Genomic DNA, 121,896 nt, shown 5'->3' with positions numbered 1-121,896 from the left:
TGTACACAGCAGGGTAGTAGTCCATCTTATACAGATAGATCGGTGTACACAGCAGGGTAGTAGACCATCTTATACAGATCGGTGTACACAGCAGGGTAGTAGTCCATCTTATACAGATAGCTTGGTGCACACAGCTGTGTAGTAGTCCATCTTATACAGATAGATCGGTGTACACAGCAGGGTAGTAGTCCATCTTATACAGATAGATCGGTGTACACAGCAGGGTACTAGTCCGACTTATACAGATAGATCGGTGTACACAGCAGGGTAGTAGTCCATCTTATACAGATAGCTCGGTGTACACAGCAGGGTAGTAGTCCATCTTATACAGATAAATCGGTGTACACAGCAGGGTAGTAGTCCATCTTATACAGATAGCTCAGTGTACACAGCTGTGTAGTAGTCCATCTTATACAGATAGCTCGGTGTACACAGCAGGGTAGTAGTCCATCTTATACAGATAGCTCGGTGTACACAGCAGTGTAGTAGTCCATCTTATACAGATAGATCGGTGTACACAGCAGGGTAGTAGTCCATCTTATACAGATAGATCGGTGTACACAGCAGGGTAGTAGACCATCTTATACAGATCGGTGTACACAGCAGGGTAGTAGTCCATCTTATACAGATAGCTCGGTGTACACAGCAGGGTACTAGTCCATCTTATACAGATAGCTCGGTGTACACAGCAGGGTAGTAGTCCATCTTATACAGATAGATCGGTGTATATAGCAAGGTACTAGTCCGACTTATACAGATAGATCGGTGTACACAGCAGGGTAGTAGTCCATCTTATACAGATAGCTCGGTGTACACAGCAGGGTAGTAGTCCATCTTATACAGATAAATCGGTGTACACAGCAGGGTAGTAGTCCATCTTATACAGATAGCTCAGTGTACACAGCTGTGTAGTAGTCCATCTTATACAGATAGATCGGTGTACACAGCAGGGTAGTAGTCCATCTTATACAGATAGATCGGTGTACACAGCAGGGTAGTAGTCCATCTTATACAGATAGATCGGTGTATATAGCAAGGTACTAGTCCGACTTATACAGATAGATCGGTGTACACAGCAGGGTAGTAGTCCATCTTATACGGATAGATCGGTGTACACAGCAGGGTAGTAGTCCGTCTTATACAGATAGCTCAGTGTACACAGCAGGGTAGTAGTCCATCTTATACAGATAGATCGGTGTACACAGCAGGGTAGTAGTCCATCTTATACAGATAGATCGGTGTATATAGCAAGGTACTAGTCCGACTTATACAGATAGATCGGTGTACACAGCAGGGTAGTAGTCCATCTTATACAGATAGCTCGGTGTACACAGCAGGGTAGTAGTCCATCTTATACAGATAAATCGGTGTACACAGCAGGGTAGTAGTCCATCTTATACAGATAGCTCAGTGTACACAGCTGTGTAGTAGTCCATCTTATACAGATAGCTCGGTGTACACAGCAGGGTAGTAGTCCATCTTATACAGATAGCTTGGTGCACACAGCTGTGTAGTAGTCCATCTTATACAGATAGATCGGTGTACACAGCAGGGTAGTAGTCCATCTTATACAGATAGATCGGTGTACACAGCAGGGTAGTAGACCATCTTATACAGATCGGTGTACACAGCAGGGTAGTAGTCCATCTTATACAGATAGCTTGGTGCACACAGCTGTGTAGTAGTCCATCTTATACAGATAGATCGGTGTACACAGCAGGGTAGTAGTCCATCTTATACAGATAGCTCGGTGTACACAGCAGGGTAGTAGACCATCTTATACAGATCGGTGTACACAGCAGCCAGCAGGGTAGTAGTCCATCTCGGTGTAGTACGCGCACACTACTCTAGTCTCTCTACCAGTCAGTCTGTGACCCGTTACCGGAGCATGCGCAGTGTACTGCTCCCTATGGGACAGTAGGCAGGACGAGCCATACATGGCTGGGGACGAGTACGCATGAGCCGAGCTGTTTCGCCGCCGTGTCTTGTAGAATTCCGTGAGCTCCGGAACCGGAAGTGATCCCGGTACCTATCCTGACCCAGAACTCCGGAGCCGCTTCAGATTTGGGGCAAGGCATGAACATCGTATGTATACCGAACCTTCCTGTCTTGTGTTGTAATAAGTCCTCCTGTAGTGCAGCCCCGGACTGACCGTGCCTATTGTCAGCGCGTATACTGGGACTTACTGCTGCCTCTGTGCTGGGTGGAGGGGTGGAATTGTATGTGCACTCATATTGTATGTATGTATATAGAGTGGTGGAATTATATGTGCATTCATATTGTATATGTATAGAGTGGTGGAAATGTATGTGCACTCATATTGTATGTATGTATATAGAGTGGTGGAAATGTATCTGCACTCATATTGTATATGTATAGAATGGTGGAATTATATGTGCATTCATATTGTATGTATATATAGAAGGGTGGAATTGTATGTGCACTGATATTGTATGTATGTATATAGAGTGGTGGAAATGTATCTGCACTCATATTGTATATGTATAGAATGGTGGAATTATATGTGCATTCATATTGTATGTATATATAGAAGGGTGGAATTGTATGTGCACTGATATTGTATGTATGTATGTATATATAGAATGATGGAAATCTATGTGCACTCATATTGTATGCATATATAGAATGATGGAAATCTATGTGCACTCATATTGTATGTATGTATATAGAGTGGTGGAAATGTATCTGCACTCATATTGTATATGTATAGAATGATGGAAATCTATGTACACTCATATTGTATGTATAGAATTATGGAAATCTATGTACACTCATATTGTATGTATGTATGTATAGAATGATGGAAATCTATGTGCACTCATATTGTATGTACAGTCATATGTAGATGTTATATTGTATGTCGTGGTAGATATAACCTGTCTTATTCTACGGACATTTATACATTCTGGCACAGAAAGTGGAACATTGGATTATGAGGTTACATAATAATGATGAGAGTTATACTGTCTGGAAACATGCCTCATTCTGGGCAGGGCCTTGTCTGAAGTCTTCTTTTGGATTGTGGCATCTATGCCTTGCCATTTTCCATGCCTGGCATCATCTGGGCTAGATGTAAGTGGTCAGCAGCTGTGCCCTGGTGTGACAGATTGCTCCTTCATGTAGAGTCTTGTAGCCTGGAGACACCTCGGGATATTTTAGCTCCTGGCCATGCGACATGTTGTGACAGCCGTCCTGTCATCTTCTTGGTGTCCTGAGTGCAGATGACTTCATGTTTCTGGTGCCCTGGAAATGTGCCTCTGCCACCTACATGTTCAAGAGGAAGAATTCATTATAAATTCTGAGGCATCAGTTCTTCTGTCTCTGTGTTGTACCATTCCTCTGTTATTCCTAATGGAAATATAGGGACACACCCTAGTATTGTCAGGAGGGCTGACAGCTCCCTTTGAAAAGCTTTGTTCCACCAAACATTTATAAAACGTAGATTTAGGGTACTTTCACACTAGCGTTTTTCATTTCCGGCACTGAGTTCCGTTAAAAGGGCTCAATGCCGGAAAAGAACTGATCAGGCATATCCCCATGCATTCTGAATGGAGAGTAATACGTTCAGTTTGCATCAGGATGTCTTCAGTTCAGTCATTTTTACTGATCAGGCAAAAGATAAAACCGCAGCATGCTACGGTTTTATCTCCGGCGAAAAAAACTGAAGACTTGCCTGAATGCAGGATCCGGCATTTTTTTTCATAGGAATGTATTAGTGCCAGATCCGGCATTAAAAATACCGGAATGCTGGATCCGTCCTATGCGTAGACCGAAAAAAATAAATGCCGGATCTGTTTTGCCGGATGACACCGGAAAGACGGATCCGGCATTTTAATGCATTTTTTTTTTTGACTGATCAGGCATTTTTAAGACTGATCAAGATCCTGATCCGTCTTACTAATGCCATCAGTTGGCATATGTTTTGCCGGATCCGGCAGGCAGTTCCGGCGACGGAACTGCTTGCCGGATCACTCTGCCGCAAGTGTGAAAGTAGCCTAAGATTGATGTATATCATTGCACCCTCTTTGTTGGAGTCAGTGGGAGTTACGGAACAAGTGCCAATGCCTCTTTACGTTCTTGTGAGACACTATGGGGTGTCCAGAGTATGATAAGGCTGTGCTGACTGTGTACATGCATCCATATATCCACCTATGTGGCTCTGCGCCATACCGCTTTCAGTCTTATTTTTTCGTAGGCTACTTTCACACTAGCGTTTTTGCTGGATCCGGCAGGGTTCAGCAAAAACGCTTCTGTCACGATAATACAACCATCTGCATTAGTTCTGAATGGATCCGTTTGTATTATCTTTAACATTGCCAAGACGGATCCGTCATGAGCTCCATTAAAAGACAATGGGGGACGGATCCGTTTTCTATTGTATCAGAGAAAAGGATCCGCCACTATTGACTTACATTGTGAGTCATGACGGATCCATCTTGCTCCGCACCGCTCTGCTTGCAGCGTTATTCTATCCGCCATGGGGATGCAATCAAACGGAACAGAATTCTGCGTTCTGGTGCACTCCGTTCAGTTCAGTTTTGTCCCCATCGACAATGAATGGGGACAAAACAAAACAGTTTTCCTCCTCTATTGAGATCCTATGACGGATCTCAATACCAGAAATGGAAAGTGCAGATGTGAAAGTAGCCTTATTTGTCACATAATGAGAATTTCTGCAACTTTGATTTTTGCCTGAATTTATCAGTATTGCTGAAATCCTGTGCTTCTAATCCGCTCAAGTTTAGGATAGGGTTTAAGTTCCTGACTGCAGCTGGTGAATGGAAACAATCAGAGATCTTGAAAATGTCGGGGGAGATTTATCAAACTGATGTAAAGGAAAACTGGCTTAGTAGCCCATAGCAAAGCTTCCACCTTTCATTTTCCAACGGGGCTCAGTTTGATAAATCTTCCCCATCCAGCCCAACACAAAAGATGTGTAGAAGTTGTAGAACTTTTCATATACACTCACCTAAAGAATTATTAGGAACACCTGTTCTATTTCTCATTAATGCAATCATCTAGTCAACCAATCACATGGCAGTTGCTTCAATGCATTTAGGGGGGTGGTCCTGGTCAAGACAATCTCCTGAACTCCAAACTGAATGTCAGAATGGGAAAGAAAGGTGATTTAAGCAATTTTGAGCGTGGCATGGTTGTTGGTGCCAGACGGGCCGGTCTGAGTATTTCACAATCTGCTCAGTTACTGGGATTTTCACGCACAACCATTTCTAGGGTTTACAAAGAATGGTAAGAAAAGGGAAAAACATCCAGTATGCGGCAGTCCTGTGGGCAAAAATGCCTTGTGGATGCTAGAGGTCAGAGGAGAATGGGCCGACTGATTCAAGCTGATAGAAGAGCAACGTTGACTGAAATAACCACTCGTTACAACCGAGGTATGCAGCAAAGCATTTGTGAAGCCACAACACGCACAACCTTGAGGCGGATGGGCTACAACAGCAGAAGACCCCACCGGGTACCACTCATCTCCACTACAAATAGGAAAAAGAGGCTACAATTTGCACAAGCTCACCAAAATTGGACTGTTGAAGACTGGAAAAATGTTGCCTGGTCTGATGAGTCTCGATTTCTGTTGAGACATTCAAACGGTAGAGTCCGAATTTGGCGTAAACAGAATGAGAACATGTATCCATCCTCTGATGGCTACTTCCAGCAGGATAATGCACCATGTCACAAAGCTCGAATCATTTCAAATTGGTTTCTTGAACATGACAATGAGTTCACTGTACTAAAATGGCCCCCACAGTCACCAGATCTCAACCCAATAGAGCATCTTTGGGATGTGGTGGAACGGGAGCTTCGTGCCCTGGATGTGCATCCCTCAAATCTCCATCAACTGCAAGATGCTATCCTATCAATATGGGCCAACATTTCTAAAGAATGCTATCAGCACCTTGTAGAATTAAGGCAGTTCTGAATGCAAAAGGGGGTCCAGCACCGTATTAGTATGGTGTTCCTAATAATTCTTTACGTGAGTGTATATACACTGCTCAAAAAAATAAAGGGAGCACTTAAACAACACAATGTAACTCCAAGTCAATCACACTTCTGTGAAATCAAACTGTCCACTTAGGAAGCAACACTGAGTGACAATCAATTTCACATGCTGTTGTGCAAATGGGATAGACAACAGGTGGAAATTATAGGCAATTAGCAAGACACCCCCAATAAAGGAGTGGTTCTGCAGGTGGTGACCACAGACCACTTCTCAGTTCCTATGCTTCCTGGCTGATGTATTGGTCACTTTTGAATGCTGGCGGTGCTTTCACTCTAGTGGTAGCATGAGACGGAGTCTACAACCCACACAAGTGGCTCAGGTAATGCAGCTTATCCAGGATGGCACATCAATGCAAGCTGTGGCAAGAAGGTTTGCTGTGTCTGTCAGTGTAGTGTCCAGAGCATGAAGGCGCTACCAGGAGACAGGCCAGTACATCAGGAGACGTGGAGGAGGCCGTAGGAGGGTAACAACCTAGCAGCAGGCCCGCTACCTCCGCCTTTGTGCAAGGAGGAACAGGAGGAGCACTGCCAGAGCCCTGCAAAATGACTTCCAGCAGGCCACAAATGTGCATGTGTCTGCTCAAACGGTCAGAAACAGACTCCATGAGGGTGATATGAGGGCCCGACGTCCACAGGTGGGGTTTGTGCTTACAGCCCAACACCGTGCAGGACGTTTGGCATTTGCCAGAGAACACCAAGATTGGCAAATTCGCCACTGGCGCCCTGTGCTCTTCACAGATGAAAGCAGGTTCACACTGAGCACATGTGACAGTCTGGAGACGCCGTGGAGAACGTTCTGCTGCCTGCAACATCCTCCAGCATGACTGGTTTGGCATTGGGTCAGTAATGGTGTGGGGTGGCATTTCTTTGGAGGGCCGCACAGCCCTCCATGTGCTCGCCAGAGGTAGCCTGACTGCCATTAGGTACCGAGATGAGATCCTCAGACCCCTTGTGAGACCATATGCTGGTGTGGTTGGCCCTGGGTTCCTCCTAATGCAAGACAATGCTAGACCTCATGTGGCTGGAGTGTGTCAGCAGTTCCTGCAAGACGAAGACATTGATGCTATGGACTGGCCCGCCCGTTCCCCAGACCTGAATCCAATTGAGCACATCTGGGACATCATGTCTCGCTCTATCCACCAACGTCACGTTGCACCACAGACTGTCCAGGAGTTGGCAGATGCTTTAGTCCAGGTCTGGGAGGAGATCCCTCAGGAGACCGTCCGCCACCTCATCAGGAGCATGCACAGGCGTTGTAGGGAGGTCATACAGGCACGTGGAGGCCACATACACTACTGAGCCTCATTTTGACTTGTTTTAAGGACATTACATCAAAGTTGGATCAGCCTGTAGTGTGTTTTTCCACTTTAATTTTGAGTGTGACTCCAAATCCAGACCTCCATGGGTTGAAAAATTAGATTTCCATTTTTTTATTTTTGTGTGATTTTGTTGTCAGCACATTCAACTATGTAAAGAACAAAGTATTTCAGAAGAATATTTAATTAACTCAGATCTAGGATGTGTTATTTTTGTGTTCCCTTTATTTTTTTGAGCAGTGTAGTTTAGACCCCATGCTCACGACCGTGGTGCCGCCATGCCCATCTTGCAGATCGGGCACCCGCCATGTATGCTCCGCATCACGGTGCGGACCCGTTGTCTTCAATGGGTCCAGAATTCGCAAAATGCGACAAAAGATAGGACATGTTTTATCTTTTACGCTGTGAAGGCATGGAACGGAATCCCTACCTCCTATCAGCTGTTGGAAAGGGCAGCCACACTCGGCCATGGCCTTTGTGCAGCTCAGTGCTATTCAAGTGAATGGGACTTAGCTGCAGTACCAGCTACGGCCACATGTATGGCGCTGTGCTCGGTACAGTATGAAGGCAGATCTTCTAATGGCTGCAGCCCCTTCAAACAGCAGACCGGCGAGGGAGCCGGGAGTCAGACCCGCAAGATCAGATATCGATGACCTATCCTGAGGATAGGTTTTCAGTTCCAATTGTAAGTCCCAGAAAACCCCTTTAAGTGTGAGGTCTCAGACTGAATTTGTCACGCGTGTTATGTGGGAACACGTTAATAAAAGCACATAACCACTTTACACGTCTGAAATTCCTTGTAGAAATCGGAGCTTATGCGTGGCATATTGTTTTCTAATGATCGTGCAAATCCTGAGACAGTGAAAAAGGGATCGGAATCAAATCTCATATTCACTGTGAAAAGATTAACTCTCTTTTGCAAAGCAGATTAACTCCTCATATGCTGGATGGGTGCAAAACTGCTACTGGGAAGAACATGTGTGCTGATAAGATCTTCAGCTGAGTTTCTGTAGAAAGGAGTTCATGAGTAGTGATGATGAGCGAACTTCTGTTTTCAAGTTCGGCGTACAAGGTTCGGGTAAGGGTACTTTCACATTAGCGTTTTTCTTTTCCGGCATAGAGTTCCGTCACAGAGGCTCTATACCGGAAAATAACTGATCAGGTATATCCCCATGCATTCTGAATGGAGAGTAATCCGTTCAGGATGCATCAGGATGTCTTCAGTTCAGTCTTTTTGACTTTTCAGGACGGTGATAATACCGCAGCATGCTACGGTTTTATCTCCGGCGGAAAAAACTGAAGACATGCCTGAATGCCGGATCTGGCATTTTTTCCTATAGGAATGTATTAGTACCGGAATGCCGGATCCGACCTGCGCATGCGCAGATCGGTGATAATGTGAAAAAAGATACAAGACGGATCCGTCTGTCCGCATGACAAGCGAAGAGACTGATCCGTCCTTGCAATGCATTTGTGAAACGGATCCGCATCCGGATCCGTCTCACAAATGCTTTCAGTCAGCGGCGGATCCGGCGGCCAGGCACTGCCCGCCTGATCGCACTGCCGCAAGTGTGAAAGTAGCCTTATCTAACGGCGAAATGGACGTGCGGATGCAGGCAGCACACAGTGTCCTGTCCGCATTTTTTTTATTTTTATGGGCCGAATTGAAATGAGTCAGTCCGTATCTGATCCGCAAAGAATGTGGATTGAATATGGACCAACAATAAGTTTGTGTGAATGGGACCTGAGGCCTTACTTAGTCTCCCCAGTTTTTGGATTGATGTACAGTGTCCTTACATCATTTGCCTGAGAACTGTATGGTTCTCCATCTAATTGTGTAAATCACATGTGACATTTTGGGTGATTGCTTTATATGTATTGTGCATTGGATCTGGATTGGGGGGGGTCTCTCCTGGATTTGTATGATCTGACAGCGGCATTCCAGAATGGCGCAATTAACCCCAAACAATATCTCACAAGAAGACAGAGATGTGCTAATTGTAAATTTAAATCCTGAGCCGTGATGCTGTGCCAGGTCCATTGTGTGACGAAGCCAAATGCCCCCACTGACTTATAATGTGGTCTGTCGGCATTCTGTCAAGGTTTCCATTGTCCTGACAATGCGCAGTTCTTGCTGACTACAAATCTAACCCCTGACATAATGTCCCAATGCAGATGTGAACATAGACGGACACTGATTATCCGTCTGTTCCTAGAAAGTCTATTTTTCATTCTTGGCACAGAAAATATCAGGGTCTGGGAGGAGATCCCTTAGGCCCTTTTACACGAGCGAGTATTCCGTGCGAGTGCAATGCGTGATGCAAACGCATTGCGCCCGCACGGAATGTGGACCCATTCATTTCAATAGTTCTGTGTACATGTGCGTTGCGTGAAAATCGCAGCATGTTCTATATTCTGCGATTTTTACGCAACGCTGGCCCCATAGAAGTGAATGGAGCTGCGTGAAATTTGCATTGCATCCGCAAGCAAGTGCGGATGCGATGCGTTTTTCACGGATGGTTGCTAAGAGATGTTGTTTGTAAACCTTCCGTTTTTTATCACGCGCGTGCAAAACGCATTAAATCGCATTGCACCCGCGCGTTAAAAACTGAGCGCGATCGCAGACAAAACTGACTGACTTTGTTTACAAAATCGCTCATTTTTCACTGAACGCATTCGCAACTCATCCGGACCTAATCCGCACACGCTAGTCTGCGAGGGGCTTAGGGTGCGGCCACTGTCAGGTTTCCTGATGTAGTTTTGAAAGCCAAAACCAGGAGTGAAATCAAAAAAGAGCAGTCATATCTGTCTGTTATATGTTCTCTCCTTCTATGAACCACTAGGTGTCTGTACCCTAAGGGTCCATTCACACGTCCGTTTTTTCTTTCCTGATCTGTTCCGTTTTTTCTGGAACAGATCTGGACCAGAACTGGACCCATTCATTTTCAATGGGTCCTGGAAAAAAACGGACAGCAAAATGTGTGCTGTCCGTTTCCGTTGTTCCGTTCCGCATGTCTGTTTAAATATAAAACATGTCCTATTCTTTTCCTGAAAAATCGGATCCTGGTACAATACAAAGTCAATGGATCCGCAAAAAACGGAAGACATTCGGATGTCATTACGTATGTCATCCGTTTTATACGGAATCCGTTCCTGGAAATGACATTAAATTTTATTTATTTTTTTAAAGAAATCCAAACAACTTTATTTGCTTATTGAAATTTATACATGTTTCCGTTTTTTGCGGATCCGCAAAAAACGGATGACATACGGAAACATTTTCAGGAACAACGGATCCGCAAAAAACGGACCGAAAATCGGATTATAGAAAAATACTGACGTGTGAATGTAGCCTTAGGCCTTATTCACACGTCCGTTATTTCTTTCCTGATCTGTTCCGTTTTTTGCGGACCAGATCTGGACCAGATCTGGACCCATTCATTTTCAATGGGTCCTGAAAAAAACTGGACAGCTCAATGTCTGATTTTTTTCAGGACCCATTGAAAATGAATGGGTCCAGATCTGGTCCAGATCTGTTCCGCAAAAAACGGAACAGATCAGGAAAGAAACAACGGACGTGTGAATGGACCCTAAGGCTGAGTTCACATTTCAGTTATTCGGTCAGTTATTTCCATCAGTTAGGGCTCATGCACAAGATCGTTGTTTGGGTCGTCATCCAAGCCGCATTTTTTGAATGTTGGGTGCGGACCCATTCATTTCAACGGGGCTGCAAAAGGTGCAGACAGTACCAGTGATGGCCAGTTCGCCGTGTTCGCCCGAGAACACATGCGGGCTGCCATCTTAACTCGCAAGTCCGGCGATGCACAGGTAAGTCCTTACCTGTGCCTGTGCTGGGAGCCGGTCTGAAACAAATCCGATCACCGGGAGCAGGCAGTTCCAAGAACAGCCCGATGAAGGCCCCCGGCAGCTGTTCTCGGAACTGCCTGCTCCCGGTGACCGCATTTGTTTCAGACCTGCTCGCGCACAGGCACAGGTAAGGACTTACCTGTGCATCGCCGGACTTGTGAGTTAAGATGGGGGGGGCTCGTCTGCACTTGGTTCGTGCGGTGAGCGGATGGACACAAGGCGCAATTCACAACCCAGTTGAGGATACAAAGTATTTTTTATTTTTTGGTTAGCAAAGATGACGCGTTTCGGGGTACGCAGACCCCTTTATCAAGTCTGTATCCTTGTCACCGTAGGCTTAATTGAGGTCACTCTTGTTGGAGATCCCTTTTGGGGGGGTATGGCGGTCCGCACTGCTTAATGATGCGGCCGATGGGTGTCCTCCTGTGGTAGCGCTTCTGCACGTGCAGAAGCGCTACCACAGGAGGACACCCATCGGCTTTATCATTAAGCAGTGCGGACCGCCATACCCCCCCAAAAGGGATCTCCAACAAGAGTGACCTCAATTAAGCCTACGGTGACAAGGATACAGACTTGATAAAGGGGTCTGCGTACCCCGAAACGCGTCATCTTTGCTAACCAAAAAATAAAAAATACTTTGTATCCTCAACTGGGTTGTGAATTGCGCCTTGTGTCCATCCGCTCACCGCACGAACCAAGTGCAGACGAGCCCCCCCCCCCCATATACCACACTATGGTCAACTTGGACGATATTCGGCTGCACCAACCCAGATCACCCCTACGATTTTACCTCTACCAGAATTGCACTACACAAAGTGCAACCAAACCAAGGTGAGTAGTAACCACTCACCCTGGCTAGGAGCAGATAACAACATATCTTGTCCACCACCACCTATGAGTGTTACATCCCCTAGGACATATGAAGCATGGAGATTATTACTACCAAGATGCAGAACTTTACATTTATCCACATTGAACCTCATTTGCCAAGTTGATGCCCAATCACTCAGAGTGTTCAAGTCAGCTTGTAGTTTATGGAAATCTTCCATAGACTGTACAGTACTACATAGCTTAGTGTCATCTGCAAAAATAGAAATGGGGCTATTAATACCGTCCCCAATATCATTAATTAATAAATAAATTAAATAATAGAGGACCCAGCGCTGAACCTTGGGGCACACCACTTATAACCTGGGACCATTCTGAATAAGAATCATTGACCACAACTCTCTGGACACGGTCCTTCAGCCAGTTTTCAATCCAATGACAAACTATACTTTCCAAGCCTATAGACCTTACTTTACCTATTAAACGGCTATGAGGGACAGTATCAAAAGCCTTTGCAAAATCCAGGCTACTATTCACCTCCTCATAAAAACAAATCAGGTTAGTTTGCCAACTTCTGTCCTTGGTAAACCCATGTTGGTTATCACTTATGATATTATTTACAGTCAGATATTCCTGTATATAGTCCCTTAAGAGTCCTTTAAACATTTTTCCCACAACAGAAGTTAAACTAACTGGTCTATAATTACCTTTTTTTTTTTTTTATCGGCACCAGATTTGCTTTGCGCCAATGACTTGGCACTGTACCAGTACCTAGAGAATCTTTAAAAATTATAAACAGGGACACAGCAATGACTGAACTGAGCTCTTTAAGCACTCTTGGGTGTAATCCATCTGGACCCGGAGCCTTGTTCACAATTACCCTATTTAACTTCTCTTGGACCATATCTAGTTAGCCAATTGAGTATATCACTGGATGTACTAACGGCCCCAGCACCACAGATATCAGCTCTTTTCTCTTCTTTTGTATATACAGAGCTAAAAACCCATTTAGTAACTCTGCCTTTTCCTTATCTTCAGTGACTACCCCCTTTACCATTATTTAGGGAACCTACCTGCTCAGCCTCAGACCTTGTTTTTTTAACATTTTATATATTTAAATGATTTTTGAGGATTTGTTTTTTGCTCTCTTTTACCACCTGCTGTTTTGTATTTTTATAATTAGTATTTTATAATTTTATCTCCTTTTTACAGATTTTATTAAGCCTTTGTAAACGTTAAACGCTACAGCTGACCCCTCAGACTTGTATTCTTTAAATGCCCTTTTTTTGTCTTTTATTTCCCTTTATTGCATCGTATGTAGTTACCATTAAAGGGGTTGTGCAGCAATACTACCGCCCCACCTGGTCTGACATCCGGTGTGGAGTTGCCAAGGCAAGCATTTCACAGCCACCTATTATGGTAAACAGGTCCTATTAAAGGGGTTGTCCGGGTTCAAAGCTGAATCCGGACATCCCTCCATTTTCACCCAGGCAGCCCCCCTGACTTGAGCATCGGAGCAGTTCATGCTCAGACGCTCTCCTTTTCCCTGCGCTAAATCGCACAGGGCAAAAGCATTTTCAGGAGTTCCGGCGACGAACGGGCTCTCAATGGGGCTGCCAGGAAGCCCGGCACTGATGGGCGGGCTTTAGTGCTGCCCTAGCCAGTAAAACAGGTTAATATAAACAAAAGAGCCCATGCCCTGCGTGATCTAGCGCAAGGCAAAGGAGAGCATCGGAGAATGAGATGCTCCGATGCTAACATCAGGGGGGCTGCCTGGGTGAAAATATGGGTATGTCCAGGTTCAGTTCTGAACCCCGGCAACCCCTTTAATTAGAATAGCACCAGTGCTTAGAGGCATGCTGGACATCAGGTGGTTGCCTGGGCAACTGTCCTGCCCATCATGCGGTTACATCTCTCCGTGCGCAGTGTTGAATCAGATGGGAGAGTATGCCATTACAACCCTTTTAAATTCTAGATAACAAGTGCACCTTTAACAAAAGTATAGAGATGCTTTTCAGTATGCAGACAGCTTGGTGATGGTTTCCATGACGGATGGGTTTGGATTGCTTGGATTTCATGATTCTGGAAAAGGGAAGTCATGGAAAAGAGCTGCATTTAAGAAAATTGAAGCACAATGGAGCCTGCTAGCAAAAGTGTGTGGTGGGAATATGTAGTTACAGATTAATCTGCAGGGGATGTAGACATATAGGGGGAAATTTATGATGAGGGGAATATTTTTAAGTCCATTTTGCTTGAGTCTGTGTTGGCGTACTTTATGCCACATTTATGTTTGCTAAATTTGTCTCAAACGCACTTTTGTCTAGAAAAGCTACTCCAGTTTTCCTACTCCGCCCTATGACCTGGATTGAGTTTACGCCTTATAAAAAATAAAAAATCTTAGGGATTTTACAAAGACCCCTGACTGGAGTAGTTTGTCAGCTTTTACACCCGTAAAAGATGGTAAATGGACCCCTTCCACTGCTTTCTCACTCCCAAGTGGCACTTCGCAAAAACACCTATGCAATACATATTGTCGCATGGGCGTTTAAAAAGTCGCATAAAGAGGTCTTGCTACTATTTTTACACCACAAACTGGCATAAAAATTTAGTAAATGACATCCTTAGTGAGTAATCTGGCGGGAAATTCATTAACATAGATAACCATGCCCACTTCCCCACCCATATTTCAAAACTGGACTGATTGGTGTCCAGAAAGTCACAAAAGCCCCATCGTGCGACCAGAATTCTGGGGTGACGGCAGGAGAAATCAGGACATAGCATTTTCCGGGCCTTTGTGGAAATCCTGCCTCATTTGCAGTCTGCGCGGATACTGGTGATTGGAATGAGCCTGGAAGTGGTGGCCACCTCCCAGGGATGTGATAGAGGACCCAATGTCTTACGTGATCACTCTTATTAAAAGGGATAAATAAAGTGAGGAACGCCTGTTATTCTAGAAGTGCTAAGTTGGTGTGTCCTCCACGCGGGAGGCTGAACACAATCATCCTTCTGTTGTTTCTTTGCAATGTGTTTTCCAAGCTCTTTGAAGTGGCTTTTGGAGAACAAACCTCCCCCCCCCCCTCCCAATCTGATCTGCAGCACAGAACGCCTAGCTGCACACTTCCTATTAACTGAATCCCCTGTGGTTGCCTACCAGCACACTTAGGAAAACCAGATTTCCCTCCCCCACATTGTAAAAAAATGAGCTTCCATATAGCGGGATAGGCAGCACACGGAGGCCGCTTGGACGGCTGCTGATGCAGCATTGTTGTCATCTAGACTCTAGATTTAGAGAGGTGCAGTGACTTCTGCATTTAGGGGCTAGGTGTTAGAACTAGCCTCTGAGCCAACAGGGGGGTGCATGGGCATTGGGGATCAGCTGTACGATCAAGCCTTTAGAAGAATGGGTCCACACCTAGGTTTTTTTTTTTTTTGTTTGTTTGTTTTCAAGCTCTGTTGGTGGCTTTTTTGCAGTAAGAACACCAGATCCAAATATTAGCAGAAGGTCTATGGGAAATATGAAACTCAGGACACGAAGGGAGAAAAAAAGAAAAAAACACTATATATATTTGTTTTGAAAAGAAAAAAAAAACACGAAAAAATTCCATAAAATGTGTGCATGGATGAAAAACAAGGTGTTTCTATGGTTTTTCAGCAAATATTGATGGTGGTTTCCATTACAATCACTTATCCACTGGATAGGGGAGATAAGTGAGCAGCAGGGGGTCCAAATGCTGGGGACCCCATGCTCCCCCAGGTTGAATGGAACAGCAGAGGTCACACGTGCGCACTTCCACTCCATTTAACTCTATGGAACTACTAGAATTGGCCAAATGCAAGCCCTCGGCAGCCCCATAGAGTTGACTGGAGCAGTACTGCACATGCGTAACAAGGCCCCAACGTTTGGATCCTCGCTGATCAGACACTCATCCCCTATCTCCTAGGTAGTGGTTAAATGTTTGTAATGGGACAACCCCTTTAAACAACATGCAATAAAGGAGTCATGAAGTGTGTCAAGTGATCCTTCCCAGCCAATCAGATTAGAGGAACAGACTGAAGAAAGCCATTCTTTCATAGAAGCTTGCAGTCCCCTTGACTCTGTTGTTTGGAGCCACAAAGGACTCCATGTGCTGCTGTACAGCCCCCTGCACACAACTCTACCGTGTGCATGCTCCCTTATGGCCCCTGTGTCATGGTCTTACCTGCTTGCTGCTCTCCTTCGTTTGACATGTGCTGGCGGCCATCTTGGGTCCCGGGTTTCTTGTAGCCTTCCACCCTGCGGCTCCTCCTTCCCCTGGGAGGAGCTGGATGCCTAGCTCATATATATAGGAGGTCTGTGGCTTCAGTTACTTGCTTGGTCCTCTTGTGTTCACATGCTTCTAAGACTGCTGCTGCTTCTGGTTCCTGATCCTGGCCTCGTCTGACTACCCTGCTGGTTCCTGATCCTGGCTTCGTCTGACTACCCTGCTGGTTCCTGATCCTGGCTTCGTCTGACTACCCTGCTGGTTCCTGATCCTGGCTTCGTCTGACTACCCTTCTGGTTCCTGACCTCTGGCTTCGCAAAGACTCTGCTCGGTTTCACCATCCGTTTGGACTTTTGCTTTACAGCTTTATTTTCAATAAAGCCTTCTTATTTTCACTTATCTCTTGTTGTACGTCTGGTTCATGGTTCCGTGACATTAGGACCAAGCCATGAATTCTGACGGTACAGGGCCATCCTCGCTACCCACGCTGGTTGCCAGACTTGATCAGCAGGATCACCTGTTGGGTCGGTTCGCTGTGGCGTTGCAAACCCTGCTTGAACGCACGGCTCATTTCGCTCCCGTTGCCGATGGGTCGGTTGTCGCTCCTGGGCTCGCTCCTACTGCCGCTCCGGTGGTTGCGCCAGAGTCTACCCCGACACCTGTTGTTGCGCCTGCGGTGTTTCGGGGTATGACCGGTTCTGCCCCTCTTCCACAGCGCTTTGGGGGAGAGCCAACTCAGTGCCGAGGTTTCCTTAACCAGGTGGGCATTTATTTCGAGTTGCTGCCACATGCCTTTCCTACTGAGAGATCAAAGGTGGGCTTCTTGATCTCGCTGCTCTCGGACAAGGCCTTGGCCTGGGCCAGCCCTTTATGGGAGAACAACAATCCGGTGGTTGCCGAGTTTTCCGGTTTTGTTGCTTCTCTTCGGAAGGTATTCGATGTGCCGGCTCGTGCTGCCTCTGCTGCGAAGCTCCTTATGTCCATCAGACAGGGTTCACGATCCGTAGCTGAATACGCCATTGAGTTTCGTACCCTGGCAGCAGAGGTGGGCTGGAATAATGAGGCTCTGGTCGCTGCTTTCTCTCATGGTCTCTCGGATGCCTTGAAGGATGAGGTTGCAGCTAAGGACCTACCAGTTGAGCTCGAGTCTCTTATTTCTTTCCTGATTTTGATTGACACCAGACTCAGGGAGAGACCTTCCTTTAAGGAGAACCTGCGGAGGTCTTCTAACAGATTGGTGCCTACGTTTGCTGTCCCACCCGTGCCTCCCTCTCCTCCCACGCCTCCTGGGGATGACTTGTCTGGGGGTGAACCCATGCAGCTGGGGTTTGCTCGCCTGTCCGAGGGGGAGAGGGCACTCCGGAGACGCGAGGGCCGATGCATGTACTGTGGTCTCGGTGGGCATTTTCGGTTGGCATGTCCGAACCGTCCGGGAAACGCTCGTACCCTGAGATCCTGTCGGGGGCAGATCTTGGGTGGAGTCTCCTCGTCCCCGGTTTCCCGTGTTGACAAACCACTGATCACTGTTGTCCTCTCCTGGGTCGGGGGCTCGGTGACGACCCAGGCGTTGGTGGACTCTGGTGCTGGTGGTTTGTTCATTGATAGTGTGTTCGCTGCCGCCAATTCCATTCCTCTGCAGGCTCGAGGTTCCCCACTGGCTCTTGAGGCGATAGACGGCAGACCCCTTCTGCCGCCACACGTGACTCATGAGACCCTTCCAGTGGGAATAGCCATTGGTGCCTTTCACAGAGAGTCGGTCTGCCTTCAGGTTATTTCGTCTCCACACTACTCGGTGGTCTTGGGGTACCCCTGGCTCCAGAAGCATAATCCGACTTTCGATTGGAGATCGGTCGAGATCCTCTCGTGGTCACCGCAGTGTGGGGCTAGTTGCATCCATGGGTCTGTCAAGTTGCTGTGTACTTCCTCGGACTCTCTGTTGCCTCCTGAATACGAGGAGTACCGGGATGTATTCGATAAGGTGCGCGCGGTTGCCCTACCTCCGCACCGCCCATACGATTGTGCCATAGAGTTACAATCTGGTGCCGTTCCTCCTCGTGGCAAAGTCTATCCACTGTCGGTAGCGGAGAATGAGGCCATGGAGGAGTACGTGAGGGAGGCGCTTTCACGCGGACACATTCGCAAATCTTCGTCCCCGGCAGGGGCTGGATTTTTCTTTGTGAAAAAGAAGGGCGGTGAGTTGAGGCCTTGCATCGATTACAGGGGTCTCAATCGCATCACGATCAAGAACGCTTACCCGATACCCTTGATTTCCGAGCTGTTCGATCGCCTTAAAGGGGCCACGGTCTTTACCAAACTCGACCTGAGGGCGGCATATAACCTGGTAAGGATCAAGGCGGGCGATGAGTGGAAGACCGCGTTTAACACCAGGACCGGTCATTACGAATCCTTGGTTATGCCCTTTGGGTTGTGCAATGCGCCCGCAGTCTTTCAGGAATTCATCAACGATGTTTTCCGTGACCTGTTGCAGCAGTGTGTGGTAGTCTATTTGGATGACATCTTGGTATATTCTGAATCCATGGAGGCCCACATTCTGGATGTCAGACGAGTGTTGCAACGGTTACGAGAGAACAAGCTGTTCGGTAAGCTTGAGAAATGCGAATTTCACCGATCCCAGGTAACCTTCTTAGGTTACATCATTTCCGCTGAGGGGTTCTCCATGGATCCTGAGAAGGTTTCGGCTGTCTTACAGTGGCCCCAGCCCAGTGGTCTTCGTTCCCTGCAGCGCTTTTTGGGCTTCGCCAATTATTATCGGAAGTTCATCAGGGACTTTTCCATGCTGGCCAAGCCTCTCACGGATCTGACCAGGAAGGGCAGTAATTCCCAGGTCTGGCCGCTCGAGGCCATCCGAGCTTTTGAGGCCCTAAAGTCCGCCTTTGTGTCGGCTCCGATTCTGTCGCATCCCAACCCTGGGTTGCCCTTTGTCCTCGAGGTGGACGCGTCTGAGACGGGAGTAGGCGCCCTTCTGTCTCAGCGTAGAACACCAGAGGGTCCTCTGCTTCCTTGTGGGTTTTACTCCCGGAAACTGTCTTCCGCGGAGTGCAACTATCAGATTGGTGACAGGGAGTTATTGGCCATCGTGCAGGCCCTTAAAGAATGGAGGCACTTGCTCGAGGGTTCGGTGGTTCCGGTTCTCATCCTGACGGACCACAAGAATCTGACCTACCTTTCTGAGGCCAAGAGATTGACACCACGTCAGGCCAGATGGGCTCTGTTCTTGTCACGTTTTAATTACGTGGTCTCCTACCTACCCGGTTCCAAGAACATCAGGGCGGATGCCTTATCACGGCAGTACTCCGAGCTGTCCAGGGAGGAGTCGATTCCGACTTCGGTCATACCTCCGAATCAGATCCTGGCCGCCATTCGCACCAGCCTGACCTCTCCCCTGGGTGAGCAGATTTTGGCGGCTCAATCTGGTGCTCCCTCTGGGAGACCCAACGGCAGATGTTTTGTGCCTGAGGAGTTGCGCACTCGGTTGTTGCGAACCTACCATAACTCCAAGACCGCGGGGCATCCTGGAAAGAATCAGCTGTCCTGGGCTGTTTCACGTCTGTTCTGGTGGCCTTCCCTACGTTCCGACATCGCCGCATATGTAGCGGCATGCTCCGTTTGTGCCCAGAGTAAGTCCCCTCGGCACCTTCCGTTGGGCCTTCTGCAACCCATAGCCACCGGGGAGCGCCCATGGTCACACCTGGGGATGGATTTCATTGTGGACCTCCCTGCATCCCGAGGCCATACGGTCATTCTCATGATTGTGGATCGGTTTTCCAAAATGTGCCACTGTGTTCCTCTCAAGAAGTTACCCTCTGCACAAGAGTTGGCCACGATTTTTGCCAGGGAGGTCTTCCGGTTGCACGGTTTGCCTAAGGAGATTGTGTCGGATCGGGGGAGTCAGTTTGTGTCCAGGTTCTGGCGCGCCTTTTGCTCCCAGTTGGGGATTCATCTCTCCTTCTCCTCGGCCTACCACCCTCAGTCCAATGGGGCCGCAGAACGATCCAATCAGGCCTTGGAGCAATTCCTTCGTTGCTATGTCTCCGATCACCAAGACAATTGGGTTGACCTCCTGCCTTGGGCTGAGTTTGCCAGGAACACGGCGGTGAACTCTTCCTCTGGGACGTCTCCCTTCATGGCCAATTATGGGTTCCAACCTGCCGTGTTACCGGAGGTATTCTCTCCCCAGGATATTCCGGCTGTGGAGGATCACCTTTCCGTCCTACGTGCTTCTTGGGTACAGATCCAGAAGTCCCTTGAGGTCTCTGCGCAGCGCCAGAGATTCCAGGCTGATCGCAGACGAGCGCCTGCTCCTTCCTACCAGGTCGGAGACCGTGTATGGTTGTCCACCCGCAACCTCAACCTTCGAGTGCCCACTCCTAAGCTGGCGCCTCGCTTTGTTGGTCCCTTCCGAGTGCTTCGCAGGGTAAACCCGGTAGCCTATGCCCTTGCGCTTCCTCCTGGCATGCGGATCTCCAACGTGTTTCATGTCTCCCTGTTGAAGCCACTGGTGTGTAATCGTTTCACTTCCTCGGCCTCGTCCGGTCCAAGTGGGCAATCGTGAGGAATATGAGGTGAGCAATATCCTGGACTCACGCCTGGTCCGCGGTCGGTTGCAGTTTTTGGTCCATTGGCGTGGTTATGGTCCAGAGGAGCGTTCCTGGGTTCCCTCCGCAGATGTCCATGCTCCTGCCTTGCTCCGAGCCTTCCACGCACGCTTCCCTCAGAAACCGTTTTGTGCTCCGCGGAGGAGGGGCCCTTGAGGGGGAGGTACTGTCATGGTCTTACCTGCTTGCTGCTCTCCTTCGTTTGACATGTGCTGGCGGCCATCTTGGGTCCCGGGTTTCTTGTAGCCTTCCACCCTGCGGCTCCTCCTTCCCCTGGGAGGAGCTGGATGCCTAGCTCATATATATAGGAGGTCTGTGGCTTCAGTTACTTGCTTGGTCCTCTTGTGTTCACATGCTTCTAAGACTGCTGCTGCTTCTGGTTCCTGATCCTGGCCTCGTCTGACTACCCTGCTGGTTCCTGATCCTGGCTTCGTCTGACTACCCTGCTGGTTCCTGATCCTGGCTTCGTCTGACTACCCTGCTGGTTCCTGATCCTGGCTTCGTCTGACTACCCTTCTGGTTCCTGACCTCTGGCTTCGCAAAGACTCTGCTCGGTTTCACCATCCGTTTGGACTTTTGCTTTACAGCTTTATTTTCAATAAAGCCTTCTTATTTTCACTTATCTCTTGTTGTACGTCTGGTTCATGGTTCCGTGACACCCTGGCAGGGTGGGTGTCCTTGAATCCACTTGTTACAGCTATATGGCCTACTAATAGATGCTTTAAAGGGGTTGTCTCATCTCAGACAATGGGGGCATAACGCTAGGATATGCCCCCATTGTCTTATAGATGCGGGTCCCATCGCTGGGACCTGCACCTGTATCAGGAATGGAGCCTGATATACTTCGGTCCAGCCACCATCAAGCACTCTCCCCCTAGAGGTGAATGGGAGCGCACCGCGCATGACCGGCCACCGCTCCCATTTACTTCTATGGGCCCGACGGAAATAGTGAAGCCAGCGCTCGGCTATTTTTGGCGGCCCCATAGAAAATGAATAGAGGGTGGCTGCGCAGTGCGCCCTCCACCACTTTTGTCGCTCTATTCTCGATATAGTTGCGATATGCCCCCATTTTGTGAGATGGGACAACCCCTTTAATTTAGGCTTTGTGTACACAACCGTATTTTTGGTCCATGTCTGATCCGCTGAGAAAGAAGTTGATGTGCTAAAATAACCAAGTAAATATTATCTGGAGAATCCACCATTGCACTAGTGTTCCCACTAGTCCTACCAACCTACCGTGATGACATTCTGGCTACCCGACATGATCACTGCAGCGAATCAGCAGTCATTGTTTGGCTGTAGCAGTGCCATGCAGGTAGCCACAACGCCATGACTTCAGGACAGCCTGAGTGGCACCATATTGGACTTCAACCACCAGTGAGGCCCAGACATTACCTCTATCTCACTAGTGAGTCCCCAGTAGAAAAAAACGCTTGAGAACTCGGGTGTACACCAGTTTAGGCCTCATGCACACGACCGTATGTATTTTGCAGTTCTCAAAAAACGGATCCGCAAAAAATACGGATGACGTCTGTGTGCATTCCGTATTTTGCGGAATGGAACAGCTGGCTCCTAATAAAACAGTACTATCCTTGTCCATAATGCGGACAATAATAGGACATGTTCTATTTTTTTGCTGGACGGAAATACGGAAACGGAGTAACTTCAGTTTTTTTTGCGGACCCATTGAAATGAATAGTTCCGTAAAAACGGAATGGACACGTAAAGAAAATATGTTCATGGCCATGAGGCCTTACGCTAAATGACACCATCATCTGATCATATGAAACTCTTGGCTGACCGTATTTGATATCTTGATGGGTGGATCGGTGACTACAAGGCAGAAGCATTGTAAGAGATGGTGTGGGAGAAAGGCTGCACCTCCCTAATTCATACCTTCCTGCCCAGCTGAATAAACATACATTGTGTGCTGGGCGCTCTCTGTCAGGCATGAGCAAAAATCAACAAAAATGTTGATTCTTCGTTCTGGAAAAAGCCGCCATACTGGTTTAATTCACAGCTACAGGCTGCTGGAATAATGAAGGCGTTGTGACTATTCATACAGGCGTTTGGATAAGGCTATATGCACACGACCGTGGTGTGTTTTGCGGTCCACAAATCACGGATCTGCAAAACACGGATGGCGTCCGTGCGCGTTCCGCAATTTGCGGAACGGCACGGACAGCCTGTAATATAACTGCCTATTCTTGTCTGCAAAGTGCGGACCAGAATAGGACATGTTATATTTTTTTTGCGGTCCACGGAACGGACGCGGACAGATCACGGAGTGCTCTGAAGTGAATGGGATGCTGAAGTGAATGGGTCAGCATCCAAGCCGCAAAAACTGCGGCTCGGATGCGGACCAAAACCACGGCCGTGTGCATATATCCAAACTGTGTGGCTGAATGTAAGCGATGTCGGTGATGCTGGGGATCACACTTGCTTCACTGGCATTTGAACATGGTTCACGTATTGTTCGCCTGGGTTCTCGTATAGCGGCTGCAATGCAGGAGAAAACTGCGCCAGTTGTAGCTCTACCTGCAAAACCACAATCAATATACAAAGCGCTCTGATCTGTGGTAAAGCCCAGGCCTTCAGCCACAGGCTCATATCCATAGGTCTCACTTCTATGTGACCGATTTGTGAAGTGACCCTGTCAAATGAGTTATGCTTCCCTGTCTGAGAACAGAATATGATAGAGGAAGAGAAGCTGAGCTCTGGGATATACAGATTTATGTGATTTGGGGCAGGATTTCTGAGTTAAAAGCAGAGTAAAGCCCGACTGGACTCCTACAAAAGACAGAGGGAGAGATTTCAATCCTCATGTGTGGGCGGGGCCAGCAGGACTCTCACTATCAGTTTGTATGCATAGAATGTTGTCAATCATCATGTGTGGGCGGAGATAGCAGGACTCTTTCCCAGGAGTCCAGTCAGGATTTACTCAAATCCTGCTCCAAATCACATAAACCTATATATGACAGAGCTCGGCATATCTCCCTCTATCATATCGTTCTCAGGTGGGGCAGCAGAAATCACCTGACAGCTTGTCACTTTCCATATGCCCTGTTCTGTTAGGATCCCCTCCTATGCCTCAGAATGGGGAGCCTTTTTCCTGAACATGGGGACCTCACACATCTGTGCATCACATAGGCAGTCATTAAAGGGATTTTTCTGTATTAGGATAGGTCATCAATATCAGATTGCTCAGGTCTGACACCTGGCACCCCCATCGTCTCGGACAGCCACCGGTGTTGGGAACTATACATTGGACAGAACGGGCAGCACAAGGTCCTGTCCACTGTATAGTGGTTGTGCCGGGGTACTGCAGCTTAGCTTCAGTGCAAATGATCTTCCATCCACTGTATAATTTCCAGCGGCTGCCTGAAACAGCTGATTGGTGGGGTTGCCAACTTGTCCATGAAGGGGGCAAGTTTCCCCCATTTCTCGGTAATTTCCCACTCCATGGCAGGGAGTGGACTTATACTTTAGAGACATTTAGTAATAACAGGCACAATCTTACACCACTAGCGAGTGGTGACAAAAAAGTAATGTCTCTAGACAACAGTTGCCCAGATTTACTAATGTCTGCACGTAAAATCTTTCTAAAAAGTGCCGCAATTTTGGCACAGCAAGGATTTCCACACTTCTATCTCACTTGCTTGACAAGGTGGCAGGACTTCGTGGGATGGGCGGAGCCACACTGGGGGAGGGGAGGAGCCAAAGATGCAAAATCTTTGTGCCACAATTCCAGAATAAATTTCTGTCTCCAAGTAAGCCATCCAGTAGTTGTCTCTCCCTGCACCACATGTATCATCCAGCCTGAGCCCCGGTGATAAATCTGTACGACATCTGTAGGATTAGGAAATCAGAGCCAATGTTTTTGTAAATATTTGCCAAATGTATCATTTGTGCAACAATGGCTCAAATTATGTCAATGCAGACTCAAGTAAAACATAGTACATAAGGCCGAAAAAATACATTTGTCCATCCAGTTCGGCCTGTTAACCTGCAAGTTGATCCAGAGGAAGGCAAAAAAACGCTGTCAGGTAGAAGCCAATTTTCCCCACTTTAGGGGAATAAAAAATTCCTTCCCGACTCCAATCAGGCAATCAGAATAACTCCCTGGATCAACGACCCCTCTCTAGTAGCTATAGCCTGTAATATTATTACGCTCCAGAAATACATCCAGGCCCCTCTTGAACTCTTTTAGTGAACTCACCATCACCACCTCCTCAGGCAGAGAGTTCCATAGTCTCACTGCTCTTACCGTAAAGAATCCTCTTCTATGTTTGTGTGCAAACCTTCTTTCCTACAGACGCAGAGGATGTCCCCTCGTCACAGTGACAGTCCTGGGGATGAATAGATGATGAGATAGATCTCTGTACTGACCCCTGATATATTTATACATAGTAATTAGATCTCCCCTCAGACGTCTGTCTGCCTTGTTTACAGGAGCCCAGAACTGTACACAGTACTCCATGTGTGGTCTGACTAGTGATTTGTAAAGTGGCAGGACTATGTTCTTATCACGGGCATCTATGCCCCTTCTGATGCAACCCATTATCTTATTGGCCTTGGCAGCAGCTGCCTGACACTGGTTTTTGCAGCTTAGTTTGCTGTTTATTAAAATTCCTAGATCCTTTTCCATGTCAGTGTTACCCAGTGTTTTACCATTTAGTATGTACGGGTGACTTGCATTATTCCTTCCCATGTGCATAACTTTACATTTGTCAGTGTTAAACCTCATCTGCCACTTATCTGCCCAAGCCTCCAATCTATCCAGATCCCTCTGTAGTAGTATACTGTCCTCTTCAGTGTTAATTACCGTATATACTCGAGTATAAGACAAGTTTTTTGGCACATATTTTTGTGCTCAAAAAGCCCCCTCGTCTTATACTCGAGTCTAGGTCTGTCTTAGCTCCGGTAATAGCAGGCAGTGCGGGGGGCGGCACTCACTCACTGACGTCACGTGCCTGCGCCGCCTAGTGGGAGCAGGCGCGTGACGTCAGTGAGTGAGCGCCCCCCCTGCACTGCCTGCTATTACCGGAGCTAAGACAAAGTAAGATATCTAAATAATCAGAGTAAAGAGCTCAGCAATGAGCAATGATTAAAGTTAAAGTACCGGTAGTTACTGATTTGTTTATAAATATACTGCTGTGAGCGTCGGGGAGGGGGATCTGTGGATGGCACTGTAGGGGGATCTGTGGATGGCAGTGCCATCCACAGATCCCCCTACAGTGCCATCCACAGATCCCCCCTCCCCTAAACAGTGCCATGATGGCACTGTTTAGGGGAGGGGGCATCTGTGGATGGCACTGTTTAGGGGGGATCTGTGGATGGCACTGTTTAGGGGGGGATCTGTGGATGGCACTGTTTAGGGGGGAGATCTGTGGATGGCTCCCTGTATTTAATGCAGAGTGTGTGTGTATATAATGCACACACTCTGCATTAAATACAGGGAGTCAGAGTCAGACTCCCATCAATCTGAGTCACCCTCTTGCAGATGTGTGTATATAATGTACAGTGTGTGCATTATATACACATACACTCTGCATTATAGCTGCATTTCCCACCCTAGTCTTATACTCGAGTCAATAATTTTTCCCATTTTTTGGGGGTAAAATTAGGGGCCTCGGCTTATATTCGGGTCGGCTTATACTCGAGTATATACGGTACTTTACACAGTTTAGTGTCATCTGCAAAAATTTTTATTTTACTATGCAAGCCTTCTACAAGATCATTAATAAATATATTGAAGAGAATAGGGCCCAATACTGACCCCTGAGGTACCCCACTAGTGACAGTGACCCAATCTGAGTATGTACCATTAATAACCACCCTCTGTTTTCTATCACTCAGCCAGTTACTTACCCACATACAGACATTTTCTCCCAGTCCGAGCATTCTCATTTTATATGCTAACTGACTTAAAAAATTTCCTTCATGATATGAAAGATTCTCTTCATAGTGGTTGTACAGCCCAGCCGATGGTGTTCTGGATAAGTATGAAATTTTCATTAATTCGCTTAAATAATACGTAGGCCCACATAACGAGAGGCCACTATATGTATAGGTAAACCATTAAAAAAAAAATTCTGATACTATAACTTTTTCCGTCTACAGAGCTGTGAGGGCTTTTTTTTGGGGAGGAGCAGTAGTTTTTATTGGTAACATTTTGGTGTACATACAACATTTTTGGGATGGCGGGGTGACCATAAAACAGTTACAGTGATAGAAATTCCATGACGGAATGCATAACAGAATGCCTTTAGAGGTATTCCGTTATTCATTCCGTCATAATGGAAGTCTATGGGCTGCATAACGCATCCGTCCGATTTCCGTTATGCTGTAGTCCTTTCTCTCCTGCATAACGTAAACCGGACGGATCCGTTATGCAGGCCATAGACTTCTATTATGATGTAATGAATAACGGAATGCCTCTAAAGGCATTCCGTTATGCATTCCGTCATGGAATTGCGTTATGGTTCGTGGTAATGGAACCCATAACGCAATTCCGTAAATACCACAACACAAACCGAAAACGAATTTCAAAATATGAAATCCACTCACCCCTAATTAAGATTTTAATATACTTGTGTTTTTCAACTTTACTTTAATTTTTATTCCCTTCAGGCAACTTGAATATGTGATCTTTTGATCGCTTATCCCATAGACTGCAACAATATGCTATTGCAGCCTATGCTATTTCAGAACCCCATGCTTTTGCTGTGGAGGACAGAGGTAGCTTTCTCCTTCTGGGTATACTCTGAGATGCCGCAGTTTCCATTGACCACTGCATCTGAGGGTTAAATGACTGTGATCATTCCGGCCGGGTGTCAGCTGTATCACACAGCAGGTACCTGCCATGTACTCTTGAGCCTGCACCATATTCCTCTTACACACAAATTAGATACAGTTAGAATAGTGACAGGAAGCTCCTTAGGGTCCATTCACACGTCCGCATCCGTTCCACAATTTTGCGGAACAGGTGTGGACCTATTCATTTTCAATGGGGCCGGAATGTGCTGTCCGCATTTGCGGATCCCCACTTCCGTTCCTCAAAAAAATAGAACATGTCCTATTCTTGTCTGCAATTGCGGACAAGAAAAGGCATTTTCTATGAGTGTGTCGGCGATGTGCGGTCCACAAAATGCGGAACGCACGTTGCCGGTGTCCGTGTTTTGCTGATCCGCAAAGCACATACGGACGTGTGAATGAACCCTTAGTCACTGCCAGTGCCGGCTACTATTGGATGCGAGTAATGATCTTTATTATTGCCCATGTCGGGCACCAGCAGTATTGTTGTGTAGGAAAAGTCTCAGGCATAGGAGTACACAAGACTCTTTACAAAGCATAAATTGCTTGTACAGGCATCTGTTACCTGTAGTTTTTTCAACCATTGGTTCTTGATTCCGCAAGCAGAGGTGCAGAGGTAGAATTTTCTTTTGGGACGTGCCTGAGGAGGCCCAGATACCTCACTCCAACATAGTAAGGCTAGGTTCACATCACGTTTTTGCCATCCAAAGGGGTTTTCTGATATTTTTTTTATTTTTTTTAATGATGACCTCAGGATAGGTCATAAGTGTCTGATCAGTGGCCTCTCCGATCAGCTGTTTGAGAAGTCACCGGCGCTCCTCTGAGAGCTGCCACCTTGTTGAAGCTCACCAAGTACAGCATTATACAATGTAGAGAAGCTGTGCTTAGTATCGTACTTAGCCCCATTCACTTAAAGGGATTATCCAAACCCTATAATGCCCCCCAAAATGCCTGAGCCCCTCATACTGGTTATACATAACAGGCTCCCCAGCACCTGTGTCACTTCTGATGCCCCCACGGCTGCCTCTGCATCTCCTAGTCACGCAGATCAAAACAGACGGAGGTGGGGGAGGGGTTTCGAGTTGTGGTGTTAGCCAATAGCAGGCCGCGAAGGAAACGAGCCTCCCTAGTGTCACCCACAAAGTTTTGATCCCTGCGACAGGGAGAAGCAGCGGTGGCCGCGTGGGGAACAGAAGTGACGCGGGTGTCGGGGAACCGTGTAAGTATGACCAGTATGGTGGTCCGGGGCATTTTGGGTGGCATTATAGGGGTTGGATAACCCCTTTAAATAGGGCTAAGCCATGCTTAGGTCATGTGACCAATGAATGTGACGTCACATGGCCAAGGCAAAGCTGGAGAAGTCTGCAGCGCTGCTGCGAGCACTGCTACCTTCAGCTGATCAGAGTATATGTCATTTAATAAAAACTCAGCAAAACCCCTTTAACATATAAAAAAAAAGTTAAAGGGGTTGTCCGGGTTCAGAGCTTAACCCGGACATACCCATATTTTCACCCAGGCAACCCCCCTGATGTGAGCATCTCATGCTCCGATCCGCTCCCTTGCCCTGCGCTAGATCGCGCAGGGCACAGGCTCTTTTGTCTACAATAACACACTGCCGAGCGGAGGCTTCCGCCCGGCAGTGTGTTCGGTGACGTCATCGGCTCTGATGGTCGTGCTTTAGCGCTGCCCAAACCGTTTTACAGCGCTAAAGCCCGCCCATCAGTGCTGGTGACGTCACCGGGCTTCCTGGCAGCCCCATGGAGAGCCTGGTTCATCACCGGAACTCTGGAAAATGCCTTTGCCCTGCGTGATTAAGCACAGGGCAAAGGAGAGCATCGGAGCATGAACTGCTCTGATGCTCAAGTCAGGGGGGCTGCCGGGGTGAAAATGGAGGGATGTCCGGGTTCAGCTCTGAACTCGGACAACCCCTTTAAACGGATGCCTCTGACTGGTGGCATCTACCTCCATAGAGTTCTATTTTGAAAAAAAATATATGTTAACTTATACCAGGGATCAACCTTCGGCACTCCAGCTGCTGTGAAACTACAACTCCCAGCAGGCACACTTCTCTTCTTGTAACTCCCATAGAAGTGAAAGGCGGATTCTGGTAGTTTCAGAACCGCTGGAGGTTGCTGATCCCTGACGTTTTTTTATTGGACTCTGCAGGATAGAAAAAAATGCTGGTGTTCTACGCTTTTGTGTCCCTTTTTTCCCATCGTATACGTTAAACAGATGGCAAATGTCATGCAGTAGGAATTTTAAATGTTAGTGCAACCATACCATCCTTGTTTTCAGGATTCCCTTCTATATGCAAAAGGTCATGGGGCGGTATTACAATCCTTTAAGACCCCTTTAGGTATTTCAGGAAAAAAAGGGGGTCTGTTTTCTATGACTTCCCGTCTGCTGTGAATACATGTTCTCTGATCTTTGCACGGTATACATCAGTACAGTTATTGGTAGAAGCCCTCCATACTATATGGGCGTCTAATCTTCATCGTTGAGGTGAACAGATTTGTCTAAAAATGAGGTGCCCATCTGTAGTGTGCGTGTATAACGTCACTCACCATACATAATAATAGGTGCGTTATCTTTCTGTGCATGTTATGCATTAGATGGGGGGTAGGGCAAGTAGGAACTTGCTGTTGTCTGTCATTTCCATGGAATTCCAAATATTAGGAACGTTTCGTGTCTGTCCGAATCCCCGCAGTGCCGAGCGAGATGCCAAATAAGGAAGACTTGTCCCCTGTACACGAGCTGCAGCCTCCTCATCCATTGCAGAGTTTAAATCGAAATCCCGTTAACTTTTTGACCCTCCTGATGCAGTGTTGCTCATTACTAAGGGGAGGAACAGAATTCGGAGTGGTTTACTGGCGTCTGATGCAGTGCAGCTCATTGGGTATCGGCTATTTTTGAAAGGTGCAAGGGTGGGCAACAAAAGCTATATATATCTAAGATTACGGTAGCGTAGTAATATCAGACATAGCCCAGATCCAGTTCTCCATGTGTTCTCCTAGGAGCCTCCAGCGTCACAGCAGGTAACAAACCCAGTGTCCCTTATAGACATTGTATGCACGTTTCTTATGAAACAGACGGATTTCTGTTCAGATCTGGCGCTATGGACAGGTACGTAGTTAATGTGATAAGTATGTAAAAGGACCCATCCAGTTATTAGATTTAATCTCTGCACAGTTTTGTGTCTACCGTCTCCCTCGGACTCGGTTGGCTTACATGCAGAGGTTCTCAGAGGCGGATATATTTAGCTAATGCGATTATGTAAAAAATCCAGATCTTTTCTTTTTAATATTTTTTTTTTTTTTTTTATCTTTTGTCTCTATATTTAAACCAGTGCAGTATGTTCTCTGCTAGTAGTGCAATTCTGCACATGGGAGATACGTCTAGGATGCCTGCCCTGGACACGATCCCAGGACTTGGAGTAGGAACACAATGACTATGGGTACATTTTAGTTAGGTTGTCTTGCCTTTTCATCAAATGTCAAAAGAAGTTTTCCTGTAATAATGAACTTTTAGCAAGTCCTCTGCGCTGTCTCCATCTTCCAGTCCCTGCACTGTTTACATCCAGCAGTGTATGGACATGGTCACATGCACCGCTCCAAGAAATTACTGGCTTCAGCGGTAATGGGGCAACTGGACGTCACTGCTGAAGCCGGTCATTGGCTGGAGCGGTGCATGTGACCCTGTCCTTGCATCGGCAGAATAAAAATGGACACAGCGGAGGCAGTGTGGAGGACTGGAGTGGCGTGGAGCAGGTAAGCATGAATCTTCTGTTTCAGGAGGCATGCTGGTGGCACTTGCTTAAAGATCATTACTAAAAAAAACTCTTTAAGGGGCTGTTCATGTCACATTTTTTCCCATATTTAACATGAACGTTGGGAAAGAAGGAAAAAGTATACATGGAAAACAAAGGATGCAAAAGCATAGTACACTATGTTTTTCCTTCCTGCAGAGTCCATCAAAATTTTTTATATATATATAATTTATTTTAATATTTTATTTTTTTAGCAAAGGAACCCTGCGGTAACGGGCGCTACTGCATGCTAAGACTGAGTTCACATCACGTTTTTGTACCACCTCAAATGTAATGCGCATGTCTGTTGCGGAAGCGCACGGCGCAGCACAAGACTTTAGGAGAAGTCAGGGCCAAGTGTGATCACGTTTACACTGCCTGGCCCTGTCAGTCAAAGTGGAGACTGGAGCGGGTGCAGCAGTTGCAGTGTGAGCAGAGCCTCTAGGTGTAATGGTAACGCCCCCATTGCTCGTAGAGGCTCATTTGCATATATTAAAACTTCATCTTTCTCAGCAATGTGGGCACATAAGAACATGGGACCAACACAGATGCCTTCAGCTGCCAAGTGCTCGTGTAACAGGTCAGCCAGTTTCATAGGTACAAATCTGCTGACAGATGCCCATTAAGAGCATCCTTTCTGGGGGAGAATATCTCTGAAATACGCACTGCATGGAACGTCTACAGCTCTGTAGTGCAAAAAACAGGGACTATGTTTGCCACTGAGATGGAGTTACAAAGATGTCTTTGTTATTTAGCAGGTACATGGTCTTCCATTTTCTAAGTGATTGGAATAGAAATGGTAAAATAAGACAAAAGACTATTTTGCTGCAATTTATTTAGTGCAACATTTGCCATAATAGTAGAATTCTGATGAAATATACACTATAATGTATTGACGATCTTGCTCTTGCTTCACAGATTCAGCTGTAAATGCATCACAAACAGGCCGCCCAGGATGAGGAAAGCAAGCAGGAGCACAACCTCTGCCCCCAAGGTACCTGCCACCAACAAACCGCAGGGCAGTGAGAGGTCCAAGTCAGACAGCAGCGCACCTATATCATCCAAGGTATCCCGCCCGGGATCATCTTTATCAAAGGTTAGAACTAGTGCGTCCAAAAAGTGCCGCTCAGATGCACATTTACTTTATTACAGTTTGTTATATATTCATTAATAGCAATGCCTGCAGGAGACATGTCAGAAGATAGTGTCTATATTAAAGGGGATCTCCGGGCCAGAGATATTAAAGTGGTTGTCCATTTTCCTATATTGATGATCTATTCTCAGGAATCGGATACAGTAGGTCATCAATATTCGATTCAGAAAAAGACTTGCATGATCCGGCACCTTAGCAATAAAACATAACTTTAAATATTGAACTCTGAACACCATGGAGATTTTAATGTGTTAAATTAAACGTTATGTTGTATTGCTAAGGCGCTGAATCAAGTCTTTTTCTGCAGCTATTCTTAACCCAAAGTCCAGGGATAGATCCATGCTGCCGGCATTCAGCCAGGGGATTCTTCTACAATCGTTGGTTTTCGGGTGAGCTGTGCATTCCTGCTGATCAGCTGTTTGAAGAGACTGCCGCACTCCTGTGAGCGCTGCATTATTTTCACTGTTTACCTGCTCGCCGCCGACACTGCAGCAGCAAGCAGTGTAATTACAGCTCCAACGTCCCATTCACTTGAATTATACAGAGCAGTTGTAGTTACACTCTATATCCCATTCAAGTCAATGGCGCAGAGGAGCTGTAATTACACCTGCTCACCACTGAGCTGCCGATGGTGAGCAGGTAAACAGTGATGACAATGCAACACTTGTAGGAGCACTGCGCTCTTCAAACAGCTGATTGGTAGAAGGGAGCCCGGAGTCGGACCCCAGAGGATCTATTATTAATGACCTATCCTGAGGATAGGTCATCAATATAGGAAAACAGACAACCCCTTTAATGACGCCGAGCACCTTTGCCGATCAGCTGTTTCGGGCAGCTGCGGCGCCACCAAGTATACAACATAAGCAGGAGACTTCATACACTCTGTAGTTTCCCGCGCCAGTGTGCTGAAGCTCAGCTCCCATTCACTTCAATATTAACACAGCCACTACACGGTGTACGGAGCGGCTTCCAGTACCATACATTGTCTCGTTTCCAGTACGAAACAGTCTTGTGAAGCAGATGATCCGTACGGGTGCCAGGTGCTGAGAATAGGTCACCAATATCTATAGCAATGAGAACCCGTTTAATGAAAGGTATCCATGCACAATGGTCCCTGTGGTGTCAGGTTAGGGCACCTTTGACCAGAGTGTGTATTACAAACCTTACACCAGAGGTTGCACTAAATATTTTCCTGCAGAATAAAAATGATCCTCCATATTAAGCTCATGTTCACAGTGTATTTTGGTAAGTATTCTTAACGGAATCAGCATTCCATTGATTTAAATGAGAATCCACTCTGTCGTTCATGCAGCTTGAAAACCATGTTAAGAAAGGACTTGTCGACCCAGAGGGCCGCTATATCTTTGTAGCTGCTTCCATCAATGGCGCCCTGTATGTTATCATTGGGATGTATATACCTCGTTGCAAATTCTACATCTAGAAGTCTAATTTACCACAGCATTTCCACACGAGAAGGTCTTATGCCTGGGAGACTGCAATACGCTACTAGATCCCTTAGTGGATAGGTGCTATTCAGAAAATGACCCCCAAGCACATCAACAAACGGTGACTTTATTCACTAGATTACTATTGGAAGTTGGGTGGGTGGACCTGTGGAGACATAGAAACCCGAGCACTAAGCTACATTCCTGTCACTCTGCTGGTCACAGCTCACTCTTTCGTATAGACTATGCCATAGGCAACGCTGTTCTATGCTCCAACATTCAGTCAGTGACCTACGAGCCTGTACAGCTGAGTGTATGCACATCAGAGGGACCTATTAGGCCCACCATGAGAATACACCCCTTTTGGTTGTCCCTCTTCACTAACAATGACAAGATCCCAGATCAATTGTCGGTTTTCTTGTCTGAAAATGAGTCTACTGACGACCCAATCCTAATATGGGAAACTCTGAAGGCCTATTTGAGAGGGTGCCTAAAATCTTCCATCTCGTTTATTAAGAGCACCTCTGCAAGGCAGGAATCTGAGCTGGCCTCTGAATGTACCAGATTTGAGGCGCAATATGTGGCAGACCCTACTGACTTGCATAAAGGCGCCAGGTTGAATAAAGGACGTCAATATCTCGCCCTCTTAAAGGAGAAAGCACAGCGTAAGATATTCTTCACTAAACAATCCTACTTTAAATTGGGCAACCAGTCTAGTAAGCTATTAGCACATATCGTGCATCAAAACTAGGCGTCTCCCGCAGTCCTGAGAATACAGGCTAGTGATGGTAATATGCTCCTTGAGATCTTGGGCATCGCCCGAAGCTTCCAGGAATTCTACCAGGGACTATATCAAGTCCAGGTGGAACAATCCCCTTAGAGTAATGGGCATCTGCAAATCAGACAGATACTGCTCAGACTGTCACCAGATAATGTCCTTATGCTAGACTCTCCAATCACCACGAGAGAAATATCTGAGGCTATTGCCTCACTGGCCACTGGCAAGTCCCCAGGCCCAGATGGTATCACTTTAGAGGTATATGTTAAATATTCGGAATCCCTCGTGGAGGGTTAAACCAGATAAAAACCCTACAGAGTGCAGATTGCCCACTTTCTGTACTGAATTTAGACTATAAAATAGAGTTGTTGCGATACCAAATTTTTGATTCGGTTTCGATACCATGAAAAAGTATTGCGATACTCGATACCATTCGATACCACGCGAAAAAAATAAACAAAAAAAGCCACGTGCATTCCTCATTTTTAAAAATGGCGAATCGCGCAGTTTTTATTTTATTTTTTCTGTTCCGGCATTCACCACCTAGTTTTTTTTTTATATTTTAATAGTTTGGACTTTTCTGACGTGGCGATGTAATATGTTTATTTATATATTTTATATGTGAAATTGGGAAAAGGGGGGTGATTTATACTTCATATTTTAGTGTTTTTTTTTTTTTCACTTTTTATTTAATAACTATTTCCCCCCTTAGGGGCTAGAACCTGGGATCTTTCATCCCTTTTCCTATTCACCCTGATAGATCTCTATCAGGGTGAATAGGACTCCACACTGTCCCTGCTGCTCTGTGCTTTGTGCACACAGCATCAGGGATGTTACCATGGCAACCAGGGCTTCTGTAGCGTCCTGGCTGCCATGGTAACCGATCGGAGCCCCAGGCTTACACAGCTGGGGCTCCGATCAGAAGCTGCCACTGCACCACCAATGAGGGGGAGTGGAGAGGTCCCTGTGGCCACTGCCACCAATGATTTTAATACTGGAGGGTTGAGAGGGGCCGGCGCACTGTGCCACCAATGATTTTAATGGGATGGGGGGATTGAGGGGGGGGGCACACTGCACCACCAATGATTTTACCCCTTTATACAGGAGGCGGGTACTAGCAGATCAGCGGCAGTTAACTGCCGCTGATCGCAGCTCCCTGTCAGGGGCAGGGTGCCGGCAATGCGATTCTGCTGCCGGCACCCGCCTCCTGTATGTGTTAAAGACTGACTACTGTATATGAGTCCAGACTTTCACTATTAGGCCACACAGAGCGGCGCCCAGCGATGTCTCAGCACTCACCATTTAGTCCTGGGCGCCGCTCCGTTCGCCCGCAGTGCCCCATTACTGTCTCCTCTCCTGCTCCACATGCTGCTGATTACTATCGGAGCGATGGGAGGAGACATCAGCTTCACTAGTGGGCGTTCCTTCTCCCTGGCTGTAGCGCTGTCCAATCGCAGCGCAGGGAAAAGGAACGCCCACTAGTGAAGCTGATGTCTCCTCCCATCGCTCCGATAGTAATCCTATCATTGGGGGCGCAGTGCGCCCGCCCCTCCTCCGCCCCTCTCTTCTCATTGCCGCCCCTCCTCCGCCCCTCTCTTCTCATTGCCGCCCCTCCTCCGCCCCTCTCTTCTCATTGGTGGCAGCGGCAGCAGCACAGGGGGAGGGAGGACAGCTTCCTTCTCCCCGTGCTGCTGAGAGAGAACATGAGCGCGCCGATAGCAGCGCGCTCATGTTCAGAGATACTAGACTGCGCAGAAGCGCAGCCCAGTATCGAAAAAACGGAAATCCCGGTATCGTATCGATACCGGGACAAAAGTATCGATTGGGTATCGAAATTTCGATACCCGCAACAACCCTACTATAAAATACTAGCAACCAGGTTGAATAACGGTATTCTCAGTATTATACTGAAGCCTGACCAATCAGGCTTCATGCCCAGTAAATCCACATCCGAAAATATTCAACGTGTGCAGGTGGTGACTCAGATTGGTCTTCGGCAACACCGGTCTTGGTCCTTGGCGTCTTTGGATGCCGCCAAGGCCTTTTACTCTGTGGAGTGGCCATACCTACTTACTGCCTTAGTCCTCTTGCACACGACCGTATGATATTTGTTGTAATTGTTTTATTAGATTTTTTTCAATAAAATGAGTAATAAAAATAAAGGACTTGTGTATTCTTGGAGCAGCTTCCATGTGGAAACCGCACAAGAACCTGCAGCAGGTGTCCACAAGCTGTTTAGCAGCATTAAATGGGGCTAATCTATGGTCAGATCCACGGCATTCAAACTAGCCTTGCATTTCTGCAGTGGATGCTGTGGCAAATAGATATCTGATTTTTCCAACATGTATTTCTGCCGTGAAAACATCCCTCACATAATATATTTTTTTTATTTGAGGAAAAATATACCATTTGAGGTCATTTGGTTTAATAGGACATTGGCCAGTGTGATGTTCCTTATTCTCCCTATACAAAGCATTCAGAAAGTCTTCTGTCCCTTACATTTTTTTTTCACATTTTGCTAATGTTGCGGACTTGTGCGAAAAAAAACAAAAAAGGTCAAATTTTTCCACATTTTAATACACCATAATGAGAAAGTGAAAAAAGAATGATCAAAATCTTTGATTTATTGAAAAATAAAAGCTAAAATATTGGGTTGACATAAGTAGTCAGACCCTTTATTCAGTACTTAGTTGAAGCACCTTTGCAGTGATTACAGCCTCCAGTGTAATTGGGTGTGATGACACAAGGTTTGTAAATCTGGATTTGGGGATTTTTTTTTCTCTGCTGAATCTCTTATGCTTTGTCACGTTGGATGGGGACTGTCAGCCATTTTCAGGTCTCTCCAGAGATGTTCAATTAGGGTTATGTGAGGGCTCTGGCTGGTCCACTCAAGCACATTCACAGAGCTGTCGCTATACTACTCATATGTTGTTTTGGCTGTGTGCTTATGGTCATTGTCTTGTTGGAAGGGGAACCTTTGGCCCATTCTGAGGTCCAGAGCACTCTGGATCAGGTTTTCATTGGCTCTTGGCCACCTCTCTTACCAAGACTCTTCTCCAATTACTTAGTTTGCGGGGGGCGGGGGGGGGGGGGGGGGGGGGGGTAGCTCTAGGAAGAGTAAAGGTTGTTCCAAACTTCTTCCATTTAAGAATTATGGAGGCCACTGTGCTCTTGGGAACTTTCAGTTCCACAGAATCTTTTGTACCCTTCTCCAGATCTGTGCCGCCACACAATCATGTCTCTGAGCTCTACAGGCAGTTCTTTCCTCTTGACTTGGTTTTTGCTCTGATATGAATTGTCAGCTGTGAGACCTTATATAGACAGCAGGTGTCTTTCAAATCATGACCAGTCAACTGAGTTTACCACACGTGGACTCCAATCAAAATTTAGAAACATCTCCTATATGATTAAGAGAAATGGGAGCAGCCCCCAGAGCAAAATTTTATAGCAAAGGGTCAGAATACTTACATTCATGAGAAATTGTAGTTTTTTCCTTTTTAATAAATTTGCAAACATTTCTAAAATTCTGTTTTCACTTTATTTTATTTTGTTTTCATCATTATAAGGTATTGAATGCAGAATAATTATTTTATTTTATTGAAGCACAAGGCAGAACATAACAAAATGTGAAAAGGTCTGAAGACTTTCCGAATGCATTGTATATGAAGAAATCTTTGCTGATATCAGTGTCCCCATACAAATAGGCAGCATTAGACATTAGTTTTTCCTAAACTAACGCACTGCTAAGCTGATGTAATTCATATACCCATATGTGCTTATCCAAGGGGGGGTGTTGGTGGCAGCCAATAGCAGTCTACGACGGGAACGAGCGGGTGAAGCTAGGGAGGCTCATCCCCGTCGCGGCCTGCTATTGGCTGCCCCCCCACGTGGGATGTTTTCAGATTTCTGGACATCAGAAGCGTAGGGTGCCAGGGAGCCAGGTAAGTACAACCTGTGTGAGGGGTTTGGGGAGGCCCCACGAATACGAAAATGTCTGTTTCGCGGTTTGCAAAATTTGGATGCGGTCCGTGTGCCTTCTGCATTTTTTTTTTTGCGAACCAACTGACTTCAATTGGTCTCTGGACTGCATTTTGTGGACACATTATGTCTTTTTGCGGAATTGACTTACGGATTCAGGAAGCACATGGAAGACCCATGTGCTTTCCGCATCCATATGTCCTTTTTTCGCAAAAAGATAGAACATGTCCTATACTTGTGTCCAAAATGCGGGGACCACAGACCCATTGAATTCAGTTGGTCCACAAAAATGGACGCTGTCCGTAATTTGCAGATCGCAATTTGCAGACAGCAAAATGGATACAGTTGTGTACATGGGGCCTTAACGGGATATATTGTACTTGTGTGCATTATATATTGGTATATACTGCATCTGAGTGACACAGCTGTAGTATCTATACATATATAATGCACAGATCTTGGAGGTCTGATTCTTGGCACCCATGGCAATCAGCTGCTTGACAGGAGCATGGACACTGTTTAAAAATCATTCTATCTATAGCTACTGTACCTTTTACCTGAGAGCCATTTTAGCAGTCTGCGTTCTACCTTTTGGTCTTTAACAACCTAGTTTTGACACAATAAGGCATTGTTTCCCATGTGAATTCTCACCTGAGAACGTGTGATGTCACTGCTGCATCTTGTAAGGGTACAGGTACACAGTCAGGTTTCTTGATGCTTTTTTGGAGGCCAAAGCCAGGAGTGAATTAAAAAAGAGGAGAAGTCGTATCTGTCCTTTTTTATACTTTCTCTTCTTTTTTGATCAACTCCTGATTTTGGCTTCTAGAACTGCATCAGGAAAACTGACCGTGTGGCCGTACCCTACATTTCTGAGTAATGAACTCTAGCAGCAGACCAGAAGCGTACGGGGCGATAACCACAAATCTGGTCTCGTATTCTGCGGTATTTCCTCCTGGCCGCTTCCTGTAGATGCTGTAAGGATATTGCTGAGCAGTTATCTTTGCTCCTTCTTGATTTGGGCTGAAATATAACTCTCTAGCATCCTGCAGAAAATCTGTAGGCTCCGATAGATGTGATCTGTGACCTCCCTATGTGATGCATTCAGAAGCTGGATTATTTTCTTCTGGAAAGCTAAAAATGTGAGATGTTGTATGGGTGGTGGTAATAGAAGAACACCGTTATAATTGGGCTAGATTAGAAAGGTTTCAAGATAATTTCAAGTCTCTGCTCCTAGGACATGCATAGTAGATGGTGTCTTATCCTGCGATATGATGGGGCCTGAGGGCCACCTTTTTCTTCTGATGTTTAACTACTTCAGACATCTTTGTGTCTATGGCAATAATTCAGTCTGCATTTTCTGTGCAGTTCACATGTAATATTGTGTTGCCATATATATTCAGCCTTATGTGACAGAACAGCTGTTGAGCAGTAATATAATTGTTTCTGATTTGTTCCCCTTTATTCAGGCTAAAAGCAATGATGACCTCCTAGCTGGAATGGCTGGCGGGCTGCCTGCTAGTAATGGTGTGAAGGCCAAAAAAAGCAGTGCCGTGTCAAATCCCAACTCCGGATTTGCAATGAGTGGATCAGATAGCAAAGGAAGAAGCAACACAGGTATACTTTAACTACAATAGTGAAATTGTCTTAACTGCTGTACTTTTTATTATAATTTTTTGCCTCTTAATAGATATGGTGGGAAGCGGTTTACATTTTTTGTTTCCTTTTCTGTTTGCGCCAGTGTGGACAGTAGTGAGAAGCTGCTTTGTGTTAGGGTACTTTCACACTAGCGTTTTTCTTTTCCGACATAGAGTTCCATCACAGGGGCTCTATACCGGAAAAGAACTGATCAGGCATATCCCCATGCATTCTGAATGGAGAGTAATCCGTTCAGGATACATCAGGATGTCTTCAGTTCAGTGGTTTTGACTGATCAGGCAAAAGATAAAACCGTAGCATGCTACGGTTTTATCTCCGGCGAAAAAAAACCTGAAGACTTGCCTGAATGCCGGATCTGGCATTTTTCCCCATAGGAATGTATTAGTGCAGGATTCGGCATTCAAAATACCGGATCCGGCCTGCGCATGCGCAGACCGGTAAAAATGTGAAAAAAAATACAAGACGGATCCGTTCTTGCAATGCATTTGTGAGACGGATCCGCATCCGGATCCGTCTCACAAATGCTTTCAGTCACATCAAAATAGGCGGATCCGGCGGGCAGTTCCGACGACGGAACTGCCCGCCGGATCACACTGCCGCAAGTGTGAAAGTAGCCTTTTTTGGCATATTTTTGTTTTGCTTTTTGCTGCATATATTTGCATTTATCTCTTCTACCTATATACAGGCAGCACCAACACCAAGAGAAGTGGCTCATCTGGGACCAAAGAAGCAGGATCATCTCGAGAAAGAGTGCGTGAACGTTCTCGTTTAAATGCCAACAAAAAAACACAGAGTTCGGGGGTTAGTATAGGAGACCCATCTGCTCCAACGAAACGCTCTCGGGCCCGTACAGAGTCTGATGTTCTTCATATGAGCAAATCCAAATCAGACAACCAAATTAGTGATCGTGCTGCTCTTGAAGCTAAGGTAAAGGACTTGGTAAACTTGGCCAAGAGTAAAGATGCTGAGATTTTGCTCCTTCGAACAGAGCTAAGGGACTTTAGGACACAATTAGGAGATGATCTCTCTGACAAGAGTCCTGAAGAGCCCCCATTAATGCAGTTGCAGGAGCAGAATGCTGTGGTACGAGAAGAGCTGCAGCAGCTGAAAAATGAAAACCGCATGCTAAAAGATCGTTTGAATGCATTAGGTTTTTCATTGGGTCAGCAGCTAGATGTTACAGAGAAACTGTATGGCTACCAATCCATGGATATGGCTGCTGTCAGCCACAATGACTGTGGCGGAGGTACTTTAGCCTCATCTGTGGAGGGCTCTGCACCTGGCTCAATGGAGGACCTCCTGAGCCAGGATGAGAGTACACTCACAGGAGAGAGGAGGAGTAGTTCCATGGATAATTTAGACAGTGAATGCAGTGAAGTTTACCAGCCTCTTACCTCCAGTGATGATGCTCTTGATGCTCCATCTTCATCCTCTGAGTCAGAGGGTCTTCCTAGTACTGAACGATCCCGTAAAGGCAGTAGTGGAAATGTAAGTGAGGTGTCTGTAGCTTGTCTGACTGAGCGTATTCACCAAATGGAAGAGAACCAGCATAGCACAGCAGAGGAGCTACAAGCCACACTACAAGAACTAGCTGATCTACAGCAGATAACACAAGAGTTAAACAGTGAGAATGAGAAACTAGGAGAAGAAAAGGTCATTTTGATGGACTCCCTTTGCCAGCAAAGTGACAAACTAGAGTTGTTCAGCCGTCAGTTGGAGTATGCAAGAGCACTTCTTGATGAGCACCACGTGTCATACTCTCTAGATGAAGACCTGAAGAGTAGCAGATATTTAGAACTAGAGCAAAGATATATGGAATTGGCTGACAGCGGCCGTTTTGAGCGAGAGCAATTGTTGGGTGTTCAGCAACACTTGAGCAACACTCTAAAAATGGCAGAACAAGACAATAAAGATGCCCAAGATGTCATTAGAGCCCTTAAAGAACGGAACCACCACATGGAGCGCATTGTAGAGGCCGAGCAACATGCCAAGCAGGCACTAGCTGCAACTCTGGAGGAATACAAATCTTCCTTAAATGCCGAACAAGCAGAATGTTCCCGTCTGAAAACCCAACTGGAACAGGAGAAGCAAAGAGTGTCAGAGCTGTACTCCATACACAGCTCTGGAGATGCATCTCATATCCAGAATCTACTGGAAAGTGTGCGTTCCGATAAAGAAAAAGCCGAGACTCTGGCAGGGAACCTGCAGGAGGAATTGGTACATTTACAAAGTGACCTCAGACGAATGCAAGATGCTTTTGACAAGGTAGATTGATTCAAAAATACCGGTATCTCATTTTCAACCATATGGTGCCAACTGTTGTTTAATATTTTTGTTTTGTATTTAATGATCTTGTTAGCTGGAAGATGAATATAGAGCATTTCGTGATGAGGCGCAGAAGCAGGTATCAGAGTTGACTCTGGCACTGGATAAGGTACGGAGTGAGTTGGAGGAGAAGGAGACGGAGCGCAGTGACATGAAAGAGAGCATATTTGAACTGGAGGATGAAGTTGAGCAGCACAGAGCTGTGAAACTACATGACAACCTCATCATATCAGATCTCGAGAGTAAGTGTTTTGCATTTTTCCCAGCAGAGGGCATTATGACACAGACAACATCTTAAAAATGGACGTAGCATTCAAATTCAGCAACAGTGAAACAGCAATGCCCCTTGCAAACTAACAGATGAGAGAAAATTGATATAATGTAAAAATATTTGACTTGTACAGGAGCCGTCCACATGATATTAGAATAGTTTCTTATGTAAATCAAAGTGAAGCATCGATCACATTTATACATACACCTACCATGCAGTGGTGTTGTATAATAATTATATAAGCATCCATCTTCTTATTTTAGCATTTCTAAAAACTAATATGGAGCTTTTGCTTGCACATAAAAATGTCTTGGCTTCATATCGGTAAAGGTGTTGTCTCGTTACAAACACAGAACCCCTATCCTATCCGGAGTGTCTGACTGCCAGAGATAGCCAAGTTCTTTGTCAGACCCATACAGTTGAATGGAACAGCAGTGCACATGCATGACCCTATGTTCTCGTGGTCAGTCTCCCAATATGTAAACACTTATTCCCCATCCTGCGGATAGAGGATAAGTGTTCGTAATGATATAACCCATTTATCCGCAGGATTTGCCATATATGTCTGATAAATGTAGGACCCGCACCCATCTGCAGAATGTGGGTCCCCTGAATCCTGTCCCAAGCCACTGTGAATGGAGGGTAGGCTCTATGTGTGACTCTATCCATTCATTTCTATGGGGGTTCCAAAAATTAGAGAAGCTCGTAGATGCAGCCTCCTGTCTATTCACAGTGGTTCGGGGTGGGGACCAACATTTTGGGACCTGCATCTATCAAACATTTGTGGCATATCCTGAGGATGGGAATACCCCTTGCATTTCTTTATTCATGGAGCTTTTGCCATAGAAAGCTTACAAAGCAACACACACAGACACACACACAGGCTCAGCCATTCGTAGATGCCCTATTTCAGTTCTTACAACAAGATTACAGTTTTATAATCCTGTTGGCGCTGAATGAGATGCATATGAAGGGGCCCAGATTTACTGATGTATCTGCGCCAAAGATATGTCCAAAAAAAGTCGAGCAAATCAGCTCAATTTGGAGCATTTAGGGTTTCTGCACTTTTTTCCAACATGCTAAGGCGCTTAGCAGAAAATGAGCTGGGCTAAAATACACTATTTTCTGCCAAAATTTTGATGCAATTTTGGAAGTAAGCCAACCAAGAGTTGGTACAGAGTCAGAGAAAAGTGTCTGTCCCTGCACCACATGTATCATCCAGCCGGAGCCCCTGTGATAAATCTGCTGCAGGTGTAGACAGCCTGTCTGAGCTTACCCCATCTATAGGAGTAGGAAATCTGGATCACAGAGTAGTCTAGATGGACCTAAAGTGCCTAATGTGATAAAAATATAATACAATTTGACCCTCTTTTATTACACTCCTAGTTCTCTATTACTAATTATTTTTTGCTAGTTTCATGTGTAAAAAAATAAATTGTGAAAACTATTTCAAATAGTTTTGCCTACAGTGGTGTTTTGTGTTTGTCACCCATCACTCCAATGGTTACATTATCCTAATTAAAATGTTTTACGTGTAAAGTGACAGGACCTTTTAATGACATGGTAACCGGCAGCCTTAAGGAGGCATCCTGTCCTGTACGTGCCGGTTGTCTTAAGCTCCTCTATCTTCCTGTCCCAGACAATAAGGCTGTAGCTGCTTCAGCACTTACCCAGAGGAGGTGTTAATACTTCATCAAGGAAACCTGTCTCAAATGTGGCTATTAAATACTTTTCTCATTTCCTTTCATGCTTCGTGTGTGCATACATCCTCGGGGTTTAACCAGTACTCGTGTAATAACTACCTTTTAAGATGAGTGCTCTGGATCATGTCCTAAATTGTGTAATTAAGTGATGGTACATGTATGTCACACACTTAAATGCTGATTCTCGTTTATCCTACAGACGCAGTAAAAAAGCTGCAGGATCAAAAACATGACATGGAGCGGGAGATAAAAATATTAAATCGAAAGTTAAGGGTAAGGGCTAATATTTTTTCCCCATTTTGATTGTTAATCAAGTTTAGTATCTTACAGAGGACCTTTCTGGTCTTCTTACATTTCTATTTGAAAGAGGCACCCTAAGATTTTTTTGTTTGTTTGTCTATAAGAATAAGATTAGGTCTTTTGTGTATGCCTTATGTGTACTTGTTTTATTTGATGTGTAATTTCTGGGTTGTCAGTCATCTTGATTCCTTCTTCCCCCAGATATGGTTTTCCTAATGAATCCTATGTTTCCAGTCATGCCTGGCTTTGTAGAGACAGAGTGGCAAGGAGTCTAACCACAATGCCCAGCTCTGAGTCCTCTTAGGGCAGTCATGACAGATTAGTGACACAGAGCTGCAGTCCCCTGACACTGCAGGGTCTCCGTATTCTTCTATGTAATGCAGCTTCAGTCTGTCTGCCATGCCATCTCTCTCTCCCCTGTCAACTCTTACATGCAGGAGGCAGGGAAGGCAGTGTGAAGGAACATATCATAGAATTACACTGGAGAGTCAGCACACACAGATAGTACAGGCAGTGTGAGTCAGGCGGTTTATACAACTGCAGCTAATCACTGTGTACACTCGCCTACTACCGGTATATGACTGAACTCCTCGCCCTTTAGATAGGGGAGACATCATATTTTTAACAGAATACAACGTGGATATACAAAGGAACATGGAGAGTGGGGATGTGAGAGACCTGAGAGCTGCCTGGAGGGATTTGATTGGTAATGATTTCATCCTGTAGTTCATAGGAAATCGCCCACAATGGAGAGACCCAGTTTCAGTTTACACATTAGAGCATGGTGTCAGACTTCAGATCCAATAATGAAAAGGTTAAAAAGCTATATATGCAAATGAGTTGTAACAAATCACACTGCTAGAATATTGGTGGTGAGTTAGTAATATAATTGGGGAAAAAATAAATAAATATTGAAATAACAATTCTGGTTTACTTAGAACTTGTGTCATGCTGATCCTTTCCCCCCCCCCCCCCCCCCCCCCCCCCCCTCCCTAAACAATTATGAATAGGTGATGACTGGGTTTTTCATAAATGTTCTTTGTAGGAAAATCCCTTTAAAGGGGTTCTCCAGGATTTTGATTCAGATGGCCTAGATAGGCTATCAATATCAGATTGGCAGGGCTTTGACACCCCTCACCCCTGACGATTGTGTTTCCTTGTAGTGTCAAAGCTGAAACTACACAGCTCCGTCTGTTGTTGTGTAGTGGAGTGAGATGGTAGCTACATCGCTGATCCCACTGAAGTGAATGGAAGCAGCACTGTGGTTACTAGCTTGGTCCATTGTACAGTGGATGCATCTATGTAGTCCTGGCACTGAAGCTACAAGGTAACAGCTGACCGGTAGGGGTGTGGGGTGACGTACCTCTGCCTATCTGATATTGATGGCCTATCCTGAGAATAGGCCATCAGTATCAAAATCCTGGACAACCCCTTTTAGATTATTACGCCATTCTTAAAGCTATGCATAAGTTTTCTTAAATATTTAACTGTGCCAGACATATTGTAGTGACTTATTCTCCTCTTCTGATTGCCATATAGGAGGAGTCTGCTGAATGGCGCCAGTTTCAAGCTGATTTACAAACGGCTGTTGTAATTGCTAATGATATCAAGTCAGAAGCACAAGAAGAAATCGGTGAGCTAAAACGCCGACTCCATGAGGCGCAGGAGAAGAACGAGAAACTTGCCAAGGAACTAGAGAATGCTGCATCCCGCAAGTAAGGCCATCATTATATTCAGGAATGGAAACGTAGAAATAGGCAATAAATTGTTGTGACCTAAACCTCCTAATCTCTCCAGGCAAGAAGAAGAAAGGGGTCGGGTCTATAATTACATGAATGCAGTAGAGAGAGACCTGGCGGCACTGAGACAGGGAATGGGTCTTAGTCGCAGGTCTTCCACCTCTTCTGAACCTACACCCACAGTGAAGACTCTCATCAAATCATTTGACAATGCATCCTCACAAGGTATATGTTTTTTTAGCCTATTTGCCTATAACAACCATATGTGCCATCAACCCAGTAGTGTAACTTGCATATTATCCCCTCTTGATAGCCCCCAGTCCAGCAGTAGCAGCTACTGCTGCAGCAGCTTCAATTCCCCGCACACCCCTCAGTCCTAGCCCAATGAAGACACCACCTGCTGCTGCTGTCTCTCCCATGCAGGTAAGAAATGAAAAACATCCTGCATGTTGGACCTGCTTTGCTTTCTAGATAGAACTCTTGTAAATCCATGCACTTGTTTACTGACTAGTTGTCTTGCTCACTTAGTGGACTGGTAAACCCTTGTTTTACCACTTATTCATTTAGATATACTTTTGTGCTATCTATTATTCCGTCGCAATAAAAAACAAACAATTTGAAACTGTTCAGATATTCTTAGGATTCTTAATACAATGCCTTCGGAAAGTCTTCAGACCTTTTTTCACATTTTGGTATGTTGTAGCCTTAGGGTACTTTTACACTAGTGTTAGAAGAATCCGGCAGGCAGTTCCGGCAACGGAAATCCATATGCAAACTGTTTCAGGATCTGTCTGACAAATGCATTGAAATTCCGGATCTGTCTCTCCAGTGTCATCTGGAAAAACGGATCCGGTATTTATTTATTTTTCACATTTTTAAAGGTCTGCACATGGATCCGTTGATGCGGCAATTTCATGAACACTTGGTACCGGATCCAGCATTAATAAATTTCGATGGAAATTAATGCCGGATCCGGATCCGTTGATGCAGCAATTTCATGAACACTTGGTACCGGATCCAGCATTAATAAATTTCAATGGAAATTAATGCCGGATCCAGCAAGTGTTCCGGAATTTTGGCCGAAGAAAATACTGCAGCATGCTGCGGTATTTTCCCTAGCCAAATACCGTAAAAGGGACAGAACGGAAGACATCCTGATGCATGCTGAACGGATTGCTTTCCATTTAGAATGCATTAGGATAAAACTGATGTGTTTTTTTCCGGTATTTAGCCCCTATGACGGAACTCAATACCGAAAAACATTAACGCTAGTGTTAAAGTACCGTTACATGTTTTCCCCATCAATTTGCACTCAACACCCTATAATGAGAAGGTGAAAACAGAATTTTAGGAATGTTTTGCTAATTAATTTAACTGTAAAAAGTAAAAATTTTACATGGACATAAGTATTCAGAACCTTTTGCTATGACACTTGAAATTTAGCTCTGGGGGGCCTCCCATTTCTCTTGATCATCTTTTGAGATACTAATAATAATCTTATATATATATATATATATATATATATATATATATATATATATATATATATGTATATATATATATAGTGCCAACATATTCCGCAGTGGTTTACAATCGGGGGGTGCAAATATAAACTGAGTCATAAATAACATAGCAACAAACAGGGCAACAATTAAAACGAGGAATGAGGGCCCTGCTCGCAGGAGCTTACAATCTATGAGATGGAGATGGGGTTGAGACAAAAGGAGTTTGGTCAGGCGATGTGATAGTCTAACCTAAAAAGATGTGTTTTTAGGGAGTACCTAAAACTGTAGATGTTGTGAATTAACCTAATAGTTTGGAGTAGGGCATTCCAGAAAACTGGTGCAGCTGGAAAGAATTCTTGGAGATGGGAGTGAGAGATGTAGGGGCGGTGCAGCACTGTGAAGAGCTTTGTGGGTAAGAATGAAGACTATAAATTGAATCCTATACTGTATTGGTAACCAGTGCAATGACTGGCACAGAGCGGAGGCATCAGAGTAGTGGTTAGACAGATACAGAAGTCTGTCTGCTGCGTTCAGGATAGATTGGAGAGGGGAGAGTCTGGTGAGGGGGAGGCCAATTAGTAATGAGTTAGGCTACTTTCACACCGGCGTTAGGTGCGGATCCTTCTGGTATCTGCACAGACGGATCCGCACCTATAATGCAAACGCTTGTATCTGTTCAGAACGGATCTGTTTGCATTACCATGAACAAAAAATAATAATAATAATGATAATGCAAACGGATCCGTTTTGACTTGCACTGAAAGTCAATGGGAGGCGGATCCGTTTTCAATTGCACCATATTGTGTCAGTGAGAATGGATCCGTCCCCATTGACTTACATCGTAAGTCAGGACGGATCCGTTTGGCTCCGCATCGTCAGGCGGACATCAAAACGCTGCAAGCAGCGTTTTGGTGTCCGCCTCCAGAGCGGAATGGAGACTGAACGGAGGCAAACTGATGCATTCTGAACGGATCCTTATCCATTCAGAATGCATTGGGGCTAAACTGATCCGTTTTGGGACGCTTGTGAGAGCCCTGAAACGGATCTCACAAGCGGACCCAGAAACGCCAGTGTGAAAGTAGCCTTACAGTAATCAAGACTGGAATGGATCAGGGCAACAATGAGCGTTTTTTGTTTTGTTTCCACAGTAAGAAAGGTGCGGATTCTAGAGATGTTTTTGAGGTGCAGGCGGCATGAGCAGACAAGAGATTGAATACCGGGGGTAAAGGAAAGATCAGTGTCAAACAGAACACAGGGACAGCGGACTGAGATGGAGATTTTAGGTTTAGTTAGCTTAGTTTTTGAAAGATGAGAGGTGATATCGCGGGAAGAAGTATATAGTTGGGTGTCATCGGCATAGAGATATTACTGGAGACCAAATCTGCTGATAGTCTGTCCAGTAGGGGCTGTGTAGAGAGAAAAGAGGCGAGGACCTGGGACTGAACTCTGAGAAACCCCAAGCGCAAGAAGGAGAGGAGGGAGCCAGCGAATGGATACACTGAAAGAGCGGCCGCAGAGATGGGAAGAAAATAAAGAGAGAATGGTGTCCTTAAGTCCGATAGATTAGAGCAGGGATGCTCAACCTGCGGCCCTCCAGGTGTTGTAAAACTACAACTCCCACCATGCCCTGCTGTAGACTGATAGCTGTAGGCTGTCCTGGCATGCTGGGAGTTGTAGTTATGCAACTGCTACAGGGCCGCAGGTTGCGCATCCCTGGATTAGAGCATGGTGAGGAGTAGATGGTGGTCTACAGTGTCAAATGCTGCAGAAAGATCAAGGAGAATTAGTCAAGAGTAGTCACCGTTGCGTCAGGAGGTAATTGGTCATTTTGGTGAGGGCAGTTTGTGTAGAATGTAAGGTGTAAGGTGCGAAAACCAGACTGTAGTGAATCAAAGAGAGAGTTAGTGAAGAGATAGCAGATGAGGTGAGAGTAGACCAGTCACTGTAGAAGTTTAGAGATGAAGGGGAGATTAGAGACAGGTCTGTAGTTAGCTACGCTGGATCGGTCAAGAGTTTTTTTTTTAATAATGGGGTTGTGACAGAATGTTTCAAAGAAGAGAGGAAGATACCAGAAGAGAGAGAGAGACTGAAGATTTTTAGTTAGGTGAGTGGTGAGAGACTGAGAGAGACTGGAGGAGGTATGAGGGAATAGGGTCACTAGTGTATGTGGTAGGACAAGAAGAAGAGAGGAGCCTGGAGACAACTTCTTCTGTGACTGGGTTGACTATGGAGAGTGAGCCAGAGGAGATATGGGTGGGAAAAAGATCAATTCCACTTAGAGGCTGGGAGCTGATTTCCTGATGGATATTTTAAATTTGTATTTGAAAGTCGGTAGCTAGATCGCCAGCACAGAGGTCTGTACTAGGTACATGCACTTTTGAGATGTTTCTGTACCTTGGAGTCCACCTGTGGTAAATTCAGTTGATTGGACATGATTTGCAAAGACAATCCGCAGTCTATAGGTCTCACAATTGATAATGCATATCATATCAAAAACCAAGGTATGAGGAGGAGAGAACTGCTTGTAGAGCTCCGAGAAAGGATTGTGTGGAGGCATAACATCTGGAGAAGGATACAATACATGTCTGCTCCACTGAAAGTTCTCAAGAGCACAGTAGACTCCATATTCTTAAATGGAAGAAGTTTGTAACAACCAGTGCTCCTCCTACAGCTGGCCGCCTCTTCAAGCTTAGTAACTGGGAGAAATAAGCCTTAGTAAGAGAGGTGACTAGGATTGGTTACTCTGGCTGAGCTCTAAAGATCCTGTGTGCAGATGGGAGAAACTTCCAAAAGGTCAACCATCACTACAGAACTCCACCAATCTCGGCTTTATGGCAGAGTAAAAGACGCATGAAAGACTGCCTGAAGTTTGCATAAAGCACCTAAAAGACTCTCAAACTGTTAGAAGCAAGATTCTGTGGTCTGATGAAACCAAGTTTGAACGTTTTGGCCTCAAATCCAAGTGTCATCTCTGTGTAAAGCCAAGCACTGTTTATCACCTGCCCAATACCATTCCTACAGTGAAGCATGGTGGTGGCAGCATCACGCTATGGGGGTGTTTTTCAGAGGCTAGGGCAGAGAGGCTGGTCAAGGTTGAATGGTGCAAAGTACAAAGATATTCTTAATGAAAACCTGATCAAGAGTGATCTGGACCTCAGACTGGGCTGAAGGTTCACCTTTCAACAAGATAATGGGGACAATTTATCATGAGGGGAATATTTGAAGTCCGTTTTGCTTGAGTCTATGTTGGCGTACAATATGCCACATTTATCAATGTCGCATATTTGATAAATTTGTCTTAATCTTAAACCTAACACTTTTGTCAAAAAATAAATAAAAAAAAGCGACTCCAGTTTTCCTACTTCACCCTCCTACTAGACTTAGACTGCGGCTTGAGATTTTGTAAAAAAAAAGTCTCAATGATAAATCTGGAGTGAAACTCCTTAACATAGAGGAGGGGGTGGTGTAAAAATGCTAAAAGTTACAAAAGTCCCCTTTTGCAACTTTTTGAAATGAGAATTCTGGAGTGAAGGCAAATAAATGAGAGCCAATGATCCTAAGCACACAGCTAAGACAACACATGAGTGGTTTAGGGACAACTCTGTGAATATCCTTGAGTGGCCCAGCCAGAACCCTGACTTGACTTGAACACAATAGAACATCCCTGGAGAGACCTGAAAATAGCAGGTCATGGTCCCCGTCAAACCTGACAGAGCTTGAGGGGATCTGCAGACAAAAATGACCGAAAATCCCCAAATCCAGGTGTGGCATCATACCCAAGAAGACTGTAGGCTTCAGCTAAGTAAAGGGTCTGAATACTTGTGTCAATCCAATATTTTAGTTTTTCCTTTTCAATAAATTAGCAAAGATTTCAAACATACTTTTTTCACTTTGTCAATATGGCATATTGGATGCAGACTGATGGGGACAATTTTATTTATTTTTCTTTTAATTTAAGCACAATCATCTATAATTTTTTTTTAATGTATGAAATATGTGGTAAAATTGACCTATGTTCTGTTCTTCATGCAGAGACACTCCATCAGTGGGCCTATATCTTCCACTAAATCATTGCCAGGCCTGTCAGAGAAAAGACCAAGTTATGCTGAAATACCAGTGCAAGGTGCATAAAACTCTAAGGGTCAAAAGTTATGCTGTTCTTATTTCTTGCTTTTCACATTTACAGGCACAGTGCCATTGGTAAAGGCTTTGCCTCTAGAAGGCTGACATGAACAGGACTATTCCCCGTGTGTGTCACAGAGGACCTGTCAGCTCTCCGGACACATCTCTTTTAATAAATACTATAACATTTATGGAACATCGTTCCTTACAGCTCTTCACTGTGCCATTCCTCTGTTATTTCTCCTGGAAGTGTTTGTTACCTGGTTTGGGGTCACTAAACCACTAGCATGTCGTTATGCAACTGGGATTTAGGATCCTAGAGCTGCCCATAGCATAAGGGGGCATTCACCCGACCGTAGTTTCGGTCTGCATCCTTCCGCATGCAGATCAGATGTGGTTCTATTCATTTCAAAGGGACCGTGAAAGATGAGGACAGCACACCTCATGCTTTACTCATCCGTGAAATCCATTCTGCGGCCCCACAAAAAAAATAGAACATGTCCCATTCTTGTCTGTTTTGCGGTCAAGAATAGGCATTTCTAAGAAAGGGCAGGACATACTGATCCCCAAAATGCAGAACACACTGACTGAGAGGAGAGTCTGGCACTGTATTCCAGCTTCATCAGACAGATGCCCACTTCAGTTATAAAGCCAAACATTCTGCACCTCACTTCACTATGCATGTGCCTGGTGTGCAGTGAATACACAGTGTAATGAGGTGTACTTTCCTCATGCATATGCTATGCATCCCATAGTCCTGGACTATCCTTTTGTGGTGATGGATGGGTTTGCTGTGGCAGGTTTGGGACCTTAAACCCCAACTGTATAATGGCATGCTCCTTTTTAGTGGCCTCAAACCAGGTGACCGGTTCCCTTGACAATTTAGTTTTTTTTCCCCATTTCCTTTACCAATGAAGTGTGCCTCTTCACAACCTGACAGTTATTGCTGATTGCGTCATTAGGGGAACATTGTTTTGACAAGGGGATGGTAACATCAAGTTGTGAGTAGCAGAGTCCTGTTTAGACAGCATAATCTGCTGCCCGAGAACGATGATTGAGTTGTCCACACCTCAGATCATTTCATCTGATCGGGTGGTATGCGGCTCCTTTACACGGGCCGATCATAGGAATGCTCACTCCAGATAATCGGCCCGAATATCGGGCACCTTTAGCAGCAGCTCATCTCCTGTGGGAACAAAGGAGTGGTCATGTTGAAATCCAACATTCCCAGTTCTTCTGTTCCTTGACAACTGCCTACATTGGAGAGTTGGGACGTCTCATGTAACATATGCCATGTATGTTTGGGCATTTATTGTTCCTTTCTCGCCCATATTCCTTGGGGGACACAGGAAACCATGGGTATAGCTCTGCTCCCTAGGAGGCGTGACACTAAGTGAAAGCTGTAAGCCCCTCCTCCATCAGCTATACCCCTCAGCCTGGAGAAGAGACTGCCAGTTTTTTGCTTAGTGTCCAAGGAGGCAAGACACCCCCTGCTTATGCAGGGTTGTTTTCCTATAATTTTTTATTTTTTGCGTTATTTGTTGTTTTAATTCGATTTTTTTCTACTTACAGGGACAACAGAGGCGCATTAGACCCCTCTGTTTCTCCCGGGGTTGAGTTGCGCCAGTGCCGGTAATACCGCACTGCCGCCTCCCCCACAGAAGACAAGGTGGACCAGGGCAGCCTCGCTCCCCTGCGTCCCGCCAGCTCAAGGGTCGCCCGCACGCCAAGTCCCTCCCCCGGCTTCCTGCCACTGCGGTGCCAGTAGCTGAAGGGGCGACCCTGCTGGATGGATTGAGGGCGAAGACAGCGTATGGTGAGAGTGGCTGCTCCAGCCTCCCCTTCCTTCCCACTGCTGCTACATCGAGCCCCCCCCCCCCCCCCCCCCCATGGGCATATCTTACCGGCACCTTACCGGGTATCATTTGGGGGGGACTTTGTCAGGGCAAAAATTCACTTTATTAGCGGCAGGGCACGAACTCATGCCTTCAGGGACGGCTGTAGGCTGGGGGCCGTTTTTCCTTGGCACGAACAGGCGCCATAGCTGGCCGGCACTCATCCAATCTTGGGGGTTAAAATCATTTTGCCGCGCGCGCGCGGCTTTGCGTCTCTTCAGCGCGGCGAGGGGTGGGCGGAGCTTCATAGCGCTCCGCTACTTCCGGTTTCGTCGGGCTCCACATCGCATACTGCGTGGAATCCTCTCTACGTCCGATCCTGAAGCTGTTCATCCCCGTGCCGGCTGCCTCTCCTCCACAGCCTCCTTCAGTCTGCTTCCCTTGCTGCTGCCGCTTGCAGGGTCTGGTAGGACTGTTAACCCCCTCCGTGCCAGTACTGTTGTTGGGTGTAATCTCCGTTCCTTTTGCCCTGGGGTCTCCCATAAGGCAACATTTCCACCATGTCAGACCCTTCTGCAGCTGCCAAGCCTTGGTACCATGCCTGTACTGCTTGTAGGGAACCCTTTCCCCGGGGGCAGTCTGATCCGCACTGTCCTGCATGCCGAGCTCCACCGCAGCCTCAGTCGCCCGCTGTGTCGCTCCCTGCTTCCTCTGACCCGCCTGACTGGGCTAGATCCCTGTCCCAGGCCGTGGAAAGCCTCACTCATGTCGTGGGCCGCCTAATAGACAGGCCACCTACCCCGCAGGACGCTACTTTTACTGTCGCGCCCTCCGGGTCCACCGCTTCTGCCGCTGCAGCGGGTTCACTCCCTCTTAGTGACCCCTCCCGAGCTAGGCACTCTCAGAAGCGTCTTAGAGTAGAGCGAGCCTCCTCCTCGGATGCCTCCCTCTCCCCGCCACGCGTGCGCACCCAGACGAGCCTCTCCTCTCCAAAGGATTCGCTCTCTGAAGGTGAATTGGCGGTTTCAGATTTGGAAATGGACTCGGCCCTGCCGTCCAAGCTAGCCTCAGCGATGAGTCAACTCATCTCGGATATTCGTGACACCTTTAAGGTGCAGGATGACCCCCCTAGCTCTGACGCAGCTAGCGTCTCCTTTATCAGACCCAGGCAGGCCTCAAAAGTCTTTCCAATCCACTCTGATTTCTCCTCCGTGGTGTCTAAGGCTTGGGCTCGCCCGGACGCCCGTTTTGTCAATCCCAAGAAGCTGGACATTTGCTATCCATTTCCAGCCGATGTCGTGGCCACCTGGTCGTCCCCACCCAAGGTGGACCCCCCTGTGGCCCGTCTGTCAAAAAACACGGCCATCCCTGTTCCCGACGGGTCCTCTCTTCAGTCAGCGGAGGACCGTCGCATGGAGACCCTTTCCAAGGGCATTTTTGCTGCCTCCGGTTCTGCTCTCAGACCGGTTTTTGCCTCTGCTTGGGCAGGTAAAGCAATCTCTGCTTGGGGTGCGCAGCTGGAACAGGAGTTGGACTCGGACGTCCCCATCCAGGACCTACGTTCCTTGGCCCAGCTTATTATTCGGGCCGGGAATTTTGTTTGTGAGGCCTCCCTTGATGCGGGAGCCCTTATTGCACGCTCCTCCGCCCTGGCGGTTTCCGTCAGGAGGGAGCTCTGGCTGAAAGTTTGGAAAGCGGACGCTGCCTCCAAACGTTCCTTGGCGGGGCTACCGTTTGCGGGTTCCCGCCTTTTCGGGGTCCGCCTAGACGAGCTTATTTCGGAGGCCACGGGTGGTAAAAGCACCCATCTCCCTCAACCCCAAGCCAGGGGCGCCCCCCGCGGACGCCCCGGTGCGTCTCGTTTTCGGTCCTCCCGCAGGACCTCTGGGGCTCCCCCCGCAGCTGCCGCTTCGGCCCCTCCCCAGGATAAACGTAGGAAGCCGTTTTTTCGGGCACAGCCCTCCTGGCGCAGGCCGCAGGCTGCCCGCACACCCGCAGCAAAGCAATCCTCTGCCTGAAGGCGCGCCCCCACCCACCCGGGTGGGGGGCAGGCTCCTCCTTTTCAGGGACATCTGGATGGCTCACATCTCCGACGCCTGGGCTCTCGAAATTGTGTCCTCGGATACAAAATCGAATTTGCGTCTTTCCCTCCAGATCGGTTCTTTCGCTCCCGCCCCCCGCGGGACCCGAAAAGCGCGGCTGCGTTCTCCGCGGCTGTTCAAGCCTTACTGGACAGAGGGGTGATTACCCCCGTTCCTCTAGAGGAAAGGTTCCAAGGGTTCTATTCGAACCTCTTTGTTGTTCCCAAGAAGGGAGGTTCGGTGCGGCCCATTTTGGACCTCAAAAAGCTCAACCGTTTTCTCTTCCTTCGACGGTTTCGGATGGAGTCCCTCCGTTCCGCGGTGGCTTCCCTGGAGCAGGGAGATTTCATGTCTTCCATCGATATACAGGATGCCTACCTCCATGTTCCGGTAGCCCGGTGTCACCATTGCTTCCTCCGATTCGCCGTGGGGGACCTCCACTTCCAGTTTGTCGCCCTTCCCTTTGGGCTGGCAACAGCCCCCCGGGTGTTCACCAAGGTCCTGGCCCCGGTTTTGGCCTTACTCCGTTCCAGGGGTGTTTTTCTGCTACCGTACTTGGACGATATCCTCATCAAGGCTCCGTCCCTTTCCCAAGCGGTTGCCAGCGTGGATCTCACTCTAGAGACTCTGGCGAGATTCGGTTGGGTCATCAACTTCCCCAAGTCCTCCCTTCCTCCCGCCAGACAACTGGTCTTCCTGGGAATGCTTTTAGACACGGAAGCGGCGGAGGTACGTCTTCCCTCGGAAAAACGTCTGACCCTCCGTCGGGCGATTCAGGGTCTCCTTCTCCACCGTCGACCGTCCTTCCGCTTCTGCATGCGGGTCTTGGGGCAGATGGTTGCCTGCTTCGAGGCAATCCCATTTGCGCAGTTTCACTCCCGCCCTCTCCAACGGGCGATCCTCTCCTCCTGGGACAAATCGCCGGAGTCTCTGGATCATCCCTTCCATCTATCGCCTCCGGTACGGTCATCTCTCCGCTGGTGGTTGCAGTCCCCTCTTCTGGGCAGGTCCTTTCTGCCGATCAACTGGTTGGTGGTTACAACCGATGCCAGTCTCTTGGGCTGGGGAGGCGTGTTTCCTCCCCGATCCGTCCAGGGCATTTGGTCTCCATCGGAGTCCAAACTCTCGATCAATGTCCTGGAGCTGAGAGCGGCCCTTCTGTCTCTGCGACACTGGACTCATCTGCTGAAGGGTCATCCAGTTCGTGTGCAATCGGACAACGCCACGGCCGTGGCGTACATAAACCACCAGGGGGGCACTCGCAGCGTTGCAGCAATGCGGGAGGTCACCAGCATTCTCCGTTGGGCGGAAGCCCACGTCCCGGCCCTATCTGCAATTTTTATTCCAGGGGTGGACAATTGGGCGGCGGACTTCCTCAGTCGCACCACCGTCGACCCCGGCGAGTGGTCTCTTCACCCGGAGGTGTTCGAGGCCATTTGCCTTCGTTGGGGCATACCGGACGTGGACCTCATGGCCTCAAAATTCAATCACAAGGTCCCCGCATATCTGTCCAGGGCCAGGGATCCGGGAGCCTGCGGAGCCGACGCCCTCGTTCTTCCTTGGCGAGGCTTCGCGCGCCCATACATATTCCCTCCCATCCCTCTCCTGCCCAAGGTCCTTCGGAAGATAGCGGCGGAAGGCGTCTCGGTGATTCTGGTCGCTCCGGACTGGCCCCGCCGGTCTTGGTATGCCGACCTCATGCTGCTCCTGGCAGACGCGCCCTGGCCGCTGCCCGCCAGGGAAGATCTTCTCTCTCAGGGACCGATCTTCCACCCGCGTTTAGGGTCCCTACGTTTGACGGCGTGGTTGTTGAGACCACCGTCCTGACGCGTAGGGGTTTTTCTGCGGACGTCGTCCGCACCATGATCCGCGCCCGTAAGCCGTCCTCTTCTAGGATCTATTATAGGACCTGGAGGACCTTTTTGGGGTTCTGTGCCGATCTGGGGATTCCTCCGCTCCGCTTTTCTCTCCCCACCGTTTTGTCCTTCCTGCAGAGCGGACTGGCCCAAGGGCTGGCCCTTAGTTCTTTGAAGGGTCAGGTGTCTGCGCTGTCCATTTTATTTCAGCGCCCACTGGCCCCCCTTGGTCCTGTCAAGACCTTCCTTCAGGGTGTGGCTCACGCGGTTCCCCCGTACCGTCCTCCGGTACCGCCCTGGGACCTGAACCTGGTTCTCTCAGCGCTCCAGGCTTCCCCTTTCGAGCCCCTGCGGACGGTTTCCTTGCGACTTCTGTCCTGCAAGGTTATTTTCCTTGTAGCCGTCACCTCTCTTCGGAGGGTGTCCGAATTGGCTGCACTCTCCTGTCTGGAACCTTTCCTAGTGTTCCACCAGGACAAGGTGGTTCTTCGTCCGGTCCCTTCCTTCCTTCCTAAGGTGGTCTCCGCCTTTCATCTGAACGAGGACATCGTTCTCCCCTCTTTGTGTCCTTCCCCTTCCCACCCGCGGGAGAGGGAGCTTCATCGCCTGGACGTTGTCAGGGCGCTCAAGGTTTACCTGGAGGTAACCAGCTCTTTCAGGCGTACTGACTCGCTCTTTGTGGTTCCGGAGGGGTCGCGCAGAGGGATGGCGGCATCCAAAGTTGCTATCGCCCGTTTTGTCAAGATGGCTGTTACTGAGTCTTATCTCGCCAAGGGCAAGGTTCCGCCCCTTGGTGTTACCGCTCACTCCACTAGAGCGGTCGGGGCTTCCTGGGCTCAGAGGAATCGGGCTTCTACGGAGCAGATTTGCAAGGCGGCCACTTGGTCCTCCTTGCACACCTTCACCAAGTTCTACAGGATGCATACTCATGCGTCGGCTGACGCTGCTTTAGGCCGTCTGGTGTTGCAGGCGGCAGTTGATTGATGCCTCTGGTGTTGGTCTAGTTTGTTCTGGTCCCTCCCTTCTGGGACTGCTCTGGAACGTCCCATGGTTTCCTGTGTCCCCCAAGGAATATGGGCGAGAAAAGGAGACTTTTGTATTACTTACCAGTAAAGTCTCTTTCTCGCTCTTCCTTGGGGGACACAGCACCCGCCCTTCATTTGGGTTACAGTTGTGGTTCCGGCTTGGTTGCCCCCGTTGGGGCTCGACAGTTCTTTTTTCCGGTTGGTGGTTATCTTTCACTACTTGGACACGCAACTGGCAGTCTCTTCTCCAGGCTGAGGGGTATAGCTGATGGAGGAGGGGCTTACAGCTTTCACTTAGTGTCACGCCTCCTAGGGAGCAGAGCTATACCCATGGTTTCCTGTGTCCCCCAAGGAAGAGCGAGAAAGAGACTTTACTGGTAAGTAATACAAAAGTCTCCTTTTTCCCTTTTTTAATTTGTAAGCAACACAGACAGAAAACACAGTATTGTACGCGTATCTCAGCACCACATCCTAAGAGCAACAGTATGACACCAGAACTTTTAGCCCTGCAATAACAGTGGGTTCATGGGCGGCTAAAGCACCAGCAGCTCTATCATACAGCACCTAATTGGTCCATTGCTGGCTTCTCTACGCTCAACCTTTCTCTTCTCTTTCCTGTTTTCAGGGGGTAGGTTATGATCATTTTGATCCCAGTGAGTGTTTCCTACTTGCTCATCTTCTTTGTGGAGTAGAAAGCCAGATTTATGATTTTCTATTTACTACTGTTACCATGTCTGTGTGTATATTATCTGCCATAGTAGGGCATCTGTGATATTACTCTACAGTGAGATGAATCATCTTTGCATGGTTACGAAAAAGACATATTGGGCTACTTTCACACTAGCGTTTTGGCTTTCCGTTTGTGAGATCCGTTCAGGGTTCTCACAAGCGGTCCAAAACGGATCAAACGGGCCCTAATGCATTCTGAATAGAAAAGGATCCGCTCAGAACGCATCAGTTTGCCTCCGTTCCGTCTCCATTCCGCTCTGGAGGCGGACACCAAAACGCTGCCTGCAGCGTTGTGCTGTCCGCCTGACAAAGCGGAGCCAAATGAATCCGTCCTGACACACAATGTAAGTCAATGGGGACGGATCCGTTTTCTCTGACACAATAGTAAAAGGATCCGTCCCCCATTGACTTTCAATGTTGTTCATGACGGATCCGTCATGGCTATAGAAGACGTAATACAACCGGATCCGTTCATGACTGAGGCATGCGGTTGTATTATTGTAACGGAATCGCTTTTGAAGATCCATGACTAATTTGCAAAAACGCTAATGTGAAAGTAGCCTAACTTCTCAACAAAACCGTACTAGGATGCATTATTTCACTTACCAAATTGTGCATACTGCAAAGTACATTGCACATCTTGTAACATAGTAACATAGTATATAAGGCCGAAAAAAGACATCTGTCCACCCAGTTCGGCCTCTTATTCTGCAAGTTGATCCAGGGGAAGGCAAAAAAAAACTGTGAGGTAAAAGCCAATTTTCCCCACTTGGGCCTCATGCACACGACAGTATTTTTTCACGGTCCGCAAAACTGGGTTCCGTTGTTCCATGATCCTTGTCCGGTTTTTTTTCCTTGTGTCTTCCTTGATATTTGGAGGATTACCAGACATGAAAAGTGAAAAAAAAAATCTAAGTCAAGTTTGCCTTGAAAATGATAGGAAAAAAACGGACACGGATCACGGACGCGGATGACAATCTTGTGTGCCTCCGTGTTTTTTCACGGACCCATTGACTTGAATGGGTCCGCGAACCGCTGTCCGTGAAAAAAATAGGACAGGTCCTATTTTTTTCACGGACTGGAAACACGGATCACGGACGCGGATGACAAACGGTGCATTTTCAGAGTTTTCAACGGACCCATTGAAAGTCAATGGGTCCGCAGAAAATCACGGAAAACGGAACAAAGGACACGGAACACAACAACGGTCATGTGCATGAGACCTTAAGGGGAAAAAAATTCCTTCCCGACTCCAATCGGGCAATCAGAATAATGGTTCAACAACCCATCTCTAGTAGCTATAACCTGTAATATTATTACACTCCAGAAATACATCCAGGCCCCTCTTTTAGTGAACTCCCCATCACCACCTCCTCAGGCAGAGAGTTCCATAGTCTCACTGCTCTTACCGTAAAGAATCCTTTTCTATGTTTGTGTACAAACCTTCTTTCCTCCAGACGCAGAGGATGTCACCTCGTCACAGTCACAGTCCTGGGGATAAATAGATGATGAGATAGATCTCTGTACTGACCCCTGATATATTTATACATAGTAACTAGATCTCCCCTCAGTCGTCTTTTTTCTAAAGTGAATAACCCTAATGCTGATAATCTTTCAGGGTACTGTAGTCCCCCCATTCCAGTTATTACTTTAGTTGCCCTCCTCTGTACCCTCTCCAGCTTTGCTATCTCTGCCTTGTTCACAGGAGCCCAGAACTGTACACAGTACTCCATGTGTGGTCTGACTAGGGATTTGTAAAGTGGTAGGACTATGTTCACGGGCATCTATGATTTTGATGCAAACCATTATCTTATTGGCCTTGGCAGCACCTGCCTGACACTGTTTTCTACAGCTTAGTTTGCTGTTTACTAAAATTCCTAGGTCCTTTTCCATGTCAGTGTTACCCAGTGTTTGATCATTTAGTATGTACGGGTGACTTGCATTATTCCTTCTCATGTGCATAACCTTACATTTGTCAGTGTTAAACCTCATCTGCCACTTATCTGCCCAAGCCTCCAATCTATCCAGATCCATATGTGGCAGTATACTGTCCTCTTCCGTGTCAATTACTTTACACAGTTTAGTGTCATGTGCAAAAATTTATATTTTACTGTGCAAGTCTACAAGATCATTAATACATATATTGAAGAGAATAGGGCCCAATACTGACCCCTGAGGTACTCCACTAGTGACAGGGACCCAATCTGAGTGTGTACCGTTAATAACCACCATCTGTTTTCTATCATTGAGCCAGTTACTTTCCCACATACAGATATTTTCTCCCAGTCAAAGCATTCTCATTTTATATACTAACCTTTTATGCGGTACAGTGTCAAATGCTTTGGAGAAGTCCAGATATACGACATCCATTGATTTGCCGCTGTCAAGTCTAGAACTTACCTCCTCATAGAAACTGATTAAATTAGTTTGACATGACCGATCCCTCATGAAGCCATGCTGATATGGCGTTATTTGCTTATTTTCATTAAGTTACTCCAAAATAGCATCTCTTAGAAAACCTTCAAACAGTTTACCCACAACAGATGTTAAACTTGCAAGCCTATAGTTTCCAGCCTCTGTTTTTGGACCCTTTTTGAATATTGGTGCTACATTTGCTATGCGCCAATCTTGTGGAACACTCCCTGTCAGTATAAAGTCCTTAAATATCAGAAATAAGGGTCTGGCCATGACATTACTTAATTCTCTTAGACAAATCGCCAGGACCAGATGGCACACACTCCCGTATCCTATTTTAATCTTTTTAAGATGCCGCTGTACTTCTTCCTGGGTCAGACAGGGCACTTTTAATGGGGAATTAATTTTTACATTCTGCATTTCATCTAACAGTTTATTTTCTTTAGTGAATACAGTGGAGAAAAAAAACATTTAATAGCTTTGCTTTCTCCTCATCGCTCTCTGCAACTCCCCCCTCATTACTCTGTAGAGGGCCGACACCTTCAGATTTATACTTTTTACCATTTATATAATTGAAGAACATTTTAGGGTTAGTTTTAGGGTTAGTTTTGCTCTCTTTGGCAATTAATCTCTCGGTCTCTAGTTTGGCTGCTTTAAGGTCTATTGGTTAATACTAAGTCCAGTATGGCTGTCCCTCCTAGTTGGGTCCTGAACTAGTTGGGAAAGGTAATTGTCTTTGGTTATTGCCAAGAACCTGTTTCCCTTATGAGATATACAGGTTTCAGTTTCCCAGTCTATATCTGGGTAGTTGAAGTCCCCCATAATAACCACCTTATTATGATTTGCCGCCTCGTCTATCTCGTTTAGTAGTAGATTTTCTGTGGACTCTGGTATATTAGGTGATTTATAATAAACTCCTATTAGTAATTTATTATTGTTTTTGCCTCCATGTATTTCTACCCACAGTGACTCCACATGTTTATGTCCCTCACTTATATCTTCTCGGACTTTGGGCTTTAGACAGGACTTTACATAAAGCCAGACCCCTCCCCCTCTCCTGTTTTGGCGATCCTTTCTAAACAGACTGTAACCCTGTACATTAACCGCCCAGTCATAGCTATCATCCGGCCATGTCTCAGTTATTCCCACTATGTCATAGTCCTCCTCACACATCACTAATTCAAGTTCATCAGTTTTATTAGCTTCTGGCATTAGTATACATGCATTTAAGAGGTTTATGTATATTTTGTACCCTACACTTTTCCTTCTGAGCTGTTCTAGTCCCTCCTTCCATTTCTCCCCCAGTCCCATTACCTTGCCCCCGGTCTCTATCTGCATCTTCCCATCCTATAACGTAATTACCCTCCCCCAGTCCCTAGTTTAAACACTCCTCCAACCTTTTAGCCATCTTCTCCCCTAACACAGCTGCCCCTTCCCCATTGAGGTGCAGCCCATCCCTACAATAGAGCCTGTAGCCAACAGAAAAGTCGGCCCAGTTTTTCAGGAACCCAAACCCCTCCTTCCTACACCAGTTCTTGAGCCACTTGTTAACCTCCCTAATCTTCCGCTGCCTTTCTTGTGTGGCTCGTGGTACCGGTAGTATTTTGGAAAATACTACCTTTGAGGTCCTTGTCCTAAGCTTTTGACCTAAATCCCTAAAGTCATTTTTAAGGATGCTCCACCTACCTCTTAGTTTGTCATTGGTTCTGATATGGACCATGACCGCTGGATCTTCTCCAGCCCCTCCCAGTAATCTGTCAACCCGATCCGCGTTGTGTCGAACTCGAGCGCCAGGAAGACAACACACCATTCGACGATCCTGGTCTTTGTGACAGATTTCCCTATCTGTACCCCTAATAATTGAGTCTCCCACTACCAGAACCTGTCTGGCCTGTCCTGCTCTCCTGGTCCCCTGCTTACTCGAGCTGACATTCCCTCGGACTGGCAGAGGAAGTGTCTGGCTACAGCAGTGCTCTGCCTGAACTGACATTCCCTCATCTGCCAACTGTGCAAACTTGTTGGGGTGTGTCAGATGCAGGGTTGTTTCGGGTATCGAACTTTCGAGACCCAATCAATACTTTTATGCCAGTATTGATTCGGTATCAGGATGTTAATTTTTTTTCTATACAAGACCCTTCTCTTATGGCGCTCGGCGCGCGCGCAGACAGTTGAGAAGGAGGGAGGGTATGACGCAGCCGCTCTGACCCCAATGAAGTGAGCGGGCTCTGAAGCTGCCAGCACCACTGCCACCAATGAATGTGCTATTAATTAAAGCAGGAGGCGGGACAGGGGAGGGAATACACTGCTGCGCCGTCTGAGCTAGTGAGCTCGGCGAACGGCAGCGGAAGCAGCCTCCTCCTCCTCCTGAGTGTCCTCCCCAGAGTCAAGCAGCCAGCATAGCAGGTGCCTGGCCACTGTGCCACCAATGATGATTAACCTTTAATACCAATACAGGAGGCGGTTGCCGGCGGTACCCGTCCCCTGTATCTGTATTAAAGGTTAATTATCATTGGTAGTGCAGTGCGCCCCCCCAGTATTAAAATGATTGGGCACAGTGGCTACAGGGTCCCCTCTTCATTGGTGGCAGTGGCAGCTTGTGATCGGAGCCCCAGCAGTGTAATCCTGGGGCTCCGATCGGTTACCATGGCAGCCAGGACACTACTGGGCCCTGGCTGCCATGGTAAGCTCCCTGCTGCTGTGTGCATTATGCACAGGGCAGCAGGGACAGTGTAAAGTCCTATTAACCCTAATAGAGATCTATTAGGGTGAATAGGACAAGGGTCAATAGGACAATAGTTATTACAATAGTTATTAAACAACAAAAAAAAAAGCCAAATTATTAAGTATAAATCGCCCCCTTTCCCAATTTTACATATAAAATAAACAATAAATATTTTACATATTGCCACGTCTAAAAAGTCCAAACTATTAAAATATTTTAATAAAAATAAAAACCACCTGATTTGCAATTTTTTTTTTTGTCACCCCATAGAGTGCTTGCTCAGTGAGCAGCAAACTCTTTTCCAAATTGTCAACGCTTCTCAGTGTTGAAATTCACCCGTTTAGATACTCGATGTGTGATTCCAAACGGGCAATTTGCTCACATTTTGAACAAAGATATGCACCCTCAAACGGCTGTTCCAGGACTGCATACATTAGACAAGATGTGCACTGGACTGCTCTTTTAACTATGTAACACATACTAAATGGGGATTACGCAAGAAAAGAGAAAAATACAATATAGTGAAGTGATCAGAATCTAACTTACTGTAGTCCCCTCCTAAAGTCCCTGAATCTCAAGTCACATAATCTAAAGTCACACACTTAAAAATCGAACACGCAAACGCTCACAAACTCGCGTTATTTGCCTGCTTGTATAAATGCAAACTCTCAAACCAGACAGCTTTTTTTCCTCTGTTCTGCTGCCATATACTGTACAAGGCTGTCTGACTCAGACTCTATGTGACAGATTTGATTTAGGGACCTTCTTGACAACTCTATTCTGGTAAGGAAGTTAAAGGGGTTGTAAAAGGTATCCTCCTGTGGATATGGAATAAGTGTGCTGCTCTATTCATCTTTATGGGACTGCCGGAGATAGCCGAGCACTTGTACTTGTTGATATCTGGCATGTGTGTTTTTTTTGTGAGAAGTCGTCGATGAAGCCGTCTTCAAGGCAAAATCGGCACAATGTCTTTCCAAACAGACACAATAGAATTAACTAAAAAAACTCAGCAATGGAACAGACATTGCACAATCCTTATTTTTAGATGTCTTAATTGGAGTAAAATTTTAATCTTTATTCACATTTATTTAAAATCCACTATTAGCACGTTAAATAGCCTAATAAAAGCAAATGTCCTTTCACTCTGTAGCCAGTGTTTTTTTCAAGTATTCTTTTATTCCTCAAAGCGGGAAGTAGTCTTGTGATTCAGAAACCTTTAGACAGTCCTTCCAATCCATAGTAAGATCATCCACCAGGTCCAAACCATTTTTGGAGACTCTTGCTTAGCATGGCAAAGTCTTTGTTCCAGTCTGGTCTCTCCTCTCCAGTAAGGAGCAATTTTCCTTGCTTCTTAACAGGACGTTTTCAAGTTTGCATTCAATCCTAGATCAGATCTCATAATTTCATCCCCAGACTAATACTCAACATTGGGGATATTTTGGATACATATTTTCACATTTTTATAAGCCCTATCATCGGTTCTCTCCATTTAGGAGTCCATTCCTTGTCTAATATGGGTCTACCTCATGGTAACAGCAGTAGTTCTTCCTGGAACTGCTTACAGGAGATCTTCCTGATGAAGGCTCTTCTGGAAAGCCCAAAGCTCCATCTTGGATATAACTGTGGATACCGTTCCATATCTGGTGGAAGATCACTAAATCTGCTTTCTTCATAGCCAATTCAACTACTTAGCATTAGTCCCCTACTGGGAAGAACTATACCCATGGTGCTGAATCCCCAATAAACTCCACAACAAAAATGTTTCTCTCCTTTTCTATAGGATTAGGACTGTAGGAACATTATGTAAGGTTAATCATTGCCATGTGTAATCAGAGTTTTTATTGTCTGCAGATCATTTGCTAAGAGCAGCCTCCAGTGCCAGAACTGCATCTTCCTTACCAAGGGTCCAGGCCATGGACAGTACCAAATCTATCGCTGGTAAAGCCAAAAAACTTGCTTCCTATGTGTAAATGAGCATTTTCCAGGACTAGCACATTGCGGGCCTACCCGTAGGATAGGTCATCAATACCAGATCAGTGGGAGTTGGACTGCTGGCACCCAGCCAATCAGCTGTTTTCATAAGCTCCAGGGCTGGAACTACACAGCTCCATACACTTAAATGGGAGCAGCACTGCAGTAACCAGGCACGGCCATTACACAGTGAACAGTAGTTCTGGTGCCAGGTTCCAGGTCTTGTGAAAACAGCTGATCAGTGGGGGGTTGGGAGTCATACCGCCACTGATCTGATATTGATGACCTATCCTAAACATAGGTCATCAGTAAGTAAGTCCTGGAAAACCCCTTTAAAAGCAAAATGTTTTTTATATAGGTGGGGTCATTGATGTGTTTAATTACAGCAATTTCCACCGAAAAAAATAGTTGTAAAAAATGATATAGGCATAATCCATAAAAAGTACATGCTGTCTGGTAAGTAACTAGGACTAGAAAATCACCTTTCATTATTCTGCAAGTCTACACTATATAATATCTGTCACTTTGCACGTCCTACATTAGCATTCAGTTTTGTTTTTTTAGTTATTTACTCTATTCTTTTGTTTTTCTACTTCCTGCCTGATATTAATAACAATATTGGGGAGGAAGTGTCTGACCTGAACGTCCATACTGATTTCCTGTCCCCTTCCTCTCCTTGTCTGGGATCCCTCATGGTGCTGATTTACAATGTAAAGCAGATGTGTGTTAATAAAACGGCGGTATAAATTTTCACTATCAAGCGGAGTTTTATTGCTGATAAGGAGTATTTTATTTTCTGCTAGTCTTAATTTATCATGTTCCATTGTAAAAGTCTAATACGGTGCCACATGTAAAGTGGTTCCTTTTATTTCTTTGTTCTGGAACATTCATTTTTGTTCTTTCAGTGTCGCGCCGCAGCAGTGAGGAACTGAAACGTGACATCACTGTGCCAGATGGGGGTTCTCCTTCTACTTTGATGTCAATGACCTCATCCTCACCGCAACTTTCTCTCACTTCTTCCTCTCCAACAGCATCTGTTACGCCAACTGCTCGAAACCGCATTAGGTATTGACCTTACTGATCTCTTTACCTCTAGCCTTTATATCTCCCCTGAAGTTAAATGATGCATTAAATAGTGTATGTAGTATCTATGGTAGTCAAGTGAATCTTCCGATTTGCTGGTCTAGGTAGAACGAGCTATTTTTTTAAAGAGTTCGGCTCATTATATAGATATACTGAAAATGAGCAGATCCGATATACAAGAGTGAGTCAAAAATTATCCGCACTCTGGTTGTAGAATGTCATCAACTTTCAGAAAAGACAAATTCTTTGTTTTTCAACAAATTCTCCCTAGTTACCTCTGTGCAGGTTTTTGCATGTTACGTCAGTTCAGTTGTAACTGTTGTTCGAGAAGCAATGGCTGCCCCACTTGTGATTTTCAAGAAAGAAGAGCAACGTGTAGTGATTTTTTTTTTTTTTATGGTCTGAGGATGTCTGGTGCCGAAATTTATCAAAGACTTTGTGCACAGTATGGAAAAAGTATATTGTTGCAAAGAAGTGTGTATGAATGAATAGAGAAGTTCCTGGGAAGTCACACAAGCGTCAACCTTTGAAGGAGACGGGCACTCGTGACAACAGATTCTGTTGGAGTTACAGTAGATAATATGGCAAAGAAGCCCCATAAAGACAAAGATTCACGTCTGATGAAGAGGTGAAGACGGCGGTGCATTCGTAGCTCACAGCTCACTCTAAAACATTTTTAATGTTTGTTGAGAGATGGAAAAAGTGTATTAAAAAGCAGGGCAACTAGGTCTAAAAATGATGTATTTGCCCTTTCTGAAAGTTGACTAAAATAAATTCTACAGCCAGAGTACGGATCATTTTTGAGTCACATTCGTATGTTTCATGTTGTGTGTTTAGTTATGTACAGTAGCTTTGTACAATGAAAGGTCATTTGCACATGCAGCAGATATCCTCCACTGCTGTCTAAGGCTAGTTTTGCATATGTGGGTATGGAGCCCATTGACTATAATGGGACCTGGCAGGGATTCGGTTGGTTTCCGACATGAGTGCTAGGACTCGACTGGACAAAAATTAGTGCGAGCGTCATCTTTTGTCCGGCCAAATCGAAACACGCATGCCAGAAACTAGTTGTATCCCTGCCAGATCCCATCATAGTCAATAAGGTCTGACGGTGCACCCGCCCTATCAGATTATCCAGCTATGTCGGATACGATGAAACCGCAGTGCGTATGTAAAAGTAGACTAATATCTTCAGCAGAATCTGAATATATTACATCTATTTTATGTAGTAGCAGATTTTACCCTTTACATTGCACTGTGTAAAATTTGCTACTAATCTGGAAGACGTCTGTGATGAACATGCATAGTTTGAGGTTTTATAAAATTTTACTCATATTGCAAATCTGCAATAATTACTTTGTGTGAACATTGCCTAAAGTGTACTTTCACTGTTTAATTACTGATTTTAAAGTTTTATATATATTAATAATATACATCAAAAGTTCAGTCATTGTGCAAATACATTGAATTACTTATCTTGTACTGACCCTGAGTTACAGCCTGTATTATAGACCCGAGATGCATTCACAATTGCTATTGGAAACAGTCAACAGACACACCCTTAACAGGTTAGCTGAGCTTCTGAAATGCAATATTCTGTGCTCCGCTGTGTTCTGGGAGTTAGTTTTTTCTTCCACATCAGATTGCCGTACAGTACCTGGTGTGAATGCTACACTTCCCAGAATGCAAGTCATTAGCGCAAGTTCTATACAGACTGTGGGGTATCAATTAAGTGGACTTTTCTTTGCTTCTTGGTTTTTGCACTCTGCTTGTTCTCATGTCTGCATTTAATTTCCTTTTGTTATACTTTATTATCTCTTGTTTTACAATTATTGTATACATTTGTATATAGGGAGGAGAGGAAGGACCCCTTGTCAGCTCTTGCAAGGGAATATGGTGGCTCGAAGAGGAATGCTTTGCTGAAATGGTGTCAGAAGAAAACTGAAGGCTACCCGGTAAGCATAGTGGGGCGGAGGTGCCTGAGTAAAGGCTAATTACTTACCTACTTGTTATTGAACGGTTTTTACATATCAGCCGTGTTGGGTTATGTAAATGTGGATTTGACCCTGAAGAAGCGTAGGCAGACTGTTAGGTTGGTTAATTAGTCCCTGGGTTATTAAGCAGCACTCTCTCTCCTGAGAGCGGATGAAGGATAGTTACCGGGATACATGTAGCTCCATCTGTCCAGGACCAGGAAAGAATTAGCAAATGCTATTTGAATCCACAGATGTTGGTTGCATGGCTGTCACGCTCTCTAAGTGGGATAGTTGCCACAGCAACTTTCTGGTGGCCACCGCGTATGGTCCATGGGTCCCATTCATCAGAACAGGAGCCAAGCTCGCTGAGCGTTGCATGGTTGCCTCAGCAAACGACTTGCCCAGTGTGCAATTGTATCAGATGAGGTGGCAGAGTCTGCCTGGACAACCCCTGTTAGTACTATGCACATTTAACTTAGTTTGCGTGACCATCCTCATTTTAAAGACCTACAGTAATTATAGTCTCAGTAACCATTAACTGAGAGACTTAGTGACATCACGTGACATTAGTCCTCTTAATCTTGAGAAGGAATTCCATCTTTTCTATCATTTCCTCACCAGCACTTACTGGAGATTTGTCTGTGAGGAGGGTGGATTTGATCAATTAAATAATGAGATACTATGCTATACTTTTGGTATGAAGGTCGTGTGACTTCCTGGCAAATAAAGGCATTGCACCAAACCTTACAGAAGCTTCTTTCAGTCTAGTCCTGTTTTAGCATTTTGTGGTCAGTATTCTTAGCCTACACGTCATCTGCAGAGTAAAACCGGTCGTCTCACAAAAATGCTAGAACAAGGTTTTACCTTTTGTGTCTTAGAATATTTGTACAGGTCTGTTCTTTTCTATTTTCTGCGCATCATCTGACCCTCGCAGATGTGACGGTCAGTACTTGTTACATCTTCATGTTTTTGGTTTTTTTTGTGTGTACCATTGTGTAATGTTTCTGTTGTGTTGTGAATAGCTGTGAGGTTTGCATAGATGTTCTAAATTAACCTCATGCAAACGTTATCTTAGTTCTTGATACTATGTACTGAAAACTGCCTACCCAGACCTCAGTTGTTTAGGGCTTCTCCAGATGTGTGGGCAAAATATAAGTTGATGGTGTAGACACTACAAAATTATATGATCGGGAAGAATAAACATCCTGGCTCCTTGTGTTTTATAGACTCTATTTCCCCTGGGACCATAGGAGATCCCATTGCTGGAAGTTCCCATGATCAGCTGTTATCATGTGGGCAGTCATGGCGTTAAGGCTTGTTTTCCCTGCAGACTATGGACAAATTAGTTTGTAGTCTGTAACCATGGAGACTATCTAGGTGTGATAATTCTGTATAATAGTGTCCATTCTGCCAGTGTTGGGATTTCTTATCTTTTACACAGGTGTTGTGGACATGCACAAAAATTGTCACACAGTGCGTTTGATGCCCCTTTGATAAATTGGCAGTTATATCAAAAATGGTTATACGTCCCAGTGTCACAACATCTTTCTGATGAGAACATCTCGGATTGTTAAATGGCACCAGAAAAAGTATCTTCTATCTGTGTGTGTGTGGCCAGTATAAAGACCATGATCCAAGTTGAATTTTCAGTTGATGACATTTCATATGGCCATGTACTGTATCTTGTGCTGATTAAGCGATATTAGCGCAATTGTAAACTATTACTAAAATGTAAGGAAGTTTATGATTTTATTTGTGAACGATAAATTGCTCTCATACTCGAATCTCTCAAATCTCATTCGCTCTCTTAAAGAGGTCTCCCACCCAGGTTCAGTGTCTTCTCGGATTTTGCCTGACACTTAAGATGCATGGGTTTGTGTCTGTGTTCTTTTCTCAAAGAACACAGTGACGTTCCTTGGACTTTTTCTAACACAATTTGGGGAAAGTTCATCTGTTCTTTATTATGTCTGTCTTTTTTTTTTTCCATTTCTCATTAAATGTTGTTAAATATTCTCACAATGTAATTAAGACAAGATTTCTTTATACAGGCAAAAATACATTTACTATGTGTTCCTTGAAGGTCTGACAAATCTCATGAGTAGACCAATACATCTGGGAATGTATTGGTCACCTACAACTTATGCAACATGCTTTACTGTTCAGCATATGGATACAGATTAAAGGGGACTTTCTGAGATTTTTTTTTATTATTATTGTAACAGAGCAGGAGGCAGTATGAAATAAAGAAAAAAAAACTACTCCCTTTTTAAATATCCCTTCAGTGCCAGATCTACAGCAGTCACTTGACGTTCACTGTTTGCATGACCGCTGCAGTCAGTCCTTGGCCTCAGTGGACACGTGTGCATAAATTGCATGTGACTTCCAGGTTAGTGATTGGCTGCGTCGGTCATATGAACGATGGACGGCACGTGACCTCTGCAGGTCCAGTGGGAACCAGAGCGTCAGGGACTGGTGCTTCATTGCTGGAGCATCAGGACATTTAAAAGGCTAGTAAGGTTTTTTTCTTTCGATTTCTGGTTAGACGAGGGTATGTGGTGGTGACTACTACAGGTTGAAAGATCCGATTGATGGAAAAGGAACGATTTATTGCTGATCGCTTGATCGCTGTACGCTATTACACATAAGGATAGTTGCTAAAATTTCATGCAATAATCTCTCCAGCTAATACAGTATACCCTTTTCTGTGTGCTATTAATATTAGCAAATCCTGAATTTTGTGTCCTGGAATCTGCCGGTTAATGTGATTCCTAGGCTGGACTCCTATTGTGTGTGCGCGCCTCAGCACGTACAGCAGTTCTAGAGTCAGGAAATGAATTCTTTATTATTATTGGTATTATTTTAGTTTCTTCCCAGAAATGAATTTGACCCAGGGACAGGCGGGGGTAGAGAAGACATGGACAGCGGGAGGGAACTTCCTGCTCCACTGAGAAGGAGATTCCTTTGTATAACAGACAAATATTATCACTCAGCTTTGTCTCTAATGCACATGGACATACTGTACTTGTGCTTCATGGATATACAGTATAGTCATTTGTTTCCCCCTTTTTATGTATGCAAAGTACAGGACCGTGGAATGAATCTAACGTCACTGCAGATCCTTTAAAGCAGAAATGTTTTTGAAATACGTAGACACAAAACAAGCATTACAACAAAATAAAATCACACTTGCACAGTAAAAAAGAGTAATGGTCCTTTTACATGGGAAGGCAATCTGGGAAGCCAATTATCAGGAATTTGTAAAAGGTCAACACTAGTTCATTGGGTGTTCCTGTCTTTCAGCCGGCCTTTAAAATGATCATTTCTGTGCAGCAGATCGGCCTGTGTACAGAGAGATCGGCAGCCTAGTAACAATTATTCTTTATGGGGATGAGCATACAGAGGAGATGATTGCTGTGTGTAAATGCAGCTCTCATCTTCCCTTTGCTGTCCGCAAAAATGCTGATCCGTTTTTCTTGCCAACAGTTCAGCATTTCCGCAAAAAAACGGATTGCATTCCTTTTTTTTTCTGATCCATAGACTTTTTAGTAGGGCCATGTCCTGATTTTCACTGACCAGTATAGGACATGTTTCATTTTTTTGCTGAGCCGTCTAATGGAAGAAAAGGGCCCCATAGAAGTGATTGGGACAGCATCTAACCCGCAAAAAAAAGCCACTATCTGGGGAATGTGGAAGCTTAAGAATGAACATATGCATCTCTTCATGTAGTGCAAGGATACCGAAAAAAAGCGATGCATTAGAAAAAAGCAGTGAATACAATACCCACAAAAATATTCAGCCTTCCAAAATGTGCCTTATCTGATCCTGAAGCCAGTCTCGCCCAGGGTCTTTTTCAACATGATGAATTTGGTGATTTTTCATCGTGTAAAAAGGCATGTTTCTTTTTTTCTTTTCTTTTTTTATACTTAAGGGGGAGATTTATCAAACTGGTGTAAAACTGGCTTAGTTGCCTATAGCGAACAGTCATATTTCACCTTTTATTTTCCAGAGGAGCTCTGAAAAATGAAAGGTAAAATCTGGTTGCTGTGGGCAACTAAGCCAGTTTTCCGTTACACCAGTTTTGATAAATCTAACCCATAATCTTAGCTTTTTTTTAGAATTTTACAACTTGTAGTAAGCTGTTACCCTAGTGTTAGACTATTTTTGTTTGCCATTTTTTTGTATAATTGGGGTATGGACTAAGTCTTTTTGTGTTTTTTAATTTATTATTTTTTTAATATAGTCTGTCCCTCAAACAGCATCCCCAGTTAGACTGAGTTCATATCACCATTTCATCAAGATTTCCGTTCTTCTCATTCGTAAAAAATAAAAAGTATCCCCTTGCATCCGTTATGCATAGGATGCATTTTTTTTTTAAAGGATCCTGTTGCATCAGTTGTCATTTGGACCATTTCCGTCTGAGATCCTTTTTTTAGACGGAAAAAAGTTCCACATGAGGGACTTTTTTTCATCTAAAAAAACAGATCTCAGATGGAAATGGCTCAAACAGATGACAACTGATGCAATAGGATCCTGTTTTTTAAAATTTTTCCTCTCTTCTTCTGATGGATCAGAAGAACGGAAAGCTAAACAGTAATTGCAGTAAAGCTGTCTACTTAGACCCAGCGGCAGCCTCCTAATACTGGCATCCCGGCAATGATGGCGGTCACCTGACCACCACGGCCTCTTTTACATACACTGACTGTACTCAATGAGTACAGTCTATTTGATAAAAGATGAAAACTGCTTCTGTCTTCAGGGTCATGTAGAGAGACCCTGAATGTTGTCCTGAAGATGGAAATAAATAAGCAAACGTAAGATCTTGAGTCCAGTCCTGTTTTGTGCCTGGTGATGTCCTGTTCTGGGTGGATCCTCTTTGTGAAAGTGCCCATCAGCTTCTTCAGGGTCTCTGTCGGTTTGTGACTTCCATACATCCGACATTCGGTTGCCTGATTGCCCTGGCAGACAGCTTAAACCTGCACCGTATATATGAATGGTGCAGGCCTTAAGTACTTACACCGCCCACCATTAAGCAGTTCATCTGCTTTTCTTTGTTTCTGATGGTATAAATGGGTATTAGTCTATAGACTAGACTTTGCATTCATCCTTTACTTTTTAGATCATTATGCATTCTTTGTTTTGCAGAATATCGATATCACGAATTTCAGCAGCAGTTGGAATGATGGGCTTGCATTCTGCGCTTTATTGCACACCTATCTTCCTGCCCACATCCCATACCAAGAGCTGAGCAACCAAGACAAGGTATCTAGTTGACTGATGTGTATTTGTCGTAGTACATAGAAATACGAGTCCATCACCTTTAAACCAGATATGACTTGCCAAGAAGTCTGTGACTTAGCGTCCTTTTTTCCCCCTCACTTCATAGAGGAGAAATTTCACTCTGGCGTTCCAAGCAGCTGAAAGTGTGGGCATTAAATCTACGCTGGTGAGTTATTCTGATAACTACTTTTTTATTTTAATTTTTGTCATTTTCTCTTTTATTTAAAGCCTTTTACATTTTCTCTTTCCAGGACATAAATGAAATGGTACGAACTGAGCGTCCTGACTGGCAGTGTCTCATGACGTACGTCACGTCAATCTACAAATACTTTGAAACCTGAACTTGAATCTTGCTTATGTCTGTCAAGACCTCCACCACCATATGGAATTTCCTTGAGCAATTGTGGACACAAGCATTGCCATTCATATGATGTGAGAGTGGTAGAAGTGTCTTAACTGCCCAGCATCCTAAAACAGATCTCACCGATATTCCAGAAAGACTCTGACACACACATCCGTGAGCAAAGGGTCATCCCATTTTCCGATTGTAGTATTTTGGGATGCAGCTTGTGCCAAGGCCGTGGAAGCAACAAGATGAATGCAGTGGGTTACATCAGTTTTTAATTCTTGCTGATGTTCTGCTAGTGCCTTAGCAGTGTGCGTTCCTTACAGATGCTCTGACCACCATCATAAACAAACAGTAGTAAACGGTAAAGGGATACACACTAGATGCACTTTTTGTGCAACCATCCTAGCTGCTGCCTTTTAATTGCTGATTGTCCCCTGTTCTCCGTGCCTATAACACTAGTGACAGTACATGTGAATGTTTCGCTACATTCAGCTCTTGGCCTTTGGACATATGAGAGCTGTAAATGACTGATAGGAACACTGTACATGCAGCAGTGGACTGACCACAATTGGGATATAGCTGCTGAGATGTTCCCAGGCTATGTCATGCACAAAACCTTGGACTTCATATCCCATGTCTCTTTAAGGAACTTTGTTCAAATATCTTCACAAGCCACATACCAGGCTCGGTACATGCTTCCTTCCGCAGGTGCTTTCCCAGAAGGGTTATATTAATATTCAGAATTTATTTTATTATTTTTGGTTAAATTTTCTAGTATTGAAATGGATGCTTCTCATTCCAGTGTACATGAAGTTTTAGCTTTCCCACTACTCCAAAGTACTGCACAAGCTTCATCTGGACTCTTTAGCATTTTAACATCTTGTAAAATGTAGATGTCCTGAAATCTTTTTTTTTATTTTTTTCTGCCGTCATTCCACTCAGATCTTTGGTTCATGGAAAGAATCTTCCAAAGGCTTCTCATTATAGGTGGACACTTCAACACCATAATTGTTTTTTACCTAGAAGCTAAGACGATTTAGATTTTTTTGGGATAAGACCTTGTAGCACATGTGCTATGGCAGTGTTACTTAATCCGTTAGTTTTATAATTCCATGTCGGCACTGCCATAGCACTTTGTGTTTGTGTTATATAAGTATGAATTATGCTAGCAAAACACCATGCCTTCTTAAAGGAGAAAAGTGGAGAGCCGATAATTCAGCACTAACCTGTCTTGAAAGACCACTTTAGGAATTGTGGTCCAGAATTCTTAGCAAGTAATCCATTTTGATCCAAACAGAGCGTGTTTAGCTGGTACACATTCCCTGTTACCTTCACAGGTTACTCTGCAGCTATTTCTGAATGTTCTCCACCATTTGGCTGTGAGGGTCAGATTTTGGAGTGGTTGTTTTGCCTTCCGATAGCCAGCATTAGCTGTTGGTATGAGGTCAATAATATAGGGCATTCACTGTTAAATACCATTTACATAAGACACTATAGGCATATTTTATAATGTAAATTCTCCAGGTTAATTTATTTTGTTCTGTTACTTAATAACTTTTCACATGCACAAATGTAGAAAGTAAACGTTTTGCCAAAAAATTATTTTTTTTTTGTATGTGGCAGTCAGTATGAGTCTTTGTAACCTTTACTGTATATGACATGTTCTTATTCTAATGTTAACTACAAAGTATTTAAACAGAAACTGCCTTCATAATGAAAAAATGTCCTTGCAGTTTTACATTGATACTTAAGCTTTAACCACATCCTGTCAGCAGAGCCCTATGAAAGCAGTAACAATAAAACATGTATGCCATCTTTTAGGTTTTGCTCTGCAAGCAAGGTGTTATTGGCAGTATTTTATTATTATTATTATTTTATGAATAACCTATCTATTACATATGATATATGTAACATGCATTGGCTTTGCGATGCAAAAGGGCATTTCCAAAATAAAGACATAAAGCTTTGTTTGCACGTATCGGCTTGGTTATTGAGTTGATGTTGCATGAAACTAGTTTGTCTCAGACTATCCAAGGAGGCCTACTTCTGTATTTTCCATTTTAAAGGAAATGTGTCATCAGAAAAGGACTTAGGCTTTAAATCCAGTTTTTATGTAAAACATATTTTTTGTGAGCATTTTTGGTGATTTTTGTTTAAACTTTCCATGTTACTACCTGGCGTTCACAGCACATGTAGGCAGGAGTGTGTGGCGCCCTGATGAAATGGAATATATATAGAAGGATGTGATATCACATCCTGTGGGGGTGTGCTAGGAGGCGGCGCAGAAGAGGAGGAGCGTTCCTATATGGTAGCCGTGCAGTGGAAGCGGCTTGTGTAGGCCAAGTATGCGTAGGAAGAGAGGAGGAGGTTCCCAATAGTACTTAGGAGGGCACAAGTCGTATTCCATAGACTTCGCAAGATCAACTGCTGGACAAACATTTGCTCATTCGTCGGGTGATCGCCAGCACCTTTTACACAGGCCAATAATCTGGAATAAGCCTTTCTACAAACGGTCATCCTGATAATTTGCCCAAATTATCGGTTGGTGCAAAACTACCTTAAAGACCCTTTTACAGGGGTCCATTATCGAGAAGGAACATTTCTAGAGCTTGGCCCCGTGCCGATCACTTTTTGAACGAGCAATTGCTTATTTATTGGGTGAAAGCATAGTTTATGTGGACACCAAAATCATTGTTGCTGCCCAGCAGATTGTGCTGTATAAACGGATCTGCTGCCTAGAAACAACAATTCTATATGGGGAATGAGCGATTGCAGTAGTAATCGTTTATCCCCATACAGCATAGGTGAGCGCTGCATGTGTATCCAGCAATCACCTCTGCTCCCGATCAGGCAGTTATCGGGAACTAAAAGTTCGTTCCCGATAATTGCCTGTACAGTTGGCCCCTGTAAAATGGCATTATGTGACAGAGGATCAGACCAAATATTGGGAATGAACGTTCATAAGAGGATGTGGCACCTAAAGTCATAGTTTGTCAGCAGCACATCACCTTATTTACACGGGATGTGTTTCCACCAACATGGGACTAATTGTTGTAATAACCATTATTTCTTCCCTCATTCATTTTGCATCAGGACTTGGGAAAGGCCCTTTAAACGAGTGCTAATCAATTTGAATATAAACGAATGGCACTCCTTATTGACCTGGCATTGGGTCATGTACAAAGACCCTGTCAACACTTACATGCCCTAGTAAAACTAAGCAGGTAGATGCTATAAATGAAAAAAAGATAAAGTGCAGAAAAATGATAAGGAACAAAACAAACCAGCCTTCTGCTGACACAGCCAGGCGCAGTCTGTCCGATGTATGGTGTATCAATATGCAGCAGCAAAGCAAGCTAGAGACGCATAGACTCCACAGCAGCAAAATGGAAGGATATTTTTAATGAAGACTATTTCAAAAGTTGTGCAGCTTTAAATTTAGGAAGCAAATGAAAAAAAATAAAAAAATAAAAGGTGTCTCAATGTTCCAAGGATGAATTAGGCTAGCCACTCTGTTGAAAAACAAAAACACAGTAAATTTCTGTATTTTGAATCTTTATATGTAATTGTTGTTCAGATTGTAATCTGTATTGTTTAGACATTTGTGAGAACAACTTTCTGTTTATGACAATATTCAAAGAAGGACCTAGGATCTTTTTTTTTTTTTTTTTGTACTGGGAAACCTTAGGTTGAGCAGTAGCTTGAAGACACATAGACCTGAATACTAATTACACCTGACGCCAGTGTAACATTGGATGGAATGTGGTCTTTGTGCCTGTTTCACATCCCTTCACTTATTTTTTTTCTTGTCAGCAATCTACTCAAAATAAAGCTTTATGTTCAAGCAAAAAAACAAAAACGTAATGTTATGGCAGCGCTCTGTGCCAGTCGCTGTTCTGCTGTCTGGAAAAAGGTGTAAATGACGATTGAAAACTACTCCAGTCAGCCCATACATGCCTTGTCATAAATTTGGCACATCCTCCAGCAGCGGAGGGGCTATCAAAGAACCCCACTAAGTCTGTTTACATAATTTGATCCTCGTTGGACTCCTTCACAGTCTCAGGGCTACAAATTAATCACAGCCAGTCTGAAATATTATATTATAATATCCCTTTGATGCAAAAATTGATTAATCTTAATTTTGGTTTCCAAACCAGGCATCAGTTTTTACCCTACTTGGGAATTTCATTGGCTAACCATTTAGCTACTTTATATAAGGCCAATTATCTACCCATGTAGTAATCTGTTAGAGAAGATCTTGGTAACTGAAATAAACTATTCGAAATCCTGGCTGGGCAGTATTCACAAAATTAAGATGGTGTTAGTACAACTTTATTTAGGTCCCTCACTTTACTTGTCCCTACATGTCATCTGAAGGCCTCCACAGATGCTATATTAAGATGTATCTGGGCTTCTAAATACCCTCACATTCCAAGGGGAACCATGTATCAACACAAGAGAATGGGGGGGGGGGCCTCATCAGTTCCCAATATTACAAAATACTATAGGTCACATTGCTGGCTCATCTTTTCTTAGCACATGCTCCTTCTGCTTCCGACCCTCTTTGGACACTTAGTCCAAACATTTCTATCTCTTTTCATGGCAAGCCCTCATCTGGATGGGGATTACCCTCATATCTGAAGTCTCACTCTGTCTTGCTATTATTCTTTATTTCTATGGAAGTCAGTCCGCTTGAATGCAAATATATTAATGGTGGCTTTCCCAGAAGCTCTCTAGAGTAATTGATTACGCGCAACAATGATTTTGCTACTGAGAGAAAAACATGTGATTTATACTAATATGAGCGTGCTGATTCCAAATATGAACTCGGAATTTGCCTGAAACGTCTAGATTTTAACCCCTTAAAGGGGTTCTGCAGTTTGTTTTAACTGATGATCTATCCTCTGGATAGATCATCAGCATCTGACCGGCAGGGGTCCAACACCCGGGACCCCCGCCAATCAGCTGTTTGAGAGGGCACCGTGGCTCCAGCAGCGCCGCGGCCTTCTCACTGTTTACCGCAGGCCCAGTGACGTCACGACTAGTATCAACTGGCCTGGGCGGGGCTAAGCTCCATTCAAGTGAACAGAGCTTAGCCCCGCCCAGGCCAGTTGATACTAGTCGTGACTCGTGACGTCACTCGGCCAGCGGTAAACAGTGAGAAGGCCACAGCACTGCTGGAGCACCGCTGCCTTCTCAAACAGCTGATCGGCGGGGGGTCCCGGGTGTCGGACCCCCTCTGGTCAGATGCTGATGATCTAACAGTATGGATAACAAAATAGAACTAGACCACCTGAGTCATACAAGAAATTGAGATAAGTGATCAATTTAACTTTTAATAATCTTTTCAAGAAAATTGGCCCCAAAATAAATAGATAATGTACATGGAAAATACAACAATAAAGAAGCACGGTAGGTCACCCCACAAATGATTGTGGCACTCTGTGACCAGAACACACTTCGATTACAATAGGTGTTCGGCGGCACCAAAAAAAAGTAACCAGGTGGTCCTACCGCTATGTTATTGCTATTTAGCTCATCCACAAAGCCTGAAAAAGAAAATTTGGTGTCGTTCCAGATAACAAAGATGTCGTCAATAAAACGGGCCCACAATGCTATAGGCCTGGTACTCGACGACATCCCATCAGAAAAAACACTGGTTGCTTCCTACCAGCCCAGGAGCAAATTTCCGTAGGCCGGTGCGCAAGAACAACCCATCGCCGTGCCCCTGAGCTGGTGGTAAAGCTTTGTACCAAAAAGAAAGAAAGAAGTCTCAAAACAAAATCATTATGTAAAGAGTACTGACAGCCCCTCATGCTGAGGTAATAACCTACTGCTCTGAGTCCAGCTGCATGTGGAATAGACGAGTATAAAGCTTCAACATCTATGCTCCCTAAGATGGCATGAGCCTCAATGGTGATCCCGTCTAGTCTCTTGAGCAAGTCCATAGTGTCCCTGCCATATGATGGCAGGGACACTACGAAGGGCATTAAGATTTTGTCTATATATACCCCAAGATTCTGGCTGATACAGCCAACTCCAGAGACAATTGGCCTCCCTTTTAGGGGAGTCGTCCCCTTGTGGACCTTCGGCAGGCTATAGAATGTAGCATTCACTGGGTATTTAGGGTACAGAAAGTCAAATTCTTTTGGGGAAATTAGCTTTTTGATTCTCGCATCCTGAAGGATGTCCCTAAGTTCTAACAGGTACGGTTCGGTCGGATTTGATAGTAGTATTTCATAGCTATTTTTATCCTGTAAAATCTGCTCACACATAGCTCTATAGTCAACAGAATCCATTATAACTGTTACCCCCCTTTATCGGAGGGCTTCACAGTGATCGAAGGGTAATTTTTTAAGGCAGTAATTGCCTCCCATTCCTCCTTAGTACAATTATTAGACAGGGGGGATGGTGACACTTTTGTCAGGTCTGCAGACACAAGTTGGAGAAAAATATCCAGACAGGATACATCACTGGAGGGAGGCATCTTAGTGCCAGTGTAGGTCCCCTAGGGCATCACTAGGGCTAGATAGCCTAGTGTCCCTAACCTTGTGTTCGGCACCTGCCTCCAGCTACGGTGTACGCGCAACACCGGTGAGGCAATCTCTGTACCAAGGAGCATCTCATCAGAGCGGTAGGACACCCTGGTTACCTTTTTTTTGGTGCCGCCGAGCACCTTTTGTAATCTAAGTGTGTTCTGGTCACAGAGTGCCACAATCATTTGTGGGGTGACCTACCGTGCTTCTTTATTGTTGTATTTTCCATGTACATTATCTATTTATTTTGGGGCCAATTTTTCTATGAATAGATTATTAAAAGTTAAGTTTTAAATTGATCACTTATCTAAATTTCTTGATAGATCATTAGTTAAAACAAACTGTAGAACCCCTTTAAGGACCCTGGTATTTTCATTTTTGCATTTTTGTTTTTCACTCCCTGCCTTCCAATAGTCCTAACTTTTAAATTTTTCCATTCACATAGCCTTATGAGGGCTTATTTTATGCGGGACAAGTTGTAATTTCTAATGGCACCATTTACGGTTGCATACCATGTAGTAGGAAGCAGGGAAAAAATTCCAAATGGGTTAGAATTGGGAAAAAAAACGCAATTCTGATAAAGGTTTTTTTTTGTTTTGTTTTTTACACTGTACACTATGTGGTAAAATTGACCTTTATTTTCGTTCTCCGGGTCAGTACGGTTGCAAAGAAACCACACTTTTATAATTTTTCTTATGTTTTAATACTGAAAAAAAAAGTAAACCTTTTGAGGAAAAAATATATTTTTATAACCATATTCTGACCCCTATAACTTTTTTGTAGTTATGTATACAGGGCTGTGTGAGGGCTCATTTTTTCCGGGACAATCTGTTCTTTTCAGTCATACTAATTTGAATATGTGCGACTTTTTCATCACTTTTTATAACAAAATTATTGGGTAGTTGAAGTGACAAAATATGACAAATTGGCTGTTTTTATTTTTTCCCTTTACGCCATTTGCCGTATGCCATTAATATTTGTAATATTTTAATAGTATGGGCATTTTCGCACGCGTTGATGCCCATGATGTTTATTTTTTCTATTGTTTAAGTATTTTTATTTTAAGGAAAGGGGGGTGATTTGAACTTTGTTTTAAAAAAAAAAAAATTGGTATATTTGCAAAAACATTTTTTTTTACTTTTTTTTAAGTCACCTTTGGTGACAATAAATGCCAGTCATTAGATTGCCTATTGTGTTCATTGATGTCTATATAGACACCATTGAACACTTTATTTGCACTATACCAATACAATGCTGCCATCTAGTTGCCTGTATTGGTATATTCATCTAATAGGCACTGCTTGACGTTTCAGCCTATTAGATCAATGTAACAGGTTCTCCCATCTCAGCCGGGGAACGCTGTTACCGGAGTGGAAGTGCACAACTTCCGCTTCTGGACTGCTCAGATGCCGTGGTCACATTTAATCACGGCATCTGAAAGGGAAAATTTATGCGATCAGCATTATGGCTGATCGCATACATGTGCCGCGGGTCTCTGCTATTTAAAATAGCAGAAACCCGGCGACTATGGCGCTCGCTGCACGTGCGAGCAGGCGCCATGTTTGGGGACCGGACTTCCGCCGTACATGTATGGCGGAGGTCCTTAAAAGGTTAAGTTATACATGCAAAGCCTATTCAGTTATAATATTAATGCATTATATTGGAGATATTCAAATGGACATTTCCAGACCTGTCCGGACGCACTCAGGCTGATGTCAGCAGTAAGTATATAAGGCAAGCTGGACAGATTTTGATAAAGTGATCTGTTCTAGTGCTATCAGTTTTGAAACTTAAGATGGATAAACGCAAATGTGTTAACGATCCAGACAATTTCTGCCACATGTGTGGCAAATACACTACTTATCAGCGCAAGACTCTGGCAAAGCGAGTGCATCTTGCAGCTTGGGATGCATTTGTGCTAGTAGTGCAGAACTTCCTTGGGAACAGACGAACTGCAAACTATGCTGAATTAGTAGACAACATGCTTACAGCAGATGAACAACTTGGCTGCCGAATGTCAGTAAAAGTGCATTTCTTACATTCCCATCTTGACTTTTTCCCACCTAATTTGGGACACGTAAGTGATGAACATGGAGAGCAGTTCCATAAAGATATTTCTATAATGGAGAACAGGTATCAAGGCCGCTGGAATCCCAACATGATGGTGGACTACTGCAGGCTTTTTCAACGGGAAAATATGACCGTTCGCAAAAGCAGATGCCTGAAGAACTTCTAACAGTACTGGGCCTTGCTCAAGTAAGACTTTTAAACTGAAAAACGAGACTTTTTGAAATTTGGTTATTTCATTACATTTTCATACACTGTTTCCTACGCATACTTTGATGTAGATCAGGTAATTGTTGGAGTAAAACTCGTTCTGTTCAAAATTATGCAATGCTTTCCAAGTGCTTAATTCATACTTATGCATAGCAAAATTTTGTGACGTGTTACAATTCTGACTTCAGATTTGTAATCCGCACACTCTATTTAGTATAGGACAAATGGTTTTTGCCCAGTAGCAGACGAAAAGTTTTTTTTTGTTACATGGTAAATTAATGTTACTCTCTTATTTCACTAATAAGTTTAGCTCCCATTCCTCAATCCTAAAGAAATATGTGCTCTTAATAAAACATTTTTTCTGAGGTCTCCTGTTTCACTTCTGAATCTCTTACATTTACCCCCTTTGAGAGGTCTACTTTACATTCTCTTTTTAGGGTAGGATTACTTCAAGGTTTTATAGTCTGTTAAATGGTTTTCTTAAAGAGGACCTTTCACTAGTTTAAAAACTAAAAACTAACTATATCAGTGGGCAGAGCGGCGCCCAGGGGTCCCCCTGCACTTACTAGTATGTCTGGGCGCCGCTCCGTTCGCCCGGTATAGGCTCCGGTGTGTGCAGCTCCCTCTGTTGTACGGGGCAGAGTTTTTGTATTAGGGTTGTCCCTTGCTGCAGCGCTGGCCAATCGTAGCGCACAGCTCATAGCCTGGGAGCCTATACCGGGCGAACGGAGCGGCGCCCAGACATACTAGTAAGTGCAGGGGGACCCCTGGGCGCCGCTCTGCCCACTGATCTAGTTAGTTTTTAGTTTTTAAACTAGTGAAAGGTCCTCTTTAAAGGCTCCAAATTATCATATATGTGGAAATTGGAGGAAGACATAAGCTCTAATCTTTCGGCTGAAAAATGGCATAATTGTTCTGAAACTGTTTATGGGGGTAGTTGGCAAATTATGTTAATGCTACACAGGACTTATTTGGTGCCATCTCGCCTCCATTCCATATATCCAAATGTTTCATCTCTATAATTTAGATGTTGAAACTTAGACGCATGTATCATATCTGGTGGTCCTGTTCTATTGTTGGCTCATTTTGGTATCAGGTATGCACTTTACTTTCTCTTTTTATAATAGTCTAATGGTTTGACTTTTAGGAGATCGGCCTCTTGGGCTGCCAATTTTTTAATGATCTCAAAATTCAATACATTTTTCTAGTGGCAAGAATTCATATTGCTTTTAAAGGGTTTCTGTCACCAGAATTAACCCTATTAAACTACCTGACATTAGCGATGGGCTAATGTTAGCTGAACCTAACTAGCCTATTCCTACTTTTATCTATGCCCCGTTACTCCAGAAATAATACTTTTATAATATGCTAATTAGCCTCTAGGTTCGGGGGGGGGGGGGGGGGGACTGTTGCCCCTGCTCCTAGAGGCTCCGTTCTCCCACCTCTGGCTATGCCATGCTACACTGGATTGACAGGGCCAGGCAGCATTGGTCTCTTACTGACGGCCCTGTCTGCCGTGTAAATCTCGCGCCTGCGCCGTCCCGTTCAGTATTCGGCACAGGCACAGTGAGTGAAGGTTGCTCGCTGGCTTCCTCACTGCACCTGCGCCGAATACTGAACCGCGTGAGATTTCCACAGGGCCAGCAGTTGGAGGTGAATGCTGCCTGGCCCTGTCAATCTAGTGTAGAAAGGCGTGGCCAGAAGTAGGAGAACGGAGCCTCTAGGAGCCGGTGCAACACCCCCCCCTGCACCTAGAGGCCATTATAAAAGTTATATTTCTGGAGTAACGGGGGCATAGATAAAAGGAGGAATACGCTAGTTAGGTTCAGCTGACATTAGCACATCGCTAATGTCAGCTAGTTTAATAGGGTTAATTCTGGTCACAGAAACCCTTTAAGTAGCGGTCTACTGCTCTTGGCGTTTAGGCTGTTCTTGAAAGGCTTAATTGCATAGTCCTACAGTATATGAAAACGTAAAGCTATCTGATATGACTCAGCTGATGGTTGCCCTGGCTTCCCTCCTTTCATTTGGCAGATTTTCAAAAATTGTCTTATTTTGTAATATGTGGTCTACTTTTTACATGATTCTGTATTCAGTTATTTGGTTGCGGTTCAATTATTTACCTTTTTCTCATTTTCTTTATTGTTCTAGCTTTACTTTTCATTCCCTCTTTTCTGACTTTCTTCATTTTGCTGGTTTCCTTTTATATATTTGTTTCTCCCCACGAGAGGAATATGTTATTCTAATTTTTTATTTATTTAGTTTATTGGTTTTGAAACAAGAATAACTCTCCCTTTGAATCATAAAATAGCAACAAAAAAAAACACTACTTGATGCTGTGGTGTGACCCAAATGCTCAAGGTGTCAGTGATGACTAGCCTTGTCAACATGTGACCGCTGCAGCCAATCGGTAGCCTCAGTCGTCACATACCATTCTACCGCTATTGCTGCTCTGTGATGCCAGTAACTGTGGAATGTGACTGCTGATGCTGGTATAGCATGGCATCACTGACAGCTTTTAAACAATATTTGAAACCCGTGGAGCATTTGGATAGGTGGGGTAAGTAATGTTTTATAACATTTAATTACATTTCTGAGCAACCTTCTAAACTGACAGAGGATCCACAGACTTATTTTACATAGGTTCAAACTCAATAACAAGACTTTGCTTCAATGAATATTAAAGAGCATCCATCAGCAGTTTTGACCATGCAAAACTGCTGACAGCGCTGGATAGCGGCCGAGGTTTTATTGAGGCATTGAGCCCCTCTATTCTATTCTGACTGACAGATGATCATCTGGCTGGTTGCTGTAGCTGTGACCCAGCAATGATGTGCTACTTGGGTACACATCATTGCTCAAGCCGGTCATTGGCTGCAGTGGCATGTGACCCTATCCGTGCAGAAGTTGACAAATGAGGACTGGAAATCCAGTGAATAGAGCCCAGGAGCCACGGAGTTGGAGCGAGAAGCAGGTAAGTATATAGATTTATCCACAGAAACCACTAACTGGGGGAGTTTTATTTATTTTTTTAAAGTGGAAAACCACTTTAAGCACTTACTGCGACAATGACATTTCATGTTTTATCTAATAGTCGTGCTGCACCTTGCATGTGGGCTAAAGAATAAAGATGTTATTATAGGTGTGCCTTTTTGGTAATACTCCAGTATAGTCTTGCATTGTACACACTTGAGTCCTATAAAGTATTATTACCATTTGCTTTTTTTTTATATAAATAAAATTAAGAAACTGAAGAGTTAGTCCTCTAAATCTTGCATCATATAGTGATGAAATGATCATGTGTGCCACTTACTGGCACTGACAAAATTGTTGAAATTTACTAATAGAGCTACATTCAACTTTTTGTTATTGAGTCCTGTGAGCCCCAGGACAAATTTTGGATCTGGATCTCCTCCCATGTTTTGATGTGGCATTGCTAGGGTCTATAAAAGTTAGATGTCTCGCCCCTCCACCTCTTTGAATGAGAAAAAAAAGCCAGACCATACTGATACGGAATAAAAACCACTGTACTAAGTCCAAAACTACCACCTTAGAGTGACCGTATAGTGCAAAATACCAGTTCTACACAGGCATGCTGTAGCCTATATAAATGAATACAGTACAGTTATATCCTTTGAATTACAGTTGACTTCTTGATTTGAGTAATTCACTTTCTCTTCTCCTTCTGGCCCAAACCGCCATGGACACTTCTTCTGGCCATGATATACACTCACCTAAAGAATTATTAGGAACACCATACTAATACGGGGTTGGACCCCCTTTTGCCTTCAGAACTGCCTTAGGCTACTTTCACACTAGCGTTCAGGGCTCCGCTTGTGAGCTCCGTTTGAAGGGTCTCACAAGCGGCCCCGAACGCATCCGTACTGCCCTAATGCATTCTGAGTGGATGCGGATCCGCTCAGAATGCATCAGTCTGGCAGCGTTCAGCCTCCGCTCCGCTCAGCAAGCGGACACCTGAACGCTGCTTGCAGCATTCGGGTGTCCGCCTGGCCGTGCGGAGGCAAACGGATCCGTCCAGACTTACAATGTAAGTCAATGGGGACGGATCCGTTTGAAGTTGACACAGTATGGCTCAATTTTCTAACGGATCCGCCCCCCATTGACTTTCAATGTAAAGTCTGGACGGATCCGTCTGAACTACTTTCACACTTAGATTTTTTTTTTAACTATAATGCAGACTGATCCGTTCTGAACGGACACAAACGTCTGCATTATAGGAGTGGATCCGTCTGTGCAGACACCAGACGGACCCGCTCTGAACGCAAGTGTGAAAGTAGCCTTAATTCTACGTGGCATTGATTCAACAAGGTGCTGATAGCATTCTTTAGAAATGTTGGCCCATATTGATAGGATAGCATCTTGCAGTTGATGGAGATTTGAGGGATGCACATCCAGGGCACGAAGCTCCCGTTCCACCACATCCCAAAGATGCTCTATTGGGTTGAGATCTGGTGACTGTGGGGGCCATTTTAGTACAGTGAACTCATTGTCATGTTCAAGAAACCAATTTGAAATGATTCGAGCTTTGTGACATGGTGCATTATCCTGCTGGAAGTAGCCATCAGAGGATGGATACATGTTCTCATTCTGTTTGCGCCAAATTTGGACTCCACTATTTGAATGTCTCAACAGAAATCGAGACTCATCAGACCAGGCAACATTTTTCTAGTCTTCAACAATTTTGGTGAGCTCGTACAAATTGTAGCCTCTTTTTCCTATTTTATAACAATAAAGGTATATAATGGAGAACCGGCACTCTACATCTATCAAGGTGCTAAAGAAGCAATATACACAGGTGATGGTAAAAAATATATATTTATTTTTAGAAGGATGGGTTTGAGAAGTAGATATTCTAAAATTGTAGAGGTTCTAAAAAATGGGGTACTCAAGGAAAAAATGTTGATTTGCAATGTGCGGCAGTGGGGGTGCACAGTAAAAAATTGTGCGGGGTGGGGGTGTGACAATGCTGTGATTGTCTAGTGATGGTTGCCCCCTTTCAGTAGGTACAATGAGTAGCTGTGTCCATAAGTATACAGTCCATAAAAATTGTCTTTATGTAGTACCACATAGAAATAATGTAAAAAATATATAATGTGGATAGAACAATAAAAGGATACAAGGTAAAAAATAATACGTAAAAAATAGTAGGTAAAAAATAAGTGGTATATCAGTCGGGTGCTGTACTTTAGTGTGGCGTCCCACACATTTGGTAAAGACTGCACCCTGACTGTTTACCTTCTTTGTGGGGTATGGATCTCCTGGCTGTTGGAGCAGCCTTACAGCGCTCAGCGATGTCTGTTTTCCCGGTCTTCTCGGCGTGCCGCGTGTGTGTGACGTCACTTTTCTGGCGTCTCGCGTGTCTTTGCCGGATTCGGTATTGGGATCTTCGCTGGTGGTCTTTTTTCGATCCTAGGGACTTGGATGAAGTCGGTGGTGTGGAAGCGCTTCCAAAAAATAGGGTTCTTGGCAGGTTTCTAGAGGGAAGTCACCATGTGACTTCCCTCTAGAAACCTGCCAAGAACCCTATGGTGACTTCCCTCTAGAAACCTGCCAAGAACCCTATTTTTTGGAAGCGCTTCCACACCACCGACTTCATCCAAGTCCCTAGGATCGAAAAAAGACCACCAGCGAAGATCCCAATACCGAATCCGGCAAAGACACGCGAGACGCCAGAAAAGTGACGTCACACACACGCGGCACGCCGAGAAGACCGGGAAAACAGACATCGCTGAGCGCTGTAAGGCTGCTCCAACAGCCAGGAGATCCATACCCCACAAAGAAGGTAAACAGTCAGGGTGCAGTCTTTACCAAATGTGTGGGACGCCACACTAAAGTACAGCACCCGACTGATATACCACTTATTTTTTACCTACTATTTTTTACGTATTATTTTTTACCTTGTATCCTTTTATTGTTCTATTCACATTATATATTTTTTACATTATTTCTATGTGGTACTACATAAAGACAATTTTTATGGACTGTATACTTATGGACACAGCTACTCATTGTACCTACTGAAAGGGGGCAACCATCACTAGACAATCACAGCATTGTCACACCCCCACCCCGCACAATTTTTTACTGTGCACCCCCACTGCCGCACATTGCAAATCAACATTTTTTCCTTGAGTACCCCATTTTTTAGAACCTCTACAATTTTAGAATATCTACTTCTCAAACCCATCCTTCTAAAAATAAATATATATTTTTTACCATCACCTGTGTATATTGCTTCTTTAGCACCTTGATAGATGTAGAGTGCCGGTTCTCCATTATATACCTTTATTGTTATAAACTACCCTCCTGATTGGGTGAATCAGTCCAGAACCAGAGCACCTATACATTGCAGTGATCAGGTGAGCCACCAATAACCTATCTTTCTCTTTTTCCTATTTGTAGTGGAGATGAGTGGTACCCGGTGGGGTCTTCTGCTGTTGTAGCCCATCCGCCTCAAGGTTGTGCGTGTTGTGGCTTCACAAATGCTTTGCTGCATACCTCGGTTGTAACGAGTGGTTATTTCAGTCAACGTTGCTCTTCTATCAGCTTGAATCAGTCGGCCCATTCTCCTCTGACCTCTAGCATCCACAAGGCATTTTTGCCCACAGGACTGCCACATACTGGATGTTTTTCCCTTTTCACACCATTCTTTGTAAACCCTAGAAATGGTTGTGCGTGAAAATCCCAGTAACTGAGCAGATTGTGAAATACTCAGACCGGCCCGTCTGGCACCAACAACCATGCCACGCTCAAAATTGCTTAAATCACCTTTCTTTCCCATTCTGACATTCAGTTTGGAGTTCAGGAGATTGTCTTGACCAGGACCACCCCCCTAAATGCATTGAAGCAACTGCCATGTGATTGGTTCACTAGATAATTGCATTAATGAGAAATAGAACAGGTGTTCCAAATAATTCTATAGGTGAGTGTATATCTGCTGTAACACACAGACATCTTTTGGCTCCATACCATCCAGTATCCTCCCTAGCTGTCATCTATAGTGCCTCAGATGGTGATAATGTCCCCCCCCCCCCCAGTGCCCTACACAGTAATAATACTCCCTTTTGTTTGCCACATGGTAATAGTGCCCCATTTGTGCCCTCATGCAATGATAAGGGCCACCTTTGTGGTCTCTTTCAATAATCTTTTACACCTTTGTGCCCTCACGCAATAATAATGTTCCCTTTTGTGCCCCCATGCCATAACAATGTCCCTCTTTATAGGGGTTGTCTAGGGTAAAAAAAAAATTTTGAAATATGCTCATCATGGTGTAGTGTAAGTGCACTCATGGACAGACAAAAAAAATATATAACACACCCATAAGAAATGTCCTGGCAAGCTGCACCATCCATGGGCAAATGTACTGCAAGATACCATAAGGAACCTGTATGCCTCCTTGCCCAACAGTAAATTATCTTGTATTCAGTCCCAACAGGGTACTAGAGCCTCCTCTCAATTGTACCGTTTTCCCCAATAAAAGCATGCTTTCGCTGTAATATTGTAATCACCTACATATATCATCATTACATTCACATATAGAAAGTTTCATTTGATTCCAAAAGCACCTTCTTGGTGCATTTCTTTTTGTTAAGTGTAGATAAAAACAGGCACACTCACGTCATTGATCCCCCTCCAATCCTGCTCAAAGCTGCCCGGTTCCTCGGCATTCTCCACTTCCTGCTGCAGGGATGACTTCCCAACACTGGGACATGTGACTACTGAAGAAAGCACAGGCCGTAGCCTGTTATAAAAATAATGGAGGCTTTGGCCACAGGTAGGTATAAGGTAGCCATGGCAGAAAACAGTATCAGGCTGTTCTTCCTTTATTGGTGTTTTTTCACCATCCCCCAGCCCTCCACTTTTGAAAAGGCTTTAGTTTGTCAGTTCTGGGTGCAAGCTAGAAACTAGCCGAAGGCCACTTGACAGTATGTATTCCTTACATTTTATGACCCTGTATTGTCTTGTTTTAATTTTATGGATCAGTTCTTTTGTGGTCGTTATGAGCATGCACAGCTAATATGATGCTTAGCACATTCAAAGTTCACCTTTAATGTGGCTTTAAAACACAAAGGATGAGAAGACAGACACTTTAAAGGCAACCAGTGCCTCTATAAAAAAAAAACGTTAAGAATTATATATTCTATTTTCTGTTAAATTATTTATCTTTTATGTTATGTGTGATTGGTAGCCTCAAAACCTCCAGAGTTAGGACTCATTTAAAAAAAAAAAAAGAGTAGACATCTGCAGGGTTGGACTGGCCCACCAGGGGATCCTCCACTAGGCCCAGTCTCTGAAGTTGTAATGGGCTCCAAAGGTCCTGGATAAAAATCCATTGGAACTGGAGTTAATTCCACTAGGACCAGTCTCTGAATCTGTAGTAGGCCCCAAAGGTCCAGGATAAAAATCCCATTTGGAGTAAATGTATTTCTTATTTACATAGAACCAACATATTCAGCAGCACTTTAAAGAGATTTTCATCACTCACTGTCACCAGTAGAGCTCACAATCTAAATTCCCTATCAGCATGTATTTGGAGTGTTGGAGGATACCAGAGAGAAGATACACAGGGAGAACATACAACATGCAGCTGTTGTTCTTGGTTGGATTCAATGCTAGGACCCCAGCGCTGCAAGGCACCAATGCTAGCCACTGAGCTATCATGCTGCCCACTAGGGTCTATTTCTTTGATTCAAAACCTATTAGACTTAATAGATGATATAAGGGTTGGGCCTGAAGAACCCCAGTCCAACAATGGACATCTGGCTGTAAAAAGCAGCACTCCGTCCTGTATTCAGGGTTGGGACGAGGGGTAGATGGAGCACGCAGCCTCCTGGTGTGCCATGGGAATGAATGCCCTATTACCTCCTTTATTTTTATATTTACCATTAATAAGACGCTGATAATGCTGTTTCACTCAACTACACATATAGATATAATTCTTACAAGCAATAACATTAGGTTGGCCAGTAGATACATGTTGCCTGATCTTGATAGGACACATTGGGTATCGAATATGTATGGGAGTCTCCCAAGTCTCCCCTAACAGTAGATGTCGGGGAAGGATGGGGGGGGGGGGGGGGGGGGGGGGTTGGTAAACCTCTGCCCTCTCCTGAATGAGATCAAGAGGACTGTCTTGAGTGTATGTGGGAAAAGAGCTAGCCTTCATTGTCCTCTAGTTTCATGTTTGTTCCTATGCACATGTATATGCCGTATATTTTTCCACCTTTTTATATACTGTATATAATTCTATTCCAAGCTTTTTAGACAATTCAGCAGCTTGAAAGCCTTGGGTCAGCTTTGGGAACCACTGAGGCTTCCATCCACAAGTTCTGGACATTTTCGGACACGTGCGCTGTCATTTCCCCTGTCAGCAAGATTCTCTAGCCAACCTAGCAAACTTTAAATATCCCTCGCAACAATGGGCCCGAGGTATGAAAAAATATCTGTAGGTGTTATATAGCTACTTAGACCTCCATTCTCAAACCTCCAAACCAGTATGGTACATAGACAACACCATATACAAAATAGAAAATACATGAATACATCTTTATTAATTACTGATAAAATACATAATCAATAAAAAATATATATACTAACTCATATAAGAAGGGGCCATAGTAAATTAGTCATCACAAGTATATGTAGCACAAGCAAAAGTACTGGTAAACAATAGGCTGTATGGTATACTACCCTAAATTGAGCAAGAATCCACTTAAAGGGGTATTCTGGTAGGTAAAACTTATTCCCTATCCACAGGATAAACAGATCGGTGGGGATACCAGCGAGAACTGGGGCCCCGTACCCCCTGCTGCTCCCCTGAAATGACCGGAGTGACCGCTCGCATATGCACATGGCCACTCCATTCATTTCTATGGGAGTTCCGGATATAGCTGAGTGCTTTACTCGGCAGCAGCAGGGGGTACAGGGTCCCCGTTCTCGTGATCAGTGGGGGTCGCACTGCTGGGATCTGATAGTTATCCTCTATTCTATGGATAGGGGATAACTTTTCCCTATTGGAATACTCCTTTAAGTTGAATACCAGAAAGTACTATTGCAAGGGGTACTAAATACCGACCAAACAGGCTGCCTCTGTTCCAACCCCATTTTGCAGTTACTTTGTCTGGGATTCTCTAGCCAACCTACCAAACTGGTCTTATAGGTCCTTTCTTAGTATGCATGAACTATAACTTCAGTGTGCATGCCCTGCTGTCTGTCACCAGGCGAGCTCCTCTCCAAGCAGCTGCCATGTCCATGTATGCACATTCGCCAGATTCAAAAGGCGTATGTGCAAATCTCCCTCTCCTGGATAGCATCCTCGGTTGCCCAGCAATAATCTCGGGCAGCCGTTAGGTGCCGCTACAAATGGAATAAACATTCTTAACACCAGGCTGATTCTTTTATACCCCTATCGGTTTATACATTAACCCAGTGTACTCGTTTTAGAAAATTGATGTTGTAGTAAGAGTTCTTTTGGAACCCCACCCTCATCATTGTGATGCCAGTCCTGTTTTAAATGTAAATAAAGCAAACTGTGTACGGGGAGATTCCCTAGTGGCTAGACATAGCTGGCAGCACCCCTTCCTCTCCAGGAGGCAATAGAAGTCAGTCTAGTGTTGGCTATCAACAAGTGCACAGCTAATAAAACAGTAAGGAATCTGGCAGGCAGATTCAACTAAGGCTTCTTGCACACAAACGTATTTTCATTCTGTTTCTGTTCCGTTTTTTGTTTTTTTTGCGGACCGTATACGGAACCATTCATTTCAATGGGTGTGCAAAAAAAACGGAAGGAACTCCGTGTGCATTATGTTTCTGTATTTCCGTCCCGCAAAAGAATAGAACATGTCCAATTATTGTCCGCATTACGGACAAGGATAGGACTATTCTATTAGGGGCCAGCTGTTACGTTCCACAAAAAAACGGAATGCACACGGATGTCATCCCTATTTTTTGCGGATCTGTACATACGGTCATGGGATCTATTGGATTATACAGAAAGTTGAGCGGCCACAAAGGCAAATTGCAGAGCATTGGTCACAAAAGGTAACTGCCAATATCCCGGCTATAGGCTTCTCTGCATGTGATGGAAACAAGCTTCAGGCCTTCCTTTATATCAAAAAGGACATAAAGTGCCCTCTTTTCAGAGACTGTATTCCACTGAGGATACTGGAAATATATACACTGATGACCAAAAGTGAAACAATGTTTTTAACTTTTGACTTTCCAAGACTACCATCATTTTATAGACAATCATCTTGGCTATCTCATACATACATTGGACTTGCAAATACTTACCATATGATTAGTTATGCAGATTCTTGTCATGTAACTGCATTGTTACTATTTTGCTCCTGGTGGTGGAACAATCTTTTTCTTCTTGTATACTACAAATTACTTGTTCTCACATTCCCTAATAGCTCTGTGTGTTATTAAGTTGATTCCCAAGTGAAAGGTCACTGATTCAAATCCAGGAGCAGCCATGAAGATTTCACAGGAAAAGAGAAACTGCATCATCAAGCTCATCGATAGCGGTATCTCAGCCAAGAAAATTGTCAAACTGCATCATGCAAGTGCCATGACAGTTGGAAAAATATGAAATGAAATCTGTCAATTCATTCCAAAGCCAAGAGGTGGACGTTCAGGCAAAATATCGGAGTCAACAAGTCGTCTCATCACAAGGTCTATCAGCTCTGGCACGTATGCTTCGTAATAGTGAGATCACAGCTGTCCATGCAAGCACTGTGCAGCGGTCATTATACAAGTCTGGAATGGTGGCCAGAAAACAGGTGAATAAGCATCAACTTCCATATCGTCATAAGAAGCAGTGACTCGAGTTTGAAAAAAGTACGAACAGTGGACAGTAGAAAATTGGAAACAGGTGATTTAGAGCGAAAGTCAATAGATTGGACTCAGAGGGGTGCAAATGGGTCTGGAAGATAATTGAAAAAAGGGGGCTAACAGATCGAGAAACTGTTAGGTTTGGTGGAGGAAGCCTAATGATATGGGGTTGTCTACAGCTAAAGGTGTTGAATACTTGACCAGGATCGATGAATGCTAAGCTACATGTGAGTATCCTACAAGATGAGTTACGTCGTACACTCGAGTACTATGGGTAAGAACAACCCGAAGCATACATCGAGATTGGCGGAGAAACGGTTCATTGACAATGAAGTAGAGGTTCTGGATTGGCCCCCACAGTCCCCAGACCTCAACCCAATTGAACACTTGTGGGTAGAGTTGAAGAAAAAGCTGTTTTCGTACCCAAGTGAGTCAATCAGTATGCATCGACATTGGGAAGGTGTGAAAGGAACCTGAGAACAGATTTCAGTCGAGACCTGCTTGAATCTGATTGAGAGCATGCCCAGAAGGATTCAGGCAGTGTTGAAAGCCAAAGGTGGATTAACAAAATAATAAAAATAAAATTTTTGAATTTTAGGAATAATGCAGTTACTTGACAAGAATCTGCATAACATATGCTAAAGAGTTGCAAGTCCAATTTATGTATGAGATAGCCAAGATGACTCCAGCTGCTGTGAAACTACAGCTCCCAGAAAGCAAATGCTTGGCTGTTCTTTTAACCCCTATATAAGTAAATTAAGCACTCTGGGAGTTGTAGTTCCTGAACAGCTGGCGTGCCAGAGGTTGCTGATCCCTGTTATAGTGGATGGTGAGATAGAGAAAGAGAGATTACACAGCCGATTAAAGGGGTTGTCCGAGTTATGAAAAAAAAAAAAATATAGCACTGAAAATCTGATGGGCAGCAATAAATAACTAAGCTAAGCAAGTTTTATGCAAAAAAATATATATCTATTTCCTCATTTCCCTGGTTCTTTTCTGGCCCTTTGTTTACATGCATTAAAAACAATCTCTGCCCCTCCCCCTGCTCTGCTAAGGGAGTGAATACAAGAGTGACATGTCTGCCTGCTGGGAGACTCTGCAGCATGTTGTATGTGTAGGACTACAAGTCCCAGCTGTATAATGACACTGCTAAGGGAGTGGATACAAGAGCTGCCCTGAGTGCTGGGAGAATCAACAGCAACTTGTAAGTGTAGAACTACAAGTCCCAGCTGTATAATGACACTGCTAATACACACAGGATCTTCCCCCTACCTTCTTGTGCAATGCTCTCTCTAGTCTGTCAGCCCCTGTGCCCAGAATTGTCACTGCTGTAGCTACCCAGTCTGTGCAGCTGAAGGTGTTAAGAATCCTAGGAGAGAGCAGACAGCCCGGCAGTAAAGGGGGTGTGGCCAGCATAGTGACATCTCGTTTACAGGCTTGTAAACGAACTTTATCAGAGCAGGGAGAGAAGCTGACATCACAGGTCATGTGACCCTCAGTCAAATCTGATAAACCAGGCACTGGAGATAAAGTGAGTTAATTGTAAAGTTGTTATATTTGCCTAGGTAGGAACATAGAAAGAACAAAAAAATAACACGGACAACCCCTTTAAGGCCTCTTGCACACAAACTTTTTTGTTTCCATTTTTTTTTTTGCGTTCCGTATATGGACCGTATACAGAACCATTTATTTCAATGGATCCGCAAAAAAACGGAAGGAACTCTGTATGCCTTCCGTTTCCGTATTTCCGTTCCGTTCAAAGATAGAACATGTCCTATTATTATCCGCATAACAGACAAGGATAGTACTGTTCTATCAGGGGCCAGCTGTTCAGTTCTGCAAAAAATGGAATGCACACGGACGTCATCCGTATTTTTTGTGGATCCATTTTTTGCGGACCGCAAAATACTTAAAAAGCCATGCGGTCGTGTGCAAGAGGCCTAAAGCAGAGAGAAGACCAGCCTCTTTGGAATTGTATATGCCAGCTGTAAAGACTGCATTTCATGTATCTATGAGTAAGTACTGCCATCGTCATTGTTGCAACTACTCTCCTACCCTCTCTCTCCTCTCCTGGGCTTGTTGCAGCTGGTTGTAACACCAGGTGAGAGCATGCCCTCATGTGATTTGTCACATTTTCGCAATTTCCTTTGGTATTACCCTTCCTAAAGCAAATATCTTGAGTTACGACCACTTTAATATGCATGCTAAGAAGAGGCTAATGTACATATTAGTGAATCAGGACTGATAGCTGGGATTAAGCGAGTGTCCTTTCAACAGCCTTCATGGCTGGGAAGCCAGTGTGAAACCCCTGAGTTAATCACCATGGGAGCATGCTTCAATCTGGATTGTATTATGGATTTCTTTATTTAATTGTAAGATCTGGCCTCTGTAGTAAAAAAAAATCATAAGCTTCATCAAAGCTGCCAAACACGTTTTTTATGTTTTACATTTACAGAACATAAAGTTGTGTTTCTGAATGTCAGTGAGATTCCTAATCCAGCAATATAGTTAAGGAACAGAAAGAGATTCTACAAAACAACTTTGCCAAAATTCTCATCTTATTCAATCTGACACCATTTGGATTCCAAAACACTTCTAGTCTTAGGGTACGGCCACACGTTCAGATTTTCTGAAGCAGTTCTAAAAAGCCAAAACTAGAGTTGGACGATAAAAGGAGAGAAAGTATAATGGACAGATACGACTTCTCTTATTTGAATTCACACCTGATTTTGGCTTCCAAAACTGCATCAAGAAACCTAACCGTGTGGCGGCTTCCTAAGGGTACAACCACACTGCACTTTTTATATTTTTGGAAGCTGGGTTCATCGTTCTCTTCTTTGTTGGATTTTTGCTGTGTTCCTGGCACTACCCGTGCTTCCACTAATTTTGAAGGTGAACTCAGCTATTACCTTTTCTTTTTATATGACCACACGGCACTCATGTAACGGTTGTGACACAGCACTGCTGTGTTCGAGTACTGCACGGCCAAAAGGGCCACAGTGGGCCCTAATTAAACTAAAGACAGTGGCTTTGTAATGTTTATGGCCACACAGCACCTTCAATACTGTGGGCCATTGACAATCCTGCCCACTGAACTGTGCGGTTTTCATTACTTGAATTAGTGCAGCAGTATTCAAACGTAATATGGCCACATCTCAACCATTACACAACCGCGCCACGTGGTCGTACCCTTAGGCGCAAGGCACTAGTAAATTAGCTGCTCTCCTCTCGTTCAGTTTTGACACCTGCTCACAAGAACCAAATATGATTTCGGGCCACATAAATAATACTTTCCTCAGTTCCCAACTTAAACCTGCCTTACAAAAGCAGATTGGCCATAGACCCTACAGGGAAATTTCCCAGTGGGCCGATGCCTAGGAAAGACACCCAAGCCCTCCTCTTGGCCACCAGCCAGGTACATAATTATCTGATTCTCTCCTACATACTTGGCCAGCAGCCGCAGGTGTCCTCCTGAATTCAACTGTATCTATGTCCTCAGGATAGCGATACAGTTGAATACTGTGATTCAGGTGGCAGTATTTTGTGCTGCACTGTGGTATTTAATTCAGCTGGGGTGGTATATTGCTCTGCACTGTGGTATTGCTGGCCCTGCCTACTTCTGTTGGCCCTGCCTAATTATGTTGCCTTCTGTCAGTTTGGACCTACCTACAACATGGGGCCACTTTTATGTTGTTGTTTTTTTCCAGGGACACTTTTAATTCCCAATCCTCCCCTGCTGCCATTGTCATAAAGAATTGAGCATTGTGATTGTAGCATTACTCATTGATAACTAAGACAAATTCTGAAGCAGGAATAATGTGTTCTGACCACTGGAGCAGATTTCCATCAGTCTGCTTGACTTGAAACTATAGAATCTGGAGCCAATCAGAATTTTGGTCCTGAACACAGTGAACTGGTCCACTTTGATGTATACAAGTCATACAGTTGTGTTCAAAATAATAGCAGTGTGTTTAAAAAAGTGAATAAAGCTCAAAATCCTTCTAATAGTTTTTATTTCTGTGGCGAAACCAACCTCGCCACTGGGTTTTGGAGAGGCCTGTTTATCAGCCTCTTGCCTCAGGATTATGGCCCATACTAACTTTTAAACCCCTGAACCCATTCAAGTGAATTTTGGATAGGTTTGTCCCCAAGTTATACTGTTTAAATTGATGTTAGTTATATGTATGGCCAATGTAAACTCACAAAGTTGTAACAATTTATAATAAGTGTAACTTGTCAGCTTGGGAGGAATATGCTGGGTGTGTTTCTATTGTGCCATTGTCCCATTGTGTGTTTAAATGGTGATGTCTGTCCTGTTGTCTGCACATGTGTATTGGTGATTTCTCTTTGTCTTGAGAGATAATTGGATTACGCCTCGGGTGTCTCCAGGGCAGAGAGGAGGAAACCATGATGCATTGTGGGGATGTGTTGTGTCTGTGTGTCCTAAGTGCTGTTTATCTGTCCTATGTCACAGTCTTCATTCTGGTCCCCTAGGGGCGTGTACACCAGATGGGCTTGGTTGTTTTATACCTCCCTGTGGGCGGACCTGTATTTGCAAACAACTGTAATAAAAACCAGGCTGGGTGTGCCAGCACCTCAGACCACTGCTTGACCCTCAACACGGAGCCTTGTCTCGTTATTGGGGGGATCCGCTGTATGCTGTTAGAGACTGATTGCCAGGAGTGTAAGCTGATTCCTGTTCGTCTGCTAGCAGCTATTCGTGAGGTTCCAGTTTGGAGTGCTATTTTGTATCCAGTTCGGGAGTTTGGTGTTCTGCAGTAGCTGGGCCTGTCTCTCAGAAAGGGGCACATCGCCTAAACGGATTTTAACCCCTTGTCTGCTGAAACGGTCCGTTACATTGGTGGCAAGCAGCGGGATCGTTCCTACAGCCAGAAGGACAGCTACAGGAGACACCATTTCTTTGGATTTTATAACTTAAGGGCAACGCATGTCTCAGTACAGTGACCCTAAAAGCACCAGGATGGAACCAGCAGTGGAGTACAGATACTCTGTGGAGGAATTTGACCGTATGATGTGGTTGCGGCTGAACTTCTTCGGACCCAATCCAGCTGAGAAATACGTGAAGTTCGTGAGGAGTCTAGTGTTCAAGACCCTACTATACCGGGCAGAAGGTGACGGTCAGCTGCCACATTGGGTGGACCTCCATCGGAAGTTACAGTTGCGGGACAGAGGGAGCTCAGTCTCCTCTCCCCAGCGTCAGAGTGTCCAGCAGGGAATTGGGAGCCCAGTCTCCATTCCCCAGCGGCAGTGTGAAGTGCAGGGAATTGGGAGCCCAGTCTCCATTCCCCAGCGGCAGTGTGAAGTGCAGGGAGAGGAGAGCAGCGTCCTCCCTCCCCAGCGGCAGGCTGAGTTACAGGGGGCATAGGTAGTTGTTCCTGCCCCCCAGCAGCAGAGTGATATGCCGGGAAGGCAGTGTGAAATGCAGGGAGAGGAGAGCAGCGTCCTCCCTCCCCAGCGGCAGGCTGAGTTACAGGGGGCAGAGGTAGTTGTTCCTGCCCCCCAGCAGCAGAGTGATATGCCGGGAAGGCAGTGTGAAATGCAGGGAGAGGAGAGCAGCGTCCTCCCTCCCCAGCAGCAGGCTGAGTTACAGGGGCAGAGGTAGTTGTTCCTGCCCCCCAGCAGCAGCATGATTTTTTGGGAATTGGGAGCCCAGTCTCCATTCCCCAGCGGCCGTATGAATTATTGGGAATTGGGAGCCCAGTCTCCATTCCCCAGCGGCAGGCGGAGTTACAGGGGGCAGAGACAGTCGGTCCTGTCCCCCAGCGGCAGGGTGTCCAGCAGGGAATAGAGAGCCCAGTCTCCTTTCCCCAGCAGCAGGACACTGTATTGGGAGCGGAGACGGTCGGTCGCCCTCCCCAGCGGCTGGAAGCATGTATGGGAGAGGAGCTCGTTACCCCCTCTCCCCAGCGGCAGCTTAACGTACCAGGGGGAGACAGTAACCCCCACAACAGTGCAGATGGGACCGTGGTCTCTGCACTTACAGCACAGGGGGTAGAGACAGTCGGTCTCCCCCTCCAACAACCAGACTCCAAGCCAGGGAGCAACACAGAGACCGGGAGTACCAGCTTCCAACATAACCTTGGTGGACTGACTGGACAGAGACAGGCTACCAAATGCAACAGGTCCAGTATTGGGTTGTGGGTGGGCTGCCAGACTAACTCAGGTACCGACCGGCGTGAGGTCAGGTATCTGGTTAGTCTTCCCTGGGGGGGGGGGGGGGGGGAGATGTGTGGCAAAACCAACCTCGCCACTGGGTTTTGGAGAGGCCTGTTTATCAGCCTCTTGCCTCAGGATTATGGCCCATACTAACTTTTAAACCCCTGAACCCATTCAAGTGAATTTTGGATAGGTTTGTCCCCAAGTTATACTGTTTAAATTGATGTTAGTTATATGTATGGCCAATGTAAACTCACAAAGTTGTAACAATTTATAATAAGTGTAACTTGTCAGCTTGGGAGGAATATGCTGGGTGTGTTTCTATTGTGCCATTGTCCCATTGTGTGTTTAAATGGTGATGTCTGTCCTGCTGTCTGCACATGTGTATTGGTGATTTCTCTTTATCTTGAGAGATAATTGGATTACGGGTGTCTCCAGGGCAGAGAGGAGGAAACATGATGCATTGTGGGGATGTGTTGTGTCTGTGTGTCCTAAATGCTGTTTATCTGTCCTATGTCACAGTCTTCATTCTGGTCCCCTAGGGGCGTGTACACCAGATGGGCTTGGTTGTTTTATACCTCCCTGTGGGCGGACCTGTATTTGCAAACAACTGTAATAAAAACCAGGCTGGGTGTGCCAGCACCTCAGACCACTGCTTGACCCTCAACACGGAGCCTTGTCTCGTTATTGGGGGGATCCGCTGTATGCTGTTAGAGACTGATTGCCAGGAGTGTAAGCTGATTCCTGTTCGTCTGCTAGCAGCTATTCGTGAGGTTCCAGTTTGGAGTGCTATTTTGTATCCAGTTCGGGAGTTTGGTGTTCTGCAGTAGCTGGGCCTGTCTCTCAGAAAGGGGCACATCGCCTAAACGGATTTTAACCCCTTGTCTGCTGAAACGGTCCGTTACAATTTCCAATTTGTGTTGTATCAAATTTATATCAAATTTGTGCTGTTCCTCTAAAAAAAATTGAATAAAAGTGAATATTAGACTGTTCAAAAAAAATAGCAGTGTTTGTATTCTTCTTTACAAACTCAAACATTCACTATATAAACTGAAAAATGTTTGAAGATTTTGCTTTCCTTTGAATCACTTAACTAGTATTTAGTTGTATAACCACTGTTTCTGAGAACTGTTGTACATCTGTGTTGCATGGAGTCATCCAACTTCTGGCATCTGTGAACAGGTATTCCAGCCCAGGATGATTGGACTACATTCCACAGTTCTTCTCTATTTCTTGGTTTTGCCTCAGAAACTGCATTTTTTATGTCACCCCACAAGTTTTCTATTGGATTAAGATCCAGGGATGGGGCTGACCACTCCATAATGTCAATCTTGCTGGTCTGGAACCAAGATGTTGCACTTTTACTGGTGTGTTTGGGGTTGTTGTCTTGTTGGAACACCCATTTCAAGGGCATTTCCTCTTCAGCATAAGGCAGCATGACCTCTTCAAGTATTCTGATGTATTCTAACTGATCCACGGTCCCTGGTATGCGATACATAGGCCCAACACCCTAGTATGAGAAACATCCCCATATCATGATGCTTGCACCACCATGCTTCACTGTGTACTGTGGCTTGAATTCAGTGTTTGGGGGTCATCTGACAAACTGTCTCCGGCCACTAGACCCAAAAAGAAGAATCTTACTTTCATCAGTCCACAAAATGTCTCTTTCGGCCAGTCAATGTGCTATTTGGCAAATTGCAACCTCTTTAGCACGTCTTTTTTTCAACAGTGGGACTTTGCGGGAGCTTCCTGCAGATAGCTTGGCTTCACATAGGCATCTTCTAATTGTAACAGTACTCACAGTTAACTTTAGACCTTCTTTGATCTTCCTGGAGCTGATTGTTGGCTGAGTCCTTGCCATTTGGGCTATTCTTCTATCCATTTGAATGGAAGTTTTGCACTTTCTTCCACGCCTTTCAGGTTTTGGTTGCCATTTTAAAGCATTTGCGATCATTTTAGCTGAGCAGCCTATCATTTTCTGCACTTCTTTATATGTTTTCCCCTCTCCAATCAACTTTTTAATCAAGGTATGCTGTTCTTCTGAACAATGTCTGGAACGACCCATATTCCTCAGAATTTCAGAGAGAAATGCACTGTAACCAGCATGTACAGTCGTGGCCAAAAGTTTTGAGAATGTCACAAATATTAGTTTTCACAATGTTTGCTGCTAAACTGCTTTTAGATCTTTGTTTCAGTTGTTTCTGTGATGTAGTGAAATATAATTACACGCACTTCATATGTTTCAAAGGCTTTTATCGACAATTACATGACATTTATGCAAAGAGTCAGTATTTGCAGTGTTGGCCCTTCTTTTTCAGGACCTCTGCAATTCGACTGGGCATGCTCTCAATCAACTTCTGGGCCAATTCCTGACTGATAGCAACCCATTCTTTCATAATCACTTCTTGGAGTTTGTCAGAATTAGTGGGTTTTTGTTTGTCCACCCGCCTCTTGAGGATTGACCACAAGTTCTCAATGGGATTAAGATCTGGGGAGTTTCCAGGCCATGGACCCAAAATGTCAATGTTTTGGTCCCCGGGCCACTTAGTTATCACTTTTGCCTTATGGCACGGTGCTCCATCATGCTGGAAAATGCATTGTTCTTCACCAAACTGTTGTTGGATTGTTGGAAGAAGTTGCTGTTGGAGGGTGTTTTGGTACCATTCTTTATTCATGGCTGTGTTTTTGGGCAAAATTGTGAGTGAGCCCACTCCCTTGGATGAGAAGCAACCCCATACATGAATGGTCTCAGGATGCTTTACTGTTGGCATGACACAGGACTGATGGTAGCGCTCACCTTTTCTTCTCCGGACAAGCCTTTTTACAGATGCCCCAAACAATCGGAAAGAGGCTTCATTGGAGAATATGCCCCAGTCCTCAGCAGTCCATTCACCATACTTTCTGCAAAAGATCAATCTGTCCCTGATGTTTTTTTTGGAGAGAAGTGGCTTCTTTGCTGGCCTTCTTGACACCAGGCCATCTTCCAAAAGTCTTTGCCTCACTGTGCGTGCAGATGCGCTCACACCTGCCTGCTGCCATTCCTGAGCAAGCTCTGCACTGGTGGCACTCCGATCCCGCAGCTGAATCCTCTTTAGGAGACGATCCTGGCGCTTGCTGGACATTCTTGGATGCCCTGAAGCCTTCTTAACAAGAATTGAACCTCTTTCCTTGAAGTTCTTGATGATCCTATAAATTGTTGATTGAGGTGCAATCTTAGTAGCCACAATATCCTTGCCTGTGAAGCCATTTTTATGCAACGCAATGATGGCTGCACGCGTTTCTTTGCAGGTCACCATGGTTAACAATAGAAGAACAATGATTTCAAGCATCACCCTCCTTTTAACATGTCAAGTCTGCCATTTTAACCCAATCAGCCTGACATAATGATCTCCAGCCTTGTGCTTGTCAACATTCTCACCTGAGTTAACAAGACGATTACTAAAATGATCTCAGCCGGTCCTTTAATGACAGCAATGAAATGCAGTGGAAAGTTTTTTTTGGGATTAAGTTAATTTTCATGGCAAAGAAGGACTATGCAATTCATCTGATCACTCTTCATAACATTCTGGAGTATATGCAAATTGCTATTATACAAACTTAAGCAGCAACTTTTCCAATTTCCAATATTTATGTAATTCTCAAAACTTTTGGCCACGACTGTACAACATTTGCTGCCTTCCTTCCTTAAATAAGGGCAATAATTGCCACCTGTTTTTCAAAGAATGAATGACCTCACTCATTGAACTCCACATTGTTATTATTTTGAACATGCCCCTTTCAATAAGTGATTGCATTACACAGAATCAGCAGCATGTATGTCATGACTGTTGAGTCTGTTGGATTTCTATTACTCTACTACACCTGCTAGTAAATTATTTGCCATGTAGAAATATCATTTCTACCAAAAACAGTGATTGATCAGGTTAGTGATGTCTGACTGCTATTATTTTGAACACAACTGTATGTTACAGCCGAAGGATAAAGTTACGCAGGGTTTATGCAAGTATATAACAGTGCTTTGACTTGTTTACAGAGGATAAGGTTGTCCCACGTAAAATATTCTACAATTTTCAAACCAGCACCTTGATTTGTATGCTTTTTTAATTGCATATAATTTAAAAAAAATTAACACAGCAGATGAGTTATTCAATAAATGTATCTGTGTAGCGCCACCTGCTGTTTGATTTTTTCTCATTTCTTTGTCCTGCTCACTGAGATTTCATCTTTCAACTGTTTCCTGAGCTGTGATAGGGATAGAGCTGCAGGAGAAAAGACACACCTCCTGAGCTGCAGCAGAAAGGACACTCCCCTTGAGCTGTGATAGGGAGAACATAGACACGCCCCCTGAGCTGCAGCAGAAAAGACACTCCCCTTGAGCTGCCAGCTTGAGCAATTGGAACAGTGAGTGTAAAGATCTCTGGATCCATGTGAGGTACAGGGCTGGTTCTAGCTGTATTAGAAAGAGATTTTCATATACTATATGCATCATTTTTTACTTTAGTTATGGGATAACCCCTTTAAACAATAATGTCTATGCAATAAACAGCTATACAGAAGAAAGATGTATTTTTACATCTCATATAGGAGTGGTGTTGTCCAGTGTTGTACACTTTTTGGATTTTCATAGGACAACCTTTAGTAACAAAAATAACTTTTTCATATTGGTATTTAATTAAAAAAAACTTTCATATGGAACACTTTGAATTTGATGCATTTTTTTTAGGTAAAACTACTGTAAGAATGAATAAAAAAGGAGACTGCTAAAGCTTTGCTATACTTAACCCCATAGATTCTATGCCCGCTGCATTAAAGTGCTAATTGTACGGTAATATGGAAAGAAAGGAAAAACATTCCCTGTACTCACTTGTTTCTGTTCCTTCTCGTTGATTCTGATAATAGTCCCAGTGCCTTGTATCTAAAGTGGATTCCAAATCTAAACTTCACACAAAAAATGTATTGTCTGACCCCTTAGATAGGTACATGACTGTGTGGAATGAATAGAAAAACTGACTTCCTGACCACCTGGCAGATGCCATGTCAATTGGAGAGTCAGATTGTTAGTCACATGACACAGCCGAGAACTAGAAGGAAGTGGATAACTCACAGCCAATGATAAAAAGATTACCTTCTGTAAATTTAACATCGTGTACTGTACCTTTCTAGTTGAGCTTTCTTCTTTAACCCCTTCCCGACCGCAATCCGTCTATATACGTGATAGCTGCACATACCCCGTGCAGCTACCACGTGTATAGACGTCAGGCAGTTCTTTAATTCAAGCGCTGCAAAGTGCTTGGATTAAAGCTTCTTCCCCTGCCCTGCTGCTGTCAGGGAGAGCATACAGTCTAGTAATGCCGGCAAGGGACCAATCAGAGTGGTCCCTTGCCGACACTGGATCTTCAAGATCCAAGTGGGACTTGATAAAAAAAAAAATTTGAAAATAATAAAAGTAAAAATAAATAAATAAATAAAAATGTAATTTAAAAAAATAAATTGCCTTTTCCTATAAAAAAAGAAAAAGAAAAAAAAAATACACATATTAGGTATCACCACGTCCGTAACGACAGTCTTTATAAATATATCACATGATCGACCCCGTACGATAAACACCATAAAAAATTAAAAATAAAAACTGTGTGAAAAAGCCATTTTTGTCACCTTACACCACAAAAAGTGCAACACCCAGCGATCAAAAAGGCGTATGTCCCAAAAAATGGTAACAATAAAACCGTCACCTCATCCCGCAAAAAATGAGACCCTACATAAGAAAATCGCTCAAAAAATAAAAAAACTATAGCTCTCAGAACACGGAGACCCTAAAACATCATTTTTTTATTTCAAATATGCCATTATTGTGTTAAAGTGAAATAAAAAAAAAAAATGTACATATTAGGTATTGGCGGGTCCGTAACAACATGCTCGATAAAAATATCACATGACCTAACACCTCAGATGAACACACTGTAAAAAATAAAAAATAAAAACAGTGCCCAAAAAGCAATTTTTTTCACCTTACATCACAAAAGGTGCAACACCAAGCGATCAAGAAGGCATATGCCCCCAAAAATAGTACCAATAAATCTGTCACCTTATCCCCCAGTTTTCAAAATAGGGTCACTTTTTGGGAGTTTCTACTGTAGGGGTGCATCAGGGGGGCTTTAAATGGGACATGGCATCTAAAAACCAGTCCAGCAAAATCTGCCTTCCAAAAACCATATTGCGCTCCTTTTCTTCTGCGCCCTGCCGTGCGCCCTTACATCAGTTTACGACCACATGTGGGGTGTTTCTGTAAACCGCAGAATCAGGGTAATAAATATTGAGTTTTGTTTGGCTGTTAACCCTCAATGTGTTAAAGAAAAAAATGTAATAAAATGGAAAATCTGCCAAAAAAGTGAAATTTTGAAATGTATTCTCCATTTTCCTTTAATTCTTGTGGAACACCTAAAGGGTTAACAAAGTTTGTAAAATCAGTTTTGAGTAACTTGAGGGGTGTAGTTTGTACAATGGGGTCGTTTATGGGGGTATCCACTATGTAAGCCTCACAAAGTGACTTCAGATCTGAACTGGTCCTTAAAAAGTGGGTTTTAGAAATTTTCTTAAAAATTTTATGAATTGCTTCTAAACTTCTAAGCCTTCTAACGTCCTAAAAAAATAAAATGACATTTCCAAAATGATGCCAACATAAAGTAGACATATGGGGAATGTTAAATAATAAATGTTTTATGAGGAATCACTTTCTGTTTTAAAAGCAGAGAAATTGAAATTTTGAAAATTGCTAATTTTTCTAACTTTTTGGTAAATTTGAGATTTTTTCATAAATAAAGGTGAAATATATTGACTCAAATTTATGACTATCATGAAGTAGAATGTGTCACGAGAAAACAATCTCAGAATGGCTTGGATAAATAAAAGTGTTCCAAAGCTATTACCATATAAAAAGACGCATGTCAGATTTATAAAATTTGACCTGGACACTGGGGCATCAATGACCCTTGGTCATGAAAGGGTTAAGGAGGACCTGTTACCTCTTCTGACATGTCTGTTTTGATGAATAATTGTATTCCACATGAAAGAAAATTGTGGAGCATCTATTGTTATGACTCTATGTTGTGCCCTCCCTATTCCTACTAGAAGTTAAAGGAACAGGAAGTTAGGAAGTTACGGTACTGATGGTTGTTACCAGTTTGGGGGCGTGTTTTCCTGCCAGTGACAGACTGTGCAGGGACATCCCTGTCCCCCAATTGGTAATGCCTTTTATCCATAAAGATTTAGCAGGAATAATAGAAGAACAACATACAGTTATAAGAAAAGATGCTTCAGTATTGCTGTTGCATGGGTAATGCAAATAGCCATGAGAGTTGACAGGCCATCTTTAAACTCTATAACATAGAAAATATCCAGTATGGACTAAATGTGTACAGCTTCTATTATGTAATTTTTTTCTACCGTCACAAGAACAGCAGAATATAAACGTGGCCATTAGTATAAAACTCACTTGGACACGAAGACACTGAAATCTGCACATTCCTTAGTCAGCCTTTACTCTTTAGCTTAAGGATTTCACATTAAGAATAACGGGGTTTACTTTTTGATACTGTAATAAAATCTCAAAAACAAATGTTAAAAATTTACCAATGAAACAGACTGTCCAAGTCAGTGTTAAGGTTTCTTTACGCTTCAGCCTGTGCCCCTTTGAACTCCCTTTTACAAACACATGCAGGTTAATAAGTCTAGAGTTTAGCAAATGCAACGTTTGAAAGGAAGCCGAAAGGTTCTTGATGCCAGCAACCAAGTGCAAAAATAAAGCTTGGCTTCTGTTAGTGGGAATATTCTTGTGTACACGTAAAGGCTGATCGTGTCCGATTTCCACAGGTGGACGACTCGAAACAGAACTGCACCCAGTGATCACTGGCTGCAACAGTCACATGTCCAGCACTGTAGGGTATTACAAAGGTGAGTATGTGAGGGTAGGTTCACACCTCTGTTTAACCGATCCAGCCTGCTTGAGCTCACTGACAGACCCCATTGGCTATAATGGGATTTGGCAGGTATCTGGCTAGATCAGATCCGGTTCTTTGCCGGTACAGCCTGCTGGATCCGTTAAACCTGTGAACCTACTCTTACTATTTATTACATTTAGCAAGTTTCATGTTATGCAGTTTTTATGTAAGAAATTATTTTGATTATATCTATTTCTTTTTCAGATCAGAGGAATTGTTTCTTAACAGCCCCCCTTCCCCCACCTATCTTAAATACTTCCATTTTCCATACCACTACCTTCTTATGTTGGAAAGTGGTCTTTGGGATACCACTGTAGCCCCTATAGCTCTACAATTTTTCATATTTATAACTATTCTGTCCTTTCTTTGGAAAGTAAATAATATCACTGTAATGACAAGACTTAATACAATTTTAATAAGTAAGACTACAGAAGAGAACAAGAGGCATATTTAATTCAGGATGTGGGCCGAAGGTGTTGGCACACAGTACTTTCAAGTTATGTACTTGACTACAATATGTACTTTCCACTTAGAGACCACAAAAAGCAAATATCACTAAAATAAAGAAAGATATCATGATGTACAACTCTTTATGTAAAATTGGAGACCATGGAGACCAAGCCAGAGGTGAAACAGAAAGTTCAACACTTCAACACAGCAGGCATTTATTGGGAGCAAACTGTTTGTTCCTGATAATTGGCTGTTTGTTACAGAGGGTGAGAGCTGCATTTATATACAGCAATCATCTCCTCTGTATGGGGACATGCGATCAATCCCCATTCATTGTTTCTGGGCAGCAGATCCCTGTTTAGAGAGCACAATCTGTTGCCCAGAAACTATGATTTAGGTAAAGTCCCTTGGGCCCACCAGAGGGAATGATTCTGAGGGCCCACCCTCTGTGTATAAAGGACCTTAAGGGCCCTATTTTATTAGAGGTCCATTATTGTCAGAGCTTGGGTCCACTGGAGGATCCTCTGGTACTCTTCTGGGCCAGTCCAACCCTATTTATAACAGCTGCTCAAAAAAGGCATGTCAGTGTTGTCCACAGCAAGATCAATATCAGTGTATGACTGTAGTGGGTGTATGGCGACAACTCACAGCCTGACCACTTTTCAAAGTTTAAACCTGAAACGCGGTTGTATCTTAGCGTCTGTGTTATGGTTGCAATGCCTGGACCTCTTGCACAGTTTTATGTTGATCTACGCTGATGAGACAGGAGGTGTGTATTAGGCTACCTGAAAGCACTGTAGGCACTATAGCTAAGCTGTAGTCACTAATGAACCTTAAAGGGGTTGTGCAAGAATAGGGGGTTTTGGACCCCCCCCCCCCCCCTACCTTACCCACTTGGCTAGATCTGTAAAGGGAAGCTTACTTACCTTCTTCTCGGCTGGTCGGAAATGCACACAGTCTCTCCATGTGTTGGACCTCGGCTGATCAGATATTAATGACCTACCCTGAAGGTGGGCCACCAATAGTAAAGGAGTATTTAACCCCTTTATATGGGGTATTCCAATAATTTCAAGTGATAAATAGGGGCCCCAAACCCTGTGGAGCCAACCTGAAATCAATGGACTGGGGTGGTCAGAAATGCGTACAGGCCCTTCCATTTATTTCTAAGAGAATTCCAGAAATTGCTGAGTGCTGTACTTAGCTATTTCCGCAACTCCCATAGAAATTAATAGTGTCCACTCGCATTTCCGCCCACCCACTCCGTTCATTTCAGGTTCGGTTCCACAGGGTATGGGGCCTCAATTCTCACGATCGGTGGAGGTCCCAGTGGTAGAACCCTCACAGACCTAATAGTTATCGCCTATCCTGTGGATAAGGAAAAACTTGATATAACCAGATTAACCTATTAACTTAGGAGACTGAACTGAAATCTTGATAACACTTTTGCTATATTCATTTACTAGAATTCGGCATCAGATGGGAGACATTGAGTTATTCCGACATGCACAATATTCCGTACCAGAGTTCAGTTGTCTCCCATTCGTTAAAAATTCTCACGCTACATATGGGAAATTTCCCAATCTCTTTTGTTTCAGCTATTCCAAAATCTGCTTGCGTAGATCTGTGATGAGCATTGTTTGCTTGTGCTACTAGTAATATAATACTGTGCTGGCACCACGCTGTCCCTGTGGAACGTTTTTTTTTCTCTTGAAACCCTTTTTTATTGGCTTTAAACAGTAAAGGCTACAAATTATTAGCAGCACGTACTGAAACATCAACAGTCAACCCCTTAAGCACCAGGCCCATTTTAGTTTTTATCTTCCCACATTCCAATAGCCATACCTTTTTAATTTTCCGTTTATATAGCCATTTGAGGGCTTATATTTTGCAGGATAAGTTGTATTTTTTAATGGCACCATTTAATTTATCATGTCTTGTATTGGAAAATGGGGAAAAAATCTTTGTGGGGTGAAACTGAAAAAACCCCCCACCGTTTCAAGAAGTTTTTTTTTAGGTTTTGATATTGCGGTGTTTACTGTGTGCTAAAAATGACATGATGTCTGTATTCTGCGGCTCAGTGCGGTTACGGTGATACCGAATTTGTATCATTTTTTACTAGTTTAGTTTTACCACTTTTAAAATGAATCAAAACAAAAAAATCTAAATTTTCTTTGCATTGCCATTTTCTGACAGCCATAACTTTTTTAGATTTCTGTCTACAGAGCTGTATGAGGCCTTGCTTTTGCAGGATGAACTGTAGTTTGGATTGGCATAATTTCTGGGGTATATACAATTTTTTGATCACTGTTATTCAATTTTTTGGGGGGATAAGGTGACTAAAAATGGCGAAATGCGTGTTTTAATTTTTTTCTGTTACAGCATACACCGCTCAGAGAAAATGTTTTTATATTTTAAAAGTTCAAACATTTTAGGAGACGATGATACCTGTTATGTTTATTTTTTATTGTTTGTTTATTTTTATATGTATAGTTTGGAAAGGGGGTGATTTGAACGGTTAATATATATATATATTTTTTACTTGTAGACCCCTTTGGGGGCTAGAACTTGATGCACAGCTCTGCAGGCAGGTTACCACGACAGGCCTGGAAACCATCAGCAGTCCCCAGGCTGTCATGTTAACTGATCGGTGCGCTGTTATTTCACTGCAGGGGCTCCAGTCAGAAGACAGGGGAAGTCCTCACAGATGCCGTGATTATTTTTGAATGCAGAATCTGAGAGGTTAAATGATCGGGTTCGGCTTCATCGCCGATCCTGGTCATTGTGGCTGGGTGTCTGCTGTATTATACAGCCACATCTGCCATCTATAGAGAGGGCTCAGAGCAGCAGCCCGCTCCATACATTCCTTCAGTCGTTATGATGTACAGGTACATCACTGTCGCTGAAGGGGTTAATGACAATAAAATCTTCATTTAGTAGTCTTCCTAGGTTTAAGTAATTTATAGACTAAGGTAGCCCAGTGCCATGAATTTCTTTTAAAGAAGCACTCTGTATGAAACTGCTTCCTAAATTCCTGTATATCTTTCATAACTCTCCAATTTTGATCCCACAACATTTTTGTCAGTGTCTCCATGAGGGGGCACATATCTGGGCATAACTACTGTGAGGGGCACAATGTGGGAGTAACTACTGTAAGGGACAAAAGTGGGCATTACTCCTGTGTGCTGGCACAAAGGGGGAATTACTACTGTGAAGGGGGCACAATGTGGGCATTACTACTGTGTGCTGGCACAAAGGGGGAATAATTACTATGTGGGGCATTAAAGGGACTTACCTATTATATATCTGCACTTCTGGTCCTTTAGATGGGGGAGACATTATATCATCAACAGAATACAATAAGGATATACAAAGGAACATGGAGGTTGGGGAGGTGAGAGACCTGAGAGCTGCCTGGAGAGATTTCATGCCATCCTGTACTTCACAGGAAGTCACCAACCGGAGAGACCGAGCTCCTGTTTACAGATTAGAGGAAGGTGTCAGAGTTGAGATCACATCCTCCACAAAGTACTTTTTTTTCTTTCTAAAATAATGAATCACAGTCAGAAATGGCTAAAACTGATGCAAAATGTGCATAACTGAGCATAACAGATGCTTAAAATACAGGATACATTTTTTTAGTTTTTTTTCTGTTCTTCCAATGGATCAGAAGAACTAAAAAAAGGGTTATGTGAACCTATCCTTAGTAATATATGTAAAATTAAAAAAAACCTTCTTTAATTGATGGTACCCTATGGCCAGTACCAGACTAAGGCCTCATACACATGACCGTATGTATTTTGCGGTCCGCAAAAAACGGATCTGCAAAAAATACAGATGACATCTGTGTGCATTCCGTATTTTGCGGAACGGAACAGCTGGCCCCTAATAGAACAGTCCTATCCTTGTCCGTAATGCGGACTGTGAGGAATATGGTTTATCATTTATTAGCAGCCCTGATTGTCATTTGATTGACCTTTTGGCATGTACACAGTCAGTGTACATGCAAAATAAGTTCTCACCCACCCCCAGCCATCTGATGTCAGCCAATAAGGGAGGAAGCCCCAGGGGTCCAGGCTTCAAGGAGGCCCCAGGTGGATAAAGTCACACCTCAACCAGCCAGGTTGGAGGCAAGCTAATCCTGCAGGAAAACCCTCAGCAGGAGGTCTCAGCCCTTGCCCAGGATCAATGATACCTCTCAGACATGTTGGCACCTACATTTCATAAGGAATTATGAACCGTCCGTCCATAATTCAGTTATCTTTTTGCGATCCTGGGGCAAAGCCGAACATCCACGTGGTCCTGGCTTAAAGCTATGATGCCCGGGAGGGGAGATATACGTAGCGGCACCATGTTTGGCCTATAGTTGTAGCCGGAACCCAGGCGGATCAATTGGGCCCGGAACCATCTTCCTCCAACATTCTGGTCTGGGGCTATGAGCCCTAAGGGGTTGCATGGGTCATTTGCTGCCAGCACCAAAGAAGGAGGGGTGGACCCTACCCATAGGCAGGGAGGGGAGCGGCCGGCTACAGGTCATAAGCCCATGCAAGCCAGCGGGCTGTGTCTTTTCTGAAGGGGGTCACATCGTGCCAATGTGTTTGGAGAGACCGGGAACCAGCTGACCTTACCCGGTAACTGACTTTTGCTCTGCTTAACCCTGTTGTACCTATATCACCTGTATCTGTAACCTCAGGCCACTGTATATATTCTCTGTGTATATTGTGTCATCTAGTGTGCCCTTAAGGCGATTAAATATATAATTTAATCTTGTGCTATCTTGTATCTCGATCACAAATCCCCACGTCTGTGTTTCGGCCTAGTTATAAGCTACCGCGGGTTGGTTTCTCACCCTATATAATCCCGTTAGCGGACCGGGCTTATATCAAACGAGAAGCTGGTGGAAGATACCCAGGCTGAGACAGCGCTGTTTTCACTGCGGCAGGGAAAAGGCTCTCTCAGCTTGTTGTCTCTCTGTGCCAGGATGGACAGGAGGTGTCTGTGTAAACTGTACCAAGCTGACCTTACCTGCTCCTCCGGAGGGCGTAACGTCACGCTTTGGTAACCCGTGACCATACCATATCTCGTGAGCTCAACGTACGCAACGTCAAGCGTGCATGAGGCGTGGTATTCATCACACGGACAATAATAGGACATATTCCACTTTTTTGCGGAATGGAAATACGGACATATGGAAACGGAATGCACACGGAGTAACTTCCAATTTTTTTTTATTGCGGACCTATTGAAGTGATTGGTTCCACATACGGTCCGCAAAAAAATGGAATGGACACAAAAAGAAAATACGTTTGTGTGCATGAGGCCTAAAACGTTAGTTGTGCAATCTAATGCAGAGGTAGGTCATGGAGCAAAAATCCCATGTATAATTTGGCTCACACAACTCTTTCCTGCTAAAGTCGCAATCTATTAGAAGTAAATAGTTAAAGAGGACCTTGTGGCAGGCGCACCACTATGAAGTGCCTTTTGCGGAATTTGAATGGTTGCAATTGTGAACTTTGTAGTTTGCAATTGAATTTGGTGGAACTGTAAGTAAACACACATATAACCGGTTCAGTATACAGTTCTAATCACTATATTAACAGTAGGAACATTATATAACTGTTTTAAATACCTATTTTGGCCTCTTTGCTTCCATAAAACACAGCTCTTAGTGGAGTGAATGTCTGTTCATCTTCTCTCTCTGGTAAATAATAATTTCTAGCAGCTCCTGCTAGGGAATTTCCCACACACACTGTGTGTGAGGCTGGCTGTGATTGGCCAAGACTCCTGCTGTGTGTAGGGCTGGCTGTGATTGGTCTAGACTCCTGCCCAGCAACAACAGTTTAACTCTATGCTTCCTGTTGTTTCTGCTGTGTCATTGAGCTTACCTCACATCCATATAATGAATCTTAAAGGCATATTATCTTTTCTGCTTCTGTGAACACAATATAAACTCACCTAAAGAATTATTAGGAACACCATACTAATACGGTGTTGGACCCCCTTTTGCCTTCAGAACTGCCTTAATTCTATGTGGCATTGATTCAACAAGGTGCTGATAGCATTCTTTAGAAATGTTGGCCCATATTGATAGGATAGCATCTTGCAGTTGATGGAGATTTGAGGGATGCACATCCAGGGCACGAAGCTCCCGTTCCACCACATCCCAAAGATGCTCTATTGGGTTGAGATCTCGTGACTGTGGGGGCCATTTTAGTACAGTGAACTCATTGTCATGTTCAAGAAACCAATTTGAAATTATTCGAGCTTTGTGACATGGTGCATTATCCTGCTGGAAGTAGCCATCAGAGGATGGATACATGTTCTCATTCTGTTTACGCCAAATTCGGACTCTACCATTTGAATGTCTCAACAGAAATCGAGACTCATCAGACCAGGCAACATTTTTCCAGTCTTCAACAGTCCAATTTTGTTGAGCTTGTGCAAATTGTAGCCTCTTTTTCCTATTTGTAGTGGAGATGAGTGGTACCCGGTGGGGTCTTCTGCTGTTGTAGCCCATCCGCCTCAAGGTTGTGCGTGTTGTGGCTTCACAAATGCTTTGCTGCATACCTCGGTTGTAATGAGTGGTTATTTCAGTCGACGTTGCTCTTCTATCAGATTGAATCAGTCGGCCCATTCTCCTCTGACCTCTAGCATCCACAAGGCATTTTTGCCCACAGGACTGCCGCATACTGGATGTTTTTCCCTTTTCACACCATTCTTTGTAAACCGTAGAAATGGTTGTGCGTGAAAATCCCAGTAACTGAGCAGATTGTGAAATACTCAGACTGGCCCGTCTGGCACCAACAACCATTCCACGCTCAAAATTGCTTAAATCACCTTTCTTTCCCATTCTGACATTCAGTTTGGAGTTCAGGAGATTGTCTTGACCAGGACCACCCCCCTAAATGCATTGAAGCAACTGCCATGTGATTGGTTGACTAGATAATTGCATTAATGAGAAATAGAACAGGTGTTCCAAATAATTCTTTAGGTGAGTGTATATAACAGTTATATGACATCCAAACATGAAGTCATTGTAAATAACTCTGCTTTTATCTTTAACACAAAAACATAGGAACGGTATTAAGGTTATTGGCAGGTTTAGCTGTATAAACATATAAGCTATATTAGCAACCTAGGACAGGTCTTAGCTGGCCAGCTACAGACCTGTCACCTCTCCTAACATGTCTGTTTTAGCAACTACTAGCATTCCCCATGTAATAACAACTCTGCAGCATGCAGTCTTGTGACTCTGTGGTGTTGCATTCATCTATTATTCCTGCTAGAAGCTATGAATGAATTACTAGCAGTTTGCAATTAAGGTGTAGATGGGTGTTACCAGTTGGGGTGTGTCATTGAACAGTCTGACACTGATTGGATAGTATCAGACTGTGCAGGGACATGCCACAACTGGTAACACCCATCTAGACCTTTATTACAAACTGCTAGTAATTCATTCATGATTCTAGAAGGAATAATAAAGGAATAGCGCATCACAGAATCATAAGAATAGATGTTCCAAAATTATTACATTGGGAAGTAGTTGTTAAAACAGACATATCAGGAGAGGTTTCAGATCCTCTTTAAAGGGACGCTTCTGTCATAAAAGGTTATTCATAAATTTTTTTGAGAATTTCCGCCTGCTTTTCTTTTTTAATTTCGACAGTACTATGCCATTGTAAATGAAATGCACACTATTGTCCTTCTGTGGCAGTCAACACATGGAGATAAAACTCCTATATAGATAGGTAACCTAATGTCATTTTAATGCTGCTATGAGGGGAAGATGTCTGAAGGTTATGATCAATATAATAGATCAAGATAATAGTAGTTGTAGAATTGGGATAACAGTATGAAAGCTGATTCTCTTGAAAGGCCTAGATAAAGATGCCCACAGAAGAGAACTGCATTGATTAATGTATTGTGTGATGCTCTAATTGAGTCACTACGTTGGGGCTCTTCTGGTCGCATTAAAGACTGATCGAGTAAGTTAAAGGCTATGTACACCTTTGGAGGCAATTTTTGTTTATAATTGCATTTTGCTCATTTTTGGCTAAAAATCATATTTTCAATTGGCCTTTATTAAAAAATATTGACCCATTCTGTCACAAAGGGTTGTTTTCCTAACTGTATGACTGGTACTTTAATTTTGTGCCGGTCATCAAATAAACCATATCTCTAAACCACTAAGAGGTCATAAACACTTATTTAAGCCACATTGTTATCAGTAAGATAAGGATTGGGCTTTGATGAGTGTTTATAATCTCAGAGAGCAGAGATAAGGAGGCCATCAGCTCCTGGTCTGACAGAAAAGACAGAAAATCCATAGGCTGCTACTACAGCATCTCAGCTCTGTACAGAAAAAAAGGATTCCATATTTCTAATAAAGACCAAATAAAAAAAATATTTTTAGCTCAAAATAAGTACAATGCAAAAATTTAAAAAAATTGCCCCCAAAGGTGTACATAGCCTTTAAGCAAAATAGTCTGCCGTGCTAAAAGTGGAAACAAATAGGAAACTAAAGAGATAGGACAGGAAGTTGAATACATGGAGTGACTTAAGAAAATTATCTAAAAAAAAATCCACATGTTTTTTGTAAAAAGACTTCTAATAAGTGATTTTAAAAATGATGATAGTGTCCCTTTAAGAAAAGTAATTTCTTGTTGGATACAATGGTAAGGTGATTCTGGAACATGATAATGTCTGACAAAGGGTTTTCTCCCTGTAGTACACAGATGCTCTTCTATTTTTGTACAATTGTGCATCTATTTTAAGTAGTACCGACACAACTTCTGTGCATGTCCATGTGGTAGATGCCTTGAGTTGTGTGTAAAGTGTGACTCAGTGGATTCCTATGGCTACATCTGTTGTGCGACTGATGCTGTCTAGCCAAGGCTTTGGGGTATATCACAGAGCTACATACTGTAGATAGAAGGTTCCTATTATACTTCTCCACATCTGAGTGGTCATATTATAATAAAGCAGTCACACAATAATCAAAGTCCTGATCTGTATTCTACTCATATACTTGCATAATACTGTTATGATTGCAAATATTTACATTAACTTTTCATCCTGGTCTTGTAAGTCCTTGAAAATGTCAGCAAGAGTGACCTACTTTTAAATATTTTACAAGCTATTGCTATTAGGCTTGGCTTTTTTTTGATACTTGGTTAGAACCCAGACCGCCTAGGGAGGATGTGCAGGGACTGATGGTCTGCCCCCTCTCCCTGTTTTGTTTTGAGGGTTCTGGCCCCTCTGCGGTTAGTTTTATGGGCACAATAGCCCGAAGTGTGTTGGGCTTTGAGGGGTTAAGAGAGAAGGGGCCCCTTCTTCAGTCCATGGTGTCGCAGGGGGAACACCTACAGGCTTTATATGCCCTCTCACCCCCCCCCCCCCCCCCCCCGGCACTTCTTCTTTGCTTGTGGAAGCAACCTAGTATGTACCTGTTGCTCTGTCCACTCCAGAGATGTTCGTGGGAGACGCAGCCGTTAAGGAAGCTCTCCTGGCGAGGTTCCAAGTGGAGGGCGAGGGTTGGCTCTGATCCTTTCTTGACAGCATCGGATCTCCCCCGCCTTCCTCCACCCCAGCTCCTATTCCTGTCCCATGCGCCCGGCTGTCGCGTGCTGCGGTCAGCTCAAGCGCAGCAGATGGAGGGGGGGGGGGCGGGCGGCGGTCTGCTCGGTGTTCCCACCCCCCCGCCCGACTCGGTCACAGTCCCCCTTCACCCTGCTACTCAGTGCACAGCCTGTGGATAGTACACAGGGCTGCGTATTAGCTCCTCCCCTTCCTCCCCCTGTGCTTCCTGGCGCGCATCTCTCACATACCATGTGGCAGGCAAGTTTGCTGGCTAATATGGGGGCACAAGAAAGTTCTTTCTTAAGGCCCAGATCAACATTCCCAGCCTGAGTTCCTTACCTCAGCTGGATGACAAGGAAAGCAGCAACTTCAGAACTATCAGATCTCCAGGACGCCACCATCATTCCCTGCAAGCAGTCCTGTAAGTACAGATTCCAAATACAAGGAGAAGATAAGTACCTCCATAGCTAGTCAGGCCCAAACCAAGCAGAGCCCAAGACAGAGCAGAAGACAGATACCTGCCAGATTCTTAAAGGCGTATGTACTAGATGCAGAATATATATATATAATTCCTGCCACATATTGCCAATACCTGCTGGGACCCAAGGCTAATGCTGTATAACTGTATGGATCTAGAGCTGCATAAGATAACATCAAGTAAAGACAAGTTGGACCCTCTTTGCTGTGTGGAATTCCATCATTCCTCCATTACTCCTATTTACAACACTCAATTTGTTGCATGTGAGCCAGGATACAGGAGTCCAGCCATACTAAGGTAGGAGACACCGTTGACACAATACAGAGACAATATCCCCCTCTGGCATTCCTCACCTAGTACGTGTGCTCATACCATCTTAAAGGGCCCTTCTACAGTACCTGCGCAAGCTGCAACTGGCGTCACGAACTTAGTTACACCTAAATCTGACCCACTGCATAGCATGCCCACTGACCCAGTGTCCTGCTCATTGCAGATGGTGTAGAACAAAGTTGAGTCCAGACTTGGTAAACGGTTGAACAGTTGCTTTACTTGTAATAAACGGTAATCCATACAGTTTCCAGACTTTATTTCGGTCTCCAATAGGCTTCAGCAGGCAAATACTCTCTCTGCGAACAAACTACTCTTTGCTGTTCCTCTAGGGCAGGGGTGCACAACCTATTTTGGTCTGAGGGCCGCATTGTCGCATTGTTCTGTCTCCTGGGGCCAC

At 44.4% G+C, this 121,896-nt stretch overlaps 1 protein-coding gene across 5 annotated transcripts; it reads left to right on the top strand.

The window, feature by feature from the left end:
- Window positions 1–1,923: 1,923 nt before the first annotated feature.
- SPECC1L (sperm antigen with calponin homology and coiled-coil domains 1 like) lies at window positions 1,924–77,411 on the top strand. 5 transcript variants are annotated; one of them, XM_040416425.1, is made up of 17 exons: window positions 1,924–2,085; window positions 32,444–32,621; window positions 40,346–40,493; window positions 41,221–42,800; window positions 42,895–43,102; window positions 45,034–45,107; window positions 46,674–46,849; window positions 46,932–47,098; window positions 47,187–47,296; window positions 52,411–52,501; window positions 67,015–67,101; window positions 68,040–68,199; window positions 69,711–69,785; window positions 70,070–70,172; window positions 75,336–75,452; window positions 75,577–75,636; window positions 75,722–77,411. In XM_040416425.1, exons 2-17 carry the CDS (start codon window positions 32,481–32,483, stop codon window positions 75,809–75,811), a joined length of 3,387 nt encoding a protein of 1,128 aa, XP_040272359.1. In that variant the 5' UTR covers window positions 1,924–2,085; window positions 32,444–32,480; the 3' UTR covers window positions 75,812–77,411. The 5 variants fall into 5 exon arrangements, with proteins under 5 accessions (XP_040272359.1, XP_040272357.1, XP_040272355.1 ...); XM_040416423.1 differs by lacking the exon at window positions 1,924–2,085 and adding an exon at window positions 30,605–30,755; XM_040416421.1 differs by lacking the exon at window positions 1,924–2,085 and adding an exon at window positions 30,763–30,843.
- The last annotated feature ends 44,485 nt before the right edge of the window (window positions 77,412–121,896 follow it).

Source organism: Bufo bufo, chromosome 2 (genome assembly GCF_905171765.1).
Source record: "Bufo bufo chromosome 2, aBufBuf1.1, whole genome shotgun sequence".
Lineage (NCBI taxonomy): Eukaryota > Metazoa > Chordata > Amphibia > Anura > Bufonidae > Bufo > Bufo bufo.
Note: the sequence above shows the minus strand (reverse complement) of the source record. Positions and strands in the feature narration are given on the sequence as shown.

Excerpts from the sequence above, each read along its gene's own strand:
- SPECC1L (XM_040416421.1), top strand. The coding sequence starts at position 30,788 with ATGCACGTTTCTTATGAAACAGACGGATTTCTGTTCAGATCTGGCGCT. Across the intron at positions 43,103-45,033 it reads CATCATATCAGATCTCGAGA|ACGCAGTAAAAAAGCTGCAG; the intron begins GTAAGTGTTTTG and ends TTTATCCTACAG. Across the intron at positions 52,502-67,014 it reads TGCTGAAATACCAGTGCAAG|ATCATTTGCTAAGAGCAGCC; the intron begins GTGCATAAAACT and ends TATTGTCTGCAG.